We start from the raw sequence: 137,333 nt of genomic DNA, 5'->3' as shown, positions 1-137,333 counted from the left end.
TTAGAGGAATTTTGTGACTCTATATATTTATTTAAAAATAAATAAAATAATAAAATATAAAAGAAATAACATCTTGTGTGTATAAAAGAGTAGTTCCAATTTTTGTGGGTGATTACATCCTTATAGTTAAATAAAGGATCTAGATCAGTTATGAAAGTTTGTAATATTAATCAAAAGATGGAAAATCACTTACTAAGAGAAGAAAATTAAATATAAAAAAATGACAATAACCTATTCAAAAGGTCACTCATAATCAATTCTTTTTAAATATAAATATTAAGCACGTGCCTCTGAATGGAATTAAAGTATATTTAAATAAAGTATTGCCGAAAGCATGTCGATAAATCGGTATATTATTTAATTTATAAGTAATACAATTGTGTTAAATATTTGGAAAAAAAATGTTTTATTGAATATACAATTCAGCATTTTTATAGGAAAAACTTTTTAAATAATATCTGCCACATTTTTTTTATAATATTTAACATCATTGATTTTTTTTTTTTTAAATTAGAAGTAAATATTTTTTGAGAAATAAAAATATCACCTATCAATTATTAATTGTTATTTATTAATTTGTTTTTATAATATTTTTTATACAATTTAATTATGTAAATTTTTATATTCATTTAAACCAAACAAAAATATTTGAAACCGGGACCCTGAACAAGACCACCAGAAACCCAAAATCAGCGATAAGAAACCTTAATCGTCAACAAATGATGCTTCCTCTGTAAATCAAGTCAAGCAAGTTTCAATCAAATGATGCTCCCTTTATTTATTTTATTTTATTTTATATTGTATTTTCGTAACACTTTTAATATTTTTTTTAAAGATTATTAAATAACATGCGTCTCAATTTTCACTTAACGAATTTCATTCTATTAATTATAGTAATTAAATCCGTTATAGGATTTATTTGTTTAATTTTTTATTATAAAAACTCTTTATTGAAAATCAAAACTCATGAAGGAGACATTAAGAAAGACCTGGATTTCATAAAATTTTGTAATTTTTAATAAATTTTAACTAATTAATAAAAGTGTGTTAGTAATTATGGATAACATTTATCTTTATTTTATTTATGTGGATAAAAGATAATATAAGAGAAAATATTTTTTTTATTTTATACATATTTAATATATCATCTTAAACTCTCAAAAAAAAAATATCATCTTAAAGATCAAATTATTATAAAAGAAACTAAATCATTCTATATATTAAATTTAAATAATTATATCGAATAAGGTTTTTTAAACATTATTTATTAACTAGAATGTTTGTAGCTATTTTTCTTGAGAGAGAGATTTTTTAAATAAAAAAAATTAAATCTCCTATTTTTAACAATGTATTTTTATTTGAATATAATATTATTTTAAAAGAAAATATTAATCATAATCTTATCCGTGACTCTTTATATAAATGAGTATTTTAACTTATAGAATGTATATTTTAAATATTTATTATATATAACAAAAATTTAAAATAAATTATATGTGTAAATAAATATTATGTTTAAATATATAAATTATAGTAAAAATTTGTATAAGTAGATATTTTTAAATATATAAATTATATTTTAAATTTATGATAAGTAATTTATATTTTAAGATAAGATTGTTTCTATTTATCAATAATTTATTTTAAAATATAAAAATTTAATTTATAAATAATTATAATAAATAAAAATTAAATTTTATAAGTAATTAAAAAACTCTTAAAAACTCTCTTATCTAAAAAAATTAAAAATAATATCACAAAAAATTTGTATTTAATATATAAGAATTAATTTGAATAATTTTTTTTAATTTTTATATTAAATTAAAATAATTATATTGAACAAGATCGTGAATGCATACCCTTTTTCTTTCCTCACCAATAGTCTTTTTTAGATTTTTTACAAATTTTATCTATTTTAATTTATAATTCTTATCTTTATATTTAAATTAAATTTTAATATTTAAAAAATTGTCAATAATTAAAAATATTTTGTATCAAAATATAAATTATTTCTCATTAAAAATATAATTTATATCATAAAATATTTATTATTATAAATTTTAATTATAATATAATTTCCTATGTTAAAATTTTTTATTTATTATAATTCTATTGTATAAGTAAAATTTCATCTTATGTACTACACAAATTAATACTATTTTTTAATAAATAAAAATGGTAGATAAGAAATGACACTCTCAAAATTATCAGACAAAATTAATGACATGTTGTGATACTCAATCAAACATTATTGTACATTTAATGAATAATCGAAGTTTAATAGTATTTAATTTGACCAAATATTTAACTTTTCAAGTTGAGGTCAACTAGAGAAATTTTACCTCTAATATCAAGAAATTGCATTGAGAAGATATGTCTACTAAAATAAGATTTTAATGATAGAAAGATGGTCAAACTCCTGTCATGAGAAGCATACACTCAAACCAAATATAAACTAATATTAGCTATATCACATTCATATTAAAAGAGATAAATTTTACAATAATAAATGATAAACACTTCTGTTTTCATTAGTTGTGAATTTTCTATTTTTTAGTTTACACTAAAAAAAATTCCTTAATCGATAATTGATATATATTTTTTAATATGGAGAGATTATTAAAGTAAAATTTATTTTTCGTAAAATTTTATAATTTATATCTTCTCCTGTTATCTATTATAAAGAAGATATTAAGGTATGTAATATTTTTTATCTTTATCTTTTAATGAATTATCATATCTCTCATATGTTAAAAAAATATAACTTTTGATATTTTATTTGAATAATTACCAATAATTATCTAATATTCTATCAATATAACTGTTAGAAGTATAAAGTATTTTAATCTTTCTAATTATAATAAAGATGATTAGATTTTTTTATGTATCCAATTTTACTTTTATAACTATTCTTTTATAAATTAAATTTTTTTTTTATAAATTTCACTCTATGATCATCTATATTTTAAATAATAACTTATTATTATATAATGTTTATCATTTATTATTTTTTTAAAATAATTCACAAAGTAACTTATATAAAAATAATAATAATTTTTTATATAATTAATGGGAAAAAAAAAGGGGTCTCTCCCAGCAAATTAATTAATATTAGGAGTAAAATAGAGGATCCAAGTACCCGTTAGTTCGTGATTGAGAATTAGTAATTACTAAAATTTATGTATTCGTGATGCGTAAAATTGACGTGATTGGTTTGTGCAGAGGCAGGAGTTTCAAGTTTCAAGTTTGGTGATAAAACACACACGATATGATATAATCACGAGGGTGGGACCCACTCCGTCTCCGCCATTGGTTTTTATATATTTCAAGTTTTTCCACTCTGCACAGGAAAAAGAGAGCGATGACGCGAGGAAAGCAGAAGATCGAAGCGCAGAAGCGAAACGCAGAGAAGAATCAGAAGGCAAAGGGCTCTCAGCTCGAGGCCAGAGCCGTTGGCCTTAAAGTCATCTGCCCCATATGCAAGGTACTTTCTTCTTCCAAAATACCATTTTTTTCCTCTAATTATCTCCTCCTGTTTTCTGCTGCCTCTAGTAATTGCTCTTCTGTTCGCTTATTTATTATAGGATCCAATCACCCAATCTGGGTTGTGCTTGTTTCTTTTTCCCCCTTCTTCAAAAAAAATAAAAAACATTTTTTTATTTTATTTTTGCGTTTTCTGATTCGGAAGTATAGTTGTTTCGGTTATTGATTATGTATATGTTAGTAACTATGAGCTAGTTCTGTCAATTATTTAACGGATCATGGTTTATTGCAATATCTGCCTAGTTGGCTCTTTGTCGGGTTCCAAACTCATGGTTTCTTTTTAGCAAAAAAAAATAATTCTATAATGTGTGATGGAAGTTTTAAAGCTTGTTATGGGGATGTCAGAGGAACTTGTGCGTGTGCGGTATCTTATTTAGAGACACGTGTTAGACTTCATTTGTTGTGATTTTTGATAATCTAGTGTGTCTTAGTTTGATGTGTGATTGAAATGATGCATATGCTAAAGTTTTAGAAATGATTAACCTTTGTTGGGGATTAGATTGATTGTGGACGAGTAAATATAATCTTTTACAAACTAAAGCATTGAAGTTGTAGTTGCTACCTTTTAATTAGGGGGACAAACAGAAATCTAAAGCATACATTAGTGTTGTAACTTGGAAAGTAAGAAAATGTTCTTCGGAAAATGTGCTACTTTTTCAGTGATATGTTGTTAAATGAGTTTGAGATGGGTTTTAGATTCTTTAGCAAACTATTTTATGCTCTTGGCTTCCTATTTGAAGGAAAGAGACAGCTTTGTCTTTAGCTTTTGCCGGTTATTCTTGTGCATTTTGTATGTGTTTTGTAGTTGGACTTGTGAGAGTCCTTTCTTTGCGGTGATTGCTTTATTCTTCCAAACTTCATTGTCTTCTTGAAGAGGAAAAAGATCCTGTAAAGGACGTTGAAATCAATATTTTAGACACACATGCCTTCTATTTGTGGACAGAGTAGTTTTTGGGCAAATTTATGGACAGATAACCACCAACATTTATAATTGCTCTTGAAATTGGTTCTTATTGGTTCAAAACTTTAATTCGTGATTTAGATGATGATCCAACTCGGTGGAACTTGAATTTATGTGCTTTATTCCTGTTCCATGGTGAAGTGAGTTTTCATAAGTTAATTCTCATGTTAGAGAATGTCACATGGTTCTTATAACTATGGTATTGCAGTTTTGAAGGATGCTTTATATACCGTACTTGACCTAAGAGAGGATATCTAGATAGTGCTAAAATTGTTATGAATAAATAGTTAAGGCTTGTATATCTTTAATGAATTGGATAGTTCATCTGCAATAACCACTATATATTTATGTTTGACCTGACTACTTAGTTAGAAACGGTTAGGCTTAATTGCGTTTTTATCTTTTAGGTGTTGTAATTGTGTAATTTTGATCCTCAAAATTTTAATTAGGTAATTTTAGTCCATAAAAAATTGTAATTGTACAATTTTAGTCCTTCAATTTTTAATTAAACAATTTTAATCCTTTAAATATTATAATTATGCGATTTTAGTTTTTCTCATTAAAAATTTAATAATTTTAATATATATATATATATATAATATTTTAAAATTATACAATTATTTGTCATTAACGCATATATATATTCATTTTTAATAAATAAATAAAATTTATATATTATTTTTTTATAATATTACTGATAAATTAATATCAATAATATTATTAGTATATTTATAGATAAACTATTAATCTATACTAAGTCATATTTATCAAATTATTAATTTATCGATAAATATACTAAAAATATTATTGATATTAATTTATTAATAATATTAAAATATTAATAATATATAAATTTTATTTATTTATTAATAATAAATATATATCATTTGATATATTAACAAAAAATTATAATATATATTAACTTAAATAAACAAATAATTGTATAATTTTAAAATATTATATTTTTTCTTTCTTTCTAAAATTACTAAATTTTAAATAAAAAAGATTAAAATCGCATAATCATGATAGTTGAGGGACTAAAACTGTTCAATTAAAAATTAAGGGACTAAAATCACACAATTATAATTTTTCAAGGATTAAAATTACTCGATTAAAATCTTAAAGATCAAAATTGCACAGATCAAAATTGCACAATTGTAATACTTGAGAGATAAAAGCCAAAATTAAGCCAAAGGATTATTATGTGGATTGAAAGAACGTTCGGGAAACTGGCATTAACAACCAGCTAAATCTCAATTGTATTCTTTACTTAATTATGAAGATAAAGTATTGATGTATGGGGAAAATATGTGGTGCGGGGTATTTGCCCCTATAAATCTATTGCATATTAGATGCTGAGTTGTTAGACATGCCTAAAAAAATGTCTATACCAGTCTTAGTCTTGTGACATGAGCATAGCTGCTCTTGTAATACGCATTTAATCTAAATAATGTACCATACCCGTGCACTTGGGTTCAGATTAGATCCTACTTTAAATGTGTTATCAATCTACAAAACAATTTACTTGTTTTAAAAGATACGTCGTTGCTCATGCTTAACTTAGCATGTCAAATAAGAATTTTTTAATGTCAGTACTTTGAGTGTCGAGGATATCATTGTTAATATTATTATTTTTGCAGTATGGCTAATAGACTATAGCTAATCATGCACGTCTGGTGTTGATCATTCAGTTGGTGGCAAGGACTGACACAATTGTTAAATAGGTTAATGTGCCCATTCAATTTCAACACTTGTCTGGAATAAGAATTTGTGTTGTGGAACAGTTGTGTTTCTGAAAATCTTTTGCATTCTTAAGTACCTTGTATTATGTTTCTTCATACTTCTGCTCATTCTTTTTCAGGTCCAACTTGCAAACCAAAACCAACTTGGTGATCATTATACCTCCAAACATCCGAAGGAGAATCCCCCTTCAGATTCAAGCTAGTTGTACTTTTTTAGCAAATGGTGCGAAAGGTCAAAAAACAAAAAAAAAAATTGCTCTCTAGGTGTGTCTTCATGCTTTTAATGTAATTCCCTGCTAACAAGGCAGGTTGCAATCTGTTTTACTTTAATTGTGTTAATGTGAGATCGTAAAGGATCATAAAGTGTGCGTCTAACGTTATAAGAATATTATCATGTTGTACTAATTTGGGTTGGAAGTGTATGATGCCAACTTGCCAAGCCAGAACGGAATGGATTGCACTTTTTAAACTTCATGTTCCATTTTGTAAATTGAACATATCCGATATAAAACGCATAATATTTTTTTGGGTTTAACAGGGGCAAATTTGGATGCACTATCAAAATCTACATCCAAATCAAAATCACATCAATTGATAGAGAAATTATTTAGATGTGAAAAATGTTGATACATATTTTTTGTTTGGTTCTAAACACACATTGAGAAGGATAAAACCATAGTTATTAATCATAGATTGTACTAGTTCGACCAAAAACTGGTATACATACCAAAACGATAGGCTCATCGGATCGGCTACGCAGTCAAACCAGATCAAACCAGCTGGTTTTTGTGAAAAAAACAGCGACCCAGTAAAACATTCAATTTGCAAATATGATTTTTAAATAATAAAAAATTAAAAATAAGTGAATTGTTACTAGAGGATCTCAACCTTGACACCAAACTTTAAGATAAAACAATTATGCATATTATATCTTACAAATATATTATACATGTACAATTTTATTACAAATAATAAAAAAAATTAAAAACAAGCACTCTGTTATTAAAGGAACTCACCTTTTTTTTTTCCTCTCGTTAAAATAGAACACAATTATCATTGGACTAAACAATCATGACATGATGACATGTTATGTCTTCCAAATATATTATATATGTACGATTTTAGTTATATTTTTACCTTAAATTATGTTAACTATATTATTTTTTAATACAAATCAATTTTATTAATTTAATAAGTGACCTTCCAGTTCAACCATTAAACTATCAAATTGCTGCATTTCGATTTTATAACACCGGATAAATTGCATAATTTGTTAAAGCAGAAAAAAAAAAGGTTATAAATCTCAGCAAAGGTGAACTATATTAACAGAAGATAATGACCTTTTATTTTTTACAATTGCTCGGTTAACTCACCAAGAGTATCCCCATGTTATTGCAAACATGCATCGAAATGGATTGAAAAAATATATATAAAACATAGGAGATTCTCTAGTGGTATTTGGCAATGTTTCTATACAGAATAAATTGAATGAAGAACAAGTTCGTAGGAGTAGCTCTAAGTTCACAGTATGGTCATCGCAACCTCACGTGGTCTCGTTAAAAATTTGGCACTGAAAACACCCTTAGGTAGGTAGAGTATTATCCATGTGAAAAATGTCTTTCCCTGACCCAAAACCGAAAATCAATGACAAGAAAACTCAATCGTAGTCAAATGATGCTTCTCTAAAAAAATCGAGTCCAGCAAGTTCCAGTCCACCTGTAAGCAAGTTTTGCACTGACTGAAGAAATAGAAATTTGGTTAGATACATTTCCTTTGTTGGTGAGGTGAGTGTGACCGCAGAAATGAGGGATTAAGGCTCCTCTTTTTTCCCCTCTAAGATCTTTTTAGCAATTATATTTTATGACGGGCTAATGAGCAAAATAGTAACAGGGAAATATTCCTTACCCACCGTTAAACCCACCTAACTGTAGATGATACATTTCCTACCATTAGCCTACCGAATAATACGTATTAATAAAATTCAACAGAATGATTTTAAGTTCATTCTCTTTCTCTCTCAATATTGTTAAAATTTCATCTCAATGGCATCGAAATCATTCAATAAAAAAAAAAAATTATTAAACAAACTTGTCATCCCTATAACAATATATATGTACAGATATAAGAAAATTATACAGACAGCTTGAAACCCATACCTGTTTTTAGTTACATGTCACAGAACTTAATGCCAAACAGAAGTATCCCTAAATAGTTCATATATAAAACTCTTTCTGTATCAATCTTCAAAAGAAAAATGTTCATATACCCCTATAAATACCCCTTTCATCAATCAAATTCTCCTTTCCCATATTCTTGTAATCAAAATCTACTATGAAATTTGGTTCATTTTGGGCTAAACATAGAATCATATAATAAATGGAAACAACAAAGTAATCAGCTACAAGGAATCCAAGCCATTTGCTTCGGTTAGTTAGATTCATTAATGAGTTTGTTCAAAAGGGTCGTCAACAAAGCATCCCTTCTCTCTGCCCTACTCTCTTCTCTCATTCTCCTCTGTTCTTCTCTCTCCCTCCATGCCTGTTCAATCATTAATCTCTCCCTCTCAAGCTTCTCCATTGACTGCCTCCATTCCTGTTCAAACAATTGCCTTTCCTGAGCACGCCTTTCCATCATCTCCCTCCACTGCATCTCCATCCTTAACTGGTGCTGGAAAAATTCCTTCAGCATTTCCTGAATACTACTAGTACTATTACTGACAACATTTGATGGATTGTTTGCCCTTGAAGATTTTTCCATTCCAACTTTGTCAACTTTCCTTTTGCGGGTATTGCTTCTGGAAGGTTTTTCCTCTTCACTGTCATATTCAACCTCATCATCATCTTCCGAGAGTTCCTCCGAGGATCGGTCTACACTTGATCTTTTCACCCCTTTTTTGGTTTGAGCTGAACGAGTTTCAGATTCAAGAAGTAATCGCTGCATGTTATGTGCCCTTTGGGTAAAGACTGCATGCAATTCTTCAAAAAAAGGGCATTGCCTTCCATGCTCTGGGTCAGATGTCTCTTTTCCCTGCATAAATATTATACCACAAAACTTGCTGAGTAAAGTGAACACTTTCATCTTAAATATATGGCGAGTTTGGGGATCCACGTCGGAGAGTTTTAAAAGCATTGGGCATTTTTCACACGACCATAGTTAGAGGGTGTTTCTTGAATTTTGGCCTAAACTCTAGCAAGCACACCATAAAGTCTATAACAAAATTACTTGACATTATATAAATGACACGATCAAGAGTCTGTTTGGATAAAAGTTAGAAGCATTTATGAAAACTTAACTATTAAAAATAGAGAATATTTTTTCAATAAAGAAACTCTTAAAAAAGCTTATAAGTTTATATCCAAACAAATACTTACTACCGTACCAAAAGCTTAAACTGTTAGCAAAGGCACAACTCTTGACACAAAATACCCTGCATCAAACGCAAGTCCTTTCCTATATACGTTATTGGGTATGAGCCACGGGGCTGAATATGACCCACAGCCCCAACATACACCCTCGCGAGTTGGACCCTCTGAGCATATGAATAAGGCTTCATGTACACAAACTTGATCATACTCAACTATTCTTGTCCATACACAAACATCATAGAGTTATTATAAACATACATCTATTAGTATTTTCTCTTCCATCTTATTTATTTCCCATGTCTTCATCTTTTTCCATCACATTAGTTGTCACATTTATCACTCTCTATTCCTTCCGCCTACACACACCTCAACACAGGGTGTAAATAGATAATTTTCCAACATCATTATATCATATTGCATCATGTCAGAACCAGTCCAAATGAATGTCAAATCCAAAGGAGAATACCTCATTATTTATAGCGATAAGAAATAGAGAGAGAGAGTGAGACCTTATAGCGATTAACGAGGTTCTTCCACTTGCATTTGCACTGTTCGGGGCTTCTCCTGAACCCTCTCTCTCTCATCTTCGAACTCACCACTTCCCAAAGCGTCTTGTTCCGCTTCGACGCCGTGAAGTCCTTCTCCAGCTCCGCGCGTATCGCTATGAACTCCCTCGTCTCCTGCTGGCTCCACTGCGGCTGACCGGGCCCCCTCTCCTCCCTCGCCGCCGCCGGCGACATCTCGCCGGACATCACCGACGGCGTCGCCGGGTTCAGCAGCGACGGCGTCATCATGCCGAGCCGCGCCGCCAGGGCGTCGTCCCCTCCGCCAGCGAACATTGACCTTTTAGCCACGGCGACGTCGTTTGGATCACAGGATGTGTGTTTGGGGTTAGGGTTTTGGAAATGCGAAAGCGCAAAATGGAAGTGTGAAAACTGAAGCTGGTGGAAGTCTGAGAAAAATCATATCTTTTTGTTTTTCCTCTCCTTTTCCGGTTTCCCGAGTTTGCTTTGTGGACAAGACAGGAATCGTTGACTATTACCACCTACGTGTGAAAATCTGCATCCTCAAAACGGTAACGTGGTTTCCTGGATTTACGTTTCTGCCCCTTCATTAATTAAAGCCGTTAGCCTTACCCTCTTCTTCCTTGTCGGTGTAAAAGTTACGCCGTTTTGGATGCACCCAACTTTGAATAAATCAAATTAAAAATCAAATTAAAATAACGCTTTATCTCCTTTATTTAATTATTATACATTTTATCTTCGCTGATATATATTGTCACAGTGTATCCTCGTATTTAAGAAGTCGAAACTTTGTAAATGATGTCATGTTTGAATTTTATTTTATTTTTCATCTTGCTCCTCTTTTTGGTAGAACATGCACTAAGGCCGGCAATCCTTGATTTCCAGATCTTTGTTCGTAGGATGTTCTGAATCTTCAACTAGAAAGTGAAGTGATTGTTAGGGTATTAAAGTTCTAAACCCGGTTTCTTTTATCCGTCACAGTGGGATGATGACATTAACGTGTTTTGAACAAGTCTATAAATAGGAAATAGATCCACTAACTATATGCAAGGAAAATTAGGGTAACTTAACATATTTAAACCGTTGAATTTGTAATAATAGATTAGATTGTGACACGAGTACATTTAAATCAAAATATATTTTGTATACGTATCACAATCTGATTTATTTTTATAAATCTAACGGTTGAAATGAATTAAGTTACCATAACTTTTATATATCAAGGTCAGAGGATCCGGATCCAAATAAATAACAATTTTACTTGAAGTCACATTATGTCTTAGCATAACATCTACTTAGGAATCATTATTTTAGAGAAGTTGTTAACCGAACACCGTGTACAAAATTGATGTTAGTATTAGTTTTTGTGTAACTAAATCACGTAATATATATATATAGAGAGAGTTTATGGAGTCTATTTAAATAAGTTTATAAATGTTTTTTAAAAAAAATTATTAAAAAATACTATTTATTTTTTAGAGTAAAACTCTTAAAAGTATTTATAGTCTATATCTAAATATGTATTTAGCAATCAATTGTTTAAGTAGGATAACAATTTTGTCTCACATACTTATCTTTTTAATAACTATAAATAAGGTTTTACATTACATATAATATCATGTTTTCTAAATTTAAGTTATAAAAGGTATTGTTTAAGTGTGTAAGAGTTGACTTGGGAGGACTGAGATATATAAGACTGTCGTAACCGGGATCACGACGGGATGACGCTAACATTTTTATATTCAATGGAGCCGCCACCAATATTTTATTTTAAGGGAAAAACATTGGAAAACCCTTTAAAGGATAATCTTTAAAATTAAAGTTGGGTTCGGGAGTCGATTACGTGTAGGGAAGGTATTAGCACCCTACAACGCCTGTAAAACAGTACCTTTAATTAATTGCGCAACATTATATAAATTTATAAATATTTAATTTATTCCTCAAAAAAAACGTATGTGAGATATATTTTCTTTAATCTGAGATGCCTCCTTTTTTATTTTTATTAGAAAATTATAGGGATTTGGGTTAGCAAATGGCTAATTAATAAACCCTTCCAATAACATGAAAGATAGAATTGCTATTCAATCCATGTTATTGACTTTTATTTGTTGATACTAAATTATGCTTAAAGTGTAGGACAATGAATAAGTATTATATTAACTTTTATTTACATGATATTAAAGGGTAGAAGTTCTACTCAATTAATATCATTAACCATAAAAATAAATGTACATAAGAAAAATTATGTTTATATTTTTATTTAAAGAAATAAATTTTGCACAAGGATCCAAGTTAGCAAATGGCTAATCCATAAATCTCTTCAATAACGATAAAAATAGAAATGCTATTTAATTAACGTTATTGGTTGCAACAGATCTTTACTCTTTAGAAAGAAATTTCATATATGAGAGTTTAAGCTAGCAAATGACTAGTCATTAAACCCCAGGACCTAATAATGTTAAAGATAAAAATGTTATTCAATTAACATTATTATTGGTCGTATATTAAATATTTTTTTTAAATAATAATCTTAAAGGCAACAAATCGTATTCACTATATACAAACAATAAGCAAAAATAAATAAACAAACAAACAAAAATAAAATAATAATAATAATAAATAAATAAATAAAAGAAAAAAAAGAAGTTAAGAAAAGAACGATACCAAATGAATTGAATCTTCGAATATGATGATCAAGAAGGTGCTTTTTGGCTACCTTTCACACTACAGAGGTGTCTCACAGATCTTAAGAAATACAAAAGAGAGGGGGAAGAGAGAGAAAAAATTTCGAGCTCTGAAGAGTACTGGACGAAATTTTTCCCCCGTCGAAATGAGCCTCAGCTGTCTATTTATAGACTTCGGGAAGGGGTCCAGAACGGCCCGTTCCAAAATCGGAACGGCCGTTCTGGACATGGCCGTTGTGTGAAAAATTCGTATACTGGAACGGCCCGTTCTGAAATCAGAACGGCCCGTTCCAGTATTGAGAATAACACCCAATTTTTTAAGACCGGAACAGCCTTGGAACGCCCCGTTCCAGATGCAGGAACGGCCCGTTCCGTTTTAGGAACGGCCCGTTCCGTTTTAGGAACGGCCGTTCCAATATTGGAACGACCCGTTCCAATTTCGGAACAGCCCGTTCCAAGTTAGGGTTTTTGGCCTTTTTGGAGCCTTAGAACGGCCCGTTCTGAACCTTGGAACGGCCCGTTCCGATTCTGGAACGGCCCGTTCCGGGCCCAAAAAATACTTAATTTGTGCTTTTGGGCCCTCTAAAGTCCTGTCTTCTTGTCGGCATGTTTCGGGAGCTCCTTCCCTTCATAGTAGATGTCTATTTCATCACTTTTGTGAGTCCGGATAAAATTGATTATTCACAAAGACGAACCTTAAAGAATAAACTTTATAAGTTCATAATTCTAGAGTTTTAGAGAGAGGAACTATAGATCTTAAAATTCTTTCTTTCTCTCCCTAACCTTCTCGAGTGTGTAGAGTTTCGTGGTTGAGTAAATAGAGTAGTGATTGGAAGTCGTATAGCTGAAAATCACAGTAACTATAGTGTTGTGTGAAGGTTCCGTGCATAGCTCTTCTCCTTATTCCTTCTCTATTTTATTAGATTCCGAAGGTAAGAGAAGCTAAAACTTTATAGTTAGTAGATTGTGGTGTTGCATGTACCTTGATTATTTTGAATGTTTGTTGGTATGCTTAATCTAAAGTGGGTGTTGGATTTTGAAGAACTTGGTGTTCTTCGTGTACTCAATGCTCTTGTTGGAGAAGGAAAATTTGGATGATCTATTTAGTGTATTGTTACATGTCTCATTTTCTTCGATTTATGAGTTACACGTTATAACTCGAAGATTCTTAGTTTGCATGCATGTATTGTTGTATGGGTTGAAAGGATTTGAGATTGTTCTTGAGTTGTTGGATTTTCTCAAAGTCATGCGTGTTTTTTGGGTTTAGTCGCTTAAAGCATCCATGGGAGTTGCTTCAAGTGAGCTTGGATGGTCGTTCAAAGATGCTCTCTAACTTAGGTCGTTTAGAGCGAATTCTGGTTGTTCAAAACAAGCTATTGGTTTCTTGGAACAAGCTGTTGATAACTCCAAGCTAGGTGTTGATAGCTTCGAACTAGCTCTAAGCTAGGTGTCGGTGACTTTGAGCTAGTTGTTGGTAGCTTTAAGCCAAGTGTTGGTAGCTTCGAATTAGTTGTTGGTAGCTCCAAGCTAGATGTTGGTAATTTCAAGCTTGGTGTTGGTAGCTTTGAGCTAGGTGTTGATAGCTGTGAACTAAGTGTTTGGTAACTTTGAGTTAATCGTTGGTAGCTCTGAGTTAGGTGTTCGTAGCTTCAAAATTGGTGTTTGGTAGCTCCAAGCTAGGTGTTTGGTAGCTTTGAGCTAGGTTTTGGTGGCTTTAAGCTAGGTTTTGGTGGCTTTAAGCTAGTTGTTGATGGCCCTAAGCTAGGTGTTTGATGACTTCAAGTTAACTGTTAGTTGTTTACATGATGCATGATGAAGATTAAATGTAATTCATTGTATATTGACTTATGAGGATGATTTAGGTTGCCTAACTATTGTAAGTTGTCTAATGTTGTAAGTTTCCTATTATGATAAGTTGTATAATGTTGCAAGTTGTCTATTGTTGTAAATTGCTTAAGTAGTATGACATTTTAAGTTGTTTTATAATTGTATTAATGATAAATTTGTGTGTTGTAAGTTGGTACACTAGTTATGATGTCATGATGATAAGTTGTATGATGATATTTAAGTTGCTAAAGTTGAAAGTTGTATGTTGATTTGAAATGTTGTTCATGATTATATACATTGATCTCTGAAGATGATGTTTGTGAGTGATACAAGTTGAAAGATGAGTTAAGTTGTATGTTGTTCAATTGAGTAGTTATGTTGAATATGCATTATGCATGATATTGATGTGTTGTTGAGATGATGAATGTTGAGAATACTTTAGGCCTTTAGGCATAGTGTTGAAAGTTGAATTGTCTTAGTTGACATAAGACTAAAGGAGATGTTTTAAAAGTTGTATATCTCATTGTGTGTATATTGTATTGTGGTGCTTCGAGAGTCAAGTTTATTGAAAATCCCTATTGGGAAGTTAACCCTTGAAATGGAAAGTTGAGTCTTCTCTAAGTCCTTAGTTAATGTGGAATAAAGTATGAAGTTGAGGGTTGCCACTCTTAACTTATTACTAAAGAGGTTGTGTGGTTCCTTGCAAATAATTAGTGAACTCCATGAGTGACTTAGTAATGCATGTTAAGGTCGTGGTATGCTTATACCTAGCTATATCAGTCTTAACGGTAGAACCAAACTTTCATAATTTAAGTGGTGACATCCAAAAAACCATGTTATGGATTGATATTCAAATTTGACGTTGATCTATAAAAAGATCATTTGCGTCGATTGGTTTGGTAGGGTTAGGTCACTTAGGCTACTCACATGTGTTGTATGAGATATTTTAGTTGAAATGCATAACGACACATATGGTTGTGTTGTTCATATGCAATGTGGATTTGTGTGTTGCCGTGTTGAAATATGAGTTATTGAAAGAAATTGATTTAGTTGTTCAATTATGTAGTTGTTTTAAGTTGATTATTATAATGTTGTTTCCATTGATGTTATGCTTATAGTCAAAAAGCTAACCTAATATTTAAGTTGTTATATTGATTTGATGCCTTTAAGTTGACATGTTGTCAAGTTGTGTTGTGTTATAAGTTTGCTTTGTTGCTCTTATACTGTGTTGAGATGTTGTATAGTTAATTATGTTTCCATAATGCAATGTTGTATAAGTTGTTGACTATTAAAAATTGCGTTGTATATATACCAATTTCAAACATATTGATACTAAGTGGATTGTTGTATGATGTGAACCATGAGACATTGCTTGATTGGTTTATATGTTGGTGTTTAGTATAGATGTTTTCTTCATATACTTGCATTCTTTAAAATGTAGCTTACTTTTGCATGTTTTATTGGTGATTGAATGGGATGATCATACTTTTTCACGAGTGTAGAGCAGGACTAGCTGGAAGAAGGTTCTTGTTTTATGAAGTCATGTTGTTGACATGTAGCTTAATGCTATTGTTGGTGGAGGGTTGTAGTTATTAGTAGTTGTTTGACCAACAATTTAGGGTTGCATTTTTAGTCACCTAGGTTACTATATAGTCTTATATAGACATATGTTATGTTCGAGATTAGTTGTAATTTAGTATGTTTATATATTAAATGTTGAATACCCAACTATTGTTGAATGTTATCACTAAGGAGTTGTTGCTCTTCCTTTTTTCGTTGTTTGTCGTATTGTAAGTGTAGAGTCTATGATGGATCATTACATTGTAACTACACATGTGCTTTCCTATTCATATATTATTACTTACTTTGCTAAAATACTAATTGAGTCACTAGAAAATTGCATATAGTCACATTCACCAACACTCATTATTTGGGGGTGTTTGGCTAGAGTTGAATCTACTAGTATATTCATATTCACTACTTGAACATAACTCATTTAAATAAATTATGTAATTCATTGTTTATTTGATAAGTTCTCATCAAATGAGAGTCAATATTATAAACTTTAGTATAATAAAATAAAAGAAATTATTTGAATTAAATTTATTGAAAAAATATTGAAAAATTTTAAAAAATCAAAAGTCATTTTCATAACTTGGACAAACATGTATTATCTTTTGGAGAGAATCATGTCTGAGGCAAACGATCAAACACTAATGTGAGAACTTCTTCTATCGAGGGTTTGAATCTTTATCCATCACATTATAGGAGACTAACTTCTTTCCTTAGACCGAATCTCATTGATATTTAGATATTGGAATAATGCCATTGATATTTACATAAGCCTTTTTTTTTTCATCTAAGTTATACAAAATTTAACATCAACTCAACATCTTTTTTAATATTGAGGTAGTCTCTTTTCTATGGCATCACTTAAAAAAAATTGAACTTTTATCATGTTTTATAGCAAAAATCTTGTTACGTTTTGACAAGTCACTTATTGTTAGAAGAATGGTAATTTAGGACTTCTAGTGATCTAATCATTGTTTATCTTTGACAAAACCAAAAAATATTTTATTTTAGTGTAGGAATTATCAAGGTCAATTTTAAGATTTAGAACACCCAAAAGTAATTATCAATTTTCCATAAATTATATATGTATACAAAATTTACTCTAAAATAATCACTTAATATCATGGAAGCATGTACACAAGCAAATAACATAAATAAAAAACTTGCACTTTATCTTTTTTTTATTCACAAACAAACTACTTGATGGATGGAGTCATTAGAGTACTAAAAGATCAAGTGAGGATCTTATCTTTCATTAAATAAACAAGTAACCTAATTTCTATCCACAATAGATAATAAACTTGTGAAGATAGCATGGTTATTTATTAGATTTAAACTAATATACATATAAATAGGTGGTAATTTTCAAAGCTCAATTTGAATCATTTAATTAAAAAATAGACTTATAAGAAAAATATTATGTCATAAATCTAATTCATATTTTAATAAGTAAAATAAATGTATCAATAAAAAAAATTAATTATTTTTTTTAACATTATCCAATATAGACAACATTGATATTTAAAAAAAAATAAAAAAAAATACCTAAAAGTTAAACAATTGTAACCACAAATAAATTATTTGAATATACTTAAAAAAATGATCAATATATCTAATAAAATCAATATATAGGGGTCCTGAAGAAAAATAAATCATTGAAAATTTACTTCATCTATAACAATATAATTAATTAACAAATTTATTAATGTGGTCATGACACAATCATCTTCCTCCATATATCATATTTATGTTTATTTAGAACATAGTATACTATATCTTTGTCATGATACCTATTTTGTATTTTTGAGAAAAAAACACAATCGATCTTACAAGGAGATGATATTTATGTTTCTCACAAAATCACTTAGAAAAAGAATTTGAAACATCTAAAGACAAATAAAAGATAAATAAAATTGTATAACAATTATATCATATAAAAAAAAACAACTTGCACATAATATTATAGAAGTGAAACTACACAAATCTAATGTTATAAAACAACACAATAATAACAACATTCAATAATTATTTACATCAAAAGATCTTGCAATACCATTTTTTTCAACATTTTTAGGGAAGATTATGAGTCTAAGTTCTTTAGTTAGGACCAACAAACATCTCCTATTTGACATATTCAATAATAATCGTTTCATTCTCAACCATCTCCGTGACAACAAGAAATTTAATCCTTATGTGTGAAATTTGGTGCAATCCTATTATTCAAGAGAAAAGCATCAAACTGCTTTGACAAGTTTTTTTTCTTCTTCTTCAATAGTTTATAAATAAAGTCCATAATACTCGACATAAACAAAGTTTTTAACCATATAGTATGCTATAAGCTTCATAACATGCAATAAATTTTTTATATAGTCAATTGACAAAGTCTATTTTACATACTTTTAATATATAATTCCATGATAGGTATAAAATACACTTAACGCACCCTATCACGATAATAATAATAGATTGAGTCTAAATATTATATCCAAATAATACTCTCTAAAATAAATTATAACGCAATTCATGTAAGACTAAATAATTATGATTTGAGTTTGAAGAAGTTGTAATAAATTTAAAATGAAGCAAAGATTGAAAAAAAAAGTGGTTTCAAGTTTTTATAGAATTTTAACTTACTAATACTTTTAATAACTTTTTCATGGCCCAATTCTTTGATTCTAGTTTTAATATTAATTACCGAATTTCTGATCTGTAACTTATTTTATATTGTTTAAAATTAAAAATATTATTTTTTAATTAATTTATATTTGATCATGTATGGAATATAAGCATTTTGGCTAAGTCTATAATGTTTATTTCTATGGATCTCATAGCCAAAACAAATCAAAGTCTTTCCCTCGGTCATTCGTATAGAAAGACAAACAACATAAATTTGGTCTTAATAAATAAATAAATAATTATTGCTAGCAAATATCCTATGTCATTTACACAAACAACAATAATAAATTTACTTCCAAAGATCTTAACCAAAGACATATATATATATATATCAACTTTACTTTATAAAAAAAACTTATGAATATGATGATTTTATTAAATTTAAGATATTATCGGTTAAAATCTTATTTCAAAGTTATAAACATCTAACTTAAAGCTATCAATATCTAATTCAAAGCCACCAACATCTAGTTTAAAATTATTAATAACTAATTTAAAGTTATCAATACCTAACTCAAAGTTACTAATACCTAACTCGGAACTATCAACTAGTTCGAAACTACAAACACCTAACTAAAATTATGTACAATATTTCTTACTGCTATACAACATTCAAGTTGTTGCATGTAAAATGTTCCTAAAATTATTTTTAAGAAATAATTATTTTAATTTATATATAGATATAAATAAATTTTTTTAATTTCTTTCAACTATATTCTTAATTACAAATGCATATTTAATTTAATTTATCTACTCTTAAGAAAAATTATTTCTTTACTATCTCAAATTATCATCCTTTTATCTTTATTTGCATATTTGATCTTTTGAACTACTTTTTTTACAATTCACAACTGTTATCTTTAATTCCAAAATATGTTTCAATTTATTTTAAAGTTAAATTAAATAATTAACAAAATTTTATATCATAATATAAATTATGTATCACAAATTTAAACACACTTCATATATTAAAATATTTATTTGTTATATATTTTAATTATAAAATAAATAATTATTGTATATTATTTGATTAAAAAAATTATCTCAAGTGAAATTATTTTTAAATTATTCTTTGATATTAATGTTTTTATGATATATTATTCCATGAGAACATTTTTATAAAAAATTCTTTAAATTTCAATATATAATTTTATCTTTATTTATAAAATATTTTAAAATATTTTAAAAGGAAATTATTAATAATTTAAAAGGTTTTTACATTATGATATAATTTATCTGTTATAAATTTAAAATATAATTTATGTATTTAAATATAAGCTAAATTTTTATTCTTCAAATTTAAGATTAACTTATTTTTATTCTCTTAAATTTAAAACTATTTTTTAGTTTCTATAGTTAAAAAAAATCTTATTTTAGTTTCTACCATATCTGAAAAAGATAAACTAAAATATTTATATTGTATCAACTAGATTTAATATTATCTTTTCACTAACAAAGAGATTAGTAAATAGATTATATGTAATAATATCTAACATAATTCTTAAAAAAGATTGAGTGTAAGGATTAAAATAATTTTTTTAAAAATTATAAAAAACTAAAAAAATTAATTTAAAAATTTGATAAATTAAAAATATATTTAAATTTCAAATATATTTATTTATTATAAATTTAATTATTATATCATAATTTATATATTAAAAACATTTATTCATATTAAATTTAAGTTATATAAAAACAAATAACTGTGTGTAATGTTCAGATTAAATATTTATTAAATGTAAATAAAATTTATAATAAATTATATATAAAAATAAATATATTATATTTAAAATATGTATAAGTAGATATTTATTTTTGTTTATAATAGAAAAGAATAAAGAAGAAAGAGATTAAATAATAATTAGTTACAGGTTAAGGAAGCGAGTGGCGAATAAAATATAAGGAAGAAGAAAATAGAGTTGGTATTATTCCACTAGCGAGAGATTCATCTTTTCTGCTGTGCTAGGGTTTCATTCATTCATCAAATTCACAGCATCCTCCATCTCCGTCCCAATGAAACCGGGCTTCATCTGATTCCCATTCCCAACGCTTCTTCTTCTTCTTATCCTCTTCCCTCTCATTCTCTTCCAATCCAATTCAATTATGATTATCATCAACTCTATCTTCGTCGCGCACAACCTTCGCGTCTTCGGTCCCGGCTTGAATCCCTTCTCACCCTATTGCGTCGCCAATCATTCCCTTCTCTCTCGCTAAATATTTCCCCTGCCTCTGCTCTTCCTCCTTCTCCCTCTCGGAGCATGTAAATTCGGAGGACGCTGTTTTAGATTCGCTCTCTATTTTGGGGGTTAGCTTCAATACGAAATCGTCACCCGACACTTTTCGGTTTGCGTCGTTTTGCTTTTCTTTGTCGTCGTTTGTTGGTTCCTGAGAAACACCATGCTCGAAGAACGGCCCGTTTTGTTCAGGAGGAGCCCTTCCCGAAGGCGCTTGAGACCTGGGTGTGATACCGATGATAGGGGTTGGACTTCGCTTCATGTTTTCGCTAGAAAAGGCGATCTCAAGCTGGTATTTTCTTTTTCACCTCCGCCTTATGATCTGTCTTATTGTTTGGTTGTTGAATTGCATGGCTGAAATGTTGCTTACCGGGAAATTTATGATGGGAGGCTTTGAGTTGGTTATATTTATATGGCAATGTGTTTGGGTTCCACTGTTTATTGGTTTATGGAATTTGAATTTAGGTCATTCATGATTGTGTGTGCAAGAGGTTTCGTTTTTATTATCATATATTTCTTCCCCCTTTTTAATAGGTAGATTCTCTTTCTGCTGTAGAGAACAAGATGAGGAAAATAGGGACATAAATTCTACAGTCATAAGCCGAGATAGAGAGAAAATCACTATAATAAAACTTACAATCTTCATCAATCAAATACTATAGTCACACCCTAACGGCTTATTTCACCGAAGATGGGTAATTTTATGTCAAAATGATGTAGGGTTTGAATAATTCCCATTTGAATTTACCCTAGTTTTGGAATTTATTCAGATTTTACACCATTTGGTAATTTTGAATTAAAATTATTCCTCTGCGGTAAAATAAGCCCACCAAAAGCCTCATCCCATTATACCCATTGCACTCTGGTTATCAATGGTTAAACAAAATTGGCTAACGACCAAATTTACAATGGATTAGGTTTGATACTTGATGCAAGTCACCGATAATACCTTTAACCCGTGTTTTAAAACTCGGACTAGTTATCAACTCAATGAGAATATTGGGTTAATGGGTTATTAGTTGAACCGGTGAGTCACGTGTTGAATCACATGAATTAATATAATAATAATACATCTTATTATGTATTGTGTGTGTATATATGTATGTATGTTACCAATAAAACAAATGCTTAACTTGTCTTAGTGATTTGTCTCCTTGACTTTATCCAAGGAATCAGGGATCGATTCCTACCAGGTGTGTTTTTGCATTTTCTCACTTTTAAATGTAAGACAAGACATTGGCAAAAAATACGCCGGTTTAATCTGATTTTTGCTGGTTTAATTATGCCACAGCCGAGTCAAGTGAACACCTTTAACAAATTGCTTCTAAATGCTAGATTTATTGCTTAAATATGTAATGTGCTGAGTTTTTATTTTTCGCTATTAGTTTTAGTTCTGTTTTCTTTTATTTCTTTTCAGAAATATATGGGGGAAAGTTTTCACCTAGGGTGAATGTAATAGCCTGAAGAGAAATAAATATGTGGGCATTTTCTTGGCTAGTATCTAATAAATGTGAGTTTGAGATGCATAGCAAATTTCTCAACTTTTTATTGTATAATCAAGCTGTAAGAAATTATGTCCAAGTTTGAAATGAAATCCATAAAAACTGGGTGCATTATTCCTGGGGGATGTGGATGAGAACTAATGTGAAGATGAGGTTATTCCTAGATTGAGTAGAAGCTGACTCCAACTTACCTCTCCCTTATACCATTCTATCATTTGTGCTCATAAATGTAAATTGATACAAAACTTCTGTCCTAATTGGGTTGGTTTTTTCCATATTGAGTCTCTTTTCAAGATCAAGGAATATTTGTATTACATCATTGTCAAATTGATCAGTTGTAACTGTATGGCACGTGATGTGCAAAACAGTTATACAGGGTGCTATATGTACATCCAAACAACTTATGATTGAAAACCAGAGGAGAGCAGAGTAGAACATTGAGGAGATTGTTAGTAGCACATTCATGATAGACAGTGAAGAATAAGGGGACTATTTTGTAGGGTTAATGTGATATTTGTAAATGGATCAGGTATTATGCTGACTAGAAGAGTCACTCAGCATTAGCACACCTGTAGTGTTCAAACCTGGAGAGTGATGGGTGGGTGCTAGTTTGCTACCTAAAGTTATTACTTAGTACTCACCAAATAATTCATAGGTTACTATAGTGATAGAAGATTATGGTAGATTACAAATCTACTTAATGTGTATAGATGGCTGTATAGAAACAGAGATGGTTCTCATTAATTAGGAATCTACTTGATCTCATTCAAATGGACCCATGTTTTTTATTCTTTTTTGAGTCTGAATGTTCTGAAGAGTTCTTTTGTAAAAGATGAGTAGCATAAGTGTTGGCACAACGACACCATTTCAGCAATAAGGTTGCTGCATTATGACTAGGTGACACTGTTCTGGCTATTTAAACAGCCTCTTCTATCTTGGAGTATGGATGTACACATTTGACTTACCCTATATTCCACTATGTTGGGACTTGGGAACATGAACCATGTTCACTGGTCCACCCTTTATGGATTCCTGGCTGTATTTAAAACTTTTTTAAATCTTATGATGTTACTAATTTCTATAGTACTTGAACGCTCTGCCTCATGTAGTTGATGATTTGCAAACTGTTTGGGTTATTCATGATTTATTGATATTTTAGGGGTTAAAATTGTATCATATTTGGAGCAGTAATGTTTTCAATTTTGTCATATTTAGTCGCATGGGGGGCATCTTCTTATGGTGTTTTTGTCTTTTTGAACAGGTTAAAAAACTTCTCAATGAAGGAATGGATGTCAATGTATCTGCATGGGGCCCTAAATCAAAAGGGGTGACCCCTCTCCACCTTGCTGCCGAAGGTGGTCACATTGGAGTGATGGATGTACTGCTTGAACGTGGTGCTGACATTGATGCCAGAACTAAGGGTGCTTGTGGCTGTAATATATTTATGCTTCCTCTTTAGACTTATGCCCTGATATATTTTAGCTTAAATTAAGAGTTTTAGATTTAAAGCTACTACGATGTCTTTGCACATCCAAAATTTTAAATTTTCACATTGATGAGTATGCTTTTTCTTGAACCAGGGACGCCACTCCACATTGCAGCCAAAGAAAGGAGAAGGGATGCTGTGAAATTCTTGATAGAGAATGGAGCCTTCTTGCCACCGGATATCAATGATAGCAGATTCAACCCTCCTCTTCATTATTGCCCCGGTCTAGAATGGGCCTATGAGGAGATGATGATACTTCGACGGAAAGACTTGTCTGCTGGAGACACATCTTACAGCTCTGAAAGTTAGTTTGCATTTCAGGGATTTGGTTGGTGTTTGATAGTGTTTGGATGCTCGTTAGAGGAGAACGATGCGTGTCAGGTCAAGGTTGATATATAAGTAGCTTCTGCGTCACTTTTATAAATTTGACGTGAAAATTTGAACGTGCCTTCAGGAATCGTATCCAGACAAACACGGAATCTGTATTCTGGGAATGAATGTAGAATTGAAATAAAACAACAAACTATGCGCGAGTTGCTTAATGTATTGGGATGTGTTGCTTACTGATTTTAGTATGTTTGAAGCTCTTGTTTATGTACGATCGCTAATGCGATATGTTGTGTTTGTTGATGCTGTCATTTGTGCTGTGGGTGCGCTCACAATGCTTTGTCTCTCTTACTATTGTTATGCTGTGGTATTTTTCTTATGAACAATAATATAATATAATGTATTATATTATTTACAAACAATAATATTTTTTTATAACAAACATTGGTTTTACTTTGTTTTGTTTATAAAAGTTATAAAGAACAATGAAGATATGTTCGAGTAAGCCTCTTTAAAAAGTATTTGAAGTTTTAAAAATAATGAAAAAAGTCAAACTATAATTTCATGAATTTTTTTAAACGTTTTTAATTATCTTAGAGCGATCTTAAAAAATATTTAAATAGAATGCCCTAAATTTCTACAAAGGACGTGGAGTTGATTATTTTGATTATATAATGCGAGTGTTTTAAGTTGAAAATGATCTTGTTTCAAAAAAAGGTTGAAAGTGAACGAAATCCTTGGCATATATGACACAACTAGAAAAAATTAAAAATTCAGCTTATTAAAAAAAAAAGCAATTGTTTTTGGTAATACAGTGATTATTCCACTCCCAAATTAGTTTATTCCATATCTAAGTAATTTTAAGTGTAACATCCGTGATCATATATCATAAAACACTACAGCTCATACCCTAACAATCTTCTAAGACAAGGCTGCTTCAAGTCTTATTCATGCTACTCTTTAATCCAAAATATAACGCTAAGACACGGTGAGTCATGTTTATCCGGAAGCTACCTGCGGATGTTACTTATGGCCAAGTTAAGATTGTCCAATGACCATTCTGTTCCTATTTTTGAATTTGTACCAAATTTCATTTCTTTAGGACTGCTACCTCTCTGTCTGTACCTCGTAGTTTCTAATTTGGGCTTCGGCCCACCTTTTTCAATTATTTATAAAAGCTATGTTTTAAATAATTAACTTACAATCATTCTTGAAATTTTAAAAAATAAAATAAAATCGAATCACTCATTTCAATTGATAAAATAAGCTTTTATATGATATGTAATTTACCCCCAAAATATTATTATGAAGTTCTACTCACATGATCGAATTCTAAAAAAAGAAATTAGACATTTTTAAAGATTAACATGAAAAACAAAAAACCAATAAGTATAACTGAGTTTGTTAAATTTATGAACAATGAAGAGATTTTTTCTTTTAATATAAAAAAATGCAAAGGCTCAGAAACTCATTGAAACATCTTATGAAAACTAACCGGAGATATAAATGTCAGTTATTACACTTATTAATCATGATATAAGATTAGATACCAAGCATTCTCCACCATATGATATCAATAATCAACGGTAGTAAATTTAGTCCTCGTTCAATAATTTTGGTCTTTTTTTTTTTTTTTTTTTTTATGAAGTTTGAGACAGAGAACTTCATTATGAGGCGACAAATTTTTTTCTTTGAATATTTAAAACATTTATATATGAGATTAACTTGAAATAATCTTGTACTAATTAATCAACATTCTCGTGAGTTTTGGTATAGAGTTTAATTCTATCCATCTTGTCTGAAAAAAAAGAAGAAGAATATATTAATCAAGACACTCCACCATTTAGAGGTTGAGAGCCTCTTGAAAGTTTTTAAGTGAGGTGTATTCATAGAGAAAAAATGATAGAGAAAAGAAGCAATTTGCCACGGAAATATATATATATATATATATATATATATATATACGATTTTTTAAAAGTTGATAATAGATTATTAATCATTGATAAACAATTATTGTTTTTTTATATGCAAAATTATTTTATACCAGTAGGATCATTAAATTTTTTATTTTATTTATCTATTTTATATTTTTTCATTTTATTTCTCACTATTTCTTTTCTAACCTTAATACTTATTTTTTTGTCTCATTAACACTTTACCAAGGTGTCTCCCTGGCACAATTGGCTATTAATTGATTTTATAAAGCCCACTCGCCTTCTGCTCTGTTACTGCTAGTTCAAAATTATGAGGCAGATGCCTTTAATCATGCACTGAGATAGAAAGAGATGAAAGAGAAAATGAAAATATGAAAAGTATCATTGATGTATAGTATAGGTGATGATGAATTGGACCACTGGGATAAAATAACAATGCCTTTAATCATACATCTAGTCCAGGGCTAGATTTACATGCCAACCAAATTCAATGTACATATTTTGGGTCAGTCAATTGTACAAGTTTGCCAACTGCATTTGAAATATTGACACGTTAGTTTTCCCTTCCATACCCACATTTCCTTGTCTTTGCTTTAATTGATCAATTAATAACTTTTTTTAAAGGTATATATTCCCTTGTGCAATTTGGAGAACAGTCCAAGAGAATCAAACAATGTACTAAATGTAGCAGTTGAGTTGTAGACACTACTTTTCCTTTTGGTTGTTGATATCACTTTGGTTCTGATACAATATTTCAAAAAGTTTTCTGCTTCATCTAGTTGTCTCATCTAGGACACAGCTTGGCCTTGATCTTAAAATCTTTGAAAGAAAGGAAAAAAGTATATATAAAGAAAGAGATGGTGTGTCTCATTCTATGTGACGAAACCATAAGAATGACAGACACATTAACAATGTCTATCGATCATCTAACACATTATCTTTCAAATTCCTGTATATATTATAAACTATTGATCTCTTTTTTAAATGTAAGTTCTATTTCGATACAAATTTAAAAGAACTTTGATAACTTTGAGTTAGTAAAATAGAGTGTAAAAAGAAAGTGATTTTGAGTTAGAGTTTTATTAAGTTAAGGATGCTCTTGTTTATTTATTTATTTTACAAAAAAAAAATTACAGAATTATTTTACAAAATAAAATATTGAAAAACTTGTTCGGAAAATTTATCTTTTAAATAATTTTAAAATATAAAAGATAAAAATTATTCGGGTTTTTCATTGAAAGTTGCTTATGATAATTTAAAATTTTTAAATCAATTATAAAATGCGTTGATTATGTTATTATATATAATATGATTAATATCTACCCCCAATTGATTTATCTAAATTTCCTAAACCAATATTATTATTTGTCAAGTCTCAATATATATTCCTTCTAAATGATCTACCAATGTATACCATACCATCACCTCAAGTCTTTAAACAATCATTAAACTCACGTGATAACTCATCTCCCACTACCGCCGTGGATGTGATGGCTAAACTAATCTATGTTTTATGTTAACAAATTATATATCACATAGGTTAAATATTTATTGTATAAATAAAATTTATAATAAATTATAAATATATTTAAAATTTATATAAATAAAAATATTTGCAAATATCTAAAGCTACTTTGTGGTGTGGCTTCTTGATGATTGTGAAACACCACAAAAAAACAAAAGCTACTTTTTTTCCTGGTAGTTGCGCTGCCATTACGGTATCTCCACCCCACCCACTCTTATTTAGAGTGTCTTTGAATTATTTTTTAAATTTTATTAAAATTAATTATAAAATCAAGTTCAAAGTTTAAATAATAAATAACCATTTTATTTTATTTTTTTTTGAATTTTTCATCATAGTATTTAGAGTCAAAATCGATTTTAAGAAGTATTCAACCATACAACTAATTATTTTCAAAATCCATGGCACAATAGGAGGACCATATGATGAAAGGGAAAAAAAAGTTGCTTGTGAGCTGAATGAATGAAGAGCATTTGAATTATAGTGAAGGTAACGTATATCAGCAGCATAGCAAGGCAAAAAGGTTAAGAAATTTATAGGTAGAAGGTGTGTCTCACACTCATCAAAATCAGAGAAAAGAAAAGAAAAGAAAAGAGCCTTAAATGGTGTCCTATGGAACTAGTGGATCACACCTAAGAAGGTCATCATCACTAGCTAGAGAGGTTCACCTCTATTCTAATCAATATCAATGTGACCAATGAAGCAACTTGACGAAGCTAGGATTCTTGTTTCATAGTGCTTTTCTATTTACAGTTTTTTTGTAAATGATAATAAAAATTAATGGCTTAGGTTGCCATCAAATAAATTAATGGCTTATATGTGAATCACATTATTAACTCAGATATTTATTTATTTTATCTATTAAAAATTACAATTACTATAATAAAATTTATTTTTTCTTTCAAATTTTAAAGTAGCTAAACTTGTCAACGAGCTGGTAATAAATGTTATATGTGGCAGTCATCATTTAAACAGTTACAGCCTTAAATAACTAAAAAAGTATATACTAATTTTACACTCAACATAGGGCCGCCCCCAATGCGAACACAAGTATATATTAAATATAAATAATAATTTTTATTATCAGAAATATGAAAAATAATTAAAAATAATTTAAATCTATACATATATTTTTTTGACTCATTTTCTTATTTATTAGATAAAATATTAAATAAATTTATATTTTAAAAACAATATATATATATATTAATTTTGTTTAATGTTATGTATAATCACATAAAAAAGTATTATTATAAATATAATATATATAAGCATAAATCTATTTAAAATATATTTGCAAGAAATTTTAGTGTTGATTTTGAATTAAATTCAACTATATATATTGTATGACATTATTATATGTTGTTATGTCAACATTTTTTTAACAAAATATCAACATATATTGAACATATAATTTTAATAGAAGTAATTTTTAATATAAAATAATGAGTCGTTATAAAATTTGTGTCATTACTTGATAGTTTTATTTTTTAATTAATATTAAAAAAATTAATAGAATATAACAATACACAAATATAAAATATTCAAAAGTCTTTTTTGGGCTTTGGTGTAATTGAATCGTTAAAATGATTTGGTATGAATTTTAAAAGTCAATGCTTGAGAAACTACCATAAGAAATGCATTCCTTCAACAAAAATTGATTTGTATTATAATAATCACCAATGTCTTACAACTTTCCCAATTGGCTATCGGACTTTATCGATTGGTACGACTCCAAACAGAAATAAATATCCTATATTTTGAGTATCGTTGAAAGTTTCAAATAAAACAATCGTACATTTTTTTAGATTCAAACATAATTCAACTTGTAATGTATAAAAAAATAAAATCCAAAAGGCAACTATTGTCCTATTTGATTTGTTCAGTGGGTCCGTTTAAATTTTATTTTTACTTTAATTTTTTTTTAGTTTATTTTAAGACTTTGAAAGCTTTACATTATAAAAGATTTATATCGTTAATTAATAAAATAAAAAATGATTTCTGATATATTATTAAAAATATTTATTTTCAAAGTTAATAAATTTATAATAATAATAAAATTATATTATTGATATATATATATATATATTTGAAAGTAGTTTATTAATGTTGATATTTATCGAGTAAAAAGAATTGTTATGGTAAATGAGGTGTTTGTGATCGTACAAGCAAGAAGTTGAAGAATGATGAGTAGAGAATTTGCATATATCCTTTGTAACAGGCAACATTATTTGGTCTCCATCTCTGATAAGGCTAAGTCTCACTCACACCACTCATCTCCAACCCATTTTCACACCTAATGGCTAATACAACAAAATCAGTTAAACAATCAAACTACAAACAACGCAACCTCAAGCGTGTAGTTTAGAGGTTGATTCACGGTTAAGCAAAGTCAGGAGTTTGAATCCTGCCTTGTATATGTAGCCGCGTTAAATTTTGGGACCAAACGTAACAAGAGATTAGTCACTGCTATTGATGGTAGATACTCCGTGAAAAAAAAAAAAAAAAAAAAAAAACTACAAACAACGCCACTAGATTCTCCCATCTAATTTAATTTCCCATTTTACTTTCTTACAAAGAATTAAAATAAAAGAAATCCTCAGTGTAGTAGGGGCATCCTGGGCAAGACGTGAACGGCGACCGGCTCAAGCCCTTCCGGCAACTTGACGGGAAAAATCCGCGGCGGCGCGGCCGCCACGTCGACGACGGAAATCCCGGAAGGCGAAACGACGCAGAGTTTGCCTTGATGAGCGACGAGCTGTTGGGCTCCCTTGAGTCTGTGATTGTGGAGAATGTCTTCCCAGGCGTCTTGTTGGGGGATGTATTTCCTGAGCGCGCCCTTGGCTTCGTCGACGACGAACATGAGACGTTCTTCCATGGCGGCGACGGGTCCTCTCCAGCCATTGAGCATGCCCTCGGGCATGTCCTTCCAGAAGTCCCCAGCGACGTCGTAGACGACACCCTCTTTGGCGGCGTCGCCTTTGACGTTGACCATGCAGAGGGTGCCTCTCCAGCCGACGGCGTCGACGGCCTCGCGGCTGAACCTGGCGTCCCTGAGCTGCGCTTTGGGCTGCCACTCCCAGGCGGCGGCGTGGGCGAGGAGGTCCCACTTGTGGAGGGAGCGGGCGACGTGGAGGGAGAAGTGGGAGCCGATGCCGCTGGCGACGTAGACGGAGGAGCCGAGGGAGCCGAGGGCGCACCAGCGGCGGGGGGAGAGCGGGGGCCCGTGGGACCAGGAGCGGGAGGGCGGGTGGAAGACGAGGGGCCGGGGGAGGGCCGGGGTGAGGTTGTGCGTGGTGGCCGCCAGCAGGAGGAGGCGCCCCCCCAGGGAGATGGACTGCACTGCGAGGCTCCGGGAGAGGAAGGCCGGGTGGCGGAGGAGGAGGGGCGGCTCAGGGGGCGGCGGCGGGAGGGCTTGCCAGGTGGCGGAGAGAGGGTCGTAGGCGTGGAAGTGCAGTGAGGGGCTGTGGGGCGGCGCGAGCAGCGCGTAGAGGCAGTTGAAGGGTGGGAAGGTGGGGCTGTAGAGAAGGCGTCGCCATGAGTGGGAGAGTGTGAATAGCAGCTTTGGAGGCAGTGATGCGAGGCTTAGTTGGGCTATGTGGTCTGGCAGACCTGGGATCAGACCTTCTTCTTCTTCTTCTTCTTCTTCTTTTTGGCGTTTGGTGGAGTCCATGGGCATGGGCATGGACATGGACATGGATGAGATGCGATCCTATGTTTAAAGGATAGAAATTTGGAAAGTGGGGTTTGGTTCGTTGGTGATGTCAGGGAAGGAAGTTAGAAACTTAACTAAGGGACAACCTCCCCCGCTTTCACCTTTTTCCCAATTAACACTCTCCAACTACTCCATTTACAACTCCATTCATCACTTCTCACTATATTAAAAATAGTTTAATGTTATGATTATGATAAAATTTGACTAAATAAATTTATGAAATTAAAAAAAATAAATTGATAAAATCTAAAAAATTAAATAAGATTTTTTAAAGTATCTAAAATATGATTTTTCACCCACTTCGTCTATTTTGAAATTTGATTTGTTTTGTCAACAATTTTTTCCTTAATTAAAATTTTTAAATAAATTTTTTATTTGAAAAATTTTACCTCCTCAAAGCTTGCTCTTTTTTCTCATTTTTTTTGTCTTGCGATACCAAGAGTCTCTATCTCCTTGTATACTTAGTATCTCTATTTTAAATCAAAATACCTAGTGAGATAATATTGACAACAAAAGAGGTACATACTTCACATATTGAAAAAACTTTTGGAATGTCATTTTGTAGTCGTAATGTTCGTATCCTTCATTTCCCACCATTTCATAACTTGAAGCGAACAAATTCACCATTAGTTTTCAAAATATCAAAAATTGTTTGATCTCTGCAAATATATTCTTTAGTTACAAATCAATCACCTATTTTGATTTAGCAACTCCTCAATAGTTGTCAAATATACATTTTCGTTTTTCGAATTTTGGGTCACATTAACTTGGAAGTTGTCATAATCTCTCCTTATTACTTTTAATTTTTTTCACAACCTTTTATTGATGTACATTTTGTTCTAGACATGATTGAAAATTTGATCTTCCTCTCGTATCATTTAATCTCCACGAATAACTCTTTCTTTACTAAGACTATTGCATGACTAGTGTATGACCTTCAATATCAATGTTCTCATTTTCTCTTAGAGGTTTAGTCACCTCATTCAATTTCAACAATATCTTACCTGCAAGCAACACCTAAATTAAACATTTGTAAGACTTTGGTAGTGAAGCTAACACTAACACTATTTGGTTTTCATTAAATATTTTTTCATTTACATTCAACAATTAACATACTAGCTAGTTGAAATTATTAATGTTGTCATAGATATTTCCTCACATCTTCCCTTTCGGTAGGTAAATTTCATCCTCAAACATAAATGATTGGTCAACAATTTGAAGATATAAATGCTCTCCTACTTATCTCACAAGGTCATATTTTATCCTTTAACATTTTGCATTCGATCTGGAAAGTAATAATTAACCCAATTGTGTTCATAATCTTCTTGTAAATTTGAGTCTACTATCTTTCATTAGTCGATTTTCATATTTCAAATTTTGACCAAGACTTTGATACACTAAAAGATCTTAAATAATATATTATTAAATTATAAAATTTGTCCAAACTTTTGCTCTGATTCCAAAGAATAAAAAAAAACTCTATCTACACAATAAAATTATCCGCATATCCAAAATACCGAACCGCATGTTCTAAAGGAAAAATGAAAGTAGTCTAATTAAATTTTTGGTTAAACCTTGAATATTATCCTTATCCAGATGCCGAACCGCACGTTCTTTTCCTCGTATTAGGATAGTTTCTTATAATCACTTTTTTGAGGTACTTATTTCAATTGAGTTGAGGTCGATTTTGCAATGGTATTATGGTTATCAATTTCCAGGTAAGTGCACGTGGATGGTGTGAAGCAGTGCATTAAAGTGTTATGGATTTAAAAGCGGTGTTACTTATACCCTACCAATAGTTCTAAAAACCAAATTTACACTAAAGGTTAATACTTTTTTTTATAAAAAAAAGAATATGTAAAAGTTATGCATATATGCATTAACCAAACTTTATTTTTTAACTGTATGCGATGCAACCAAACCAAACCAATATTCTTTTGATGTTAAATCTCGTTAATTCTGAGTCAACGCACGTTTGGTCCAAAATTTAAGCATGGTAAGTTGAGAAAAAGGTGGTATTGTCGATTAATTTGGGTGCAGTTGGCGTGGGGCAGTTGGGCTATTAAAATACGAATGGTTCCAAAAAGTAGCCTCAATGGCACGCATGCTGCTTCAGCCACTTGTTTAACGTGAAAAGCCAATGTGTATCTATGCTATCACAACTCGACACCTGTTATGTTACTTTAATTATTTCTTTCTATTTTCTATTCATCTCCGATTCTACCATATAAGCTTAGTGTAACAGTTTTTATTAATTATTACCTTTTAATAATATTTGTGTGTTTTTAGATGCTTTAATAAATTTATCTGGATAAAAGATTAATTTGATTTTGAAGAAAAAAGTACATAAGATTTTATTTTTTTTAGAATTGAAACTCATAAACTCATTACTAAAGAAACTTAGAGAGATTTTAGAAAGAGGAATTTTAGAAGTTTTTGACATTTTTTCTTCTTCTTCTAGATTTCTTAAGCAGATTTTATGTTACATTATATGTTGGTATCTTTTGATTTTCAATATGATCAGATTGTTAAGGTCATGAAAATGATGATCACGATAATGCATTAGTAAAATGCTTATTTTGCTTAGATAGAGGTGAACAGGGCTACGGCTAAAATAGCCAAACCTATAGTGTCACAAGAGGGGAGGGACTTGACAGAATTCAGAAAGTGTCACCCTCTCCAGTTCAAAGTGGATTCAAATCTAGATGTGGTAAACCACTAAATGTGAGATGGAAATTATTTTTTTGGAGTGCTAGGCTATACTGAGGAGAGGAAGTTGACTTATGTTGTATACATGTTTGTTAGAGAGAAGGATTACTGGTGGAGAGACACCCATTAGATGTTGGAGAGTAGAGGGTGATTGTTGACAAAATGCTTCAATCGAGTATTTCTTGAGAAATACTTTTTCGATAGCCGGAGATAAGCTAAAGAGGTAGAGTTTATGCAATTGTATCAAGGGAACATGACAGTGTTGAAATATGCTATAAAGTTTGAGCATTTGACACGATTTTACTCTCGAACTATATCTGAAAAAGTTTCCAAAGGGGCTGAAATATGAATTGAAGTGTGTGATAGTTCTCACATCTATCACATAATTTTCTACCTTAGTTAAAAAGACAAAGACAATAGAACGATTGAAAGGTGGCAATGTTGGCAAGGCTATTAAGAGGCTGGAGGAGTCATCTAGGTCCAAGAGGAGAGGATAATAGAGGAGACCCTATGATAAACCTCATGATATTACAAACGTATTTTATTAGTGTAACATTTTAAGTGCATGCTTAAATTACAATTTACATGCTCTAAACCAAAATTTTAGATTTTAAATTCTCTAATAAACAAAAGTATTTATTTATTTTTTCTCTTACTTCCCTCTCTTCTCTTTTAAAATTAACATAAAAAAGTCAATAATTTTTTATTTATTAAATTTAAAATTAGTTAATATTTAATTTTATAAAATTTAATCTATGTGTGAATTTTACAAATACTTGAATTTTAAACCCTTTATAAAAATTTTCATTATAATCTTCCATCCAAACACACTTGAAGAAATAAAAATTAAATTTCATCCTCAAATAATAATAAAAAGACTGAATTGGTTTTAACAAAAAAATACATTGACAGTGGCAAATTTACTAAAGAATGTAAATATTTACTGGTTAACAAATTACTAGGAAAATAATGAAATTGGGTATAAAATCAAGATAGTGTCACGATATTTTTCCATATATTTTTTTTTAATTTCTTAACGAAGTTTTTGAAGATAATAGTTAATATTTTTTTAAAAATATTAATTGTCCAAATGCAATTACGAGAACTCGTGAAGTATTATTTAAAGGATCTTGTTAATTAGTGTCACAAGAGTATTAGTTAAGGAATTAATAATATTTGTTATTTTTTGAACTCAATAGTAATTTTTATTAAAATCAGATTATAAATATAGTGCAATTACAATAAAAATATATTAATAACATTATAAATATGCTTTATGCCCAATTTTATTTTACACTTCACCAACAACTCCAAGTCAGATGCTAGGTAACCAAACGAATCCAAAACAGTAAATAATTTTATTTATTAGGGATTTTTTTATAATTTTTTTAATACTATTAAGAGCCCCAAGTCCAATACTCACTAGCATGAAAAAGGTGTTTTTTGGTCTGTTTAAGACATCAATTTAATTTATGAGATGTGACTATTGGAATTCCAACTTATGAGATGTGACTATTGGAATTCCAACTGTATTTGTATTCTGTGGTTATTAGTAACCCTTCAATCTTCATCCTGGCCTCCATCTGCCACCGCACCAATATGATTTTTCATTCCAATGAAAATCTCGATTCTATGGTTATGTTTTTTTGTAGTAATTAAAAGTGAAACAGAGATATAAATGAATAAATAACATGAAAATAAAAAAGACAAGTTTTTTTTATATATTTTAAAATAAAAGTAGAAATAAAAGTTAATTATATATAATTAAAAATAAGAAAAAGGAAATGAAGAAATATCTTTCTAATTGTTAGAAATTAGAATGAGCTTAGTAAAAAAATAAACTATATGAATTTTAAAATTATATTTAACCCGAAAAGTTATACCTTTTATTCCATAATTTTTCCATAACATCTATTCTTTGTATGAAAAATATTTAATATTTTCTAAAACTAATTTGGAAAAGCAAATTTATTTTTCTTCTCGTTTCACGCCAACATAAAAAAAAAGTGACTCAAAAATAAAACCCCTCATTTTTCTTTTCAAACAAATTGAAAGTTTTAGCATTTCTATCTTTTTATCTATTTCTTTCCTCTTTATTTCTTCAAAAGCAATGTGTTACATCTGTTTACCAAAAAATAGTATATAAATTTTCAAGTTTTTCTACAAAATAAAAATATATTTTTAAAATAAATATTTAATATTTTATTATCTGACCAAGTGAAAATATCAAAATATATTTTCTTAATTTTTTAAAGCAATAAAGAAAGACATTTTAGAATAGATTGAGTAATAAAATCAAGGATCAGACTAAATGAATTACCGAGTCCCAGTTTTTCTTTTTAAATATTGCGTATGGTCTCTATTCAAATTTATATTTTATCAACTGTTTTTATAGATAAGAAAGATCAAGATATTTGTCATCCAGGTTCCTTTTTCCACTTTTGGATGAGCCAAAAGCTCAGTTTGTAAGAACGAATATACTTTTTTTCCTCAGTTGTGCCATAGTACATAAATTAAAACATAAATTGGCACGAGGACACGACCAGTTAGCATTCTTCATCTTCACTACTTTCAATAAGAACAAGATTTTTCTTGGTCTTCGACCTCTTCGCAGCCCTACCATCAGTTACTTGTTTATCAGCAGGCTTGAAATTTGAATATTTTTCAATTTGCTCAATTATTCTATGTCCATACTTTTCTGTCTTCAGTTTTCCAATTACCTTCTCCAACTGCGCGCACACAAACAAAAATTATAATTCTGGTTTGGATTACATCAATAACTTCTAGGAGCTGTTGAGTGACCCTAGTTGAAGCCTTAAACTAAGTGTGGATTGATGGAGAATGGAATGGAGTGAAATGATAATGAATGAAATTAAGTTCCATTATTAGGATTGTTAAAATAGAATGAAACGGAGAGGTACTTGATGGAATGCATTCTATCCCATCCTCCTTCCTTTTTCTTCTCCACTTTCAGAGGGTATAGGATGGAAGTATGGAAACATTATTTGTTTTCCCTACCATTATAAAAATATCTAAATAATGAAATGGTAAATTTGTTTGATAATTCCATTCCAATTTATTCACTTTTTCCATCCCCCATTTCATTCCAATCCACTTACCATAGCCTAAAGTAGCTTTTGACAATTTTTTTCAAATTAATTTTTGTTTAGATATTGATCAAAACACACCGGTACAAAACTAAATTGCATAACGTAGAACTTGCCTGCTCCAGTGAGTTAGGTTTTTGAGAACTTAACAAGTTGATTTGTTCAGTGGATAAGACAGAGTGTGGAAGTATTCCTCCATGGGCAGAGGACAGTTCTTTTCTCAGCTCATCAAGCTTTAGCTCCAAACCGGAGGACCCAAGGCTGCGTTTCACTGATCTTACACCAGCTTTAGTTCTCTGTTCAGTATAAATCTCAAGTTTCACAGATTTCTTCCCTGCACATAAAACAATGACATTCAGGGGAGAGTTGTGAACATCTGGACTGTGCAACAAATAAATTGCCAATAAAATGAAACATGGAAAATCTGATGTTTTCAACTCTATTGATAATAGTAGCTCGGGCAGCATAAATAATAACCAAACAGGTTACAAGAAGGAAATCAACATGTGTCCTTTACACTCTGCAAATTGAATGCTGGCGCGTTCACAAAAGTATTTTGGAGGAAGAATCAGAAAAAGGTGCAACCTAGGCCATAAATTGGAAAAATCAACTTACTTCATTGAATCAGTTTCTCATTAAAGAATTTCATGGTTGAATAAAGAAATAGCACACATACACAGCACAGATGTAACACAAAAGACTATAATAGGTTTTTCCATGAAAAATTAGCTTTTATAGATCAACATCTCTGATAGGAAATAATGTGTACCTTGTAATATTTGCCTTGCCAACGGCCCCACGGTAACGTAAGCATTTGTGGCGTAAGCTGTATGCTGAAATTCTTCTTTCTACGTCAAGAAAAGGTTGGCTCTAAATCACCCGCTAAAAATATTTAAATATACATTTTTGCACTAACAGGTCAACTGAGAAAGCATGGAGCTTTATTTAAAATTAGAACTGATGCTAATACAATCCAAAGTAAAATTATTGTTGACTATATTCGCCTATATTTAAAAGGCTTGACATTCAAATTCCATATGGTGCAAAGTAACATGTTTTGCGTTGATCTCTTTTTCTTGATGGGTTGGGATTGCGTTATTTTTTCTTATTAATCAAACAAATAGTGAGCAAAATCATGATTTTGTGATTGCAAAACTGGTTCTGTGTCTTTTGATATAAATGGAGAGTAGAAATTAATTGTTCATTAGTTTCGTGAGGCAACCCTCAGGAAATATTATTGTCTTTGAATTAATTGGATTCAACTGGGTCAAGATTAGGTGTTTGAGGTACATTTTTGCTTCAAATGAATCTTGCTTTTGTTAAGGGAATTGGAGATTGAATTTAGCTGTTCATTGCTGTTGAGAGTAATGTGAATGGAGAGAACATATTCCTTATGGATTGCAAAGCAAAAGATGTGTTTAAATACAAAGTAGTGGGCCTAGGCCCATAAGATAAAAACTATAAGATAAAAAACTATAAGATAAAATTATATCTAACACTCCCCCTCAAGCTGGTGTATATAGATCATATGCACCAAGCTTGTTACAAATATAATCAATCCTAGGACCCCGTAATGATTTGGTGAAGACATCTGCCAACTGATCAGTAGAGTTAACAAACTGAGTAGTAATGTCCCCAGATAAAATCTTCTCACGAATGAAGTGACAATCTATTTCAATGTGTTTGGTCCTCTCGTGAAATACTGGATTTGAGGCAATATGAAGGGCAGCTTGGTTATCACATATGAGAGTCATCTGTGTAACTTCGCCAAATCTCAGTTCTTTAAGCAACTGTTTGAGCCAAATAAGCTCACACGTAGCAGAGGCCATGGCACAGTATTCTGCTTCTGCACTAGATCTTGCCACTACATTCTGTTTCTTACTTTTCCACGAAATCAAGTTATCACCAATAAAGACACAATAACCTGAGGTGGATCTCCTGTCAGAGGGAGAGCCTGCCCAATCTGCATCTGAGTATCCCATAACTTGGGTATGATTGTTGTAGCCATATAATAAATCTTTTCCTGGAGCACCTTTGATATACTTCAGAATGCGGATGACTGCATTCCAATGTCCTGCACATGGAGAATTGAGAAATTGACTCACCACACTAACCGCAAAAGAGATGTCAGGACGAGTTACCGTGAGATAGTTCAATTTCCCAACCAGTCTTCTGTACCTCTCAAGATCTGAGAAAGGCTCTCCCTGACTTGGTAGAAGTTTAGCATTAGGATCCATAGGTGTATCAACGGGCTTGGAATTCATTAGCCCAGTTTCCTCTAAAATATCCAATGCATACTTTCTTTGAGATATTACAATTCCATTTGTAGATTGCGCTACCTCAATCCCCAAGAAATACCTAAGTTTACCAAGGTCTTTTGTCTGAAAGTGATGGCAAAGATGTTGTTTTATCTGAGAAATGCCATGATATCACTACCAGTGAGAACAATATCATCAACATATACTATCAAGTAGATGCACCCAGCAGTGGAATGTCGATAAAAGACCGAATGATTAGCTTCGCTTCGAGTCATACCAAACTGTTGGACTACAGTACTGAATCTACCAAACCATGCCCTTGGAGACTGCTTAAGACCATAAAGTGATTTGCGGAGACGACATACCAAACCGGAAGACTCCCCTGAGCAACAAACCCAGGAGGTTGCTCCATATAAATTTCCTCAAGCAAATCCCCATGAAGAAAGGCATTTTTAACATCCAGTTGATAGAGAGGCCAACAGCGAAGAGCAGCCATGGCTAAGAATAATCTGACAGAGGTCATCTTGGCAACAGGAGAGAAAGTGTCACCATAGTCTAATCCAAAAATTTGAGTATAACCTTTGGCGACCAAACGAGCTTTAAGTCGATCAATGGTGCCATCAGGACCAACCTTGACTGTGAAGATCCATCGACATCCAACCACAGACTTCCCAGGAGGCAAAGAAACAAGATCCCAAGTACCACTGTTCTGAAGAGCACACAGTTCATCGAGCATGGCTTGTTTCCAACCAGGGTGGGCCAAGGCATCACCTAGATTTTTAGGAATAGACGCAGAAGAAAGAGAAGAGAGACAAGTATATTGGGAGGGGGATAACCGGTGATAACTCAGAGTAATATAATGAGGGGAAGGATTACGAGTAGAACGATTACCTTTCCGAAGGGCAATAGGGAGGTCAGACTCAAGTGGTTGGGCCGGAGGAGACGAAGGAGGTGGCACCGAAGTAGAGTCGGGTGGGGGTCCAATGGGAAGGCTAGAGTTGGGTGGGGGGGTCGCCGGCCGGAAAGGCGGCGGACGGCGGCGGCAGACGGCGGCGGCAGCGAAGAAGAAACCCTAAAAAAATAGGAAAAAATTGCCGGAAAGAGACACGACAGGATGGGTAGCCGTAAAACGGAATGAGACACGTTCTCCGGGCACCGATGAACAGTGGGTCCACCGGGAGGTCAAGGATTAGGCTCTGATACCATGTTGAGAGTAATGTGAATGGAGAGAACATATTCCTTATGGATTGCAAAGCAAAAGATGTGTTTAAATACAAAGTAGTGGGCCTAGGCCCATAAGATAAAAACTATAAGATAAAAAACTATAAGATAAAATTATATCTAACAATTGCAAATCATTGAAAATTGAAGTTTAAATGCAAAACAGAAAGCTAAGACTAGTGATTTCAAATGTTGTAAAGAAAGTGGGATTGCTTTTGTCTGGTATAGACATTAAGTTCGTTACTCACAAGGAGTTCAAACTTTTGTCTCTGACCCACAGCTCTGTTCTGTTTGTACCACAACAGAACAACAAATTAACAAATAAACATCAATAACAATCATACATCAAAAGTTGATAAAAGGATAAATCATGAAACTCAATCATAGCCTAGCCTTCATATATGTCAATAACTCAATACTCTAGTGTTTGCTCTTCAATTTTGACTTGTAAATGTAATGAAGTTGTCTTGCCCTGTCTACCATATGCACAATAAACTTTAAGAACAATAAATCTTTCTAACTTTCAGTATTAAGGGAACAATGTATTTACCAAAGACCGCTCAAGTAAAAGGTGTAATATGAGCTGCTCAATTTCCTCTCGTTTCAATTCAGAACCTGGACAATTCAATGTAGTAAGATAAGAGATTCATGTTTGTGATAAATTACATACAAGAAACAGATTCAGATTGATACAATATAAATATTGCAATTATTGTGAATTGTGAAAAAAAAAAAAAAGGTATTTCTATTTTGAATGAAGTTTACAAGAGCAGTTCACACTCATCCAGCAATTTTGGTGTTTTTCATTTTTATTTGTTACTTTTGGTCTCTTTGCACTACAATTAGCTTTTGACTTTTGAGCCTCAGGCTACTCCTCCAACCTTACTGTTAAACCATGTTAGGTGGCTAGATGAAACCAGAGGGAGGACTCATTACGCCCAAAGATCTTAGTACTTTATACTATAGAAAATAATATATCCAGCCAAATATAAAGTATAAATAGAGGAGAGGTCAAACCAACCTAGTTCCTTCTGTTTTATTTTCATTTTATCAACTAATTGCAACATTGTTGACCTCTGATCATTTGCTTGCATGTCTTGCAACAATGAAACCATCAGTTTTGCATGACCTGGAAAGTATTGCCATGTAAAGGTTTGTTTAAATAAATGGGAAGAAGAAAATAGGAAAAGTTGGGAGATCAGAAGGAAGAAAAAACAAAGGAAATCAATTACAATAATACAAAATATATGGGAAATGAAGAGTAAGGTAAAATTGAACCAAAAGTCAAAGCAACGCACCAGAAACATCCACTTCCTTCACCTCACTTGCGAATGCACAGATGTCGCACATCCCTGTAACATCGAGTATATAACGCTTGCAACAATGGGGCAAAGATTAAAAGAGAAATAAATGACAAGATTGTAAGCTACCATTGCACTCTTGAAGTGGCTCAGCAAAATGCCGGAAAAAGGCACTTCGTCGGCATTGTCTTTTGGACTGCATTAAAGAGAATGAAAATACAATTATTGTTAAAAGTAAAGGTTTTTTTAGTAGAGAAGGATGAAAAGAGAGAAAAATGACCTCAAATTATTATGAATTGTGCCATGATTCCAAATACTAACTAGATAGTTCTTATACTAAATATTCAAGTTCTAATCCTTATTAATCAAACAAACTCAACTTCCCAAAGATAAAATCCCCAAGAATAAGACAAGAATCCTAAACAAAATTCCTAAGAGTGGGCAACACAATTATGCATCATTAATTCATTATTTGTAGATATTCTATTAATTTAATTTATAATAATTCAATGACTTAATGTGCATAATAATCTTCCATAATCAGGCAAATGAAAAGGTGAAAGAAAGGCACTCAGTCAGGTCTGTACAGCATAAAGAAAGGACTAAACCTGAATATATATATGTGTGTGTGTGTGTGTGTGCGCTCATGAAATCATCAAAGATGAAAATGAAACTTTAATAGCTGTTGTTTCGTACATATTCACACTTCCACTAATAGGAAATCAATAAGCCTAAATATTTAAGAACCCTCACCTAAACAAGAAGAGGAAGGAGAAAGAAATCAATGGTCTAAAATTAAAAATTTTGAAGGAATGAATAAGTACTGACTGAGATCACATCAACTACAAGACTTAAATATCACAGAAGAAATTACCTGACAATATCGTACTATGTCATAGAGATTCTGCAGTCCGGTGTTTTCGTAGAAGACCATTGAGCTCTGAAAAAATTGTTATGATGTTTGATCACATAATCTCGTAATCTATATGCAAGTCTACATGTAGATTAATATTCCAAACATGAAATAGATTAATTCCACTATTAGCTCTCTATATAACTTTTTTTTATCTCATCCTATATTCTTAAATAAAATTGGTGCCAAAAATAGACCTCAATATCCAATGGAACAATATGTCTGAGCTCAAAATACAAAGGTCTTATCTCCAGCAAGCTCCAGTTTTTGCAGAAATAGATAAATGGATATATGCATAAATTTATAGTCAAGAGTGTTGCAAAGTTTCACCTGACGAGGAACATCACCAGGTCTAAAATACAGCAAGCATTCAGAAGGAAGTCCATCTCGGCCAGCTCGACCACTTTCCTGTCAAAAAAAATAATAATGAAGTTACATAAAATTCATCCCTGGGTTTTCACCTGCCAGCTTAAGCATTTAGGATCAATGGTCCTTCATTTTCAAAGCCTCTTTGCAAACCCCATTTAAATTGATTTTAGCACAAGGTTTGGGAAGCATGAAATTTATCCATGACTGAAGCCCAAAAGTCTTTTGCATGAGATTATGTTAGATAAAAAACACTCCCAGGCCTTCACCCAACAAATTAAGCTTCTAGAATGATTGGTTCTTGACAGATAACATAAGAGGTTATCTAACAGGAGAAAATCTCATTAGGATCAGGGCAAAACCTGGTAGTATGTTTCCATTGATTTACTCAAGCTGTGATGGATGACAAACCTGACTACATCAAAATATCTAGCATATGTTATCAGCTTCAATGAAGGTAAATACAATATGCATGTCCACAGGATGTCACTAGCAAAACTTTCATAAGCAGGGCTTCTCTATGCAACAATATAAGGTTCATAAATCATCCATGCAAGCATCAATTTGAAACAATTCAATCATGTAAAGAATCTTGACAAGGATATCTCTGGGATAACTCAAGTATTAGAATTTGGATTTGGACTGACTCAAGCCAAAAAGTTAGCTCATAGGATGAAGATTGTCCTTCACTTATATACTAATTTGATTATATCACTAGTCAATACATCAGTAATGCAAAAAAGTAAAATGCAAATGCATTAACATAATGAAAGGGAAAAAAAAAAACAGTTAAGCTTGTGTTCAATTGTTCATATCTGCATTAAAAGCTAGGAAAATAATATAATAGTATGACATTGACAGTCTGAGGCTATCCTATTTCACTGGAGAAATTTTGAAATTTAACAGATGCATTGCATTTATCTTTTTCATATAGAAAACAATTACAGTTGCAAAAATGTTATCAATAGCACAATGCACCAATTATAGTTAAGATACTGCTGAAGGAATTTTAAGAGAGCATTGCAATACTAACCATCTGGTTTGTTGATTCCCATACCAAAAGCTACCTGAAATGCATTTTAAAAAAGTTCAATGACGTAAAGGCCAGGAATAACAAAAGCATGTGTCGCAGGGCAGCAGTTGTGAACTTGTAATGATACATACTGTACCGACTATGACCTGCAGCTTGTTATTGCTCCACCTGTGTGATCAAACATAAATATCTCCATTAGCTCATTTGGTTATGCCATCATCATATCACTTATAATCTATTATACATTGACTAAGATGAATGATGCACAAAAACCAGTAGGGTCTCAAATTTTATAGGATATAAGATCTAATATGAAACTGTTTTCCTACCATTTAACAGGGCCCAAGACTGGCCAATTGAAACCTAGACTCAAATTCAGTCAAGGTCTTCTAAAATAAGTATTCATGGATTAATGGATAAGACAGAGCTAACAAGTCACGGCCAATACTGAAATCAAGGGCAACTGCACTCATTTAGTTCCTAAAACACTGGCAAGTAAAACTTTGGCACTCGGTGACATATTCAGCACTGACAACGCACATAAAAGAAAAGGCAGTACTTATCTTTCAAGAAAACTAGTATTAATAATAATATGTAAAAGTGACAACATTCTGATGATTACTTTACCTCATGTGAACTTTTTCACGAAAATTTACATCCATGTCTGCATGATAATAATCAGCTGAAACTCCTCTCTCCCTCAACTCCTTTGCAACCTAAAATAATCTTGACAATAAAAGGGATAAGTATTTACGCTACCTCACAAGGTGCACTAACATGTCCACATTTGAATGAACTAGAGCAAACACTATATTAGAATTCCAGAACATGCTGTAAGTATTTTTCCATGAAACATAATTTCTTCGATACTAGTTCTCCCAATTTAATTTAAGGCACATGGTTAGCAAGGAACAAGAATATATGAATAATATGATATCCATACTCCCTAGTTCCCAATGTAGCTTTTGGTATTTTCATCTTGGGCTATTTCCATACACTTCTCATTTATTAGCTCAATAGAAAGCCATTTTGCATTACATCAAATGTCATAACACACAAAATTGCACATCCTGTGTAGTTGCTCAATAAAATGAGCACCATAACCTCCTCAGTAGTTTGTGAGCAAATAATTTGTTCAAAACCTATGTAGAAAACAGGAGAATTTTGGAATGCATTATTATTTACATTAAATAATGAAAAAATATTTTTAACAAAAATATATTCATAATAAATATTTTGTTATTTTATAAAAATACTTTCCAACTATATAGATAATATTTTATGGCTTTAACAGTATATATATTTAATATTATTTTATTAATGTAAACATGTAATATTTCAAAAGTAAAATAAACAGTAATACCAAAACATATTAAAAAGTGAAGTTTACCTTCATGCATTGATTATGTCACGATGCGAAGTAGATGATTATGGAATGTTATTATAAATTATGTTTTCAGAAAAGTAAGTTCTCGTAAAGAATGATGAAATTTTCTTAACCATACATCACTGGATTTGTTATAGCTCAAAAGCCTCTATTACCAAAAAAATATCAATTCACTCTTTTTTGTTTTTTATTGTTGTATGTGCTAAGCCTCCTAGAGGAGACTCTGTATTTCAATGTTGTATATTGTGGTAATGAGCTGGGTAAAGATGTGTGTTCATGGACTTGGATCTAGATTGTTTAAGCATTTGAAGATAGTTTAACTTGTGAGAATATTTATACTATAATGTATAAAATCATATGTATGAACAAGTAGCTAGCATACTTTGGTGTGGTTAAGCAAATGGTTTGCTAGTATATCCTTATGGAAGGAAACTTTTGTAATTCTAAAACAATATAGTTGATTTATTGTTTGATGTTTACCACCAATTTTCTAATGTCAATTATGTGGATGTCACAAGACAGCTGGGTAGAACACCAAAAAGAAGCTGAAAAGTGAAAACACAATCTCAACCCAAAGCAAATTTAAGTGCAAATAGATACACTCTAGAAATGTGTGCATTGTGCTTCTTTGAGGGCAATATTTGACATTCAAAATATGTAGGCCTAATTGTTAGAAGAAAGCCACAATCACGATTACCTGTTCACATTCCTTCCTAGAGAAGCAATAAACAATCCCTGATTCATTATTTGGATAAGATTCTTGAATGAATTCTGCAATTTCATCAATTACTACCTTCCCAACGGATGACTTCTCCTTTACCTGTGGTATAAAATATGAAATTCCTTTAAACCAAGGGTATAACGTCATGTGTGTGTTTGTGTGTTTTTTTTCTTTTGGGGGGGGGGGGGCGCACAAAAAAAATATGTTGATAGATATTATTTACAAATATACCATATAAAACAAGTTTGGCCTATTTACTGTGCTGACAAATTTGACACATCTAGGAATATGCAACATCTCTATCAGATCATTTTGGACCCTCTGAGTAGCAGTGGCCTGACAAATAAATGTCATTAATAGAAATTAAAATTAAGTATGCAAAGCATATCCAAATCTGATAATTTTAATTGTAATACTTGATAGAAATTGAGATAAAGACTTACAGTCAAAGCAACCATAGGAACATTAGGGAACTGTGTCTTGAGAATACCGAGGCTCTTGTAGTCAGGTCGAAAGTCATGACCCCACTGACTACAGCAATGTGCCTCCTGCAATGCAAACCATAACCAGAAATTATATGATCATACAACTAACACAGCATTGCTATGAAACTCCAAAACCACTGCAGGATAGTGATAATGGTGAATCTAGACATGTTCATGGGTAAAATACTAATAGTGAATAATGCTAAAAACAAACAACATGCTAAAAGCCACTAAATAGTGTGGTCCTGAGTCAAGAGCAAAATAAACCTAATTACCTTTTTGTTTTGCATGTTTGGAGATTCGTGCTAAGGGAAAACCAAACACACTATTAAGCTAATATAGTAGGAGGCTCTTACCTTTAGTAACTCACCTTTCATTCAATAACCTTTGACCTTGAAGAAAGTACATCGCACACAAGCCCACTTTACTTTGTACTGAAATTTAATTTAATTTAATTTTGGAAGAACGGGAGCAGAAAGGATGAAACTCTTATCTATAAAATATACCATCTGATGTCATCCAAGTGTCTCCAATTATGTAACTAAAATTAGTTATGAAAATCACATGATGTGCCAAGATATATAGGCAATGATCTTTTAACCAGGCAAATCCTTTCTACCAAGCCATATTGTAAAATACAAAGTACCAAATATTTTCTGAATATATTTTTAAATAGATTAAAGTTTTATGGCATTATTTGGAGGGTAATATCCACCATGGAAAGTTTTATCAGAGTCTTCTAAATCAAAAACAAACACAAAATATGAGTGACTAACAATCCAGAATTCCAGATAACTTTGCCTTCATTGTTGATAATCACAATTTCACAATCTACCCTGAGTTAATGCATAGTTGCATTTAGTCAAAACAGGCTAATAAGTAAACCAGCAAATGAAGCAAAATACAAAAAAAAAAAAAAAAAAAAAAAACACACACACACACTTCAGCATTCATTCTTAATATCAACAAGTCAACAACCATTGACTTTCATAAAAAAAAAAAAGATGAATTTGACAAACATAATTCAAAACAAATCTATAGAGCATATCATTAGGAACTCACATCAATTGAAATTAGAGAGAGTCGACCAGCATGATGGCATTTTTCAAGTTTTGACATAAACCTCTTGCTTTTTGATATCTTTTCTGGAGTGACATACAATACTTTGAGTTCCCCCTCTCCCTTCTCCAAAGCCTTGTATATGAACTTCTCATCCCCTTTATTTGTTGAAGTCAACATATGTGCTGGAATGCCCAGAGCAGTCAAACCCATTACCTGAAGCAATCCCCCCACGAAGGGGAATAAAAGAGGCAGAGAAAACCTTTTTAATTCAAGAAAATTTTCACTGACTAAAAGACCAAAAAATTTTACCGGATTTTAACATAATGCACCTGATCTTGTATTAATGAAAGCAAAGGACTGACGACTAGAGCAATTCCATCACGCATAACAGCAGGAAGCTGGTAGCAGAGGCTCTTCCCACCACCTGCAGCCATAATCACCAGAACATCTCTTCCACTCATAATGGCATTAATTATCTGTCATCACCATCAACTACTTGTTAACAAAATTTTACCCAAAAGCCGTAATCTCAATATATACACACAAAAAAAAACTTCACAAACGAAAGCCTTTTATGTTGATTGTTCAATAATTGATATGCTCCAATGCTCGTGAAATCATCAGAAAACAGAAAGAATACACTACCCAGCTATTAGACAGCAGACAGTGACTAAAAATTGAGAGCACAAAAAAATAAGAGTTAAACACAAATACTCTAACCATTATCAAACATAAATCAGATAAAATAAACTAGTACAGACTTAATATCCCTACCTAGAAAATTTCCAAGGCCTGATTTTTTAACTGCTCAATAACATAATGCATGGGGCCTGAAGCCTTGAAGTTTTGAACCCAAACCACAAGGTTTAGCAAGAAGCTAGACTGCTAGAGTTCCACCAGCCAATGCAAAATTTAGAAAGCACAGGAACATATTATCTGACAATGATATTCTTAACATGAAGTGCAACTTCTACAAAAGACAACACATTCACATCTCCCATATACTGTGATATCCCACCTCCTTTCTTCCCGCAATTAAAGATAATGGAGAAAGAGGGAACATGTACAATCACAATCCTCAACTTCAGAATAACTTCAGTCCGGTTCAGTTCAGAACAAAACAATTAAACAGGTAGCTTAAAAGGAACAAGAGTTGGACATTCTTATGTTTCTATCCCTTTCATTTTATTTTATTTACTAACTTTCACTTATAGTTACCTCTTTTTGATTTGCACGGTAGGACGAAATGCCAAAAACATTCAACCTAACATCATCTGCTTCAGAATCCCATTCAAACGTCCCACTCCAATTTTCCGCAGTGCTTGATGCCACATTATTAGCCTCGTTTCCAGATTCTTTACACGCTTCCAGAATAGCACTCAGCTCCGATTTTCTCTCGTACAAATTCTCTTGCCTCTCGATCAAGGCCCTTATTTGTTCTGCATAGTGCACAGACAGATAATTTTATTTTAAAAATAAAATAACAATAAATTCGTCTACACCATTGTGAACAGAAGCATTTGGTGAAGCGTGACCGTTTGGTTTGCATATCGTCAAAAATTCTTATGTTTCTATTGCAAGTAATTTGTTGATGGAATTAACATTGTGATATTGAGGAAAATGGGGGAGGAAGCACCTTGGACATCTTGAATCTCAACCTCGATGTTGAGAAGCTCCTCTAGAATCTCGTTGTCCTCCATCTCTAACGCCGGAACACCGTGAGGCCAAGGCAAAGCAACCCTAGAAGCCTACCGTGTACACTTGCGGCATCGTTTGAACTTTGAACATTGACGGCTATGTTGCTAGGCAAAATTGCAAGACTAAGAGTATGTGCTGCAATTTTCAAAAATTAAATTATTCTGTAAAATTATTTTAAAAAATCACTTTTCCAAACTTCACAAAACTATTACATGAGTAACATGACTGTTACATTCTCTTATTTTTCCACATAATAAAAAAAAAACTATTTTTTCAAACACGATCACATAGGCCAGATTTTTTTTTTAAAAAAATTTTATCAAGGATTTAGCTCAATTGAGTTGAATAGTGTATGTAAATTGTTAAAATTTATTGCATTCGGTTCTTACTAATCAAAAGAATATTCTTTTTATGGGTCTAACTTGATTAAGGTTTTTACGCTCTCATCATATTCTAATATAATTTATTAATATATTTTTTAAGGATAAATAAAATAATGTATACATATATATAATTACTATAAACTTTTTTTTTATAGAAATAATAACTACATACTTATTCTTTGTGTAAATGTGAAATTCACATAAAATTTTGTGAACATAAGAAAGACATTAAAATGGATTAAATAGTAACAATAAAAAACTTATCACTTCTTCAAAATATAAAGTAAAATCAAGGACTTTACGAGTGTAGATGAAAAATTAAGAAAAAAATACATAATAATTTTAGAGTTAATCACCTATATATTGTCAGTGTAAAGTTTTTTTACACTGACAACCAATCATATTTTTTAATAGTATCATGTCATTTGCTTATTTAATGAACTAAAAATAAAAAAATTATTTAAAAGATATGATTGGTTGCTAGTGTAAAAAACTTTACACTGGCAGTGTATGGATGATTAACTCATATTTTTATACTGATTCATCTACGTCTAGTTCTTGATCAAGTTCTAGCATCTTTTACAAAAATACAAATATTCTTTCACAAACGCCTCTAACTTAACCTAAATGTTATTTGACTTGTTTTTTAAGCAACTAATCAAGTATTATTTGAACTTCAACAATCAAGTATTTTTTTATAATCAAACTTTTTCAAGTTCAAAATATAACACAAAGTTCAAGCTGATAAATCATTTATTGTTTCATCTTACTATTAAGATGTGATATAACATACAATTTTTTTTTACAAATAAATGAATGTGATTTTTTATAATTATTTTATCTTCTTTCTAAATCTTCAAATTTCTTTATATATGTGCTTCATGAATATGACTAATGTAAATCCTTTAGCATTTTTTACATGTTTGCTTCATCTATCTTTGTGAAAAAAGGTGTCCATTTGAGCACTAAATTTTTTCACCAAATGATCGTTTCTTATCTGATTAAGGGACCTTTTTGGTTTCAAAAGAAATGAACTATTGTGTTAATCATTAATGACTTTTTATGCGATTTCACATGCTTTGAGAGTACCAAATAAACTTTTTATTTTTTTCAATTTGTTAAAGAATATCATAGACAAATATAATTTAGTTATCAAACATCATAAATGATAGATATTAAATATTTTTTCCTTATAAGCAATGTAATTTATTTAAGAGACTGGATATCAGATGTAACCCTAAATCTTATATATATTAAATATTTTTATTTTATAGATAATGTGATTCATCTAAGAGATTGAATGTCAAATATAACTAATTATTTATTCTAATTCGTCCTATAATATGATTTAAAAAAAAATTATCTAAAAAATGTATAAGTTCGCTATCATAAAAACTTATTAAATGAAAAATTAATAAGTTTTTTTAATAATTTAAAAATGTGTTTAAAAGAATGAGTTAATATAATTTCTCATTTTTATATATTTTGTTGTCCAAAATTATGGGGGAAAAAAAGTAAAGAGTAAAAGCGTTAGCAAAACAATTTTTTTTAATCAATTAACGTTAGGTAATCGTTACAAAGAAATTATGTTTGTATAGCAACAAATTTTCAAAGAAATAAAGAGAGAAGAAAAAAGTTTTAAAGTAAAAACAAAATATCGATGATACTTAAAAAATCATTGAAATCATTTAAACGAATAACTTTTATTATACGTATATTTTATTTTAAATTCACAAGTTGAAAAGATATATATGATTTTAAATTAGAATACATTACATTTGTACCAAAAAAAAAAATAGAATACATTCTAATTGTAATTATTTTAATTATATTAATGATAAAAAAATAAATAAGAAACATTATATATTTTTCTAATGTCATTAGACAACTTGACCATCTTATCTGTCATCGAGTTATCACTTACACCGACTTAAATTGTTATTTTTATTACCAAAAATATTTTTATAAATGTAAATATCCAAAATAATATTTGATCGAATGTTGGATTGTTTGAGCACATAATAGTCATTGATTTCATACTTAGGTTTCACATTTTCTTTATATTTTAAAGATTAAGAAATATACAACTTTGGCCTACAACTCTTTAAACAAATATACATCTTTCATATTTGCTTTAAGCTCAACCTTCTATCATTAGTGTAGTCTCGTGAGCCATATTTTTAAGTGGCATTCATATTTTTTTAGGTGTATATTTTTTACTATTTTTTTATCATCAACCTCAACTCTCATAAATGACGAGACAAATTGTACTTCGTCAAATCTATCATCAGAATCATGCATTCCTTAAGTCATTCCCTCTTCAATTTCATCAAATTATATTTCATTCTAACCTTCTTACTTGTATAACTATCAACTTCACTACTATTATTTTCATCCTTATTCATTATTAATACATTATTAATACAATGAATGTAATGACCTTGGAATATCCTTCTATGTTCAAATAACTTCCCCATGGATATTCACTTCATACATGTTCTTTAAAGCAAATTCACTAATCTTTATAGCATTATTGTCTATTAGTATCCTTTTATAATCACTAGTAGATAGGAAAGTAAAAAATATTTTCACTCACATATTAACAAATGGATAGAAAATAAATATTATAAATAATTACCTATAAATAATGTATGAATATTTTTTATACTCACATATTAATAAGTTAAATACGGATATCATAGTATCAATGTTCGAGAAAACATGCTAATATTTAATTACATAATTACATATTAATCTTACTTAAACTTGTGAGAATAAAATATTTTAACAATTAAATATAGTTTTTAAATTGAAAATTTTTTATTAATAAAATAATGTATAATATTTAAATAATTTTAATCTTGACTTTAAATTGAATGAGAAGTTGATAATTAAAAATTTACAAGAAAGTATAAAAAAAAAGTTGAATGAGAAAAGGTAGTGAAAATTGAATGAGAAGTATGTGCGTGCGTGCGTGCGTGCGTGCGTGCGTGCGTGCGTGCGTGCGTGTGTGTGTGTGAAAAAATTGAATGAGAAGTATATATATATATATATATACATATATATATATATATATGTATATATCTGTGTATGTGTGTGTGTGTCTGTTTCTTTGTGTGTGTGTGAGTTGTCTAAAATTTTTGTATGCAAAAAACACTTTATCACCTTTTTTTATGAAATATTTATGTACATGAAAAATTATATCATTTTTTGTATTAATATTTTTCATGAGTAGAATGATAGATTGGGGATGTTACCCTCATCACTACTTGACAATGAGTCAATAACATGCTGAAATTTTTTATACTAAATATCAATGTTTATTTAGTGGTTAGTCGAACTTCAGCAATGCTTAGTTTAACCCATAATTTTACTTGTTGAATTATGGATTATAAAAAATTCATTAGAAAAATTTTACCTTTGACGTCTAGGAATATTCTTTAGTAAGTATACCCCATTAAAATAAGATTTTATACATTAATATTCGCATTGGTGTAAATGACTAAATTATTTTCCCCTTCCATTACCATCATATAATATATTACTACCGTTCTTCAATATAAGACTCAATTATTTAATTTACTAAGTTAAAAGAAATAATTAATTTAATTAATAATAATAAATTTGTCTTATTTATAATTTTTTTAAAATTACCTTTATACTGGTTTTCTTTTCTAATTAATATTCATATATCTTATAACTAATTAGAGTATATATCCCATATTATTTAGCTCTCATAATTAATATTATATTTTACTATTTATCTCTCTTAATTAATATTATATTTTTCCTCATTATGAGAGCATACATTAATTAAGAGTATCTTAGTATAAAAATAATTAATAAATTAATTAAATTTTATATAAAAGAACTAAAAATTCTTCTAAATTAGATTTTATAAATAAAAAAAAATCCCAACTCCTTATACATGTTAAGCACTTAACTGTATTTTGCACGTGCCATGATTGAAAAACTCATATGTGACACTCAATAAGAGAGAAAGAAAAAATTGAATTATTAAATTAATAAAAAATGGAAATAGGAAAGAGAAATAATTTTTTAATGGGCAACCTGAGGTAGTTTTATCTTTATTGTGGTAGTCCAAAACATTTTTTTCACTGAACCTATTCATGTCACCGTCTTCCTGTACATATACATAACCCCATCTAGCCACCAAAAATTTCCTTCATAAATGACATGTGAGAATTCGAGGGTGCTCTTTGGACATCGGAATTGGACGGAGGAAAAAACAAAGAGAAGCGTATAAAGCTCTATCAGTCTAATGAATCCATTTTCAGCAGATAACGCTACCACCTAATATCTGTCCGAATCGAATTTATTCTTCCACTCTCAAGTATAAATAGCGTATCGAATAATAATATAATAATTAAAAAGTAAAAAGATGACATAAATAGAAACTTAAAAGCACCACGCAATGATCGAAGAAGCACTAGTGTTGTGTAGCTGTTTCAGCTTCACCAAAGTTGGTGTCGTTCAATCACCATCGTCGGTGTTCCTTTCTCCACTTCACCATCGTCGTCTTCTTCGGAACGCGCCGTTTTCATCTCCGATTACCGCTCCCAGGTTCCGTCCTTCTTTCGCTCTTCCGCGTCACACTGCAATTCCTCTTTGCAATGCCAGCCTTGTCTTTAGTTCTCGCGTGTTTCTTCAGTCCGCAATCGGAGTTTGGATTGTGGAATTTCGTGTAGCTTTTTAGTCAACGTTACGTGATTCCTTTGAATTGCGAAAGAGAACTAAATAACTAACTCGTTCATGCTAATTGTTCGTTGAATTTTTCTGAATTTCGTTTCATGTCAGTGAAAGTGTTTTCATGGTTATTTTTTATTTTGATTATTGAATTGGAAAACGACTGTATTGAACACTTGCATGGTTGTGACTGGTGCAATTTTTGTTCTGCAGAAGAAAGGAGTTTCGTGAGAAGCTTGTGTCCAAAATGGCTAACTATGAGGGACAAACGGTTGCCAGTGGTAGTGAAGTCAGATCAGGGAATATGATTTATCGGCCTATTTTGGAAGATGGAGTGTTCCGTTTTGATTGTTCTGGAAATGATAGGGATGCAGCGTATCCCAGTATTTCTTTTGTGAATAGCAGGGATAGAGACACACCTATCACTACTAACAAAGTTCCTTTATATACCCCAACGTTTGAGTGCCTTTTAGAGCAGCAGGTTGTCAAACTTGAGGTCAGTTAGCTTCTAGCATCAGATCTTTTAGTTGTCATCTTACAAATGTTGATTATCTTTTAACTTACAGGGTGTTTGTTTATTATCTTTTTTTCCTGGCATAATTTGCCGCTAATGCCATTTCCCTGAAAATTGTTTGGATTTGTTTTTCAACCAGCTGCCTGTGGGTTCCTCCCTTTACGGTACTGGAGAAGCTAGTGGAGAGCTTGAGAGGACAGGCAAAAGAGTAAGTCAATCTTGTGGAATTTTACGTTTTATAAAGATTTACTTATTATCTGGGTAGTCATCAGTTAAATTTCATTTGCAGGTGTTCACATGGAACACGGATGCATGGGGTTATGGACCTGGAACTACATCCTTGTACCAGTCACATCCATGGGTGTTAGCTGTTCTTCCAAATGGTGAGGTGCTAGGAATCCTTGCCGACACTACAAGGCGCTGTGAGGTGCTGTAATATTTGGCTCTTTGTCATCTATAACTTAAAGAGACATTTATGCTGTTATATTAATTTGTTTTGTTAATAAACAGATTGATCTGAGGAAAGAATCAACAATACAGTTTGTCTCTGCATCCTCATATCCTGTCATTACATTTGGTCCTTTTGCTTCGCCCACAAAAGTGTTGATATCTCTATCAAAAGCAATTGGTAATTTTCTAATAAAAAATTTCAATTATAATTATGTAGCTACATGGAAATTATGCTTCTTCATTTTTGTTGAGGGATTCAACATAAGAACATTTTATGCAATTATTTTGTTTGAAGAAACTGAAGCCTGTTATTATTTATTAAGAGTAATTCATATATATAGAAGAACCTAGTAACTATTGTTGACCCACACAAAATATGGTTTCATACGTGTTATGTGTGTGCATACGTATTTCTAATACATATAGTATGCTTTTATTATATTAGGAGTTAATGAAATTTATGTCTGAAATGAAGACATTATCGATAATCTTCAAATTGAGAAAGCATACAATGTGAGTTTACTATTATATTCTATGTTGGATCTGGTTACCTATAATATATGTATAAGATTCAAGAAGAGATCCTTTTCAAATTAAAATTTCATGCAAGTATCTGGATGTGAACATTATTCTGTTCAACACTTTCCAGCTTTATCATTTTATTTAAAAATTTGTCTTCACAGATTATTTTTTTTTGGCCAGGAACTGTATTTATGCCCCCAAAATGGTCATTAGGCTATCACCAATGTCGTTGGAGTTATTTATCTGACCAGAGAGTTCTGGAGGTACATGGTGTTTTCTCAGTGGTGATGAATTGCTGGGATTAGTTGCATTCACATGTGTAGAAAACTTGAGCTGGAGATTCTGAATATGACATGTGTTCCGAGTTCTGACTGTTTTTGCTGTTGTCTTTTTGCCTTTACTATTTTCTCGGTTAAGAAAAAATGAAACCCTTTTAAGTTCTATTTGGTGTACCTGTATTTTAATATGTAAGATGTCTGGGTTTTTTGGCCAAGATGGTAGCATGCCTATACTTGGCGTCATCCAAGATACTCCCTCCATCCTATAGTAATTACAGTTTTAACATTTGGAAAATGTCCCAAAATGAATGATATTCTCACTTGTAAAATTAATTATATTTTTTCTTATTTGCCTCTTTAAAAATTATTCAACCACCACAATTAAAAGTAATGCATTTATTAAGAAGGTGGATTATTTTAGTATAAGTGTATAGAAATATGATACATTTATTATTTTCCTTAATCTATTTGAGAAACCTTAATCTGTAGTTATTGTGGGACGGAGAGAGTAATATTTAATAGAAGAATGTGGCAGGAAATCAAATTTCTTCATTATTGGCATACCTTTTTATAGATATGGGAATCCAAGATGCCTAGGAATCTTAAGCATATAAACACAGTTTAGATAAGGCATTTGTAATTGAATATGAAAATCTGTATGTACAGCAAATTATAAACGTTACACCATACTGGGAATCTTTAATAACTTTCAGCTTGCATACTAAATTTGGGTTTCCAAATTTTTCTTGCGTACTAGATAAATTATGTTTATATGTAGACATTCAAAATACCTAAGAATTTAGAAATTCTGCATGGCTATCAACTTAGTTTTGTATATTCTTTATTGGTTGTTAATTATTCAGAAGCATGTTTTGCCTTGACTTGTTGTCAATTAAAATTTGCAGGTTGCAAAAACATTCCGGAAAAAGTGCATACCTTGTGACGTGATATGGATGGATATCGACTACATGGATGGTTTTCGTTGTTTCACCTTTGACAAGGCATGTTATTTTACCCCTGGAAAATGATCAGTAACCAATTTAACAGTATCACAGTTATGATTTTAGATCTTTCTTATTTATCACACGAATTGCTTTAGTGTTTAGTACATGTATCCTGTGTCTCATAAATTAAAGTGAAGTATTGCATAGTTTGTATAGTATAATTTCTTTAATTGGCTTACATTAGTTGTTCAACCTACACCGTTAATTTATAAAATGCTTAGTTAACTTTTGGGTTTTTCATTTGAATGTCTATACCAATAACTTTTTGTTTAGAAAAGTAAGTATCGTGATATCTTTCAGGAGCGTTTTCGAGATCCCAAGTCTTTAGTGACAGATCTGCATTATAATGGTTTTAAAGCTATTTGGATGCTTGATCCTGGAATCAAGCAGGAAGAGGGTTATTTTATATATGATAGTGGTTCTAAAAATGATGTTTGGGTCCAAAAGGCAGATGGAACTCCTTATGTTGGTAATGTTTTCTTTAACATGAATATTTCTGCCCTTCATTCACGCTTTCTTCTGTCTTTTGTCTGATGTACTTTCATGTTTATACTTTCGCAGGGGAGGTGTGGCCTGGGCCATGTGTCTTCCCTGACTACACACAGTCAAAAGTTCGTGCATGGTGGGCAAATTTAGTTAAAGATTTCATTTCCAATGGTGTTGATGGTATATGGAATGATATGAACGAACCAGCTATCTTTAAGGTAATTCAAATCTCATTGGTTTCTTTTCTTTGATAGTATGAAACATTATTTGATTCAAATCTTACTATTTGTGACTTTTTATTTGTTCCATTTCTACCTTTTTTACCCATTTCTTTTCCAGGTTGTAACAAAAACAATGCCTGAGAGCAATGTTCATAGAGGAGATGATGAACTTGGAGGTCGTCAGAATCATTATTTCTATCATAATGTAATATACTTCCCCTCTATGATTTTAGAGTCCAATGTTATACTACCATAAGCATGCTGACAATATATATGAGTGGGAAGCACTTCAATTATATAATTAGATAATGTCTGCATCTTGATTCTGAGAATCTGATGTTAGTGTTGAGTTTGGCTTTATCAAGTGTTTTGATGCCTTACCATGTAGTTATGAAGTTTTGTCAATTATTTTGACTGTTCATTATAGGTATATGGTCTACTGATGGCAAGATCAACCTATGAAGGCATGAGACTAGCTAATGAAAAGAAGCGTCCTTTTGTTCTCACTAGAGCTGGATTTTCTGGCAGCCAAAGGTATGCTGCAACATGGACCGGAGATAATCTTTCTACCTGGGAGCATCTTCATATGAGTATCTCCATGGTACTTCAGCTGGTAAGATTCTTAATTGCATGGATGCTAGTTCCCTTGAGTAACATTGTTATTTGATGCTGTTTTCACACCATTAACTCATGCAGTTTTTCGTGAAGCAATTCTGGACACACAGTATATATCTAGCTAGATATAAGTTGTTTTAACAAATTGTTGTTAGCTTAATTCTTGGAACTTCAGTCTCCCAAATGATGGTACTTATAGTTGGTGTTACATTATATACTGTCATGGACTATCCTTCCAAGTCTTCTTTGAGTTGTGATGTGATTTATTCTTTATGATGCTTCTCTCTCTAGAGTCTGGACCTATATATAAGAAGAAAAAAAACATAATTTCACACAAATAAAAAAAGTTAGTTGAATTTATTTAATATTCACAATTTCGTATAAAACATACACTACATTTTATAAAATATCTTTAACCACATTTATTATAGATTTATAGATAGTGCTCTCATTTATTGTGTGGGAGTATTTTGGAATGATAACACTAAATATAATTGAATTGGTCAAAATTTACTTATATTTAAGTTCAAAAAATTTAAGCACTTTTTGCTTATATATATGCCCAAAGGAAGTATTGGCATTGGATTTTTTCTAAATTTCATTTCGAGAACTCTGTGGTGAGAGTGAGATTCTTTTTTGATTCTCTCATTGGTTGCTGGTTTTTGTCATAATTTTTTGAAAATGTAATTCAATTCCAGAAAAATTAAGAAGTTATCGTCCACTATAATCTACTTTTTTTTGTCTTTTTCAAATTTAAACATAAAGCTTGAGTGAAAGGAAAAATAATAATAGTTTTGAATGAATTAGAAGGCTGCGTATACAGTACAATATATAGGCAATTTGTTAGAGATGTAATATAGACCATTCACGTTCACCTAATAGCTTTTGCTTTTGGGATTTTTGGTTCATGGCATGGTATCAGGGTCTCTATGACCAAGTGGTATAGAGTTCAATCCTTGCTGCCTCAATTCTTCTAATAAAAAAAATGAATTTTTACAAAGATAGGTGAACTTGTGCTGTTGTGCACTGTCCACACTCTTGAGTCTAAAAAGGGCTGTTGCGATTGTTAGTTCACTACAAAAATTAATCACTTTGAATATAATATTTTACTTTCCTTGTGTACAGGGACTTAGTGGTCAGCCGCTTTCAGGTCCTGATATTGGTGGATTTGCTGGAAATGCAACACCTAGACTTTTTGGAAGGTGGATGGGTGTAGCTTCCTTGTTTCCCTTTTGCCGAGGGCATTCTGAAGCTGGCACCACTGACCATGAACCTTGGTCTTTTGGTGAAGAGGTTAGTTTGTCTGTCGTATAAAATCAATATTCTTGTGGTTTCCAATTTGTTATATGATGGTCATTATCTAGATACAGTAGATTGTAAGTTGAAATTTCTTGTCATAAACAATTTTAAGTTAATGAGAATAAAAAAGTACATAATCTCACATATATTTTCATTTCATGCTTTAAGTTCTGGTAGTGCACATTTGTTATTAACTTTTCTGTGTTTACTTTCTAATTTTTTCCGTGGCAATTTCCCCCTGTAATGGAACCTGACACCTGTTGGATATATATATTTTTAAATTTTAATTTATTCAATATATCTAGCACATACAAAAAATACTGGGCTCATTCTGATGTACTATTTTTAAGAGCATTTATGGTTGTAATCTGCTACTGGCCTAGTCAGGATTTTATTCTTGTAATGACAATTTGTTATTAGTGTTTGCTAGCACCTTCGGACTATATTATGCGTGACTAGAATATTTCTTTATTAGAAAAGCCTTTAATTCTTTTCTAGGAAAACCTAGCACTGTCTAATAAAGGCTAAGGACACATTTTTGGGATGAATGAGAGTATGGGACAATTTGCAGCCCTTGTAATTCTCACATTATGAAATGGTGTTCTGTAATTTGAGCATCACTAACTTCAGATCTGACTTTTAGTGTGAAGAAGTTTGTCGATTAGCACTGAAGAGACGCTACCGCCTGATCCCACTTATTTACACTCTTTTTTATTTTGCCCATACAAGGGGCTTTCCAGTGGCAACCCCTACTTTCTTTGCTGGTGGGTTCATGTTCTGTTTACTACTTCAAGTGTCTTTGGTTTTATTATGATATTTGAGCTTTTTTTTAAATACATCGCGATTTTTATTAGTTTATTTATTTTTCTTTTGTAATTTGCAGATCCAAAAGATCCTAGCCTGAGGAAGCTTGAAAATTCATTTTTGCTTGGTCCAGTCTTGGTGTATGCAAGGTTTTTCTACTTTACTTGTCTATTATCAATGTAGATAATGCTGCTATTTCTGTTGGAGATGCCTTTATAGAAAATAGGCTGGTTTTCCTTATGCTTTTATGCATGTTGGCTGCAAATCTGAAGGGAGAATGATAGAAAAAAAAAGTTACATTTTTCTTTTCCATTTGGTAAAACAATATCAAATCTGATCAATGCTCATGGTAAATCCCGTTACGTTCATCCTTCAATTTTTTAGTAAGCAGAAAACAATAAATTCAAATATGGATACAGTAATGATTCTATTTAATACAAGATAAACTAAAATAAGTGATTGTAATTTAAAGCCCAGCTTATCTATCTTTGTTGAGACTTGATATATGTTTGTCCGTTTATGGATTTAACTACTGGATTCTACTACTTGTGTTTGTGTGTGCGTTTCTTGTAATATAAGTTTAGTCCTCATTCCACCTGTATCTGACCTTGTCCATTTTTCACTATAGATGTAAATCTTAGAATGTGTAATATTTTCTCAGGGATGGATTCAAAAGAGTGGGGGGCGGGGGGGGGGGGGGGGAGGCTCGACCTTGATTCTTTGGGAAAACATTTTATGATGAAATATATTTATTATAATAAAAATGTGATTATAATGAGAGATTGATTAGAAATAGTTGATAGTGTTGTAGATCCGTCACTGGCTTTGTTGTCTAATTATACTTGGAAGTTTGATAGAAAGCTGTATCACACATGTTGCTGTACTATATTTGCTGATTTAACATGTTATTTGTATCTTGATCAGCACCTTACCTAGACAGGGGTTGGACAAATTGGAGATTACTTTGCCTAAGGGGATATGGTTGAATTTTGATTTCAATGATACACATCCGGTACTTTTTTTTCCCTTTTCTTTTTGCTTGCATTTTGTGTTTGCAATATTTTTTTTTTTTCTGTCACCAAAAAAATTGATTTTATTTCATTTATTTTTGTTCTGTCTGGGGCATGTCAGGATTTGCCAGCTTTATACTTGAAAGGTGGTTCAATTATTCCTGTGGGACCCCCTCTTCAGCATGTCGGAGAAGCTAATCCATCAGATGACTTGACTCTTCTTGTGGCTTTAGATGAATCTGGTAAGTCAATGCATTCAATTTCCCATTGGCATGCGAGTGCTGCTATCTTGATAAAGTTTGTACTCTACAGATTACATCTTGCTCTTAAAGGCTGTATAAATAAGATAAGGGTTTAAGCTTTGTACTCTACAGATTACATCTTGTTAATAAGTGTTTAATTTAAGCTTTTTACCCAAGCACACCCTTAATCATTGACAGGGAAAGCTGAAGGTGTTGTATTTGAGGATGATGGTGATGGATATGAATTCACAAAAGGCAATTATTTGTTAACACATTATGTGGCTGAACTTAAATCATCAGTTGTTACTGTGAGTGTACACAAAACTGAAGGATCATGGAAAAGACCTAATCGCCACCTGCATATTCAATTATTGCTGGGTGGGGGTGCAATGGTATGTGATTTTTCTATGATATGAAATTATGAAGAATTTGAAACTTCCGTATAGAAAGAAACTGAAAAATTGTGCTTGATTCTATCTTTAACTGTGTGTTTGATCTTAATATTTATATAGTTAGGCTTTGTAAACAGCTTGATACATGGGGAACTGATGGAGATGTTCTGCAACTAATTTTGCCTTCGGAAGAGGAGGTGTTGAAGCTAGTATCTACCAGTGAGAAGCAATACAAGGACCGTTTGGGTATGTGCTTGTTCAAATCTTTTACCCTGTTGGTTTATGAATATAATTTATATGATATTTATGCTTTCTTGAATCTTGACTATTGTTTTTCCTGCCGATGCTATGTTTTATTATGTACTAGTATTTTTTAGTTTGATTATCTCTTGCAGGCAATCCTGCTTTAAGATGTATGTTATTTTTTAAAAGCTATTTCTTGGTTTGGATATTCACCTCTCTATTTCTATGCCGTTGTTTCCTTGTCTTCATTATGTACGGGTTATTTTGAATATTTTCCCTCTGTTGAGAATTGAGATTCTTGCATGGATTTTAGTTTTCCCTCCCTGTTCATCAGAAGAGTGGAGGCTAACCACTAGTTTTGTTCTGTAAATTATGTTCTATTTTACATCTGAATTGTATCTAAAATGCATTCATGGATCCAAAAATTTAAAAACGCCAATTCTATATGAAGGTATGCTACTTTCTTCTGATATATATTCATTTTTTGATAGAAAACACCACTCCAATTCCTGACGGAGAAGAGGTTTCTGGACCCAAGGGAACAGAGCTTTTAAAAACTCCCATTGAACTGAAAAGTGGTGAGTGGAATCTTAAAATTGTTCCCTGGATTGGGGGTAGAATCATCTCCATGACACACATTCCTTCAGGTATGTTGATCATCTTTAGCAATTTATTTAATTTTCTTTAAATACTCAGAAATGTATAAGTAGCTTCTGTTTTTCCTTCGCTGTATTGATGAAATAACTTATATTGTTTGTAATATGCATTATATTCATAATAATAAACAATCTGTTTTCAGGAACACAATGGCTCCATAGCAGGATTGAGATCCATGGGTATGAGGAGTATAGTGGTATGGAGTATCGTTCTGCTGGGTGTTCTGAGGAATACTCTGTTATTGAGTAAGTTTTCTTTGTATATCATGCATCATTGGGGAAATTTTATTGGCAGAGTCACCAAGGGCAATTTGATCCTTGTATTTACTGAGCATGTTATCTATTTTTGCCTCACTCCACTTTCCTTTTGGTACTCAACATGTATTTTGTGGCATTTTTTTTTTCAGTCGAGAACTTCAGCATGCTGGGGAGGAGGAATCTGTGGTATTAGAGGGTGATATTGGTGGAGGATTGGTTCTTCAACGGCAAATCTATGTTCCAAAGAATGTTGCCAATATCTTCCAGATAGACTCTAGTATAGTAGCCCGCAGTGTTGGCGCTGGTTCTGGAGGGTTCTCAAGGTTATATCTGAAGCTTCCCCCTCCTGTATCCTTACAATATTAGCATTATATCTCCTATGTGATAATATTAAAGATAGAGTTAATTTCATCTTTGGGGATGGGGGATTTCAAGCTCTGATTGGGTAAATAAAGTGACTGGCACTTCTTTTGCTATAGCAGGAACAGTTTCATGAATTATTGATCCATAAAGAAGAGTATGATAAAACCTTTGCTTGGATCAGGGGGCTTAAAAGCGTGTTTGGTTACTCAGTGCCTCTAATTTGAGCTTCAAAATGAATTGGACACATTTTTGAAATGTTTGGCTGTCAAGAACAACATTAGTTTTGGTCTCAGTTGTTAATCTAAAAGAAGCAGTATTTATTTTTGTTTTTCAATTTGGCAGATTTTACAAATTGGTTGAATAAAAATACAATTTATTTGCTGTTTGACAAATTCACACTCAGTAATTTTGCTTAACCATATTTGAACAAGTTATTCTTTCAAAATTACTTTTGGGTGAATGTTCCCCCAACACATTATTCATTCAAAATGTCATGAACCAACTATCCCAAAAGGTTGAGCTCTATGGTGAACATATGTGAATAGATTTTTAATATATTTTTAACATGTTACCTCACAAGAACCTTTGGGCTTGAAGTATGGATAATGCATAGGCCTACTAGCCTTGTGCTGAAATTAAGCCTTTTTATTAGGAGAATGGGGATAGCAAGGATTGAGCTCTTATCTATTGGGGTTCATAAAGGCTTTGATATCATGTCATGAACCAACAATCCAAAAGCTGAAGTTGTTAGAAGTCACATGAATGTTTTTATATTATATTTCTAAGAAAATATATGTTAATTGATTGTTCATCAATCATCTGAACCCAAAAGACTATTTTATTTGTCTGGCTTTTTTGTATTTATTATATCGTGCTTGAGGATTCTAGTGGAAAGTTTAGATGTTAATGAAGAATATATTCTTGTCTGTTGCCTATTCAGATCTCTGATTCCTACTTTGCTTCCATGTGTGTTCTGTAGGTTGGTTTGCTTGAGAGTTCACCCATCATTCACTCTTTTGCACCCATCTGAATCTTTTGTTTCATTTACTTCAATCGATGGATCCACACATGAGGTCTTTCCTGATGGTGGGGAGCAATGCTTCGAAGGAAACCTCATTCCTAATGGTAATGGTCATTTTATCTTTTTCCTCACTCATCATTGCTACCCATATGAAATGTCGGAACTTATACTAGGATGAATAAATAAGTATGCTAAAAGAATGAATCAGGCATAGGGTGTAACCAGGTCAAACACTTGAAGTTTAGGTTTGTATTGTCTTGTGAAAAAGAGGTTGCTCATGCTTGACTCATTTATTTAAAGGAGCCAAATTTAAAGCTTGGGTTCAGCTTGGTTAAAAATTCCGAAGCTTGATCTTACTAATATAGTTTTTTTAACATATACCTTCATGTTAAAAAGTAAAATTAGGTTAATATTTACTATAAAATATGAAATTAATCAATCAAACTGTTCAATCATTTGATGTTATCTTTATGATCATCTATATCAAATTTCACATTAATTGGTTGGTGTGTTATTTAATAATGAGCATTTATTTATATTTTAAATATATATAATATATCTGTCAAAATAAAATAATATGGTGAAGTAGCAATTGATTTTTGTTTTGCATGAAATCTTATATACTTGATTTACTTTATAAGAACTTTCAATTGAGTAATTGATTAGTTCCATATTGTAGAAAAAAGTTACTAATCCTAAAGGTTTGACATCTAGTGTCAATGATTTTGGTCTCTCCATACTTTAAGCATTTGTTTTCAGGTCATATAGTTTCAAAACTACTAAGAATTGGTCCTAGCATAGGGACCAAAACCAAAATTTAACGTGATAGCAGGGGCCAATTCTTAAGTGGTTTTGAAATTATAAGGACTCGACCAAATTTTTATAGGATAGGGACTAAAATCAAAATTGGAAAAAAATAATAGGAACTAAACATGTTTTTTTACTGACTTTTTACTATGTAATTAATATTTTTGAGTTTTATTATTTCATTTGTTAAAATTGTATTTATAACGGGGTTTCAGTTTAGAATGTGATGACAGCCTTCAGACTGACTTCTCTTTGAGAGTTTGAGAGACACTTACTGAAGATGTTTATTCATACAAGGAAGAATCATCAATTATCTTTGAAATTTTACCCCATAAGAAACCTACCATGAGCAAATCTATAAGCAGTTGGTGACATGTTTTTCTTTCATATCCCATCTTTCCCTACTCTCCCCCACCCAGTAATTTTTTTTTCCAACATCCATTTTAGAAACTGATGTTACTATTGGTGGCTGGCTGCCTAAGAATTTAAGTTTTATTAACTGTTTTCAAATTGTTATTGAAATTTATTTTTATGTTAATGTTCTGAATCTGGATAACAGATTATGGTGTTCCCTATAAAATTTTAATTGTTATTTCATTTCAGGTGAGTGGAGGCTCATTGACAAATGCCTTGGCTTGGCACTGGTCAACCGATTTAACGTTAGTGAGGTATTCAAGTGTCTTGTTCATTGGGATAGTGGAACTGTCAACCTGGAGCTTTGGTCCGAAAGTAGGCCTGTTTCAAAGCAATCCCCTCTCAGAATTTCCCATCAGTACGAGGTTATAAGAATTCCATAATAATTTGAAAGCTAGTCATTACACAAGGTTTCTAGAATGTTGGAAACAGTGGAGTAGTGCTGCTACAAAACATGCACGTAAAAACAATGCATCTATATTTCAGTGGTTTCCTTTTTAACCTGAATGCCTGTTGTTTCGTCGGACTTTAAGCCCATTAGAATCGTTTTCTTTAACGGGCTAATTAATGGTTGCCATATTTTTGATGTCCAAAACTAAAAGAAAAAAGATAGAAAAAAATATGTAACACTTTGTTTGGATGAGATGATCGGATCAGGTTTCCCTGCAGTCAAAAAGCTACTGCAGAGTCCTACAATTATCACCGAAAGGTGTTTAATTACTGAATAAGTAAATCATCATGTATTTTGTACATCGTTGTTTACTTATCCGGGGCCAATAGATGGTTTATCAGACGAAGCACTGCATCATTTTGACGCATAAGCGACTTAGCATATATATGGAATCCGTGTCTGGTAGTTAGTTGGGAGAGGAAAGGGATTCACATAAATATTTTAGATGTTCAAAGGAAGAGAGGGAGAGGGACTGTGACTTGGCAACAAATTGATTCACTTACCACGGACCATAAAATTCTGCATGCTGCTACCCCTTCTAATTCTATTCCTATTCTATTCCTTTTTTTTTTCAATAGGTTAGAAGTTGTTTCCCGAGCTAAAGATTTTTATTCACAATTGAATGAATGTTTTCTAAAAAACTGAATACTTGATAATATTCATCTAAATACGGCTAAGTATCTTCTTAGAGCTGCGGAGGAGAGAAAAATACTACTGGCCATGCCAACAAATTCCGCAACACGGACTGAAGCTTTTTTCTCTATCACACACGCCATCCTCACCCTGGTGCCATAATTATGATGCTTTAGCAAGACTCTAATTATATTATGCAGATTTCAACAATGCTTTCGGCTCCTTGATCTCCAAGAATGTGAAATCCAAGAAGAAATAAAAAACCATTTCAAAAAGAGTAAATGAAGGAATTAGTAAGCAAAATATACCACCGAGCTCTCGGAGATATCATATAACTCCACTTGTACCTTAAAGCGTTTGTACAGTAGAATTACAAATTACTCCATACAGTATGACTTTGAACAAATAAAGACAATACCGCACTATTTACAATGGCATCATTAAACAAAAGAAATAAACAACTTTATATAGTCAGTTACAAGCAATTTTATTTATTCTGTAGCCAAAACGACATTAGAATTTGTGTCTTGAATTTTGTCACCCCAACATCATAAGAGTTGGAAAATTTGATGTCTAGTGATAACCAATTGGAGCAGCAGCATCTCTCAACTCTCGTCCTTGGTAGTGTATGTCCTGCAGTTCATTACATTAAAATACCATTAGTATTCTTTTTAAGTCATTTAACTAAGCAAAAGGAATATATAAGGTTAATTAATTACCGATGCAAAGTGGTTGACATCACGATGATGTGCCTCATCAGCTCTGACAACCATGACAACATCCCTTAAAGTAGAATCCGGTGGGAGCTGCCAATAGTCAATGGCAATGGCTGGAGCAGGCACATTTTCTATGTTGCCCTTGTCCAGCTCCTTGAGGAACTCTGTGTAGGAGTGTATTGCCTCCTCCTCAAGGTAACCAACCATTCGGTGGGCAAATTTAGGTGAGAGCAAATACCCCAAGAAGTATGCATTGAAGAAAACACCTTGCACTGTTATGACTAGAGCACGCTCATACCACTTGGGCTTTGCCACTTCCATGAACGTCATCAGGTGCATCCGCTCGTTCTCTGCTTCTTCTAGCAGTGCTTTGATCCACCCACCACTGTGCTCAAATCTTCTCAGGGATTTGCAGTGCAGTAGCATGCCTCCTACCATCCCAGGAACTGCTGCCACTGTCTCTAGCATCATCGCTCGGCATCCATATCGTCTCTGTTACATTCACACAACATAATTATTAAGACAAAAAGCTTAAAACATCGCGTATAGAATATAAATTCCATCAAAGGGTGAGCAAGTACTACAACAAATGCGAGTTATTTTTTTGTTTTCAAAATTGAGGGTGGAAATGTGGAAATGGACTTTTCATAAATTCATATAGTTGTTCATACAAATGTCACGTGAATTTTATTATTAAGAACATACTATACTTGAAAGACAATATTGATTGCTGATGGTATTATATGACTAACTACATACAAGTTTAAGCATTTTATCTTTGTTTTTTTTATCCTAAAATGAGAAAATGAGTTAGATTATACGCTAATAAACATGACAACTGATTTTTATATATTGTTGAGACTAACAACAGAGGCTTACTCAAAGGATTAAGTGCCACGGGATCTCCCTGTAGAGCGTTGTTCACAGAGTGAGATTTTAGTGGCTTTAGGAGAAATCCAAACACGCGTCCATGAAGAGAATAAGAGTTAAATCTGAATCTTTGACATCTTGTATATATCAACCCAGGTCAGCAACATGACAATCATTTTATTCTTAAGAAGATTATTATTATTTTATGGTGTTTGGTGTTGGAGATCCACGTTGACTTGATGTCATCAAAATAGGACAAGTGGAAACTCAAAAACAAAAAACAATCGAGTAGCCAAACAAAATTGGATCATTTTCTTTTCATGAGATACTTATCCCAACATACCTTATTAACCTGCTAACCAAACCACATGCAAACATCATATGTAGTCAGTCATGTACAATGCATGATATTTATTTTAAGAAAAAAACAAAAAAGACACCTAGCAAGATTCCCAAAAACTATAAAATACTAAGCCGGTAGGTATATGATAGTGTTTAGTATTTATGACCACCAAAATAATGAAAATAAAAATAAAGACAAAAGAAAACCATCAGCCGAACCATAATGTTATACAAATTAATCAATTTATTTTAAAAGTCAATTTATTGAGGAACTAAATTAATACGAAATAGTTTTCTCTCTCTATATAAATAATAATAATAATATTTGATGGTTTCTTTTTCAACAGTATATTTAAGAATTTTTCTCTAATGAAAATGTCTTATTATATCTTTCTACCTGTCCTTTTCTCATCTTTATTTTAATTTTTAATACTTACATGATATAAATTATTTATCGTAAGTTTAAAATTTAAAACATTATATATAAAAATATTTATTTATTATAAATTTTGATTATAATATAATTTATATATTTAAACTATTTATTTTTTTAAAAAAATTAATTATATAAAATAATCATTTATCTTACGCATTAACATTAAAATTTGTAACTTCAAAACACAGATCAGGTAAAATCAAAATTACGCAAAATAGCCAACAATATTCTTTAAATTTGTAAAAAAAAGGCTCAAAAGCCTCAAAACAATCATATAATGAACTAGTATAGGGGAGTTTAGATAAATTACCTAAGTTCTATCCTCATTTAATCATTGTAAAACAAAAAGGAAAAGCAATCATACACTAATTCTGTTTGAAAAAGAAAATGAATCAAAATTACCTAGGAAGAAAAAGTCAAAAGAATAGAAATATATACCCTCCTAGAAAAAAAAAAGGAATATAATGAGCATATACCGTATTCTTTAGGTAATAGAAGAGAGATAAAAAAAACAAAACAAAAAACTAATGTAGTACGATGGAAAGATCAGAAGTTGCAAAAAAGAGAGTAAAACATTATAAATATTATTGTTACTGCATATTATTATATAGTTAATAAATTTATGTTGGAAAAGTTAATAAAGATGCATCCAAAATACCTGGAAGAAGACATCGGTGGGATATCTAAGAGCTTTGACAGTCCAAAACGCCATTTTGTCAAGAAAGGTGACTGGCGCATGATGCTTCTTCAGATCAATCGAAACATCTGCTTTGTATGTCTCCCATGGCTTCACAAGTACAAACACAATTAATTAATCTCCAAAACAACATGCATGCATGATATATATATATATATATATATATATATATATATATATATGCATGACGTATGATATATACATACCCTAAAACAATTCCATTTCCATTCTGTGCCATCAGGTTTCGTGATCTTAGAGGCTTCAATGCCCCAATAACTGGCTATTCCCTTTTCCTCTTTCTTCCCATCAGCAGCAGCAGCAGCAGAAGAAGAAGAATCAACCTTCTTCTCTTTCTCTGAGAAAGCCAAAGTACTCTCACTCCTCACACCATAACTCCATTTCTTAAGAGCTCCAACTTCGGCGCTTAAGCCCTTGGCAGCCAACAGTGCACGGTTGCTGCCACCGCGGCTCAGCATCATCATCATCATCAAAGCAAGTTTCAAGAAAATGACTTTTTGATCGGTTGTGGAAGAAGAGGGGTCTAAGGAGGGTCTATATATATAGTTATGACTAAGAAGAGTTCTATGGTTAAGTATGAGACACCAAGGCCAAGGAATATAACGTTAATAACGTTTCACGTTTGGTGGCTATTAGTTGGCATGAATTTTCCAGAACACTGTTATTGACATTTTTCTATACATTAATTCTGCTTTTAGCTTCCACTTCAACATATTTTCATATATACATTTTAAAAACCTAAAAACAATAATAGTTTTGAGTTTAATGATTATATATTTTGTAAATATTTACGTCATGAACTAATAAAAAACATTTTTTAAATAATTATTATAAAAATTAATAAATATATATTATAATTTATGGTTAGATAATAGTGTAATTATTGTGTATAACATTTTTTTATTTGTATATTGTTAACTTTAATAATTGTATTAACATTTTGTTAATTTAAGTAATATTAGATTCAATTATTTTAAATAATATTTTAAATTTAATAAATATTTGATACTAATAATATAATTAAAAAAATTCTTAGCTGTTAATGCAGCATATCTGTATTTTATAACAGACATCATTTATTATTAATGTATAATAGTAGTTGGTTATTTCTTGGGGAGCAAGTAGAAATGTAGAATGAAATATGAATCTCTTCAAAAGAAAAACAATAAAAGGAGTTTCGTGTCGTTCAAGTCAAGTCAAATTGTATGGCCCACATTTGCGGAACATGTTGGGAGAAATATCTTTTGCATACAAACCGACTTAAGAGTAAGAAAGGAAAGATCAAGTATATAAAATAAGATAGACTATATAGTTGATATTTGATAGTATTTTAAATAATTTTAAGTTTAAAAAATTGAATTCAATATATTTTTTAAAATAATGAGTTTATGTTATGTTATAAGTTATCTAGACTCGATTTAATATTAATTACTTATTCTATTAAAAGGTATGATATTTCTGACTTAATAAATATTATTTTAACTAATGGTATAATATATATATATATATATATATATATATTAATTTCATTTGTTTTAATATATATATATATATAAATTTAAAATTAACAATGTATATGCATAATTCTAAAATCAATATATCATAACAATAAATTAAATTGATTTATTTTTGTTCTAAATATGATCTTAATTGAGTCAATTTTGAATCAATAAAATTAATCAACTTTATCAAATACCAAATTTGACTCCTTGAATCGAAAAAGAAAGTAAGTAAATTTGTACAAGCCATTTCACGAAACACTTTTAATATAGAATATTGGTGTGAGATACCTGCACTTGTATTATTTTATACTAGCTGTATTTTTATTTTTTTAAATAAAATGATATGTATGTTAGTCTTAGATAATTAGGTTATTATTATATTGATGACCAACATACATAAAATTGTGAAGAATAGTTGTAACTTTTTAATAAATTAAAAAGAAACAAGAAAAGAAGGGGAAAAAGTGGTTTATATACAAATGTCACCGGAGGTTAAATAAAAATTGAGAATATGCAATTAAAGGGTATTTAAAAAAAATATAGGGATTTTTTATTTTAATATTTTCGAGTATTTTCCCTCCCCAAATTATTTTCAGATCTACCCTTCTTGTATCCGAAGAGAAGTTGGCTCAGCGAAATCTGACTTCTCAACCGATTATATTTTCACTTTGCATTAAATAACTTTTACTTATAATAAAATAGAGTATTTTTTAAAAAAAAATTATTTTTGTTTCTATAAAAAAAAATTTGTTTCATTTTAGTCTTGGTCATTAGGTTGAAACAAAAATTTTTTACAGGAACGAATTGAATTTTTTTTAAAGGAACTAAAATAAAGAATTCCTTATTTTACATAGACAAAAATAAGTCTTTTATTTTTTTTTACTGTTGAGAAGTTAGGTCTTTTAAACTCCATTTTTCAACTTTTTCTAATCAATATTAAATGTTTGATTAAATTAGTTAAGTCAATATATTAATTTGATAATGAGTTAGATTAATTAAGTTTTTCTTTTTAAAATATAAACATAATTATATTTAAAAATATCTATTATAATTAATTTAAAATGAATATTACTGGGAGAAAAATAGGAAAAACCAACTAATTTAATTAATTTGTTCATTATGTGTGTTCATTAGGTTTAATTAACCCAACTAATATACAAGTTTATTTCAAGTAATTTAAATAAAGATTACATAAATTACAATACAAAAATTTATTTAGGCTATCTTGAAGGTCAATTTCAATGCGATTGCATATCGATTGAAAACAATCATAAGATTTTTTTTTTCACATTTGTGGATTATTTGTGACACACCTTTTAATCATCATGTTGTGCTCAATAATTTATGTGATACACTGATTTTCTATACACGTTAAAAACATTTTTCTGTTGTCGCAAACAATTTAGCTAAACTACATTAGGTTGTTTGGACTAATGAAATTATTGGCAAGTTTTATGTATGTTTCCTTAATGTTGAATTTATGGACTTTGCAAGATTGATGGCTAAATGTTCTTAACATATTATTTTTCATCCCATCTTCGAGTCTAATGCTATTTTTGAATATAATCAAACCAATTTGCTACCTCTTGACTCTCTAAACGTAGTATGTTCTTGTAACAGTTGAACGTTGATTCATTTAAGACATATCATATTCTAAGAAACTAAGAATTAGAAAGCAAAAGTAGTCAATGTTATTATAAATCAAATATAAACAAAAATTAATTGTAATTTTACATGAATGTGGTAGTGGTACTTGTACTAACAACTAATTTTCAAATAGGAACATTCTTAAATGTTCTCATTAAAATTAATTAACACAAATATTTTTTTTGACATAAACAAATAATTAATAATTGGTTGAATTTTTTTATTTTTTCTATTATAGTTATGTATATAATATTTAGTTGAATTAATTACAATAAATAATTTAATCATAACTATGTTTATCTTTTTAAATTAAGCATAATTAGCTCATTTAATTAATACATTAATTTTTTTTAGACAAACAAACTTATTGTATTTCATTCATAATAGTTTTAGCAATACAACTAGGTAGATAAAACTATAGAAGCGAGCAAAGTAATTAATTTATTTAATTAAACAATCAATATTAACAAAAAATAAAAAAAAAAATCCATTGAAAAGTCAAGTTTGAGAGACCTAATTTCTCAACAATTCAAAAGATTAAAAAAAAAAACTTGTGAAGAAGTTGGATCTCCTAAACTCAGCTTCTCACCAAATATAGCAAAAGGGGCAAATCCAAAAATGAATTAAGGGGGAAGACGGGCACATTAAAAAAAAAAAAAGGTTTTCAAAATAAAAAATCAAATACAGTAGAAACTCTTTAAATTAATACTCGGTAAATTAATAAACTCTCTAAAATAATAAATTTATCCAGTCCCGACTTGGGCCAATATAAAAAATTGAAAAACTCGATAAAATAATAAGATAATAATTTTTCGGGAAATCCCTTTATAATTTTCGGTCCCAAGAAAATCATAAATTAATAATTCATAGAAACTGATTAGCTTTCAAATGAATTTTTCCCTCAAGCCATCTCTACAAGTCTTTTTGTGTGCTTGCAGGATTATCTCTCTTATACTCACACAACTCTTTACGTATTTGATCTGACATAGTTGATTTTACAACACCTTTTAGATGAGAAGCCATCTTGTGAGATATGGTTTGAATACTCTAACACATTCATGTAATTTATATATGCCAAACTTGCTTAAGAATACATTGAATACATTTGTTCCTCTTGTTTACATTTACTGTACTTTAAAAGTCATTATTGATTTCCAATGCATATATACTTCAAAAGTCATTACGTATTGATTTTCAATGCATATGTACTTCAAAAGTTACTAATTTACGTTGAGTCCTAAAGTTCGCTGCAATGTAATTCTAAGAGGCATAAATTAATTTGTCTTTTTATTTGGTATGTACAGTATAATTACTTAAAAACTCTTTAAATTAATAATTATTAATTTATCGATAAATTAATAACTCTCTAAATTAATAAATTTCTCCGGTCCTGACATTATTAATTTAAAGAGTTTCTACTGTAAATAAGAGGAACAATTATACAAACATGAAGAAATAGAGATTGAATAATAAAAAATATATATACAATTAAGGATAATTTAATCTAAAGAAATTATAAACCGAAATTTCCAATCAACTTATTTTTGTTATAGATAATTTATGGAGAGAGGTCAAATTACATTAACTGATTATCAATTTGAAATATTGCATATATTATAAAGAGAAAAAAATTCCAATGAAGCAAAGAGAAGTTTACATTACCAGATGTTATCTTATTTATATCCATAAACAAGAGGATACTAAAACTTTTAACAGCATTTTGTTTCCATTTTTGTAAGATAATTTTAACCTCAAGCACGTGTAAATATATTAATTATCTTTATTTCTTTTTTACACTTTTTTCTTTCATTTCTACAACTTTTCACTTTTATGATTATGTTTTAGAGTTAATCACTTATATATTGTCAGTGTAAAGTCTTTTTACACTAATAACCAATCATATCTTTTACTAGTACCATGTTAGTTGCTTATTTAATAAAATAATAATAAAATAAGCAATTTTAAAAGATATGATTAATTGTCAGTGTAAAATTTTTTATACTAATAGTGTATAGATGATTAATTCTACGTTCTTTCACTCACTACTCACACAATAATCACCTTACTCTTTTATTTTTTATTTTAAAAAATTAAAAACACATGGTACCTCTTTCCCTTAGTCTTAATAATAATACAAAGTGAGGGCAGAGGAGACATTTAAAAAAAGAAAAACGCAAAACAAAAGAGAACCTTGAAACCCTCGAGATTCAAGTGCCACGTTTTAAAAGAATATACGAAGTTAATTTAATGTATTAAATATTCTAAAGTGAATAAAAAATTATAAATGAGCATTAACTTCACAAAAAGAAAAGATACAAAAATATAAATTTAATTTTAATACATTATTAAAGTAAAAAAAAAAAAAAAAAAAAAAAAAAAAAAAAAAAAAACAGTGATTTGCATAGTTAGTATTTGCACAATGAGACAAATCACTTGAGAAATGAAATTAGCAGAAGTTATGAAAAATAAAAAAATCAAAGACAAAAATCACATTGATTCCAGCTGAGAAATGTGTTTAGGAATCAAATCATATAGAGTCAACTGTTCGTACTAATAATAACAGCAACAATTGAACTTGTAGCATTAATTTGCTTTTGGCAATATAGCCATCCAATCAGAGAGACTCCTTAGTCTTTACTCTGAGAAATGCTGACAAAATAATGTGTCCAATAATTCAACACTTGGACCAAAAGAGTTCCATAAAAGAATCCGACCTATAGATTCCTTTGATTAAAATAGTTAGATACCCTCTTAGTTTGACTTACTACCTTCCCTGTACCCAGCTAGACATAAGCCTCAAAATTTCCAATCTACAATAATATTCCAATTTTATTGGATGATTGATGATTAGCATGTAACTAAAGCAATTTCTTTCATGGCTTCTGCATCAGGGTGTCCACCTTTTGAATTTTCAAGCAAGTACTATCATGTATCTGAAAATGGAGGAGTGTGTGTGAGGCAGACCAGTTTCTTTGAAGGCAAACCAGTGCTAAATCAGGGAGTTGGCTACTCTGTCATTCTTGGTTTTGGTGCTTTCTTTGCTGTCTTCACCTCTTTCTTGGTTAGTAATCCTCAAATGTGTTCCTTCTCTACTTATTTTGATCCTTCGGAAGAAGTAAAAAATCACTGCCAACCCTTTTCATGCTTTTCTCATATGAGTAAATACCTACTTTGGTTCCTAAATTCGGAAGGCACTGTCATATTGGTTCCAAATTTGTTAAATAAGTTTCTAAAATGTTAAGTAAGTTCTTAAATTACTTATTATCTTTTTATCCCTAAATATATAAATATATATATATATATATATATATATATATATATATATATATATATATTAATATTAATATTATAGTCACACATTTTTTTTGAGTTTTGAATTAATATGACCGGCAACTTGCATTTTTAAGAATGTATAACAAATTTTTAGTTTTAGAGACTAATATGATAATATTTTTTAAATTCAGGGACTAATTTGAGTATTTACTGTTATCGTAATTACAGTTTTATTTTATACTCTCATAGTTCTGGCTCCACTACTCTTTAGAGTTGTATGGAAGCCTTTAAGTTATACAATCAATTTATTTGGTACAAACCTTATTGTGGATCAGGTGTGGCTGGAGAAGCGGTATGTTGGGTCACGTCACACGTCTGAATGGTTCAATACAGCAGGCAGAAGTGTCAAGACTGGGCTTATTGCTAGTGTCATCGTGTCTCAGGTAATGGATTCAGATAGCCTCATATTGCATGCTTTGATGAGTTTGAAGTTCCACTTTTTATGTCTTTATTCTTACAATGATTTTGTGCAGTGGACATGGGCTGCTACAATCCTGCAAAGCTCTAATGTTGCATGGGAATACGGGGTCAGTGGACCTTTCTGGTATGCTAGTGGGGCTACCATCCAGGTATGAACCCTATATTATATTTTCTCTGTCCTTTATATAAGAAACAGATGCATACCCTTTTTTAGTCTTAATTATAATAAATAAAGACTTACTTTAAGATATATTACTTACTAATTTTCTTTTATATCTTTATGTAAGTGGTTGTGTTTATTTTTTTATTGATTGAAAAAGTTATCTCTTAAATTAAGTGTATATACAACTACTATTTTAACCATTTAATTCAATGGGTATTTTTGAAATAAAATTTAATTTTGTGACAATATTAACAAAAATTAATCATCTTAACTACTTTTATTAATTTGGATAAATTAGTTATTTCTTTGTTATATAAATGACGAAGGAGAGAGTATCTCTTTTTCTTCGATATCTTGGTATATTGGAATTTGGAAAGTGAAGGCTGAAAGTTTATAATGCATTGAAAATGAACAGGTATTGTTGTTTGGAATCATGGCTATAGAGATTAAAAGAAAGGCTCCTCATGCTCATACTGTGTGTGAAATTGTCAAGGCCCGGTATGTTACATTGTTTGGACATTTAGAGTATTTTTATTTCATGTCTCAAGTGCAAGATTATGGTCAAATCATTTTAGTGATAACAAAGTTTCTTTACCTCAGTTGGGGGACTTCTGCGCACGTTGTTTTCCTCTTTTTCTGCTTCTTGACGAATATAATTGTGACGGCTATGTTGCTCCTTGGTGGTTCTGCTGTTGTAAATGCATTAACTGGAGTGAACATTTATGCTGCTAGCTTTCTAATACCACTTGGAGTAATTGTCTATACACTAGCGGGTGGACTCAAGGCCACGTTCTTAGCAAGCTATATCCATTCTGTCATAGGTTTCTACTCCCAACAATATCTACATTTTGTTATATTCATGAATACTGTTGTTAAACTGGGAATTTGTTTCTTTTTCACTTTTCAGTGCACATTGTTTTGGTAATTTTTGTCTACCTTGTATATACGGCTAGCAGTGAGCTTGGCAGCCCTTCTGTTGTTTACAATCGCCTGCTAGAGGTTGCAAGCAAATCAAGAATATGTCAGGATCCTATATCACACCAAGGGCAATCTTGTGGTCCTGTTGGTGGGAACCACAAAGGTTCTTACCTAACAATGCTGAGTTCAGGTGGCTTAGTTTTTGGGATTATAAACATTGTTGGCAACTTTGGCACTGTGTTTGTTGACAACGTAAGCATGCATTAAGAGATTTGCCTTTCCATCGTCAGTTCTTTTTAATTTCAAGTTCAAGTATGTAAGGATAAAAGTATGCTATGAACATGCATGTTTATAACTTGTGCTGTTTTTTTTCTTCCTGTTATTTGGGTTTGCCACTATTGATTCTTCAAATGGGGAATGCTTAGGGATATTGGGTGAGTGCCATTGCTGCAAGACCTTCATCAACTCATAAGGGTTACTTGTTGGGAGGCTTGGTCTGGTTTGCTGTGCCATTTTCTTTGGCTACATCATTAGGTCTAGGAGCTCTGGCCCTTGATTTACCAATAAATGAAAGTGAGGCAGGTCGCGGACTTGTTCCCCCTGCTACTGCCGTGGCTTTGATGGGAAAAGGAGGATCTATTCTTCTTCTCACCATGCTTTTTATGTAAGTTACAATCAGCATCCCATTCGCTACAAGCTTAAACGAACTTTTGAGAATTTTTTTACTAAAAATAACTTCTCATTTTCAGTAAAAAAAATTCATAAAATTATTTTAAATTTGTATCCAAACAAGCTCTATATAAGGTTGAAATAGCATACAAAATAACTAGTTTATTTGCTTTAAGACTTGTATGAAAATTATCAAGCCTCTTAGTTTTACTTTTTGATGGTTTTGACTTTTGATATACTTATCAGGGCAGTGACTTCTGCTGGTTCATCAGAACTAATTGCGGTTTCCTCGTTATGCACGTATGATATCTACCGAACTTACATAAATCCTAATGCAAGTGGAAATAAAATCCTCCGAGTGTCAAGGGGTGTTGTCTTGGGCTTCGGGTGTTTCATGGGGTTGCTAGCAGTCATACTGAACAAGGCTGGAGTTTCTTTAGGATGGATGTACCTTGCAATGGGAGTTCTGATTGGCTCAGCAGTTCTTCCTATAGCTTTTATGCTTCTATGGAGAAAAGCAAATGCAATAGGAGCCATTCTTGGAACAGTGTTAGGTTGTGTTTTAGGAATTATCACATGGTTGTCTGTTACAAAAGTACAATATGGCCGGATAAATCTCGATACAACAGGCAGAAATGCACCAATGCTTGCTGGAAACCTTGTCTCTATACTAACTGGAGGAGTTGTTCATGCTATCTGCAGCATGCTGTGGCCTCAGAACTATGACTGGAGTACCACCAAGCAAATCACAGTGGTTGAAAAGGAAAAGACTAACCTGCCAGCAGAAGAGTTTAAAGAAGAAAAGCTGATAAGTGCTAAAGCATGGGTGGTGAAGTGGGGTGTTGGTTTCACTGTTTTGATAGTCATACTATGGCCTATTCTCTCCCTCCCAGCAGGTAACTTTTAGTTAAATAACCAAACATTTGACCATGATTTTCTTTTCATGGTCATTCTTAGACCCAATTATAAGCAAAGTTTTGTTTTCCTCAGAAGTGGTTAACATATCTGATTTGGTCTCTTGCACTCTTATTTGTTCCTTATCACAGGTGAGTTTAGTAAGGGCTACTTCTATTTCTGGGCAGTAATTGCTATAGGATGGGGTACTGTTGGTTCTGCAGTGATAATAGTTTTACCAATAATGGAGAGCTGGGAAACCATCCAGACTGTTATTATGGGCATGTTTACAAATGACAGGCTCATGGAAAAGGTGGAGGAGTTAAATTTCAAGTTGCAGACAATCATTCAGGCAATACCAGAAGCAGAGAGACACTACTTGCTTGAGAAGGGAAAGGCCAAAAAATTGGAAGCCTCAGAGCAACAGGCTTGTTCTCTTCCTGCATAAGATCCCAAGGGACAGGAATCATTTTCGCAAACAAAAATGTGTTTTGCTATTCAGGTTCAAACATAAATAGAGCATTTTATTTGTCTCAACCTAATAAACGAATCACATGTTAGTGATGTTAGTGTATATACACAAATGACTGAAATGCCGCAAAGCTAACTGTCTATGATGGATGATGAGCTTAATAATCACAAAGAAAAACACGTGATCATGGTAATGTGAGCGAGTGAAATTCAATTTAATTCCTGGTCTTGAATGCTCAAAATAGCCAAAATAATAGGGGTGAAATCATATTATAGGTGGTTTGGGAGATTATTTTAAGTTAGATATATCCAAGGTCCAAACCCTCGCAATGCTGTGTTACTTGAACATTCCGTCATTCCAATTCCAATTTTACCATCTGAGTAACCATTGTTTTTAATCAAAGTTGTCATGTCATTATTTAAATATATTGGCAGTTTAAAATAAATCTCTTTAATAGTATCCTTATATGTAAAATTTGGAATATTCTCATATTTATCAAGTCACTCAGTTAAAAACCCGTCAAATTACGGAAACGGTGTTCGTCTTCAAAATAGATGATTTGTGAGCAAAAGAGAAACACCCGGCATGGGGTCTGTACAGTTAACACTGCTGTTTGACACCTTTATTCAGCAATGAATATTGATTGATGATTATGGTTTTATATCTTACAGGGGGAGAATTCGTTATCATATATCCAAAGTGTTTTTGAATACAAAAACTATCTGCAGCTAGATTACAAAAAAGGAGAACTGCAATGTTCTAAAGCATAAGAAAAATTGAACTTCAAAAAATTATTTATGGCCTCTACATTTTAAAGAGGAAGAAAGCGTGATTTTTCTATATGAGTTGCCTTGTGGTATAATTACAAAAGACCAGCAGCCTGTTCATGTATTTCTCCTTTAGCAGCACTGCAGCACAATGGGAGAGGCACGTTGATCCAACTATAAGGAACTGATTAATCATCACAGGCGTCCAACGGCCAGCATCATCTTTAGGAGGAATAAACCCCGATGATGCATGCAAATATGCATGAATTGCATTTGAGATAATCCAGAACGTATAACGCAGTGCATTTGAACTGAGAGTAACCATGCAACTTGCTTGTTTAGGCATCTAACGAACAGTGTCTTTTTTGGGATGCAAGTTATTTGCTGTTCTTTCTTTCAGGGCTTCTTTCTCTAATTTCTTTTTTTCAGCATCCGCCTGCCTTTCGTTCTCCTCCCTCGACTTGTTGAACATCTTGACAAAGACAACAAGGATTTGTGTCACTGCAACAAGAACACCAATTTAGCAGTCAACATAATCTTTTCAAAAGAAACCAAAACTCAGCCTTATGAGCAACGTTGGCCCAGTGCACAAGGTTCTCCAACCTAGCAGGATCTAAGGAGGGTAAATGTATGTAGCCTTGCCCCCAGCTCTAGGTCACAAGGCAGCAACTTTACTGTTGAACCCAGGTTGACCCTCTTAGGGGCAATAATAGTACCATGCATTTTTCTGAAAGGTGCATCCATCCGGACATCAAAACCATTGCATATTCCGGCAACTAAAGGAGAACATGTTGCTACACAACTAAAAACCCAAGCAAAAAGTAAGCTATGGAGTGGAATAAATCTTCCAGTCCCTACTTGGTGAAGATTGTCCTAATTCCTCAGAGCCCAGCAGAACTCTACTACATAATTGAGGATTTATGCAGTTTTGCTTCTTTAAAAGGCTATAAATCAGAGATGCAATACCATAAGGAAATAATAATCAGAATAAAAAAACAAAAGATAAAATAGCATGCCCACATCGCATGTAGCCTGGTATAGAGCCTAAGATAACACTTGTATTTTAAAAACCTGGGCGAGAAAAATTGGTTATTCTCTTCGTCCATAGTCAAGACATATTTGCATTGTTTAAGCAATGCAAGTTTTAAATTTCATAAACCCAAACCCAAAACAAGGGCTCTTCTACATAATCATTGCAACCAAAAAATAAACTCAGGTATTGTGTTTGTGTGTATAGTGAAGAGAACATCAGACCTTGTTCGAAGGGGCATCTAGCTGGATCCTCTCCAAAGTACTGGGACAAAGAGTCTGCACTTTTTCCCTGGAAAAGAAAGATTTAAAGACCAAAATCAGAAAATAAGTAGTTGGCATACTTAGTTATCGATATAGTCCTGACTAATGACAATTATCAATGATGGTGCATCAAATTATCATCGGAGGATGCAATCTCCAAGTCTAAAACTTAACTATAACTATAACAAGAAAAAAGAGGAGAAAGTGAGCAAATATAACTATTACAGGACTCAGAATACAATCATAACTTTACTCACCACTTCAGAATACAAAGATATAAGGGACCTCACATCAGCTTCAGCAATATCAAGAAAATTCTTCAACACCTGAGCAAGAGAAACATTACTGAGAAACAAGGTTTCCAAATTGTGAATTGCAAAATGCAAACCTAATTTTTTAATTGTAAATAATAATTTGTACCAAATTATAAGATTCAGAGATGTTGAAAAATAGCATCAAAGATATAGAAGTTGCTAACCATATTACAATCTATTGGTAAAAATCATAGCACTAGTTTTCACTTTTCATGCAGATGAAATCATGTAACCAAAGGAAACATCTGGTTTAGATTTGATGCCTTGAATGCATGCCCTCATGATTTTCTTTAGTTTTTTCATAGAATGAATTAGACTCAAGCTAGAATTGCTGCTGAGGCTTCTATTTCTTTTATGTATATATTTTTGTGTTGAGATGCTGAGGAATGGATAAGACGAAATATAATACAAGAATGTTTTGATGCTTCTATTATTGTGTTCAATAGGACAAGCATTCATGTTCTCTAGTAAGGAAGTATCTTTGAGAAGAGCAATATATCACAAATGGGCAAAAGCCAACATTTTTAACTTTTCACCTTACGAAATCCTGTAGATATAGCACCATCATTTTCAGAAGCAATGAGTTCTTGCTCAACTTTCTCTAAACCTTTACTCACAGCTTGCATTTCTTCAGCCAATGCTTTTAGTTGAATCTAGATATTTAGCATAAATCCATAAGCAAGTAATGTTACATAAGATCATCAGGTCAGGAATACATCTATTATCAATAAGGTTAATGAAAACATTAGTGACAGATAGTACCTTAGAAGCTGCTTCCAAATGGACAAGATCCTTGTCAAAATCTAGCAATTCTGGCATTTTCTCAGCGAGAAGCTAAAGAGACAAGAATATTTTTGTAAGGTGTCTTATCATATCAAAAGCAGCATCAATGACAAACAAATGATGTATTTTTACACTCCCAATATTGAGATAGATGTAGCCAAGTAAAGGAAAATAATAGATTTAGATTTCTTCCATAAGCCTTGAATAATGCCCATAAACAATACAGGCCTTTTCTTCCATATAGTTTCAATCAGTACTTAAACTGGGTTGGAAAAGACCACAACTACCTAAAAGATACAATAAGACTTAAGCATATCTACCTTACACAAATAATGCATTAAAGTCATTTTGTTATTTCTTGCACGAGTATCCGATAATTTAAGAAGGCTATCCAATTTGAATCCTACTGCTGATCCTGCAATGAACAACATAAAAAGATAAAATCTAAAAAGCATAGCAGAAACTTTCTAATTTTGTCAATGATGGGAGGTGAAATGGAAACTAAAAATCTATCTCAAATTACACTCAAGTAGGACTAGAGTTAACAAAAAGATACCCCGTGCTGTTCCTTGATTCAAGGCATTGCCCAATGTAAGAATAGTCTGCATTATTTGACGCAATTTTCCAGATTCTTTCACCTGAAAGCACCGGAAAAAAAGTAAAGAAGCAGCAAAATAATGCTTTCATGCTTGTTAACTAAAAGCCATTAAACAGTACCTCTCTGGATGCATGGTTGATTGTGTTCAAATTTGACTTTAAATCGTTCACCTGAGGAAGCAAGAAAAACAAGTCTTTAAACATGAAATATTGTTGCAAAAAAGCCATACACAAATAATCATAACTTAGACAACATACCTGAGAAGAAAAGGTGATTTTAAAAGCAAAAACCCTTAATTTGGATTCCACACGTGGAACCTTCATCAGCTCCATAAAAAACTGATGAGAAAGAAAATAATATTAAAATCAGCATAAATAATTTGCAAGGATTCATTGACTAAAATGTATCAGGAAGAGAACCTGTTCACACTTTCCAAGCATCTCCTTGTTTCCCGTATAATTCTGAAAACAAAAAGATTTTAGCCAAGAAAACAATATTTATATATAAAAAAATCCTATTAGAAATTGCAACATCTCATACATTTCTTAGATCATATAATTAAGAATTTATCATATTTAAATCATAACAAAATAAATTAAAGTCAAAGTCATACGAAAACAAGCTTCATGTACTTATTAAAAATTGTCACTGAATGAAGCTAAGATGGCAACAGCGATTCACACAAATATACAATTATAAATAATTCAAGATTTTGATGCTGGAACCAAGTAAAAAGGAATATGAAGGTTAAAATATTGCAACCAAGATAGAATTCACAGAAACCATGATATTAAATGATGTAAGACATTACAGTTCACACAATTTTTAAAGGTTCCTGCACAGGGGAGGGGAGCAGAGGAGTACCTTTAACATCTCCATTTCTTCCTTTGTGGGACAGAACTTGATGAGATTCTCAACCTGATCAATATCCAAAACCAAAGAATCCAATTCCAGGACTGCTTTCTGAAATCAAAAACAAAACCCCCAAAAAATGACAACTATTAAGAGCAAAGATGAAAAAAATATGCCATCTAAAATCAACCTTCATCACAAATGGAAGTGAAAGTGAATTAAGATTTAGATTAAAAAAAACTTAGTTAAAATGTTATTATTACGCAAGTTTTTAAAACATCAAATGAGAAATGCTCACAAAATCCATCACCTATTCAATATAATAATGAACTCTTGCAAGATTAATAACCTCATTTAATGCCATAACTTTCAAACGTTAAATCAGTTAATCACTGACAACTACAGGTCTAATCAATTCAAAGGTTAAACTTGACATTTTCAACAATGGAAAAATGTCCTCCTTGATGATGTTATCTAAAACCTCTGAAGTAAACTTTCAAAAGTAAACAGGTATAAAACGTATAATCATCATACTAAGTGCATGTTTTTAGGAATGCTTTTTTCAGAGAAAATACTCTCTTTTTCCCTCAAAAACTCTCAGTGCCCAAAAGAAATAAGTTTTGGACCTCAAATTAAGCCAAATCCAAACTCAAATTAACTCAAATGCATGGGTCTGTATTTTGTAAAAGTGGAGTTAGAAAAATAGACTTCCAAACAAATAAGAAACCTTATTCAAAGTTTTTTCATACAAAAAGAATTCGCGTAGGAAATAAACAAGAGAAGTATGCAGAAGGAATTTGACAGTTACTCCTAAAGCAAACCAAAACAAAAAGAACAAACAACTTACTCAAAGAAAATTAGAAGAATCAATTAATGACATTTGTGGCTATATTTGAATATTTATACAATTATACTTGGACTTTTCTTTCAACTAAAATAAAACGAGTAAAACCAATCTGCCATGGTGCTTCTTAACATTCCTTTTTTGCTTGAAGATTCAATATAAAGTAATCATTTCAACAAATTGATCAAACTACTCACTCAAAGTAGCCTTCAAGAAAACTGCAACAAATGCACTTTATCACTCAAAATGTCCTGCTACAGAACCAAACTAGAATACTTGGATGCATTCACACTAATTAAGAAAAATAAATACAACATGGATTTTCCTCCATTAGGTTTTTTTTACTTTTATCCGTTTTTGTGATAAACAAAATAGAAGCACAAGGAATTCTCCTCCTGAGAAATCCAATTCCATGTGGTATCTGTATCCTTTCATACAATTGAGTTGAGTCTTAAGTCTACAATTTCATCTATAAGATTTGGCACCTACATGGATAAATGGACTACATTGGTATCTACCTAAATACATCAAGTATGTGTGTTTGTGCTAAAAATTCTTAGAATACATCTCACTTCAGATTTGCAATGTGATGCAGCAGAGAAACATCAGAAACTTGAATAAAAGAGGTAATTTCATAGAGTAAACAAAACCCATGTAAACTGAGAACAAGGATAGGGAAACTTACAAGCATATCTGGCAAAGGAATTTTGATTTTAGAGAGCATTATTTCACAATTATATGCTCTACGCAAGTCAATCTGACAGTATAAAAAAAAAAAAAAAAAAAAAGAATTTGAGTTTATTAGTTATAAATTTCCTTAACTAATTAAATAGAACAAATAAGACAAAATGAAGAGGTAAATAAAACATTACAGTAACTGCATATAAGTAAGTTTAGACAGAAAAAATATCGTATCTTAACACCCAAGCAAACTGCAATATTGAATATTTGTTTCAACAGATAATTGTACATCAATCCAGTAAAACACTTTTTAGCAATCAATTTTTTGGTGCTTTTTTCTTTCTTATTTAACACACAATTAGCAAGAGTAGAAAAAATCAATCAGAGACAGCAGTTATGATGGTTATTGCCTCTTTTGATGACCATTTTAATACCAGAGTAATTCCTGATTACCATTATCGTATCTTCTAATCATGCATATAAACTCTTAAGCAATAGTTGATAAAATAGTTTATGTAAACAAGGAGTAACTTACCAATTGTACTTTCTCAGGTTTAATATTAGGACCACGACGAGCTCCACCTTTAGTACTGTTCCCATCAGAAGCAGAAGCTGCTGAAAACAGACTCTCAAGTTCTGATATATCTATCTCAGGGGCCCTAACAAAAATTTCATCATTTAAAATCAGAAATGCTAAATAGGCATTGCATCCTTCCCTCCCCAACTCCTATCAATCGAAGGGGAGGTTACAAAGAATTAAACAATAGTACCTGCAACTACAATACATAATGTGATCCCACAAAATATAAATATAAATGACAATTTCCAGTGACTATAAAAAAATTCTTAGGAAAATCATGTCTGATATCCATATGAAAATTCAACAATCAGTACCTTGTTTCACTATCCTGTTTCTGTGAATCAGCCCATAGACTTCCCTTGGCAGCTCGAGCAACTTTCACCCAATGTAGGGGTTTCAGCAAAGTTTTCTTAGGAGCAGTAGCAGTACCACGACCTCTTCCAACATTTGTTGAAGCTTTTCCTGGTGGTGGTGCCACACCAGAAGCCCTAGCTGCAGGAGGTGGAGGTGGAACTGATGGTGCACCACGGCCGGGTGGAGGAGGAGGAGCACTTGGAGGCTTTGGCGCAGGTGGTGGTGGTGGAGCTGAACCTGTTCGTAAACTAGGAGGAGGAGGAGGAGGTGGAGCTGAACCAGTTCCTACAGATCCTGGAGGAGGAGGTGGAGGTGGTGGGGCTGAACCAGTTCGGACAGGACCTGGAGGAGGAGGTGGAGGTGGTGGGGCTGAACCTTGTCGTACAGGACCTGGAGGAGGAGGTGGAGGTGGTGGGGCTGAACCTTGTCGTACAGGACCTGGAGGAGGAGGTGGAGGGGGTGGGGCTGAACCTGGTCGTACAGAACCTGGGGGAGGAGGAGGTGGAGGTGGTGGGGCTGAACCCATTTGTACAGGACCTGGAGGAGGAGGTGGAGGTGGTGGAGCTGAACCCATTCTTACAGGGACTGGAGGAGGAGGTGGAGGTGGTGGGGCTGAACCCATTTGTACAGGACCTGGGGGAGGTGGAGGTGGAGGTGGTGGGGCAGAACCTGTTCGGAAAGGACCTGGAGGAGGAGGAGGAGGAGGTGGTGGGGCCAAACCAGTTCGTACAGGACCTGGAGGAGGAGGGGGAGGAGGTGGTGGAGGTGGTGGTGGTGGTGGGGCAGAACCTGTTCGAAAAGGACCTGGAGGAGGAGGGGGAGGTGGTGGGACTGAACCTATTTGCACAGGACCTGCAGGAGGAGGCGGTGGGATTGAACCTGTTTGTACATGACCAGGAGGAGGAGGAGGAGGAGGTGGTGGAGGAGGACTAGGAGCAATATTGGCATTGCAACCTATAGGAGGTGGAGGGGGAGGAGGAGGTGGAGGAGTTGAAAGCAATGTAGAAGCATTGTTCACAGTTTGAACCATCGGATGTGGAGATGGAGCTAAAGGGTGGCCTTCATTAGAAGTTAGTGGAGGTGGTAGTTCTGGTTTTGGAAGAGGTTTAGTAGTGGGAACTGACGAAGGCAATGGTGGAGACGAACAAGGAGAATATTCCTTACTTGGAGCATGATGAGCTGATGAAACGTTATCAGTCAATAACTGATCAGGTGTTCCTGAAGTTAGATTTACATAATCTCCACCATTGTTCTCAAAAGCTAAATGGACCAAATCAGGGGTGTCAGATGTCAAAAATCTCGAGTGATCAGCAGAAGACCTGGGAATAACATCAAAGGCCTCATCTGAACTATCAGCAGTGCTCGATTCATTATTTTCTTCTTCAGAGTCTGCAGGTGATGAGTACCAACTTCCTCTACCTTGAAACCTAGAAAACTCTTTGGCATCATTTAAGACCGTAAGCTGTTTGAGCAGCCAGACAGCAGCAGCATCACCACTTTCAACCCATTCTACGCCACTAAAAAGTTCTTGAACCCTTGAAAATGCCTCAATGGGCAATCCACCTTTCACCTCACCATCTAAAATAGTTGTTGGAGCTCTTGGGGGACTTATGCTTTCAACCTCCCCAAACAAAACCTAAATTTCCAGGTTTACATGATCAGATTAATAACCAATAACCCAACTGCCCAAAAATCACAACCTAAATTTCAAGAAGTCAAAGTTTTAATTTTTCATAATCCATACAACACTAAAACACAAACTCACCTCAGCCCGAAAGCCCTTCGGATACCGTTCCTTTGAATCCCAAAGAATATCCAAATTCTCAGTGTTCAGCATCAATATGTTGGACCGAATAAATGCCGTGTTGAACATCACCCGGAACATCATCACTTCCCTCTCTGGATCCAAATCCAAATGCACACACTCCAACACCACATCCCCTTGCACTAAACATTGAATATCAATCTTGATCACATCACAGTCTGCCTGAGATAAAAACACAACACATTCATTCCAGCATCAACTAACACACACACACACAAACCAACACAACACAACACAATAAAGGACGAAACTTAGATACAGTTCCTTAGTTGCTTCTACTGTTATTTTTCAATCAGAATTAGAATTTCATCCCAGTAATATACATATATTTTGCTCACTAAACAAACTCAACCAACCACACACACAAAGAGAATTGGAGAACACCACCAGACGAACCTAAGCAACTGTATACAAGTTTTGTCCCATTAAAAACTCAACCAACCAAACACACAAACACACACACAAAACCTGTCTATAATGCCTCAAACTCTTCTTCTTCTTATGCATGTTATAAATCATCTGCGTTGAAAGCCCCCCTTTACTAAGCAAATTCCTGCCAAAAATCCTAAAGAAGGGCCTGCACCCATTCCCCCCATCAAACCCGGGAACCCCTCTCAGTATAACACAGTCCAGCGACAGCGCCCTCTCCGGCGGCGGCCACTCCGCCGCAATGTTCCTCCGCGCCACATACTGAATATACCGCAGCTGCGACGGCAAGGGGTTCAGCGCCGACAGGAGCTGCAACAGCCCTTTAGGAGCTTCCTTATGAACCATCTCAAGAGTCCTCCTTTCACCACCCTGCACCCTTCGGAAGACGAGAAACCCTGCGAGCAGAAACGCGAGGAGGGGCCACCCCCCTCGCTCGCAGTGGAAGAGAATCACGTTGTGCGCGGTGTCGGCGAGCCACGTGTCGCAGAGGCGGAGGAAGTGGTGGACGAGGGAGAGGGGGAGGAGGGGGCAGCCCTCGTACTGCTTGGGGTAGTCGACGACGGTGACGTCGCCGGCGTCGCAGAGGACTTCGGCGAAGTGGCTGCGGCGCTGGCCGTCGCGGAAATTGACGGCGAGGAAGGAGGATTCCGGGAAGTCCTCGTGGAGGTCGGCGAGGATTTGGCGGAGGTAGAGGGTGTACATTCCTTCGGGCAATGCTTCGGTGGAGAAGCAGGAATCGAAGACTGCGAAGGGGAAAAGGAAAAGGAAAAGGGGAATTAAAAAAGGGAATTTTGAAAAATGGGGTTGAATTGAAGAGAGAGATAGAGAGAATGTTACCGTAGACTCTGTCGGAGAATTCGAGTAAGCCATCGGGGGGGCGCTTGTAGAAGAATCTGCTGAGAAGAGACATTGTTGTGGCATGTGGAATTTGGGAGTGGAGTTTTCAAGCTATGTATGAAGCTCTGACTCTCTGAGAGAGAGAGAAGAGAGAGTTTTGGTTTTGAAATTTGAAATTGGGAATGTGATTAATATTCATAGAGGACTGTTTTATAATTTATTTTTTATTTTTATTTTTATTTTGATTTTGATACTGTACGGCTATACCAACCATGGAATTGGGAATTGGATCAATTGTATTGTTTGGTGAGAGAAAGGGGAAAATGGAGGGGATATTTTTTGAGTTTTGAATTGTATACTAGACATGCATATGCATTGTTTTTTGCTGGCTTTCATTTTCTTTTTTGGTGGATTTTGGTTCTATTTTTTTTTTTTTGTGTGTGTGTGTGTGATGATATCTCAGTCTGGTGGGTTTGTTGTTTGTTTTTTTCTGCTTGATTTGGATGGATAATCAGTAATGATATTATTATTAATGGTTTAAAAAATTTTATTACATGAATTTTGATATCAAATTTAATAATTAAAAACGAGTAAAAATATGTTTTTAATTTCTTTAATATTTTTTATGATATGATTTTAGTTTTTTTTTAACTGATTTTGATCTTTGTTTTATGGTTTAATTTCAGACAGTATTTTCATAATAAATTATTAAAAATATCAATGACTAAGATTTAAAAAAAATTATAAAATGAGATCTTATAAAAGACTTTAATTATAAAATGAGATTTTATAAAGACCGAAATGAATTTTTTTTATAAGACTAAAATTATAAAATTGATAGAATTATATATATATATATATAAGCTAAAAAAAATATGTTTTTCAATATATTATTTATTGGAAACAATTATTTAAGACTCAAACAACTCAAAATCACTTTTTAAATTAAATTAAAATAATTTTATACTAATTAATTCATATGAATAATGATTTTTTTTATAATTAATATAATGTTTTATTTAAAAAACAATAAACGGGAGTAGAATGGCTATTTTTACTAGTTACAAATTACATAAAACTTGAAAAACAATAGTATGGCTCATATGGATAGTGGTTATTTTCATTTGTTTTGATTTAATGTTGTTTCGACACGTTTTTTTTCCTATAATTTAATTGTGTTATCAATTAGATTTTTTTTTTAACATTGTATCTGGGTCTCATTCCTACAATACACACATTACAACTTATTTTGCTTGGTGGAGTTATCTAAAATCACATTCGAATATCAATTCATATAATTTTAAGTAAACATTATTCATATATTTAGTGCCTATTACGTCCAAGAAGAAATAACATACATAACTTTGGATTATTTACATTTTTTATACACGTTACATGAATCTAACATAAAATTAAACAGATTGGTTTTGAACTGATATAACTTTATATTGTGTTTGGAAATGAAATTTTAAGAAAATAATTTATTTTGTGTATATTAAAAATATTGAGGTAAAATATTTTGTTTGAATGAGAAAATTATAGAAAAATTGAAATTTAAGTATATGTTGTAACACTATAAGTTTTAAATGTTTTAATTTTAATTATGTGATTAAATATTGTTGTGTTATTATGAATGTTGATTTAAAACTTTGAAGTTAAAGACTTTAAGAATTAGGTTGCTTCTAAGATAATATTAGGTATAATTAAGATAGTTTAGTTTAAAGAAGGGTACATAATATTTTTCTTAAAGAATGAACTTCACAAATTCACATTTTAAGAAATTTTAGAAATAAGTTATAGAAAAACTTTCTCAAACCTAAAACTTTTTTCTTCTTCCCTTTTATGAAAATATTTCCTTTCTTCTTCTTTGTAGCTGAATCACTTGGGTGAGTTGAAGATTCAAAGTTTGTGGACCCAAGAATCTCAAGTCAAAATCATAATGTTCTTCCTTTTCTTCTCCTTTATTTGGTTTTGATTGACAAGAGTTAAGAGAAGTTTTGTGTTTGAATTCTTGTTGATACATGTGAATTTTTGCTACTTGGAATCACTAGAATCATAGTTGTTATTGTTTGAATTCATGGGATGATAATTTATGGAGTTGGGATTTCTCTTGAAGTGGTTATGAGTTGAATATGTTGATTTTTTGATCCTTAACGAATGCATGTTTTTTTTGTTGATAGAATTGAGTTCTTTATGGTGACTAGATGTTGTATATTGCAATGCATGTTAGTGAGTTATTGTTTTCCACGTGGATCGGGCGAATTCAATTTATGCGCAAGTGCAAAAATTGATGTCATATCGGCTGTGCCTTTAAGGCATTGGGTGTGGCTTCAACCAAAAGGGGTTCGTCTTTCTCATGCATAGGCGTAGGATTGGTGATGTCAAGCATGAGGATATAAAATTGCCTTTGATTGAAATCTTGTCGGGTGTGATTTGAATGGCATCGAGTGTGGTTTAAATAACATTGGATGTGAGAAGAGAGAATTGTCTCTCCCTAAATCCATGTCAAGTGCTAATGAAGTAGCGTTGAGTGTGAGTCAGATAGAGACCCTGTAGTTGATTGGGGTCGGACATGAGTTTTGTCATGCCAAGAGCAAAAGAATGGGAGGTTCTTTGTCTTAGCCACATCAAACGCAAATAGTTTGATGTTGAGAGTGAGCGAGATAGGAAGTTCTTTGTCTTAATTGTGTCAAGCATCCAGGGGATGGCATTGGGTGCGAATTTATGAGTTTGATGTTTTGTTTAAGTTGTTTTATGAATGAAGGATAATGATTAAGTTGTATAATGAAGATGATATGATGATAGTTTATTTTGGTTCATGTTGATATACTATATGATGATGTATATGTTGTTAGGATGTAAGTTGATATATGATTAAGTTGTGAAGTTGTGTGATACTATAGTTAAGTAAGTTCTATGTTGTAGGCATGTGGTGTAGATACATGTCTTTGTTGAGATATATAAAAATTAGAAGAAAGTAAAATTTATTTTTAAAAATTAAAATATTTCACTGGATATAAATTGTAATGCTCCGAGAGCTCAAATTAAAACTCTTTAGTGAGTAAGTCAGTTTCAGAAAGGATGATTGTTTTAAATTTGTTAATTTTTCAGAAAAAAAAATCCAAAATACATTCAAAACGAATATAATAAATGATCACCTACCACGAGCAACATTTAAGTATAGACATAAAAAAAATTAAATTAATTGAATTAATTTATTAAAATTATTAATATATTTTAATTTTTTTATGAAATTAACTTACTTATCAAATTATCATGTTTAAGTTTATTTAATATTTCTTTGTTATTCGATCATAAGTCAATTTACTTAATATTTCTTAAGACTATTAATTTTAATTCTAAAAAATGTATTTTTATTTATTTATTAAAGAAATAGATACTAGAATCGTTGACATTATCGTATAAGTATCATATTATGTATAAAAAAAATCAAATATTTGTATGCACCGTTTATATATCAAAAAAATTATGTGATTTCTTTCATAACTTTCTATTTTGAATATATTTAAAAAGAAACAGGAATGCTTACAACATTTGAAAAACCAATAAGTAATTAATGTTTATATTATATAGGAGTATTTTGATGGGCATGATTTATTTTAATATTTATAATTTATAATATTAATTTTTTAATTATATTATTCATTTAAAGTATTCACCTATTTTATTAATACTTAATCTTTATCGAAAAGTTTCATCGATCACTTTTAGTTGAATTTATGATATTAAATAATCACAAATGTATTTATCTAAGATTAATAAATTATTGTAAAAAAAGTAATATATTAAAAAAAGAACTAATAAAATAAACAAGATACTAATTAATAAGAAATGAAAGAGTCATAATAATAATAAATAAGGTTTCAAGCTCATAAAAAAAACTAAGAGTCAAACTTACTGATATAAACTATTTCCTATCGAGTTCGATTCATTAAAAAAATCATAATAACATGAAGCACATACTTTTCGAAATCAAATATTTCCTTCTAACATTACCAACTCACTAACTACTCTCTTATCTATATTTATTTGTCATTTTCGGAATATTTATAATCTAATCACTTCAAAATATCAAGAAAGTATTAGTTATTTTTCCAATGATCCCCTCAAAAAATGAACGCAGTAGTAGATGCCTAGCTGTGACTTTATGCCACAGCAATTAACAGTGAAATTTAGTAAAATCAATTATTTTATTTAGAGAATTGGTATAATTAATTATTTTCTTAATATATAAACACATGCATATTATTTTAGTGAGAAAAAAAGAGAAGAAAATAGTAACTTGTTTAAACTTATGATTAAAATAAAAGCATTAATCCTAATTAACAAGAGCCTTTCCCAACCATGAAACCAGGTAAAATGTCTTAACTACATGAAAGCAACCTAGGAATTAGAGTTTTGTATATGAACGTTTGTTAGTACCATTGAACTGAGTGGTTAGAAGAAAGGTGCTTGATTGAGATAAGGGTTATCCAATGACTTGTCCAACTAAAAAACCAAGAAACCTTTGCTTTCATATAATCCTGAATTTTGATGCTAACTTCACAAACCCTGATGAGATTGCTAGGAACGATAACAAAGAGAATGAGTCAAAAATAAATTTTGAATTATTATCGTAGGTACGTGTTAGTTTCCAAATACAACAAATTTGTGGCAACTTCCTTCGGTGTATTATACTCTTTGGTCACTCCTTAGTCCTTAGACTTTATTAAATTTTTATGTCTTGCTTATATAATAATAATATTAATTTTTAAAATTGTATAAAATAATTCATTTATTACTAGTTAATAGTATTATCTTTTGTACAATTATTATATGAAATTATATATTTTGTAATAGTTTTATTTCAATTGATAATAATGAAATATTTCCTCGTTTAAGTTTCTAAATTTGTGAGACATTATCATAGTAGTCCCAAAAATTAGATTATATTAAAAAAAATCAAGAAATTGAAATTACCGTGATTTTAGTCTCTAATAAATTTTAATATTCAAGAATTTGTTTGACATTTTTCTAATTTTAAAAGCTATCATAACGTCTTAAAAATTGAGTGAGTAAAACAGTTTATTCGACAATAGTAATGTAATCTAATTTGTTTGATTACTAATTAAAACAGTTTATTCGACAGTTTATTCGACAATAGTAAAACAGTTTATTCGACAGTTTATTCGACAATAGTAATGTAATGTAAAACAGTTTATTCGACAATTGTATATAAATTTTTTATGTTTGATTGGTTATTTAAAAAATAATATTTTTAGAAAACGTTGTTTCTCAAAAATGCTACTTACATAAATTTCTCACAAAATTATTTTCATAAGAGAGATAAGAGACTAATATTGTCAAGTTAAAAGTAGAATTTAATACAATAAAAATATTGTGTTATTTTATTTATTTATTTAATTCAATAAAAAGATTTGGTTCCTAAATAATATTTATAAATATTTCTAAATATTTATAACATATTAAACAAATATTAAGTATTTCTAACAATCATGATTTGTGATACTTAATGATTTTAATGAATTACGATTCTTATATATAAAAAAATTCTTCATATACTAAATGCTCCATAAAATCAACCCAATGGTGGAGGGGTTGGACAAATACATGAAGACACTAATTCTCATTATCATTGTACTAACATTTTTTATTGATAAGAAAATATCTTTATTTTTATAAATAAATCGACAAATATAAACTTCTTTCTTCTACAACTCTTAAATAATTTATTTTTCTACTTAAATAGTTACCTGATTATGATAAATTAAAATATAAAATAAAATTATTTTGAAATACTAAAAATATAATAATTTTCAAGATGTAATATAAAAAACTAAGGAAGAAATTTGTGGGTAAACTTTTGAATGAAAAATGTTTATCAATTAATTCATTTAATTTACAAAAAATAAAATTAAAAATTGAAAAATAAGTTTTAAGTAAAATTATCATTAAACTTAATCATAATGAATAGAGGAAAAGTGAAAGAATTAAATTCATTAAAAAAAATTATTGAAAAACATAATTCATACATGAAGGGTTAACACCCAATTTGATCATTGAAAGATGATAGAGGTGGTGATAGATCCTTGAAAGATTATTTTGCTAAATTTTAATTTCGTTATGTAAGTTAACTATTTTATGATATTCAATTATTAACACCGAATAGTCAATAGTTAAGTATTAACATATTTTCCAATCAACAACAAACACCTTTGTCATGTTTAAATATTTTATGTTTTAGTTAAAATGAAAAGTTGTTATTGGATTTCATAGGTTTTTTCTAGTTGAATTTTTGTCTCAATCATCCTTAATTTTTGTTTATTCTAACTACAAGTTTCAAATTATAAATCTTAAATTCTTGAATTTGAGATTTAGTAAAATGAGTATTCATTGAAAAAATCTCAAGTAAAAATACGTTAATTAAGTATGAGTATTTATGTTATTTTAATAAATTGTAAAACTTTTCTAATAAAAATGAGAAGAAGAAAAACTTAGTGTTAAAAAGAGTTGGTAAGAAAAAATAAGTCAATCAAATGTTACTTGAATTATTTTAAGATTAAATTAAAAATCAAATCTTACTTTATCACGTGTCTAAACCTACTTAGTTTATAATTGTTGTATATCAATGGGAGAGATAATACATATCAATATGACAATGAACAATTAATTTTTCATCAAACTAACAAAGTTAGTGACCGAATATAACTAGAGATGGCAATGGGGCCCCATGGGGGCGGTAAACCCGCCCCCGCCCCGCTGAATGAAAATTGACCTCATACTCACCTCATATTCACGCGGGTATCCATTAAACGGGTATCCATGAATTTCTTAAATATTCATGAATATTTATAAAATTTGTAAGAAATTAAAAAAATTATATTATAAATAATTTTAAGTTTATATTTAATGTTATTGAAATGTTAAAAATAAAAATTCAGTGTTAATTTTGAACTTGTATTTAACGTTAATTTTGTTGAAATAATAATAAAAATGCAAGATAATCAATAACTTAAAATATATCGATCTCACAAGTAAGTTAGAATCTCATCACAAAGCTACAATAATTCAATCTCATAATTCCAAACAAAAATAAACAACTTAAAATATATAAATCTTATTGATCCAATCAAAGCTAAAAAATTAATCAAATTACATCCAACATAATTCTATAACATGCTTAACACATGTTGGTAACCTCATCAACCTCACTTTTGTAAGAAAATAAGATGAGAGTGTAATTTTAGAGTTATGTAGTACAAAGATAATTAAGATATTTAAGAAATATTATTAAACAGGTACCCGCGAGTATGAATATCATCATACCCGCCCCCGCCCCGTTTATAAACAGGTAAAATTTATTCATCCCCATTATTCGTGAGTACCCAATTAGCCTCTATTCATTTATTATCCGTAACGAATTTTACCCGCAAATATCCGCGAGTACGGGTATTTTTGTAATCCCTAAGTATAACAAAAGACTAACTTACATACTAAATTAAAATTTAGAGATCAGAGATGTCACAGAAACTTTTAGAAATCTATAGACTACATCTACCATTTTTCAAGGATCAAATGGGATGTTTACTCTACACATTAATTATAAAAAAGCTTAAAATGCACTTGAGTCTTTTCTTCACTAATAATAGTAAACATAGGTCCATAACTGCTGCGATCCTGCTTTTATTGTTTTACTATCTAAAAGAATTCTTTAATGGGCCTCAATCTACATTGTTACACGCTGAAAATTCAATGAGCTACACAGTTGATATATCACCCTTGTTTTCATACACTTGCAACCAACCCTATTTGGATATCGTTAAAAAAATTACAGGAGGCATTTTGGTATCTTTTTAAACAAGAATTTACACTACATTTGAAAAATCATTTAGCTCTACCTAACTTCCAGATCATGGTTTAGAAATCTTTAATCTCAATGCCAGCTTCTGCTGCAGTGAGGTTATCTTCATTCTCAAGCAACAAATAATCACAATAATCCAAAAGCATATCTGCAAGGGGAGGGATTCCCGGATTTCGTCCATCGTTATATTTATGTGCATTATAAGTAATCTGCCAGACATCGTGCCTGAAATCTTCTCGGCTCTTGTACTCCATATTCCGTACTCTCTCCCTGATTCTGGAAAGATCCATGGGCCTCTCTATTATGTCCAGGTAGTCAGGAGCCTCCTTCTTCGACACCGGTTTCAAGAAAAGATACGACAGATCACTCCTATCTTTAAGGGCTTCCACAATGCTCTCCAAGATATTTGCCAAACCAACCTTCATAGGAAAATATATTGGTACTTTTATGCCATAAATGACTAACTAGTTATTGCTAATTTGCTTCTACATGTATGAAGATGAAGTACATGAAGCTAGTGGTGGAGTTTAGAGTAGAATGCCCAGTTGTAATTCTTATGGATAAAAAACTAAAAGTGCATGGAGGTAAAACAAGCACTAAATAAAGAAAATAACATGCAAAGAAATGTACCTCTCCCCCTCCCCCTCTTCGGCGTTTTGTTGGCGGCATGTAATCTGCACTAATCTTTCCCAACTCAGCAACAGATCTCCTTTTTCCACTCCGGTCCCTTTCTGGCATTCTCTTATCATATCTTCTTGGTCTGGGGTCATCTAGATACTCATCTCTTAAATCAAGCTTTTTCTTCTTCTTTTTCTTCTTAGCTTTTTGCCGTTCTTCCTCCTCTCTCTCTCTTCTAATATCTTCTTCAAATCTTTTAATCTCATCTAACCTTTCTTGCTCTTTGAGCATCCTGATTTCTTCTTTGTGATGCCTCCTTGCTCTGTCTTCTTCTCGAAGTCTTGCATCATTTCTCCGTTTCTCTTGCTCTTCCCACCATCTTCTGTCCCCTTTAGTGTTCCATTTTGCAAAACCTTCAGTTCCATACATAGTCTCCTGTTTTTTATGTTTCTCGAAATTTGACAATTCAACAATTCTTTTAGTTTTTCTGTGTTGATGTCCTGTGTTTGCCCCAGGACTGTCCAGTTCCAGATCAATAACCTCCTTAGTACGTTTTATAATAATCTTTTTGTGACTTTGCTCCCTATCTATTTCTGTTGGTGGGCGTATTTTAATTGGGAACTTATGAGGCTCAACCTGACCTCTACCTGAATCAGAAGGAGGCCGTATAACAATAGCATGTTTATGAGATTCAGCCTGCGTATCATCCTGTTTCGCTTTGTTGGGAATAATTATCTTATTGACCTTAGCAGACTTTGCAGTTTCTGAGTCAGAAGTCACTGGCTTGTCAGAACTCTGCAGGGTTTCTATTGCAGGTCTATCAGAAGATTTTTCCGTGGAACTACATTTGAATTTCAGTGGAATTTTTGTTGAATTGTCAACAGGAGCAATTTTTGTTGCACTTTTTGACAGTGTCTTTTTGGAGGGGGCTTTAAGCTGGGATTGACTAGATGGATCCACAAAGCTGGATTTTCCAGATGATTTTTCTATATCAGTAGATTCAAGTTGAGTATCTAGATCTTCACCATATTTTGGACAGTTCTTGTTCGTTCGCATGTGCCCAAGCTGGTTCATCAACAAAATAATTACAATACTAAATATCAAAGCATGGAGTACAAAACTTTCACAGAACTAAAGATAAATTAAATTAATTGCTATATTTTCTTAATTATTAAGGTAGAAAATTTAGAATTCTTTTGTTTTCTTGATCATGCTTTGTGTAACTTCACATCTGTGTTTCAGTAATGATTTTAAATATTTAAAAAAAATTGTCATCAAAAGCATCAAACCTAATGCAACACGTGTCATAAACTAATTTTAATGGCTAAATGGGCTGTAAACAATTCAAGATACGCACCTGACCACATGCCCCACAAACAAAAGTTTCCCTTGATGGTTTTTTCTCCTTAAACACCTGGTTCTCCAGACATAAATAAAAGATAATTTCAGGAGGCAGAGTAAAATTTAAAAACATTACTTCAATCTTCCTGAAAGAATGCAAACACAAAATTCACACACAAACACATACAGAGATTAACAAGCTTTTAGCACATCTGCAAAACACAATAATGTATTGCAATCTGAACAAGCAACAAGAAGACAATTTCCATGTATTTAGTCCAATTTTAGAAATTACTGATAACAGTTATAAACAGTTCCAGACAAGAAGGATGGTCATAATTTATTCATCATGAAATGAAAAGAAATGCAATTACTATGATATACACTTTGAATATGACTGCAATGGACTCAAATTCCCTTTATCAGTTGCCTAAGGTTGTCAAAATCAATATCTTGGGTAACATTTGGAAGCAGAGGCTTGCCAAGTAAAACCATAATTGACATTTAATTAAACTCCAATTGAAAATACATGCAGCAGTTACAGACATAAATTAAAAATACAATACAAAATATAAAAGAGATAAAAAGAATTTTATAACACAAAACTAAAAGACAAAGCAAAATAAAAAACCACAAAAAACAGTCAAAACTTTAATATGACCATGAATGCACTTGTCACTCTCATTACCAACAGTCATACTGTTATAAAAATAAAAAATTAAAAAAATCACTGTCATATGCTATTGCATTTTATATAGGCTCGACCATTAAAAGGGTTTTTCTACGAGGAAAAAAGATAGTCATGAAATAGATTAAATTTGATCACTTACCTTGATTCCTTCTCCCATATTCAATTTGATTTTTTTATTGGGTAGACTAATAGGTGTAATATCATTCCTTTTGGCTTTATTGACCTTCAGTGATTTGCTTTTTTTAGCAGGAAAGTTTTCCTCCTGACAAAAACATGTAATAAAATAATTAGTCCTCGTTTATAGGTAAAAAATTCTTTACACATTTATGATCAGGTCTTCACGTAAATTGTTAAGTGTTTTAAACAAGATGTAAATGATAGAACAACGTGAATAAACTAATAACCATCTTACCTCCCTAAGATCTGTGATTGCATCCTCTTTCAAGTGATTAGTTCCATCTAATTGGAAACTATTTGTTATTTGCTTAACTTGTTCAGAATTGTCAAAGGCAAATTTTGATTGCATCTTTGGTACCAATCTTGCTTCTTCCACCATACCTTTAGCTTTCTTCTTTTTCTTCCTGTCAGCTTCATCATCTAGATAAATTATTGAGAAAAAAAGGTCAAATATAATTCGTATCTTTGAGTTCAATTTCAAATAGGCCTAATTAACAACTTATAGTCATTGCATTAGGACAGCCCTAAAAAGATCAGTGTCCCCACGTTCAGCTCTAATAAAGATATGGAAATAGTACTGAAAGGATCAATGAGATATCATACCATCCATAAGCAACCTGCATAATTCAGCTGCCTCAGCTGCTTCATCTTCTATTTCCTCCTCTGCCTGAGCCAAAGTTGGGCGTCTTCTCATTTTAAGACCCTTAACACCATCTCCCTTATCACGTTTTAAGTCATTGGTACCCTCTTCTCCTTCTTCACACTCCTCAGCATCAAGTAAATTTTCCAGATCTCCAGCAAAAGAATCCAGATCACTATTCCCTTCTGAGTCGCTTTCATTTTCATCACCATTTGCAGCTGACAAACTCTGAACTTGTCGATCCCAAATCTCCTGGCATTTCTCTCTGGTCTGCTGCTGTAACTGAAGAAAGGACATTCGCTGGCCACGAGCATATTTGCTGATAGTTGTCGGATCAACCTTAACTCCAGATGCAGCTTGCTCACTTGAAAGTTTACGTATCATAGCAATGCGATGCCACCTAGTTTGTTTTGCAATGACTTCCTCTGGAACATTGAACTTCAGAAGAACCTGGATAAGAACATACTTGAGATTAAAAACAGGAATCATAGGAATTAAATATGCAATGCTATTCCATCATTATACTTGCAGTCAGGAGTCAACTAGACACTAAGAAGATAAACTAGCCAAGTGGAGTTGTGGAAAATTAATTTGCAACTTAGCAACTACGTATAAATGTGAGAGATTACAAAACAAAGTAGTATTAGGAATAAAATCTGGACAAAATGAAAAAAATATAATGAAAATAGAAATAGAAACAGAAAATACCAATGGGCAAAATAATCATATTTTTCATAACCAAATTCAGTTTTAAAATGTAGCTGAGTTTAGTGAAAAAGGTAAGGGAATTAAAGGCAACCAAATAGGCATCTGTGAAATACCTGTGAATTCATATAATATTCAAGCACACCATCTATTGATATAGATATTAATTACAGGTCAAAACATTTTGTTGCACTAATTTCATTTCTAAAGTACAACATGTAAATCAGTTCATTACGAGATTCTCCACTAATATCAGCTTTATTTGTAACACAATTGAGTACAATATGCAAGGAAAATTTTCACCTGCCACAAAGAAAAGCTTTTTTAAACAAGCTCTATGGAATACATAAGTACATAGTTCAGTGCATGTCATCAAAATACCACTCACCTCTCGTGCAGCCTCCATGCTTAATCTACGTAAATCAGCATCGGTACCAGTAACAGTAGAACCTCCGCGGTTAGCAGCTGCTTTCTTCTTCACCATTGCACTAGACACTGGTGCCTTAGGTGGTGCCCGGGCATAGCTAAAACCCATGCCACGACCAGATGGATCACCAACACCAGTAATTTCCATTCTTTCAATATTTTCCTTACCCTGTGAACAAAATATTCCACCAGACAAGGTGGAAATTCTCATGATTAATTTAGTCAACTACTAGAACAAAAAATAACAAACATAATCATAGCAGTTACAGTGTAACAAAGTTTCCTTAATTAAAAAGAGAATACCATTCATAATAATCCCTATAAAACTAGTTAAAAACAAAAATAATAGCACATTTTCAAGCTTAAAATTCTTGTATAAAATTAGAAACAAATAGTGCAAATGTGTGAAGGACCGATACAAGTCAGTAAATCATTCAGGGAGAAATTATATGTACAACAAACAAGAATAAATACAATGAGATTATTTTACAGTAGTAGGTACATCCTTCATCCTTGACTGTATCTTTGTTTTTTTTTTTTAAATTTCTCCTTCCTATTTTAACTTCTACCCTCAAAATAATCAAATGGACATATATTAACAAATTTTCAACACATAACCAGGACAGATGCCAATGCCAAAAAGACGCAAAATCTGATTTTAACATAGATCACCTGGCTTGTACAAGCAACAAAATTGCTACTCAAGTTCCAAGGAGTAATCTGCAGTTCCCTTTCAATGTGTGATGCAGCAGCCAATGCTATTGCTTCATCAGGAAGCCGACTCATTGCAGATGAAATATTAGTAGGGTGTGTTTCAGTTATTCCCAAATGTTTTAGACGGTAGAGGCCAGCTTGCATGCTTTCAAAGGCACAAACCTAAAACAATTTAAAACAAATACAAGACAACTAAGGAATCATTTTAACTTAAGAAATAACAGATACATCTTGTAACAAAGAAACAATAAACATAAAGTATCCAAAATTCTGGATGAAGATTGACAGGCAGTTAAATCACTTCCAAAACTCACAAACACAACCCAAGCTAAGCAGCATGTAGATTATATAATAAAATAAAATATGATACTCAAGCACATTGAGTGTCCAATAAAATATATTATTGTAATAGGCAGTGCTGCCTATCATATTGTTTTTAAAAAACCTCACTTTTTCAACAGCCCAAAAGCATAGCATCAGGTATGCACCAAAAAGAACTCTTCAAATCATGCAGTTAGGGAGTTACGTTTTAGAACGCAAGTTCCAAATCTCCATAGATGTTTTGAAGATGATTTTTCTCTTTTACTCTTAATAGTGCATTTCAACAGAAAGAGATGTTTTAGTTTATCAATGAAAAAATTGAATGTCATGATATAACTCACAAGCTCTGGTGTAACCATTTTTCTCAATTCGTCCTCTGACCACATGCGAAAATTTCGCTTTTTAACCAAAATTGACTGTCCATTTGTTCCCCTCTGCAGTAACAAAGATTAAATGAAACATTCAGGTATACAGAAAACATCTACACATAAAATATAAAACATATAACAGAAATTTTCATTTTACTCTTTTTTGAAAATATAAGAGCACATTTGGTTTGAAAAAGCGTTTTCTATTTTCATAAATAATTACAAAATATCACCTTGTTTTTACTTTATTTCTTGTTTTCAAAAATCTACAAAGAAAACACTAAAAACAATAATTTTGTCATTTTTACTGTTTCTTGTGCAAATCTTGGAAGAAAAAAAAAACAGTGAAAACAATGTCAAATTTCTGTAATTATTTGTGAAAACAAGAGATGAAAACAAAATACATTTTTATAAACAAACAAGCCCTAGACCAACATGTAGTTGGTCTGAATGGAACTGGCATGGATCTCCTAAGCTAGATCTCATGTTTGAGTTTTGTAAATAAAAAAAAACTAGTTAAAAAGAGATCTCATTAAAAATGATCAATCAAATTTTCTGACAAAGATTAGTCATTTACGTTCGCACCTATAACATGGTTAACAAAAAAAAAGCCCTAACATTGTGTTTGGTAAAGCCCAAGGTCAGAGGCCCATCTTTTTAAAAAAGTGAAATTTCCCACAATTACCCTCAATTTAGAGGGGAAGTTTTACACCATGGGACCCACATTAAAATACTTAAACTTCCCTCCTCTTCCCTCATACCAAACATCTAATTTTCTAAATTCCTTCCACTTCTTCACACTTCCCTTTCCTTCCACTTCCCTCATTCCAAACATACCCTAAGGAATTCTATTAGCATCCATTTCTAATACGCTTGGGTAACTAGATTTGTGACCCTCTCATACCTGTAAATTGGCATATTCCTTGATTTTCTTCCGGAATGACGCTTCCGATTGGTAAGGAAAGTGTGAGAGAAATTCATCAACACGGATATAAGGAGGCAAGTGCCGCTTCTCTGCTGCTTGGAATTCACGGCACATGTGTACCAATAACCTGTTCATCATGTAAGTCTGGAGATTTTTACTTCCAGGAGATAATACTTCCATGAGAGGCTCCTGCAATGTGTAATTTAAAAACAATTACCACACATTACAATTATAAATTGTATTTTTTTCCTGGCATTGTCAAATTTTCGGAGCCATAGCTTTGGTAGGAAAATTGCAGCATCAAACAAGGAAAAGTTAATCAAGAGATAGATGACACATTATCCATTAAGATTTTACCAAACAATAACTCGGAGACTTGAAACAATTAACTTTCCAAACCTGCTGTCCAAAAAAATTCACACTACAAAAAGCACTTAACAAGAATTTACAAACCTGCTGTCCAACAACATTAATTTTATCAATCCGCCTTAATGATAACTTTCCCTTTGATGAACGAACCAGCAGGTAGTCCGTTAACGGAACTTTATGAGAAAATACAGGTGCTCTATACATATTTGTCTCTAGTGACGACTGACTGCAGCCAGGTTTTAAATCTCCAAGGAAAGGAGATTTATCAGCAGGATCCAGAGAAATAATGTGCCCCAAGCTAATATCTGTGTTGCGTAATAAGGAGCCAGACTGGTCATCTGGTGAGCATTTTTGATAATATGTACAAAGTCTTGCACCCATTCCAACATTACTCAAAAGTAAAGGCCTTTCTTCACAATACCTACAAAAAGAACATATTCAATGCACTTCCCAGAACCCCAGTAGAGTATTCACAGTCCTCATTTATTTAGCAAAGAACAAAGGAAAAACAAAAAAAAAAACTAGAGTATCAACATTGCAGACAAGAAATTAACAAAATATTAAAATAAAGGTAGTGCAGTGCTGAAACAACATTGCTCTTGGATTATTAGATCTGGAATCATGAGAACATGCAAACCTCACAAATTGTTATCCTATTAAAAAAAATCTTGGGACTTTTTGTACAAAGGATTTGCTTGTTACTAATATAATCTAACCCACATTCTTCTTGCAATATATTCCGTGCACAAAAAGTATAAATTGTAATGTTTGCAATAATTTTTGTTTTAACATGAGGATTAACTATTACAAGTTATGTTAGGAAGCCAGAAACAGAATGAGAATAGACTGCTTTTATTATTAAAAACTGAATATTCAAGGGTTTTCCCTTTCTACAACTGAACCACTGCCCAAATCACAAAATGCTGACAAAATTTAATGAATACTTAAACCTTTCTTTCCCCTATTTATATCTAACTAACCACATTTAATTTCCCTTTATCTTATATCTAACTCCTAACATGGTACCATCTCAGTCGACCTAAATTTCATCAAAGCTGAAAAATAAACACATGGAATTACATATTACAACAAGCAGGATAACAAGTTGGAGGGCTGTTTGGTAAAAAACATGTACTTCCAAAATTTAGTACCAACGTTAACAGTCCAAAACTTCAAAAGAAATTCCAAAGTTCCACAAGGCAATCAAGCAATTGTCACAAGGATGAGAGTCGATGATGATAAAAAAAAGAAAAGAAAAAAAAAAAAAAAGATGAGAGTAGGTGCTTGCTTCAAGACAAGAGGGAAGCCTATCATAACATGGAAACAGATAAATCACCAGACAAAAAGACATGCAATAAGCATCAGTAATATGTGCAGGAAAACAAGAACTGAGTAGGGTCTATTATCAGGCCTTGAAGAGTTTTTATGGCTAACTGCTTTTGGAGGTTATAAGATAGGAAGGTTGTTATTGCTTATTAATCAAAAGAGAAAAACACTGCAGCGCTATATCTCTGAAAACAGTAACATGTCATTCTCAATCTTCAAAATGAAACTTTGAATCACAGCAAGTGAATAATAAATATAATAATGTACTATTCTCCTCCTCCTCCAAGCCTTCTACATTTCCCCCAACCCCTCACTCTCAACACATGAGGGAAGGGGAAGAGGGAGAGATTTGGAATAACCCAACAGATATCAAAAACAGAAAGGAAAGAACCCATAAATGGCACTTGACCATGAATGTAAGAAAAGCAATATCTCAGTCACTCTTTTCCCTTTTCTACATATGTTGATGGACTGTATTTATAATAATATGGCTTCACTTATGTAATATATTCTCTGCTCAAGATTGCTTTGAAGGAGTTATAGAGTATACCAAGATATTTAATATCTTTATTGGATTATTATCCTCCCCATAGTTGTGCCTCTCTTTTTTCTCAAATAAAGTTCATTTATCTAAGTTAAGATTCTTATTAACAAAAATTATACAAAGAAAATAGCTTGTTCTCAGTGTATAAGGTGGGGAACAAAAAACTGATCAGACATTATGCAAATTCATATCACCTAGAAGGAAAATAATGAGATAGACCCCATAAGAATAATTTGAAGGCAAATTTTTGTAACTTGCATGCAAGAGAACATAAAGAAAGAAATAGCTTGTAGCAAACCACAAACAAGAAACCTAGTACATGAAATATGAAATATGCATGCTTGCAATACGTTAGAATATAATATATCAAATGCATTATAATACATCTCTGTTATTTTTATTTCGGAGTTTCATAAAATATTTATTCCCTCCAAATCTAAAACTATATAATTTCAACACAAAATAGGAAAATAACGTTGCCCCAATGGAAAGCATGTAATGGCAAAATAAAACTTTCAAGTTACTTACTCCATCAGAAAAACATGTCCATCTTTTACAGACAGATCAGACTTTTTCTTAAATGCCCCAGGAGGACGCAAGGACTTGTTCTCACCAGGAACCCGTTGTGCTTTTGGCCACAAATGTATCTTTGTACGAACAAGATGTAACAAGGAGTTTGGCTGAACATTTTGTGCAACAAGTGGTTTGTGATCTTCAAGCTCCCTCCCTAAATAAAATATTTTCACTGTTTCTGATGCCTTAAAATCTACCAAAAAAATAAACCTCCAGTCAGCCATATACAGAAGAGAAGAAATTACACCAAAGATTAGAATAAACTTACAGCTAAATTATGATTTTAATTCCATAACAGAAATAAGAAAAATATATAGAATAAAAAATTTCACAACCTAGCTTTTTGGAAGCTTTTGCTTTAACAGAAGAGAGAGTTTCTTCAGCATCAACGTGCAGTTTACTCCCCTTGCCACCCAAACTCTTTATAATAATTTTCATGGGTCCTTGCGTAGGCAGTTTCCTTTGTTCCTTGACAGCCATCTCAATGTCATGAGGATACCATAATGCTTTTGGCCGGTGAAAGTTTGCAATATCTTTACTGAAAAAAGAGTTAATAAGATTATAAAGACAGAAAATCGACAATGCACATGAAAACAATAGATATTAAAATGCCAAATAAAAATAAAGAACTGGCATGGCTCATTCATACACAATCAACAAAGGATTTGCAAGAACTTCATAAAGAGCATAAAAATCCCAGGTTTGTTATAGGCAATTCACAGATCAACAAATGGACTAGTCTTTTGATGACTGATTACGAGCACACCAGGAATGTGCCATATTATATAAACAATGAAGACCTTCATTACAGTTCACACAGGTGACCACATCTCGGGTAACCTTGGTATGTTTCATAAATATATAGTGTATCTTAGTCTTGGATAATATGTTAAGTATGGAAAATTCTACAATGTACCCTATTAAGCTTGGTGCATCCATGCACCCTTATCATTTTAACCATTTAACTCTATTCTTTGTATTTTACTTCATATTTCATTTTCTCAGTTAACCCCAATTTTTGCATTTATTGAGACTCCAGCATGGAACAACCCAGTTCAAGTAGTGGTATTTGGCATTTGCCACAAGCTTGAGCACAGAGCATTGGTAACCTCCTGACAACAGTGGCTCAGGGTCATTGTCACGTGCAGGCCAGAGGCTTTGAGCATTAGACCGCGTTTGCCATTATGATGGCAGAGGACTTGGAAGGCAGTCAGTTCATTCTGGAGCAGAAATGGAGTTTGAAGTGAGGATGTGAGGGCTAGGCTTGTGAGAAAAATGTCAAGAGGAGGAGTGATGAACTATTAACAACTTGAGAACTGTTGCACAGAATTTGCTATGTCTAGTAAGTATCAAAGAAGTCGGCGATGTGTCAGGATGACATGTAATGTTTGTGTGCCTTTCCTGATGCATTCACTATGAGCTAGGTTCAAAACTTCAAATGCAATGAGTCATTCTCTAACAGCAGCATTGGTGCCAAGGTCTTTTTCTTGTTTAGTAAGATCCATTCTGAAGCACAGATGAAGTCATAAATCATAATTCATAAAGAGTCTCTTAGTCTTCAAGGATCAATCATTTTATGTTGTCCACAAGTTTTTGCTAGCAGAGATCATCAGAAGTTCAGCAATGACATTCTACTTTTGCTACCATAGAGGTTTTGACTGTGGATGAGGAGTTATGATGATGGACAGAAAATAAGATTTATGGAGTACAATGAAAAAAGCATTAATGATTGAAATGAGAAAAAAGAGATTTAAAGGATTAAAATGATAAGGGTGCTCCAATGCACCTTATTTTGGGTAGACCATATTAGACCAGTAAAGGATTTAGTTGGATGAATTTTTCAGTGAAAAAGCACTGAACTGTGAACTTGTTTTTATATTGAGCTTATACAAAGAGATCCATTTAATTGGTACATATTATGAACAAATCATAAACAATGAACCTAGGAAAAGATAATGAATCTAGTAATCTGTCCACTAATCATGTATTCTGTCTCTATACTAAATATTTTATTAAAATATTGTGGTACCAGAAAAGTTCACCAACGCCAAGACATACAAATAAATACAATTTTTATGAAAGAACCTGGTTCATGAAAAACTCTGGACTCAAATCATATTCTTAAAGAATAGTGCATAAAAGACAAGAAAAATAGAAAACCTACCACATTTGGAGATAGAGTGCTGTAACCATATTGGTTATCAAGTAACCAAAGAAACAACAAACAAGCTTGCATGTAAGAATTTTCCAGAATTTAATTTCTAAAAACATAATATTCTAACTAAGCAATAATGTTTCAAAACAGGTAAGACATGCTACAAACCAAAAATGATACCCCCTCCCCTCCAAATAAATAAATTCTTACTTGCTCAACTTCAATTTCATTGTCTGCAGCTTCAGTGCAGGTTGTGAGTGAAAAACTTTGACACCATGAGCGGAGCGTTTTTTGGAGTTGGATTTAAGTTGCTGAGAAGTTTTACGGTTTGAATAATGTTTGTCATTAGCAACGTATCGCCATCCATATTGACTTCCATGTCCCAGTAGCTCAGAAGAGTCCCCACTGCTTGATTTCAAAGAACGGGTTAAAATCATAGCCCCAGCATGAAGGCGAAGATGTGTACCATCCTTGCTATCTAAAACTTCAAAGTGCATTTGATCATCCTGAAGATCAAAAATAAGCTTTGGTTTCACCATCGGTTGATCAAGCTCCTCCCATATTATCTTGTCTAACCAGGAACCCTCCATCATGTCTCTGTTTTGTGACATAACCTTGGTAAAACGCTTTACTTGACCACTTTGATTATGCTCAGATATCTCCGCCTCTCTGGCATCTGCAAGACTAGAATTATCCACTTCAGATCTGGATTCTAGCCTTAAAAGTTGCGGGTGAAATAGATTTCTGGATATTAAATTGGTCTCAGATCCAGAAGAATCCCTTGAGCCAAAGGGCTCTAATGAGACAGGAGAGCTGCACATGAAAACATTATGATCTTTATCCTCTGGTATCTTCTGAGGCACCATCTGAATAGTCTGGATCCCACTTTCTATTTCCATTTCACTGCCACCAGAAGCTCCCAACTCAGGTCCAGAAATTTCACAGCTTTCAACATTATTATTACTTGGAACAGGAGAATTGCCCCAAAGGATTTCATCTTCCCAGTCTTGCTGATCAAGAGGATAAAAGTCAGCCCACATGAAAGGATGATCTTTCAAGTAACGCTCTTCTTCAAAATCCTCTTTCATTGGTTCAGCACTAAGACACGAGTCCTTTGGTTGTTGATCATCTTTCATGGCCACTGAGGCATCCGCATGAAGAAATCCAAATTTTGGAAACTCCAAGTCAACATCATTGCTTTCTGACATGTCATTATGAACTACACAAACCTGTTTAGTGAGTGAGAGATTCTGGGAGAAGCTCTTGAGGAATTCCTCTTCATCCTCTTCTACTATATCATCAGTTAAATCCAAAGGCTTGTATCTATCTGAAAACATGAGGGGAGGAAAAAAGCCAATAAGGACAGAGGCCACACTGACAAACACCTCAGAAGATAGCATTCATTTGCCATTAAAATCTCACCATTGACAGTTCTAAATTTCATTCGCATACAGTATAATTTGTGCAACAAGTATTTGAGTTATCCAATCATACCTCTCCAAGAAGATTTAACAGATTCTGACACATGAAAACAAAATTCAGGTAAACAATCCCAATCTCCAAGTACCTCTAGGAATAGAATGTCGATGTTCTCTCTTTTCTCCCTTCCTGAGAGGTTCATGAATGCCAAAGATTTCAGAGAAGCGTAAAATTGCCAAACCATCTTCCACATATAAAATAGGCAATGGCATAGCCGTTGACCTTTTCTGAACTTCAGGCCCTTCCTGATTGTTTCATCAAGAAAGAAGACATTAACATGTCAATAGTAAGTCAACCAAGATAATTTTATAACCTAGTCAATAAAAACTACAAACAATGTTAGAGAAAAATATTAGTGCTTGCCTAACTAGTTGGACTGGGCTTATAGTAGTGTAGTACACCCATAATAAACATGTACTAAACCTATAACTAATAGTATAAACACACACAGATGGAGCCAAGCTAACCATCAAGTTAGTGCATTACATCATACAGAAATCCTTTCTCTTTCATACTCTCCCACCCCACTTTAGCTTTTTACAATCAATTCAGCACCAAACTGAAACAGCATCCTAATAGTGAAGAGTTATGTGCAATTATGCATATTGTCAAGTAGCAACTGTCCAAAACCTTTAATTTTTTGCCACAAGTTTGTATTTCTAGCTTGCGCCACATCACCACTACAACAACCAAGTTTTTTCCCAATAGACAGGATCATATACAAGGATCAAACAGCACCATAATGTCCCCAAGAGCATTTTATATTTGAATTTAGTGTTTGTTTGGATTATATTATTTGGTGTTCAAAACAACTTAATAAACTTAACCCTTGTTTGGGGGGAGGTGCATGGGGCAGCTATGTTTCTCAAAAATGAATCAAAAGGGCCTAAATTATGAAGAATGAGGATCAGAAGGTGACATTGGCAAGGATTGAACTCCTTAGCATGGTAATCAAAATCGAGAGTTAACTTGTAAAATCGTACAAGTTTACTATCACAGGCATCTCAACCGAGTCAAAATGCATGCAGAATCGTTTCTGCACAGGCTCAGTTAAAATTGAGCAAGCACAAGCAAACTCGCGTAAAAATGCAAGTTTATAGCCAATTGCTCGATTTTCAGCTGTTGGCCAATTTTTTGGTCCAAAACAATACTCCTCTGGTTTGCTTTGGCACACACTTAACAATTGAGAATCTTTAGGGATTACTCTGTTCCTTGTTAGACTTTTTCACTCCAAGCCATCCATTTGCACTTTGCTCTGTTGAGGACAAATGTCATCAACACTGGTTCATGTCGTCAAGCATGGTCTTGGAGCACCCATTCAAGGCAGACCTGCTGGAGGTCTCTGGTTGTTGAAGACGACCTATTCTTGGGGATCGGATCTGGTCATGTCCTTCCAAGTCCACCATTCACTTGGAAGATCATGGTCTCTAACTAAAGACCCATTTACACTGAAGAAGCCATTTGAGTTTAATTTTTTACTATTGTCTTCTACGGATTAACAGATATAAGTTATAATATTGTCTGAATTGCGATTTTATTTTTATTTGGTTGTGTTTGGTTCTATAATATTAATATATTAGTATTTTAAATGTTCTTATTTTAAGGACATTTTTATATGAACATTTTTAAATTTATATATGATCAAACAATTATTTTATTATTATTGTGATTTCTTATTTTTTTCTTTATTATTGAGTTGAAATGTTGAACTATTATATTATTAGAAGTATTATGTTTCGTACATATATGTTACTTATAAGATTTTTAATATTATTTGTAAATTAACTAATCTCTTACGAGTTTACAAGTCAAGTTTATTGAAGCTCCACAAGTTTACGTAAACTCTCGAATTTGACAATCTTAACCCTAACACATGGTCACGGCTCAAGACACGACTATAAACAGACAGCGTTACCATTCACATCAATGTAGTTTGAGTACTATTTATACTATCATAGGCAGCTTTAGTTCAAAAATTACTTATGAGTTACGACTTATATTTTCTTTTTGGACAAATTTCTCTTAGATTCCCAATGTAGTTCGAGTACTATTTATACTAACATAGGCAGCTTTAGTTCAAAAATTACTTATGAGTCACAACTTCTATTTTCTTTTTGGACAATTTCGCTTAGATGCCCAAAGAGTAGCCTGATTTTAATGATCTCCTACTTTTAATAAGGGTTCCATCTTGTATAAAGGAATTTAAAAGATGAATAGGATGAATCAGCTTTCTTGATAACAGAAAACATTCTTCTATTTACCCTGCTGCTTATTAATCAGAAGATCAGCTCTCTTTTAGTTTTAGCAAGTGCACATAATATCAACTAAGCCATCCATCAATTTTTTTTTTATCTCAATTGCTGCATTAATTTATATTCTCATTTGCAAGTCTACAAGTAATCTAACACAATTCGAATTTTGAGTTTGGACATGACTAAACCCCAAAAGCTAGCTCAAGAGATGAGAATTATCCCTCACTTGAATACACTATTTTTGCTGAATTTCTAGTCGATGTGGAATCTCCAACCTACCTTATTACACTAAAGACTGAATATCTTGAGCATGAAATCCACTAGACTAAACATTTGTAGGTAGTCTGACAACAGCCTAATAACATGTGCCCAATAGACCCAACAACAATTGTTAGGATATGTTTTGATATCATCTTAGAATTTTTAAGTTTGTGTCTAACTCAACTTCAAAAGCTAGTTTAAGAGGTGAGAACTGTCTCTCACTTGCATACACTATTTTCTTCATATTCGTAGTTGATGTGAGATATGTAACAAACACTTAAGTAGTCACTATACAACTTGAAGGTCATATATGGTTGCAGAGTCAAATCAGCATATATATTCATTTAATTAACAGAAAAGTAAAGAACTTAAATATCAATCATGAGAATTGTTAGAAGATATGAAGAATATCCATTGATATTCAGATTGCATCTTAGAATATCTTAACTCTCCACCTTGGGCGGTCCTGTTAATAAAAAAAAAATATATATATATATATATCTTAACTCTTAGAATTAGTTTGCATACTTCCTAATTATTCATGATTTATTTCCTCATTTAGCTACTGGGACTTCAGATTATGTTATGATTCAGTATAAGAATAAGTAATGGTTGGTGCTTTATGTTCTGTACCGTATTATAACACGTAATATGAAATCAAGTCAAATATCAATCTCAGTGTATTCAGTCTCTTTTTTATATCTTCCCTCCCTTTATATCTAAAAGGCTAAAACCCTATAATTTCAACAAGAATAAACATCAGAAGCCAAAAAGAAATATTTAAGAGGCAGCAAAAATGAAACAGACCTCCTCAAGTTTTTGTTCATCAGCATCCAATTCTTCGGTCTGCAGTGAGTCAACATGTAATTCATGTTCAAGAGAACTCTCATCCTTAGATGCATCCACAAAACTCTCTTCCTGCTCCCCTGAAAGAACAAAGCCAGCATATGTGAACTGCAAGATTCCAATATTGAATGCGGTTCATCTACCATTTATTAAGGAAAACCAAGCTTTCTTAATTTTCTTTCCAAAGATTTTCAAGCTTCAACCCTCGCACAATGAATAGTTGTTGAATTAGTTACACTATTTGATAAGGCATTAAAGCTTTAGCTCAAACACAGCTATCATTGTTAAGACTCAACATTGACTAGTGGACTAAGTATATGGTGAAAGTGTCTTTATAAAGACTTGGGAATCCCATTGAACTAGCTTTTGGGATGGTTTGGCCAAGTCCATTCTCAAAGTCCCTCACAAGAACAGTCAAGCAAACTTCATGCTCCGGATGTTTGGTCTGGGGCATGAAAGGGGTGTTGTTAAGATCCCACGTCAGCTAGGTAAAAGTACTCCTTATAAGGTTTTGACAATCCTCTCCCCTTGAGCTAGTTGTCGGGTTGAGCTAGGAAGGCTCATTCAAATCTCAATTCTAATAACTATATCCAAATTCAAGAAGATTATTCAAGTTTGAAACTCAAGCTCAAATTTCGCTCAATTTAATATTAAATCAACATATAATTAAATTGAGCTAAATTAAATTTATTCCATTCATTGACAATTTACAGTATAACCTAACTACTAATTCTCAGTCAATCTGCTTACAAGTCAATTCAAGCTTGAACCAGTTAAGAATGAAGCCTATATACAATAGTTAGATTCAAATAGTACCATTCATAAGTGGGATTTTATATTTTTATGTATTTCAAACATGGTGCAAATCAATTTCCCAAAGGATAGGTATTCTTTCCCTTTGTCAGTTAAATTAAAAAATATGAAATTAGCTCACAATAGAACCTGTGCCTACTTGAACTCATGCACATTCAATTTCTAAATAGTATGTGTCCAACAGAATGCAAATATATCACTCACTAGTTCAGGTTGGCATATAAGTCATAAAGGAGCTGGTAAAGCATACTGAATGTGATTAAACAATCACATGGCAAAAAACAAAATGCCTAATAGACAATCTATGAATCAAATAACATCTACACATCCAAACCGGTTCTCTGCAAAAGCGAAAGAGAACTATCTCTAAGGTGCAAAAAAGAAGAGCCACAAAAAGTTTTGAAAGATAAAAAAATCAAAGTGCTCTCATGCATTGTCAACAATACATCTGTCTCCAGTCAATATCTGAGCAAGGCTGCAACTAAAATGCAAGAGCTAGATTACAGAACCCAACTTTCTTGCACTTTTATGAGAAACAAAACCAACATAAATACATAACATGCATAAAGTACACAAAACAAAGTACAACAGCAGTAACAATGCAGTGCAATTCATGTATAAAATATTACCAGCTAAAGAGATGTTATCAACTTTAGTATCATCATTCACAAAGTCTTGCTCCTTTTCAGATTCTTCATCATAATTTTCATCATCAAAGACGGAACTTTTGGACTCCAAAAGAACAGAGGCTTCACCAGCAAAAAATTCCTTTTTTGGCAATAAATAGTCCTCTTCATTGGCAGCTTCTGTCTCAGGACCATCATACTCTTCATCAATATCTTCATAATCAATAGCATCTTCAGCTTTTTCATCACAGCCTAAGATTAAAAGAATTGCAGTTAGTAAACTATTTTACAGAAGAGGGGAAAAAGAAGTTGGATTATTTTACTCTTTTAACCAAAGCTTCATTCACCAAATTCAAACTATATTACAGACAAGACAACAAATGCCTCTGTTGTGCATTAGCTTTATCAAATGAAATTCCCAAGGAAGAAGAAATGTTAGAGCAGAAGGATCAGGAATCCTCCCGTCAGAAAATAATAATAACAAATTAACTGAATATCAGCCTGAAATACTCTCAAATCCCTGTGAATCTGTCAAAGTAACTAGTTAAATAAATTAAGAGATCCAAATCAAAACCGAACCCTAGCATATGACATGACTAGGTCTTTCTATGAGAGAAACAAACATTGGCATAATGACCTATGCAGGGAATATTGTGGGGCCCCATGTAGGAATTTTACGGATGACACACAAGATGACCTAGTCATATGAGAACCTTGTAAGAAAGGATCCAAATCCAGACACCAAAAAAATTGTGAAACTATCCTAACCTAAATAAAATTCACTAGCAGAAGCCACTCACTGTAATTTTCCTGCATTTTGCTTTAAAATGCACCAAAACCCGTAAAAAGAGCTCAGCTGCATAAAACCTTAACATCCTTATACTGGTCAGATCCCAAAAAGGGTTCAATAAAGTCTTTCATAAATCAATTCATTTCGGCTAAAATGCAATTCACCTAAGGAAATTCATTTTGGTGCAAACAGAAGCCAAGGAGCACCTAGCACCTACCCATATTTTAGGATCCAACCAATAGCCATGTGACACTATTTGACATTAATGAATGACTATTATCCACACATGTTCATCAATCCGAGTGATAAGCCATCGCTGAAACTTCATATCAGCTTGTTTTCTCAATCTACTTCTATTGACTTGTGCCACCAGCCTTACTAACCCCTAGCATCAGGCATAACTACTGATGTTTTAATTTTACAAAAACAACTTTTTGATAAAATAGTTTACAGAATGGAGAGTCACACCAAGAAGGGTCAACTCTAATCATATCATGGAGGATATATAAAATATGCAAAAACTTCTTCTTTGACGAGGAAAGAATTCCAGTCGAAATAAAACACAGACGAAGTGCTCTCAGTTGATGAGGGAAAAAAATGATACCAACAGAATATCAAAAACTGCATGATATAGTTTTTCCTGGCAGACAACTTCACCTTGTTCAACAACGTCAGGTGGCGTTTGTGGTGATTTTCCTGACAACTGCAAACAACAAATTACCATCATCATCATCAAAATAAAAAAGTGGAAGAAATGAAATATAGAGGAAAAATTCATAATTAAACACTTCTTAACCATGTCAATAGAGAGCATTTTGAATTCCAAACTCGAAAATACAGCAAGATAATGATAGATTTACTTACATCTATATCTGTCAGAGATGGACCCAGCTTATCAGCTAATGCAGAAAGATGCTCCTTTGCATCCTAAAAAGGAAATATGCTTATTTAGCACCAGATTTACGGTTTTTCACCAAAGCACATAAACATAATTAAACCAAGAAGCATAACAACAATATAGAATATGCAATTGCTCATCTTACTCTTCAAATTGCACAATAAACTCAGCTGTAAATTTCAAAGCTTAAAACACAATGATCAATTTTATCTGTTAAGCGACAACTTGATGTAAACATTGTAGTGTCATGACTATTCGTAAAATTGATTTTGAAGTGAAATAATTTATGTTTGAATGTTTTAACCTTGAAAGCAAGTTTGATACGAAATTTATAGTAAATTTTTCAACCTAACACAGAATCTAGTTTTATTACTTCTAGTCAAACTGAGGTTTGAAGGCAAAATTGATTCTATCCAATACCAAAACATTTGCCTTTTCCCTAAAATCATGTTTGACAAAAGGCAAAATCAACTCTGAAACTTTCCACTGTGAAACCAAATACACATGTAGCAAATAATCAACCTATCTTTGCAGTTTGCACACTTAATACTAATTTTTTCCAAAATTGAATTGCAAATAATTTTCTTAATTTAGACTTTAGACTGGAGTTGTTCACGGATACGGGTAGCCATGTACCCAACCCAACCCAAACAATATGGATCGGGTATTTTTAGTGTTCGGGTAACATTTGACCCAACCAAATTAAACTCAATGTTCTTTGGGTTATATATTGGATTTCAGTGTTGAAACTTGAAAACCCAACCCAGTAAATAAATTTACACACACACACACATAGATAGATATATATATATATATGTGTGTGTGTGTGTGTGTGTGTGTGTGTGTGTGTGTGAGTGTGTTATAAAAAAATGGTTACTTGAAAGATAAAAAAATACACATGACACCACATTGTGTACATACATACTCACAGGAGAGCTGGGAGGGCTGCCATTTGGGATTCACAGTTCAGTAATTTATCTCACTTCAATCTCTTTCCTATCTATGTTATTTACCCTTCTTCCTTTCTTGCCCAATTTCCCTAACCTAACCCTAGATGCATATAATGTAATGCAAATCACTATTTCAAGAAACTTATTGATTTGATTGTCTTTTATTATATAATATATTTGTAATTTTATTTTATTTTTAAGCCGAGACCTTATAATATATTAATTAAAATGTGAAGGTTTGCATTTCATCTTGAATTATGAGGGCTGCTAATAGATGGACACATTCAAAATGACAACCCAAATTTGTATATGACATCAAGAATGTGATATGTTCAAAAAATATTGGTTGATTCTACTAGTAAGTCAATGTCCATTGAGTTTCAATTTAATCACAATTTTCATAAACACATTGCATATGCTCTGCAAAAATCTCAAAACATAACATTGACATTTGCACTCGGTCTTATATTATAGGTTTGAACACCTTTAAACTAAGGCTTCAATGTCAACACAATTGCATAATTATCTCACACCAGAAATGGATTGTATATTCTTGAATTAGGTTGAGTCTATAATTTTTGTGTTGAGTTCTCATACAAGAACAAAATTATAGTGATGGCACTACTAGATCCATATATGTATGAGTATAACAGAGGATGGCCATGATAATGGCAAAAAGAAACTTTGAAAAGGGTAGTGTTTGATGCCATTGGTAAAGACTATTATAACGATTGATAAAAAAATGTTATTAGCTTTAATTTTTCATACCCAATAACCCAACCCATCCTATTGTTTGTTGGGTTGGTTCAGGTTAGGCTTGATAATAAAAACTATGCAGACCCAATCCAATCCATTTTAATCAATCAGGTAACGGGTTGGATGAAACCAACCTAAACCTACCCATGAACACCCCTACTTTAGATTTCCACACTGAACACAGGCTTCCAAAATGCCTACATCTTTTGTACTTTGAGAAGTTGCAATCCAACTTCCAGTTAAAGCATATCCCCCACAAAGTTTGTATCTCAAACACAGTGGTTTTGAACCTTCTAATAACCCTCTACTTGCCAATTATAAAACTAGAAAGGCTTAGGAATTTCAGGAACTTTGAACTGCATAACTATCTAAGATGTACTTAGGGGATGAAGGAAGATAACAGTAACACTGTAAAAGACAGTCAAAAAAATAAACAAAACCAATCTAAACATGATATATCCATGCGTCGGCTCATCCTGATTTTCCAAATGTTTTGACCACCAAATGAAACGTAACATCAAAGGCTGCATAAAATTACCTCATCAAGATAATCAACATCCAGATCACCGGAATTATCTACATTTCCAAACATGAACCCAAGAAAACGATTACCCTTGCCAGACTCCTCATATTCTTCTTCATCATCTATCAATTCAAATTTATCAAACATGGTGTTAACAAACTGTACCAGACAAGAAACCAAATTAACACCAGAACACCCCGAAACTCTAACATGAACTTTTTAGCTTACAGATTTCAGCATATAGACACTAAACCATTCAACCGTACTCCGAATTCTAAGCCAAATATTAAAGAGAGGAGGGCTTAAATATAACAGTAAGCAGCCAGTACAAGCAAAGGTTCTGTGCCTACAACTACAAAACAACTAGACTATAGGTCCAATTATGCATCCCGTTGACCCTGTTATACCAATTTCCTTTTCCTTTTCTTTTCTTTTTTTTTTCTTTCTTTTCCCTGTTCTTACCACTTCTCAGGCTGCTATTACCCAATTTTCTTTGAACAAACTCACCTTCGTCCCTCCCATCTTGCGAGGGGCTATCCGAATCGTAACCCATGCTGTCTGAACAGAGCTATGTCGCAATTAAGCACGGAAATCAATAACTCATCGAAGCACAGCAGCTACGGCGCACAATTCGAGCAAAAATCAATTCCAATTACTGTCCTCTTCTCGTTGAGCCTTGTGCACCGGTGGCTCTTCCACCGGATCAAAGACCTCGAAAACCCTATTTAAACTTCACTAACGCCGTTTCACTATGCAAATTTCCTCGGAGTTCGCAAAAGAAAATGAAGTTCGCAAATTAGGTTTCCTCCGTCGCCGCCGACGAGATTCAATTCGGTGAAAAGCAGTGGCTGGACCTATTCGTGAACGGAGGAGAGTTTCCGGCGAATCGGAGATTCGAGAATTGAGTTACAGCTTATTGTCGCAGCACGGTGTTATTATTTATTTGAAAGTGCGATCGTTCATTGGGGGAGGGGCACGGTATCGTATGGTGTGGGCCAAACACTGTTATAAAATCTGCCTCCGATGGTGGGTATTTATAGAGCAACTCGTATCTAATAATCCAAATAAATAAATAACACCAACTATGTTAATATTACAGTAATAATAAAATAGTCTCGAACATGTAACAGAGAAGAAATAATATTTTTAAAAATGAAAATAAATATATAGTAATAAATTATTATAGTATTAAAATAATGAAAATTAAAAATTAATTAGAGACGTAAGGTTTTTAAAATTTCCAAGAAAAATATTTAAAAATATATAAATTAAAATATTTCAACTTTATTATTTAATGTATGAAAAACAAAATTTCAGAAATTAAATTCAAATTAAGATTGAACTATTCTTCAAAATTAAATTATCTAAAAAAAAAAATTGTTTCTTAATAACAGGAAAACAATATTTTAATAAATATGTAAATTTCAAAAAGACTTTTAAAATAATATTAGAAATGTTGATTAATATTTAATATATATATATATATATATATTGTAATATTTAAACAAATTTAAAGTAAATAAAAGTAACACTAAAAATAAATATAAAAATATTGATTAAATTTTAAAAAAATAATAGTGAATTAATACTACAATTTAAGAAAAATATATTACTAAAATAATATTTTAATAATATATAATCAAAATTCAATATTTTTATATAAAAAGTGTTAAAAATTACATAAAGTAAAAAAAAAAATTGTTCTTCTAAAAAAATATTATTTTACAAATAAAATAATAAAAAAAATATATGAAATAAATTTTTAAAAAATAAAAATAAAAGATATTTATATTCATGCATAGTGTGAAATCTAATTTTCTCATAAGTTGAATAATTTATTATGCACTTATCATTAATTCATGTTATATATTCTTTAAAGTGTATGGCATAATTGTGATTCTTATATATTTAAAAAGGAGAAAAAAGATAGCAGACATAGGTTAGGATAAGTGATTAAGTTTTTCCAATGTTACTTAAATTAGGCTAAGTGGTTTACTCTTATTTGGAAGATTTTGAATGTGTTTAGGAAAGTTGTAAAAATATTAGATTATGTTAACAATTTATTATATAAATAATTGATTATTATTATACTAAATTATAATTGAAATGAAATGTTATTTAAATAAATTTGTTAATAAATAATTTTAAGATGCTTAATTTTGTTTTTAAAAAATTATGTAGTAAATTAACTTAAACAACTGTTAAAAATAATTATAAATTTTTTATTTATTTTGGTGGAAGGAAAGGGGAAAGTGTCCCACTGAAGTCCAATTAAAATTTACGTGAAAAAAGACAAAAAAAAAAATAAACATATCGAAACATTTTCAAATTCTATTTAAGAAACTTCCCAAAATTAATAATTATACTCATAACATGTGAGTTTTCAATTATATAAATTGCTAACAATTATACCTAATAAAATATAGTACATGCAAAATATATTAAGGTTCTGAATGAAAAATCTTTTCAATAGACACTTGTAAAAAAAATAGAAAATAAAATAAAATAAATTTTTCCATGACCTAATTTGTAAAAAAAAATTCTATTAGGTTTTTCAAAATCTCATTTTTAACTTATATATAAATTAGTTTTAATTTATAAATTTTTTTACTTTTTCTACTAAAAGTATTTCTAAAAATTTAGGTAGAAATCATTATCATATCGCCATGTAAAATTATTAATCAATTGTCCTATAAAATAAGGTGTCATAAACAATAATATGTGGATGTCAACATTAAGACTTTGTTATCTTTGTTAATTACGTTTACAATTGTGTCATTGTTAAAAATAAAGTTAGGTTAAAACATGTAATATGTAAAACTGTTAACTTCATAGATTTTGTTATTTAATTGGTAGACGCCAATGACATCTCTGGATGAATAAAACCTTGAGGGAAAATTGATCTCTAGGTAGATAGGTTGGAGATAGAGGTGTCAACTCATGATAGGTACAAAAAGGAAAAATTTCAAAGGAGACTTGTAATTCCTTATCTTTCAAAACTTTATAGAGAAGCAAATGAACTCAAATATTCTTCTTCTCTTTTTGAAAATCTTTATCTTTCCTACTCTTGTAGCTATAAATTCAGAGTAAGAGGCTTAAATAAAAGTTTGTAAAAGTGGAAGATTTTAAGTTGGAGTCGTATAGAGTTTCTTAATCTTTTCCTCTTACGAATTGATTTTTGGAAAGGTAAAAGAAGCTCGTGTTGTGTGTGTGAATCTTGTGTAGATTGTATTGTATGATTCATCTTATTATTGTTAAGGAAGATGAGATGATGATTTTCAGTATAGTGGTGGTTTGAAGTTGTGGGTTTGTTTCTCAAGGATTGTTCATCGAGGTTAATGATTGATTATTGTCTAAAGTGGTTGCATATTGTTTTGGATGATGAAATATGTTGTATATATGTTGCTTATAACATTGCATGTTGTTGGGGTTGTTGCATTTCAGGTAGATCGGATGAAATTGAGTTATGCACAAGTACAAAATCTAGTATTGCATCAGGCACACCTTTAGGACGCCAAACGTGACTCCAAAGAGAGGTCTATGTCTCACTCACACCAGACATAGGATTGGTGGCACTGGACACAAGGAAAGAGACTCATCTCAGGTTTGATTCACATTAAACATGGGTTGAATATAGTCAAATGTGCAAAGAGAAACTCTTTTCTATCTGGATTCATGTTGGATGCTAGTGAAGTAGCGTCAGGCATGAGTCAAACAAAGACTTTCTGCCTGATTTAGGGTTGGGCATGGGTTTTGTCACGTTAGGTGCGAGAGTAGAGCTGTCAAAGTGGACCGGGACCCGTGGGCCAATCCGACCCACCTTGAAAACGGGCCGGGCCGGGCCAAAAAAATTAAAGTTTTATAGTAAGTGGGTATATCTCAACCCAGCCCACTTTGACCCGGCCCACCCGGGCTAAACCCGTGGTGGGCCGGGTGGCCCACCAACCCACCATTTTTTTTTTGCAATAAAAATTTAAGTATGATGGTATATTGAAATTTTTTTTTAGACTTTTATCATGATTTGTATTTAATTTTGTATGATGAATTATGACTTGTGATTATTAATGATGTTAATTTTATGATTATTATGTTAATTTATAATTAATTTTAAATTTTAAATTTTGTTGATAATTTTTTTTTAATTTTTGGTGGGCTGGTGGGCTGGCCCGTATAACTCACCAACCCGTGGTGGGCCGGGCCGGACCAAATTTTTTTTTAGAAAATCACAAGTGGGCCGGGTTGGGTTGGCTCGTTTTTAAAGTGGGTCAAGGTGGGCCGGCCCACATGGGTCGGGTTTTTGATAGCTCTATGCAAGAGTATGGGACACTCTCCTACCTCAACCATGTTAGGTGTGAGTGGTGCGACGCCAGACATGGGCGAGATAGGGAGTTCCTTGTCTCAATGGTGTCAAACGCGAGATATATGATGAAATTTTGCTACTTAAAGTTGTTTTAACAATTGATTGATGATAAATAAGTGTATTAGTAATGCTGTAAGGTGATATATGTGATGATATGTAGTAAGTTGAACATGATGTAAAGTTGTAAGTTATTTTAAGCTGCTTAAACTATTTTTTTATGTTGTTATATTAAAGTTGTAAATGTTGCAAAAATGTGCAATGTGTAAGTTGTGCAGTTGTTAAGTTGAGAAATTATAAACATGTGGATTAAATAATAACTTAGTTGCGATATGTAAAAACCAATAGGAAGTAAGTTATTTTTTAAATTATAATATCTCATTATACAAATATATGTTAAAATGCTTTAAGAATTTGATTGAAATCTTTCAGTAAAATAGAAATATTGTAATAATAACTTATTATATATATATGCAATCATATAATAAACATTTTTTTATTTTTACAAAAAAAATTCATAAAATATTATTCATCTTTGTGCGCAAAGTCAAAAAATTATAATAATTTAATAAAGAATATATAAAACAACACATTCTTTTCAATAAAATATAAAATTAGTTAAAATTCATTAAAAATTATAGAATTAGGATAGGCTCATTATATAAAAAATGAGACCCATAAAAATATGTAATTTTTAATAAATTTTAATTAATAATAAAAAATGCATTTAAAAATAATATATAGTGAATATTTTCCGTAATGTTAGCTAAAAATAAAATATCCAATTATAAATGAATACAATTCATATAATATAGTTTGTATTTTTCTTAAAAAATTGCTCAATATTTTTTTTGTTATAATACTTTACAAATGTTTTTTTAAAATAATAAGGAAAAAGTTAATGAAAGGTTTACATTAATTTGATATAGACAATAATGTTATTCACTAGACATATAAGACTTAATTTTATTATGTTTCAAAACTTCTTTTATGATTAAGGCAAGAAAATGCTCGGTACATATTTATCACAAATTTAAGAATAAAATAAAAAACTTCATGGGTGAAAATTCAGAGTTTAGTAGTAAAAAAATAAATAATTAAAAAAACGATGTCAATTTTAAACCATATACTGATATACATGTTGTAAAAAAATATATATACATAAATGGCATAGGTTAATATATGTTTTCACACTTTTCTATTTACGTTCACTTAATCAATTAATATTTCGGTCTTTTCTATTTACTTTCATAATTTCACAAGTTATACACTACCATTCCCATATAAGCTACACACTATCATTGCCATTAAGCGTATAAATGTATTGTGTTGGGCAGTGAACAAAGGAAAAAGAAGCAGCAAAACCTAATCGAAGACATTCGCATTCACCCCACGCGTGAGTTCCTTCTCCATCCCCTTTCCTTTTCTATTCCGCATATGCATAATTAACCTAAGTCAAACGCTATCACCCACCATATATGTGCACTGCGTCTTCAATTACTAACGATGTTTTTTGGGTATGATAATTTGAATGCCACTTCAAATTAGGGTTGTGCCTGATTCATTTCTCATTTTCTCAATGTATCGTCTCAAACCAAGGAAAAATTAAAGTGATTTTGTTGATTTTTGTTCTCATAAGTCTAGGTCAGAAAACTAAACTAATTTGTGCTGGTCTATTAGTTTGTTTCCATGTGTGCTTGTAAGTCGAATTTGCACCTGGCCATCAGAATAGGCCAATGCGGTTGAGTGAGTTAGTGGATAAATTAAATTACCTCTCTTAATTGGTTATCGCAGCCTTTCAATTTTGCCTCAAAAACTGTGCGTTTTGGTAGCCTGGTCAAGAATGTTTTAGGTTTTGAACCCCATACCTGTTCTTTGATCACGGTAGATCCTTCTTTATCTGAAGCTATTGACAATTCAACATGTAGTTGAGTGATGGTCGATGCCTTGTGTTGGGCGCGTTGTATTTACTTTGATGATTTGAAGAACGTGCTGACTTTACCTGCACCTGTTTGATGAAATTCTCGAACTTTTTAAAAATAAACTAATGGCGCTTGCTCGTGAACATATTATGTCATAAGGTTAAGCAGCTGTTAACATTTGATCAGTTGACATCTAAAGTTTCGGTTGTTGTTCTTGCTTATTATAAGTTGCATGTTATCATTCTTGATTGAAAACAATGATAATTTTGAATTTATAATATCAGGGTTTGATGGATTTTAATTTTTACCATATTAGGTTCATGACCAGGAAAATTTTCACTTTATATAATTTATATTCCCTATCTGAGATCAAATTTAGTTGTTGGATCTCTGTATCTGTTTATTGGGTGCTTGGTATTATTAGCAATGTTCCCGCCTCTTCCTTTCCTTTTTGATAATGCTCCAATACATTTTTTGTTGTTGTGTTTCATAGCTTTAGTCATCACATATTATTAATGTGCCATATATCTTCAGTAAATAAGATCAGGCTAGGAGACAGCTTGAAATCTTTTATTGCTAGCTACTGTTCTTAAGCTTTAATTCCATAGGTCTTAATTTCCCTTGGGATCTGTAATTATGATTACAAAAATCTTATAGTTTTTTTTTAAAAAAAAAACGAGCAGGCACAATGGACAGTGTAGTTGATTCTCTGAACAATGCCTATCAAGATTTTGTTGCTGCAGCAGCAAATGTGCTAGAGGCCAAAGAAAATGCTGGTTCCACTAAAACAACAGCAACTGATACTGCTCTAGAAAACTTTAAGCAGAAATGGGAATTGTTTAGAGTAGCATGCGATCAAGCTGAGGAGTTTGTGGAGTCTGTGAAGCAAAGAATAGGATCCGAGTGTCTGGTGGATGAGGCAACAAGGCCTGTGGCAGGAAAACCTGGACAAGCTACCATGACCGGTCTTCCCCCCATCAGTGCAGTTCGGTTGGAACAAATGAGTAAAGCAGTTCGATGGCTTGTGATTGAGTTGCAGCATGGCTCTGGAGCTAGTTCTGCTAATTCAGCACTTTCCCATCCCTCAGCTCCATTTGATGCCAGGTTTTCTGAAGATGCTGCTCAGTAGCATTAATGTGACTGTGGTGGTGATTAATTAATGTTATATATTTCTCATGCTGATGGAGCTTAGACTAAACTGCTTTAGGCATTTTATACAAAATTATGTTTTAGCTTTATGTTAAACTTTAAATAATGCAACTTATGTGCATTGTGCTTGGCACAACACAATAATCCTAAATTTTATGTTGGGAATAATTAATATATTTTATCCAAAAAATGACAATCTGTAAGTTATGCCTACTAAATATTCATTATGAATTGATTAACACTGCAAAATGATGTCATGTCGTCATAGTCTGCAATTCCTAAACTGCATTGGTACGAAGGCCACACACAAACTAGACGTTATGATGCAAAGAAATTGATAACAGAGGATCAATGAGGTCTTCAACAGTTTGTTTAAATTAATTACACTCCTAAAACATTGTGAATCACACACACTCGGTCATGCAGTGCACACAAGCACACACACTCAATCAACTAAATATGAAATAATTTCCTATTGTTCACATGGTGGCCTCCTGGGGGATTGGAGACCGTATTTACAGGGAAGAATTGCACACTGGCCCACTGAAGACTATATTTTAAGTTGTCAAAACAAATTGAGACTAGGATTCATGTAAGATGTGTGTAGTCAACAAATCCATGTTCACCATCTAGAAGAACCTTGATGACTTTACTCTCTATGTCTAGGTAGTGGCAATAATAAAGAGCATAAAGGTAAGGCCTAGGATGACAAGCTACCCATTTAGGGGGTTAGATATCCTTTGATATTCCTAGAACAGTTTAGTTTTGCAAAGGACTTCTGATGTTGTGGTTTTAAATCCACATGGATCAATCATTTCTTTCACATCTTTGCCTTGAGGAGAGTCTTCTCAGAGTAAGAAGAGAAAGGGATGGAGTCAACTTATTTTCCTGGGCAAGAAAGTTCTGAATTCCATTTTCTGAGCTTTATAGTTTTCCTACCATCCAATCTCTTTGTATTGTTCCGGCTCCTTTTCTGCTAGAAGTTTGGAAGAAAGATCAGACGTTTCAAAGAAAACAAAGAAAGATTTAGATTTGCTTCTTGAAGCCTCATTCTATGCACCCTACTTGTCTTTTTGGTAAGATTTAGCTATGCTTTTCAATTAATTTAAACCATATTTTTGTTGACTTGAAACTTTCTCTTTATCTTCGTAATGTAACAGTCTTACAGATCTTGCAGTTTAATTAGGTCTTCTTCAACTGCTTCTTTGAAAAATCTTACATTTTTGGTCATCTATTTTTTTCAAACAAATTAACCTTCTTTGAAATGATTTTGGCTCTTTGGTTTTCATCATCGTGTTGATCTAGGAATGGTTGCTTTTTTCAACTTTGTTTGTCTTCCTCATGGATGTTGCAGATTCTACAAGATTGTGAAGCTAGCAGGATAGCTAGAAACATCTGGGAGAGACTCAACTGAAGGAAGTATCCTATGATTTGCAAAAGCTTGCAACAGATGGTCATGGTCATGGTCTTGTAGTCTATCTACCTATCTATGTAATATTTTAGGCTTTGTTTTTGACAGATGTCAATCTTTCCTTTAATATCTTTTACACTACTTCAAGGATATATTAGTAAGTTTGTTATTAAGAGTTGCGAAGGTAAACATTTCCCTTCTCTCTCCCAATGTTTGACCCATTTTTAAGTAATCGTTTCTCTCGGAATTTTTTTCACATTTCCCCTTCAGGTCAGTGATAAATCGTCACTGGCATTGATACCATATTCAGTCTTAATACACTGTGATTTAGAAAGAAAAAAAAATTAAAACACTTTTTCTATAATATTCACCATAGAATTATATATTATCTTAATTTAAATTAATTGCATCTGTTGATCGCAAAACGGTACATAGGGTTCTACTGACATGCGCATATAATTTTTTCTCACAACCTAGCAGTATTGGACTCGGTGTGTCTAGTTAGGTTTTTTTTTTTTTTTTTAATGAAGATTAGTTATTGAAAAAGTTAATAGATACCTTATACGAATAATATGATTATAAAAATGTTTTATTTTTCATAATATCTTATTTCTCTCACCAAATATAATATGTTTTGTTTTTTCATTTCAACTCTCACTTCTCATTTCCTAAGAAACTAAACATGATTGGAAAAATTCTTAATGTCATAGGTAGGTCGATTTGTCATAAGTTAAATATTTCTTGTCTCTCTTTTTTTGTAATATTTGAGAATAGAAATAACGTCAATAGTAATCATTAATCATTTGTGTTTATTGGTCACATTGTTCATATTTACATGATATTTATAGTTCAAATTCTTTTAATTGGCAGCAATTATTGATATTGATTCTAACGCCTTTAGGTCAAACCAGTGATATGACTTTCTTCATTAACATTTACTTATCTCTCAATAGAGCTGCTGAAATTGCTTGGCCTAAAAAGGTCGTGTGCTATAGAGTTAGTCAAAGATTATGATACATATTCTATTGAAATTGCTTGGCCAATTATGCTTTTAAAATAGTTTAGTTCATTCTTCCTTTGTATTTCGTTTTCTTACAAGTATTCATAAATTAATTTATTCAAACAAACCTCTCGTTACCATGTGATATTCAGTATGCTTTACCATCTCATTTATGATTTATAATCCCATCTAAACATGTGGAAGATATATTTGTATTTTCTCTGGAACATACCATTTAGAAATAGAATGTACTTGAGTGCGACTAGCTAGGCCTATGTTCTATTGTTAATTAATTTCATATACCTCTGGGACATTGATTTGCGCCGTGCTTGAAATACATAAGAAAATAAGAATCTTACTTATTAATGGTGGTATTTAAATACAACTATTGAATTCAACTATACTATATGCTTGTAGGTCTTACTTGAAAACAGCTTGATTTCTAGATTGATTTTTTTTTGTGCAGATTGATTATATTGAATTCAAATTTGTATTCAAGGGTTGGTTTTTAATTGATCCAAGCTTGAATTGACTTGTATTCGGTTCATAGGCTGTAAGCTGACTGAATGGGAATTAGAAGGTAAATTATATTATAAATTTTCAATATAATTAATTTAATTAATTAGATCAGTTTAATTTTAAACGGAGCCCAACTTGAGCCTAAGTATAGTATCATCAATTAAGAATATATAATCTGCTTGAATTTTACTATGAAGTTTGCATGACTGTTCCCGCGAGTGGCTTTAGGCTCAAATTAAATGAACTGAGCCTAATTACCCAAAAGCTATCTATCTCAAAGGGATGCCCAGTCTCTATAACGATACATATATAATTTTTACTAAATATTACATCACTCAATAACTTTATATCAAATGTAAATTTTGTAAATTTAATTGTTAAATTATAACTTTATATCAAATTTTATTAAAATTGAACAACAATTTAAAGATAATCAAAGTACTTATATTTTATTATATTTTAAAATGTATATATTACATTAATTTGTTATATATAATTTAAAAGTAAAGATATTCAATTTAATGATTGAATTTATAAAATTCACATTTAATATAAGATTATTGAATGATATAATATTTAATAAAAGTAGAGGATGAGAAAGTGAATAAAGAAGATAGTTTTTTAAAACAGATTTTATTTTAAAAATAAAAAAATGTTTAAATTATATATATATATATAGAGAGAGAGAGAGGGAGAGGCAGAGAGAAAGAAAAGGGAGGTATCTATTATTATTAAAAGGGGAAGTGTATATTGGCAATTCCATAACAGCCATTTTCTCCTCCAGAGTCCAGACCAGTTTATGGCCCAAGAAAAGAGTGCACGAATGGTTTCGCTCTTTCCTGGACCAGGCCTTGAGATGAGAGAGCGATTGGAACCCAAGACACCACGAGACCATAAGCATTGCTCCTCTCCTCTGCATATGCAATTTCACTTTTATAGGAAATCACATTATAAAGCAGTTTCTAAACAATAAACATTGTGAGGTCGATATTTCAAATTGCTCAAATAGATGTACAGTACTCCCTTAATAATTTCATGTGTGTTCCTTCTCATTTTATATAATATATGAAATAATAAATTTAAAATTTAAAATAAAGAATGTTAATGGGTTGGATTCACGCATTCAAAACTAAAATTCATTATCTAACTCAAAAAATAATAATAAATTTGATTAGGTTGGATTAATTTCTACCTAAACAATCCAAAAATTGAATTAAAGTATTTGAGCTAAATTGAATTAGTTTAACTTCACAAGTTCTCTTACCCATAAACATCCAAAGATAATATATATATATATATATATATATATATATATATATATATATATATTATTTTAAATATTTTGTGGATTTATAAGGCCTCTTGACTATTATTTTTAATTTCAATCTCCTATGATATAGTAAAAAGATTCAAATTATCATTGGATAAGGTGTCAACATTTAATATCTAATCATATTTGGAACAAAATTGTCTTTAAAATAAGATACATGTGGGAAAAAATTTTATTATCTTATGAAAGTGGATTACAATACCCAATGTGAGAAAACGAATATCTTATAATTTTGTTATATCAATTATCATTTTCTTTCATATTAACATCTATGCTACTTAATATTGTCATAATATATTTCACTTTTTTAACTAATTGAGGAAAAATTTATAAAGATAAAATTTGATAGATGAATTTTTCATCTCCAAAGAAAACCATTTTAATCTCTTATTTGAAAAGTTTACAAGTCTCATTTAAATCTTTGATTATTTCATAAAGTCCTTGTTTTGACAATTCAAGGTCGAAGATGATTTATACCCACCATGGTTAGCCTAATGATTGGGAGATGATGAGATTAAAGTAGTTAGAAGTGAGATGATCTAAGTCGATCTTTGTAATATGTAATATTTCTTATGGATAAAAAAAGTTAGAGATAATTTTTTATTATTAAATCAATACTCAAAACCATTCCATAATGTTACTTATTTTCTTAATGACACTTAATATGTGAATATATAAATCATGTTAAAGAACTTCACTGTATTCTAAGAGGACTTCTCAAAACACATTATGACATCCTCTTAAAATATGATGTGTCATTTGGGGACAAACCTACGTTGATAAGGGGACATTGTCCCTAATTTTATTTAGAGTATATTATATTTTAATATAGAATAATTAGAATAATTATTTATATTTTATTCATGTTATGAATCTTGACCTTGGATATGAAATATAATATGTTAGGAGGGGAATACCTACTTTTTATGCACTCACGGTCTCCAACAAAGATTAATCACTTCTTTTGACGATGAATACTTCGTACAAATATCATGGTTACAAAAAAAAATATTCATTTATCATTTATTTAAATTTTTATTTATCTATTTAAGTTTTCTTTTACATTAATTTGATTATAATCATTTAAATTTTTTTAATTATTTATTATTAATATTTATAAATAGGACAAATTTATGAACTTTATAGAAGAGATTTGTAACAAACTTTCTTTTATTCATATCAATCACTTAACCATATAAATGTTAGTAATTAAAAACTAAAACACTTCAACATAAAATTGTCAATATCTAAAAATAGAATCAAATATTCATTTTCTTATCCAATACAACATTAAATATAAATTCAATAAGATTGTTCATCTAGTGAGAATTTAAAGAGAGTGTTTTAAAAATTATAAACTTCATGTATTAATGTCAACTAATGTAATCACATGAAATAAGGGTAAATGCAATCACTATTGTCATTCATCACTCTAAGTAGGATGTTAGTTACTTCTTTGACATTGTTCAATTTATAAAAGTGTTCTCATCCCTTACTCAACCAGCTTTAAAAAGAAGTTTCAATTTGTTAAATAAGATTGCATTGAAATATGTTACTAGTAAGACTTACTAGATTTATATAATTTTCATTTTTCAATAAAGCAGTGTCACAAAATTCAGTAACGATCTCTATCAAATAAAAAAAAACAAACCTGTAAATTATTATTTGTATTTACATACAATAAATTTGTAAAAAAAAGTATATAAATAATTTAAAAAAATTATTATCATAATAGACAAAGAAATGTTCATCCCAATATAAGTATAATTCTTTTGTTTTCTTAATGTTCAAAGTGTAAATATAACTTACAAAACTAATAATAAAACATAACGATTTGCAAATGAATATAAAATAAAATTTAGTATATATTTTTAAATTTTGTTTTACAATACTGATTATAAAAATGAACTGACAATAATGTTATAATTTTTTTGTTGAAATGAATAAATTTAAATAAAAAAACAACTAATAATAAAATCAAAGTTTTTTTTAATAATTTATTATTTTCAATATAATATATATATATATATATATATATATATATATATATATATATATATGTGTGTGTGTGTGTGATTGTAAAAATGAAATATTAATTCAATTATAGTTACATTTAAAAAAATATAATAAAGCACCCTCTACCTCACATATTATAATGTAATGAAATGAAATGAATAAAATTGGATCAAACAAGTCTATTATAGATAAAAGTCTCAAGTGTTCAGCCTAAAAAGTACTACATTTTAACTAAACACACCAAATTAAAATCTAACTGAAACTAGTATAATGAGAATAACAATTATCCTAAAACATAACAAAAGAAAAACAAATCAAAACTAAACTCCGATGACATCCTATTAGAGTATAAACTTAACCATAAAGACTAGGTCTCATCGTCAAGACATTCGACATCAAGATGAATCTCACTTGTAACAACATCCAAATAGAACAATAACAAGTACGAAAAGTGAAAAACATTCCACTCTACTTTACAATATAAAACATAGTCAAATAACCAAATACACATGAGTATATAATAATTAAAAATCAATGTAGTAACACAATTAAAGTATAATTTATCATAAATGACCAAATTTCAAAATCATGTCACGTATAGCCATAAGACAACACACATAATAGCTTAGGAGTCTATGTTGAGTCATACCCTTAACACACTTTACACTAGAAGGACGTACAATCAAGGTCTTGTCAGAATAGTTGTGTCGCACAACTTCTACCGCAAACACACAATGGGCAAAATTGAGTTTTCCAAACCCAACTATCCTTAATAATTGTGAGACCCGTGGCTGCCCCTTCTTTCTCCCTCTCAACTCTCTATTTCCAACTCTCACTCTCTACTCACTCAAATCCATTCTTCTCCTCACTAACCCTGCTGATTTTGGGATTCTTTTTCTTTTCTTCAAACTGAAGTTGTGGGTGATCAAGGAGGTGCATTCTCTCCAACTTGAAGCCGTTCAGAGCGAGTCGTGTGCGGATCCTCTTTCCTTCTCCTTCCTCTTCCCGGAGCTCGGATTTCTTCACCGAGGTAAGGGAAGCTAGATTTTTGCAGATTTTTAGCTGAAAATGAGTTCTAAAACCTCATTGTTGTTTGATGATGGATGATTTTGGATGAGATTGATGAAAAATGGATTTTTCCGGGGTTTTCGAGGTTTGGGTGAAAAATTTGGGATTTTAATTGATTTGAGGTTGCATGTTGGAAATGAGGTGCTTTTATTGATGTTTGATGGAAAGGTAAACTTTTGGATGGTTTGCATGTTGGTTTCCTGGTGTTTTTCGCAGGTTTTGACGAAATTTTCGAAGTAGGTGAGGGTTCCTGTTTGAATTTGCACCGGGCGCAGTTCTTCGCGCCGGGCGAGATTTGAAATGGGGAATCACTGGATGAATCGCGCCGGGCTTGGGGTGAACCGAGCCGGGCGCAATAGACCTATGTAGGTCTCTGGTTGAGAATTGTGCCGGCGCGCTTTTAACGAGCCGGGCGTGCATTTGATTTTCAGAATTTGACTTTATAGTCTTCGTGAAAGTTGTAGCCTTGGATGTTAGCTTTCCAATGGCGCTGGAATCACCCAAAAAAGAGTTTTAGAACTCTAGATATGGCTGTTTTAGTGAAGAGGGGTCGAGCTGCTAGCTTTGTTTATAGCTGTTGCGGTTTTTATCATTTTTAACATGGTATATGAAGGAATTAGGACTTGGTGTCTTCATGAGAGTTGTAGGAAATCCTCTTATATTTCATATGAGATAAGGATGAGTATGGTAGGAGTAGTATAACTCCTGATGTGCTATTTTCTGTGAAGGTTGCCATTTCACATTTAGTGATTTGGTTAAGTTGAAAGTTGTTTTAGGTGCTTAGGTCGATTGGTGTTGTTTGGGTAGGTAATTTGACAAGATTGATGAGTTGTAAACAAGGTGGATGAGCCGTATTATGTGTATAATATGTTGTACGTTGTATATGTTGTTAATGATGTAATGCTACGTTGTAATAGATATATATTGGTGTGCTGCGCTGAGCGCGGCCCTTGTCGCGCTGGGCGTGAGACTCCTTGGGAGTCTCTGCCTGGCATGCGCTGGGCGCAATTGGTATTGCGCCATGCGCGAGTGAGTCTTGGGCTCTCTGGCTGGGTCCCGCCGGGCGCGGGCATGCTTGCGCTGGGCGCGCTGGCCCCCTTGGTGCTCTCTGGTTGAATTGCGCTGGGCGCAACCACGAGTGCGCCGGGCGCGGAGATGTGATTTCACTAATGGATGTTAGAGGTTGTTTGGGTTGAGTTTAAGTAGAATTTGTTGATTATAATGTGATGACTTGTGGTTAACGCTGCTTGTTGATGTTGATTTGTATTAGTTGTATACTGTTGTAAGTTGATATGTTGAGCTGTATCAGTTGTATACTGTTGTAAGTTGATATGTTGAGCTATATCAGTTGTATATTGTTGTAAGTTGATATGTTGAGCTGTATCAGTTGTATACTGTTGTAAGTTGATATGTTGAGCTATATCAGTTGTATACTGTTGTAAGTTGATATGTTGAGCTGTATCAGTTGTGTATTGTTGTAAGTTGTGTTGTGCTGTATGTTGATATGAGTTGTTGTAGGCCGAAAGGCTGAGTTGTTGTAGGCCGTAAGGCTGAGTTGTTGTAGGCCGTAAGGCTGAGCTGTTGATCACTAAGGCTAGAGGAAATGTTTTCGAAACTTCCTCATCCCATTGTGTGGATTGAGTGGCTGTGGTGCTCTTGGAGCCCAATTTGTTGAAAACCCTCCCTGGAA

General features: G+C 31.9%; 10 protein-coding genes, 1 long non-coding RNA gene and 1 pseudogene across 14 annotated transcripts; 5 read left to right on the top strand and 7 right to left on the bottom strand.

The window, feature by feature from the left end:
- Window positions 1–3,198: 3,198 nt before the first annotated feature.
- Window positions 3,199–6,781, top strand: LOC114917026 (uncharacterized). Its single transcript, XR_003805751.2, has 3 exons — window positions 3,199–3,484; window positions 6,145–6,228; window positions 6,366–6,781. It is a non-coding gene; the product is annotated as an uncharacterized LOC114917026 (long non-coding RNA).
- A 1,522-nt stretch (window positions 6,782–8,303) lies between these two features.
- LOC109815810 (trihelix transcription factor GT-3b) lies at window positions 8,304–10,738 on the bottom strand. Its single transcript, XM_083066330.1, has 2 exons — window positions 10,121–10,738; window positions 8,304–9,273 (listed from the first exon to the last, which is right to left on the bottom strand). Exons 1-2 carry the CDS (start codon window positions 10,448–10,450, stop codon window positions 8,674–8,676), a joined length of 930 nt encoding a protein of 309 aa, XP_082922456.1. The 5' UTR covers window positions 10,451–10,738; the 3' UTR covers window positions 8,304–8,673.
- A 10,365-nt stretch (window positions 10,739–21,103) lies between these two features.
- LOC109815822 (phytochrome-interacting ankyrin-repeat protein 1) lies at window positions 21,104–24,789 on the top strand. The gene is made up of 3 exons (XM_020380626.3): window positions 21,104–21,420; window positions 23,892–24,063; window positions 24,211–24,789. Exons 1-3 carry the CDS (start codon window positions 21,292–21,294, stop codon window positions 24,423–24,425), a joined length of 516 nt encoding a protein of 171 aa, XP_020236215.1. The 5' UTR covers window positions 21,104–21,291; the 3' UTR covers window positions 24,426–24,789.
- A 5,286-nt stretch (window positions 24,790–30,075) lies between these two features.
- Window positions 30,076–31,745, bottom strand: KUF1 (KAR-UP F-box 1). Its single transcript, XM_083066881.1, has one exon. The coding sequence runs from the start codon at window positions 31,594–31,596 to the stop codon at window positions 30,499–30,501; it is 1,098 nt and encodes a 365-aa protein (XP_082923007.1). The 5' UTR covers window positions 31,597–31,745; the 3' UTR covers window positions 30,076–30,498.
- Window positions 31,746–36,653: 4,908 nt separating this feature from the next.
- On the bottom strand, window positions 36,654–50,007 carry RECQL2 (RECQ helicase L2). 2 transcript variants are annotated; one of them, XM_020380618.3, is made up of 20 exons: window positions 49,814–50,004; window positions 49,396–49,616; window positions 48,507–48,653; window positions 48,178–48,390; window positions 47,074–47,178; window positions 46,862–46,966; window positions 46,607–46,729; window positions 45,150–45,238; window positions 44,654–44,690; window positions 44,523–44,556; window positions 43,852–43,904; window positions 43,454–43,531; window positions 43,085–43,150; window positions 42,340–42,406; window positions 42,208–42,261; window positions 41,931–42,038; window positions 41,460–41,524; window positions 38,200–38,278; window positions 37,547–37,764; window positions 36,654–37,052 (listed from the first exon to the last, which is right to left on the bottom strand). In XM_020380618.3, exons 1-20 carry the CDS (start codon window positions 49,875–49,877, stop codon window positions 36,870–36,872), a joined length of 2,109 nt encoding a protein of 702 aa, XP_020236207.1. In that variant the 5' UTR covers window positions 49,878–50,004; the 3' UTR covers window positions 36,654–36,869. The 2 variants fall into 2 exon arrangements, with proteins under 2 accessions (XP_020236207.1, XP_082922321.1); XM_083066195.1 differs by lacking the exons at window positions 36,654–37,052; window positions 37,547–37,764 and adding an exon at window positions 37,802–38,015 and having other exon boundaries at window positions 49,814–50,007.
- Window positions 38,801–39,694, bottom strand: LOC145952991 (secreted RxLR effector protein 161 pseudogene; annotated as a pseudogene).
- A 4,448-nt stretch (window positions 50,008–54,455) lies between the features above and the next one.
- HGL1 (heteroglycan glucosidase 1) lies at window positions 54,456–67,065 on the top strand. The gene is made up of 23 exons (XM_020380606.3): window positions 54,456–54,842; window positions 55,179–55,461; window positions 55,619–55,687; window positions 55,769–55,906; window positions 55,990–56,107; window positions 56,632–56,714; window positions 57,635–57,730; window positions 58,034–58,202; window positions 58,295–58,437; window positions 58,559–58,645; window positions 58,868–59,053; window positions 60,181–60,348; window positions 60,998–61,118; window positions 61,238–61,307; window positions 62,083–62,170; window positions 62,290–62,410; window positions 62,609–62,802; window positions 62,940–63,048; window positions 63,537–63,692; window positions 63,845–63,947; window positions 64,109–64,282; window positions 65,302–65,447; window positions 66,754–67,065. Exons 1-23 carry the CDS (start codon window positions 54,694–54,696, stop codon window positions 66,945–66,947), a joined length of 3,165 nt encoding a protein of 1,054 aa, XP_020236195.1. The 5' UTR covers window positions 54,456–54,693; the 3' UTR covers window positions 66,948–67,065.
- Window positions 67,066–67,942: 877 nt separating this feature from the next.
- On the bottom strand, window positions 67,943–71,296 carry LOC109815807 (ubiquinol oxidase 1, mitochondrial). The gene is made up of 4 exons (XM_020380607.3): window positions 70,916–71,296; window positions 70,671–70,799; window positions 68,368–68,856; window positions 67,943–68,281 (listed from the first exon to the last, which is right to left on the bottom strand). The coding sequence occupies exons 1-4, from the start codon at window positions 71,195–71,197 to the stop codon at window positions 68,222–68,224; spliced, it is 960 nt and encodes a 319-aa protein (XP_020236196.1). The 5' UTR covers window positions 71,198–71,296; the 3' UTR covers window positions 67,943–68,221.
- A 5,299-nt stretch (window positions 71,297–76,595) lies between these two features.
- Window positions 76,596–80,875, top strand: DUR3 (urea-proton symporter DEGRADATION OF UREA 3 (DUR3)). The gene is made up of 9 exons (XM_020380608.3): window positions 76,596–76,937; window positions 77,485–77,592; window positions 77,683–77,778; window positions 78,208–78,290; window positions 78,393–78,613; window positions 78,700–78,962; window positions 79,136–79,374; window positions 79,626–80,275; window positions 80,426–80,875. The coding sequence occupies exons 1-9, from the start codon at window positions 76,752–76,754 to the stop codon at window positions 80,719–80,721; spliced, it is 2,142 nt and encodes a 713-aa protein (XP_020236197.1). The 5' UTR covers window positions 76,596–76,751; the 3' UTR covers window positions 80,722–80,875.
- Window positions 80,876–81,410: 535 nt separating this feature from the next.
- AFH14 (Formin Homology 14) lies at window positions 81,411–91,208 on the bottom strand. Its single transcript, XM_020380584.3, has 17 exons — window positions 90,903–91,208; window positions 90,105–90,808; window positions 89,577–89,798; window positions 87,772–89,447; window positions 87,413–87,536; window positions 86,882–86,953; window positions 85,365–85,463; window positions 84,920–84,961; window positions 84,758–84,838; window positions 84,620–84,670; window positions 84,459–84,540; window positions 84,223–84,317; window positions 83,882–83,953; window positions 83,656–83,772; window positions 83,063–83,131; window positions 82,767–82,833; window positions 81,411–82,013 (listed from the first exon to the last, which is right to left on the bottom strand). Exons 1-17 carry the CDS (start codon window positions 90,973–90,975, stop codon window positions 81,859–81,861), a joined length of 3,801 nt encoding a protein of 1,266 aa, XP_020236173.2. The 5' UTR covers window positions 90,976–91,208; the 3' UTR covers window positions 81,411–81,858.
- Window positions 91,209–98,580: 7,372 nt separating this feature from the next.
- On the bottom strand, window positions 98,581–121,886 carry HAF01 (HAC13 protein (HAC13)). 2 transcript variants are annotated; one of them, XM_020352082.3, is made up of 21 exons: window positions 121,379–121,886; window positions 120,887–120,993; window positions 118,609–118,671; window positions 118,402–118,447; window positions 116,958–117,206; window positions 115,477–115,595; window positions 112,245–112,401; window positions 110,888–112,004; window positions 108,858–109,060; window positions 108,478–108,715; window positions 106,164–106,500; window positions 105,690–105,899; window positions 104,759–104,851; window positions 104,055–104,258; window positions 103,345–103,551; window positions 102,215–102,701; window positions 101,847–102,031; window positions 101,574–101,696; window positions 100,760–100,822; window positions 99,415–100,467; window positions 98,581–99,203 (listed from the first exon to the last, which is right to left on the bottom strand). In XM_020352082.3, exons 1-21 carry the CDS (start codon window positions 121,422–121,424, stop codon window positions 98,841–98,843), a joined length of 5,670 nt encoding a protein of 1,889 aa, XP_020207671.1. In that variant the 5' UTR covers window positions 121,425–121,886; the 3' UTR covers window positions 98,581–98,840. The 2 variants fall into 2 exon arrangements, with proteins under 2 accessions (XP_020207671.1, XP_020207672.1); XM_020352083.3 differs by having other exon boundaries at window positions 100,760–100,816.
- A 4,583-nt stretch (window positions 121,887–126,469) lies between these two features.
- MED32 (mediator of RNA polymerase II transcription subunit-like protein) lies at window positions 126,470–129,966 on the top strand. 2 transcript variants are annotated; one of them, XR_014430623.1, is made up of 3 exons: window positions 126,470–126,624; window positions 127,834–129,375; window positions 129,654–129,966. XR_014430623.1 is itself a non-coding variant. In XM_083066659.1 (2 exons), exon 2 carries the CDS (start codon window positions 127,839–127,841, stop codon window positions 128,277–128,279), a length of 441 nt encoding a protein of 146 aa, XP_082922785.1. In that variant the 5' UTR covers window positions 126,470–126,624; window positions 127,834–127,838; the 3' UTR covers window positions 128,280–129,966. The 2 variants fall into 2 exon arrangements, 1 of the variants encoding a protein (XP_082922785.1); XM_083066659.1 differs by having other exon boundaries at window positions 127,834–129,966.
- The last annotated feature ends 7,367 nt before the right edge of the window (window positions 129,967–137,333 follow it).

The sequence above is a fragment of the Cajanus cajan genome, chromosome 11 (assembly GCF_000230855.2).
Source record: "Cajanus cajan strain Asha chromosome 11, NIPB_CcT2T_4, whole genome shotgun sequence".
Classification (NCBI taxonomy): Eukaryota; Viridiplantae; Streptophyta; class Magnoliopsida; order Fabales; family Fabaceae; genus Cajanus; species Cajanus cajan.
The sequence above is the reverse complement of the archived record's forward strand: the minus strand, read 5'-3'. Positions and strand labels throughout refer to the sequence as shown.

What these genes read in the sequence shown, in the direction of transcription:
- MED32 (XM_083066659.1), top strand. Translation starts at nt 127,839, where the DNA reads ATGGACAGTGTAGTTGATTCTCTGAACAATGCCTATCAAGATTTTGTT.
- AFH14 (XM_020380584.3), bottom strand. Translation starts at nt 90,975, where the DNA reads ATGTCTCTTCTCAGCAGATTCTTCTACAAGCGCCCCCCCGATGGCTTA. An exon ending in CGAAGGGCTTTCGGGCTGAG is followed by an intron (nt 89,448 to 89,576) that starts GTGAGTTTGTGT and finishes CTGGAAATTTAG; the next exon opens with GTTTTGTTTGGGGAGGTTGA. An exon ending in AAACAGGATAGTGAAACAAG is followed by an intron (nt 87,537 to 87,771) that starts GTACTGATTGTT and finishes AATTTTTGTTAG; the next exon opens with GGCCCCTGAGATAGATATAT.
- HGL1 (XM_020380606.3), top strand. Translation starts at nt 54,694, where the DNA reads ATGATCGAAGAAGCACTAGTGTTGTGTAGCTGTTTCAGCTTCACCAAA. An exon ending in AGATGGAACTCCTTATGTTG is followed by an intron (nt 58,203 to 58,294) that starts GTAATGTTTTCT and finishes ATACTTTCGCAG; the next exon opens with GGGAGGTGTGGCCTGGGCCA. An exon ending in TGTGGCTTTAGATGAATCTG is followed by an intron (nt 62,411 to 62,608) that starts GTAAGTCAATGC and finishes AATCATTGACAG; the next exon opens with GGAAAGCTGAAGGTGTTGTA.
- RECQL2 (XM_020380618.3), bottom strand. Translation starts at nt 49,877, where the DNA reads ATGGAGGACAACGAGATTCTAGAGGAGCTTCTCAACATCGAGGTTGAG. An exon ending in TGAGATTCAAGATGTCCAAG is followed by an intron (nt 49,617 to 49,813) that starts GTGCTTCCTCCC and finishes TGCACTATGCAG; the next exon opens with AACAAATAAGGGCCTTGATC. An exon ending in TGCAGGTCATAGTCGGTACA is followed by an intron (nt 44,557 to 44,653) that starts GTATGTATCATT and finishes AATGCATTTCAG; the next exon opens with GTAGCTTTTGGTATGGGAAT.
- LOC109815807 (XM_020380607.3), bottom strand. Translation starts at nt 71,197, where the DNA reads ATGATGATGATGATGCTGAGCCGCGGTGGCAGCAACCGTGCACTGTTG. An exon ending in GGAAATGGAATTGTTTTAGG is followed by an intron (nt 70,800 to 70,915) that starts GTATGTATATAT and finishes GTACTTGTGAAG; the next exon opens with CCATGGGAGACATACAAAGC. An exon ending in ATGTCAACCACTTTGCATCG is followed by an intron (nt 68,282 to 68,367) that starts GTAATTAATTAA and finishes AATGAACTGCAG; the next exon opens with GACATACACTACCAAGGACG.
- HAF01 (XM_020352082.3), bottom strand. Translation starts at nt 121,424, where the DNA reads ATGGGTTACGATTCGGATAGCCCCTCGCAAGATGGGAGGGACGAAG. An exon ending in ACCTGACGTTGTTGAACAAG is followed by an intron (nt 117,207 to 118,401) that starts GTGAAGTTGTCT and finishes TTTTAATCTTAG; the next exon opens with GCTGTGATGAAAAAGCTGAA. An exon ending in ATATGGGAGAAGGAATCAAG is followed by an intron (nt 100,823 to 101,573) that starts GTAAGTGATCAA and finishes TTATGTCTGGAG; the next exon opens with AACCAGGTGTTTAAGGAGAA.
- LOC109815822 (XM_020380626.3), top strand. Translation starts at nt 21,292, where the DNA reads ATGCTCGAAGAACGGCCCGTTTTGTTCAGGAGGAGCCCTTCCCGAAGG. An exon ending in GAAAAGGCGATCTCAAGCTG is followed by an intron (nt 21,421 to 23,891) that starts GTATTTTCTTTT and finishes CTTTTTGAACAG; the next exon opens with GTTAAAAAACTTCTCAATGA. An exon ending in AACTAAGGGTGCTTGTGGCT is followed by an intron (nt 24,064 to 24,210) that starts GTAATATATTTA and finishes TTCTTGAACCAG; the next exon opens with GGACGCCACTCCACATTGCA.
- LOC109815810 (XM_083066330.1), bottom strand. Translation starts at nt 10,450, where the DNA reads ATGTTCGCTGGCGGAGGGGACGACGCCCTGGCGGCGCGGCTCGGCATG. An exon ending in ACCTCGTTAATCGCTATAAG is followed by an intron (nt 9,274 to 10,120) that starts GTCTCACTCTCT and finishes ATATTTATGCAG; the next exon opens with GGAAAAGAGACATCTGACCC.
- KUF1 (XM_083066881.1), bottom strand. Translation starts at nt 31,596, where the DNA reads ATGTCCATGTCCATGCCCATGCCCATGGACTCCACCAAACGCCAAAAA.
- DUR3 (XM_020380608.3), top strand. Translation starts at nt 76,752, where the DNA reads ATGGCTTCTGCATCAGGGTGTCCACCTTTTGAATTTTCAAGCAAGTAC. An exon ending in GCACTGTGTTTGTTGACAAC is followed by an intron (nt 78,963 to 79,135) that starts GTAAGCATGCAT and finishes GGGAATGCTTAG; the next exon opens with GGATATTGGGTGAGTGCCAT. An exon ending in CTTCTCACCATGCTTTTTAT is followed by an intron (nt 79,375 to 79,625) that starts GTAAGTTACAAT and finishes TATACTTATCAG; the next exon opens with GGCAGTGACTTCTGCTGGTT.